The sequence below is a fragment of the Magallana gigas genome, chromosome 4 (genome assembly GCF_963853765.1).
Source record: "Magallana gigas chromosome 4, xbMagGiga1.1, whole genome shotgun sequence".
Taxonomy (NCBI): domain Eukaryota; kingdom Metazoa; phylum Mollusca; class Bivalvia; order Ostreida; family Ostreidae; genus Magallana; species Magallana gigas.
This window is the reverse complement of record NC_088856.1, coordinates 62,528-194,872: the sequence shown is the minus strand read 5'-3', so window position 1 is coordinate 194,872 and position 132,345 is coordinate 62,528. Positions and strand designations below refer to the sequence as shown.

Here is a 132,345-nt window from a genome sequence, read left to right as displayed (position 1 = left end):
TACATATTTTTTTTTATGTTTTACCAGTTTCTGTATATAACTGCTGTCTGTAAATACGTTTTCAAGACTACAATGTGCACTACTTTCTGTAAACTAATTGTGTTATATTGTATAAATAAAGGACAATATTGTGATAATAATGACATTTTTAAAATAACATTGTTATTATTAAATTGTAATATTTATTTAAAAATAAATGATATACTGTTACTGGTCTATAACTAATTTGTTTCACACAGGTTTCTTCAGTTATGGTTACGACATTAAAATCATCTTATTACCATCATTGAAATATGTTTCTAAAGAAAACTATTCTCTCATTCGTACGTTAAAATAAATTGGATTTCATTTTATGAATTTTCTTCATTAAAGTCTGAGGTATCAACGTTTAATGTCGTATGTTCAGAATCAGCTAGATTTACTGGATAGAAAAACAAAGCGGAAATGATGTAAGATTGAAAGTATAATGTATAAATGAGAGGACTTGGTTCACAGCTAAGTAATGGCGTATAAAGTATCAACTCAGTAAGATAAAACTTTCATCTATTATTTTTGTTTTAAAAAGATGATTTATCGGGGAATATGAGGGTTATTTGATGTTTAATCTTTATTGCATAATATTTCAAAAGTATTTTTTTTTTTTTTTATAATTTATTTTTTTGTTTTCATTTTCACAATCATATATGATTTCATAAAGAAGGTAATATATATAAGATTTTTTTTTGGCATTCTCACTTTCATACTCTTTCTCTCTCTTACATACTACCTTCTCTTCAAGAGCAAACATAAAGGATATATATATATATATATATAAACGCACATATACAAATATAAATAGTACAGTTGTTTACCATGTTTAAAAATTATATCTCAAATATGTTTTTCCAATTTCAAAAGTATTCGACTCAAACAATAAAATAAACATTACAGTGTAGTAGTGCGTATGCCCACCATGTAAGGTAGTCGATTGTTTCTGCCGACGAAAAAAAATTCAATGCATTCATTGAATTAATAGAAGTGAAGAGCAATGTTGAATTACTGATTTTAGTGGTGGTTTTGAGATTAAGAAAAGCCTTAAAAGTTAAAATTATCAACTTATCGTTGAAATAAACTCATACTAACGTTCCATTGTTTAACTTACAAAACAAAATCATAAACAGAAAGAAGATAGAGCTACATAACAGAAATAATTCTTTCTATGAAAAAGAAAGCAGCGGTCCCGGAGGATATCAGCTTAATAAGATTATGCAAATCATAACCAACATTTATAATACCAATACAAATTTAATGTTTAGACCAGACAGCCAAGGTCGTCTAATGGATGAACTCAAAAAGGAAGAAGTCCAATCCTGAAAAGCATTCAAGAGCGTCTAGAGCTAGTTCAAGAACAAGGAAATAATACAGTTTATTTAAAATTGAAATAATTGAGACACAAGAAAACATGGCAAAGGAGATAATCCATAATGATATCATAATCAAAGATTATGTCATTTTAAACATAATGACAAACATCGTAAAAAATACAGTTGATTAAGTTTTTGTATATAATGGTGTTTATATTTGTGTTTTTCTGTTTTTGTCATGAATTGTCATTTGTAAATGGCGGGTGTCTGATGAGTGTGCTGTTTTTAAAGCGGGTATTTAAAGTGACTGTTTTGGGTGTAGTGGTCGGTAGATGATCCGGTAGCGACATAAACCGGGTGCCACGTTTTGAAGTTCATTATTGTAGATTTGGTGAATATATCCAGTTAGATATATGATTGGTATATAAACGGGTAGCAATTGAACTCAGGATTTGTTGGGCGGACACATTTTTTCATAGACAGTAAGCTGGTTTTGTTGTTATTTTGTAAATTGTGCAGTTAATACAACTAAAGGGTAAAGGGTCATGTGTTTGTATATTCATCGGGGGTTTATTAGTGATAGTGTGTTTTCTTCAGTGCATAGGGGTGTTTGGTACAAATTCCTGCACTACAGACTGTGGGCGCTAGACGTAAATGTTCCCTATTGAGGGTCATGTGGGCAACAAACGAGGGTCGGGGGTGTATGCTGCGTTGAGCTGGGTGTATCCAGTGGGTGAGAAGTGGTTGTAGACTGTACGCGAGAGACCTGTGAGTCCGGGGCTTGCGGTCAGGACGCACGAAGGACAGGCAGTGTGACGAAGGCAGAATCGTCTCGGGTGCATGGTGTCATTGAAGGTGTAAATCACATGACTGAGTTATTTTTCAGAATAAGGGTATCAGTGTATTAAAGTGACAGTTGTTACAAGTTAATTTTTATATATACATGTATATGTCGCAGGGTATTGTGAATAAGTAATGCTGAATCCCTGGTACTGATATCAGCGTCATTGGTTCTTTTATTTTGAGGTTTATAATAATAAATAAAACTTATATGTATGAACACAATCACACTCACAGTTACACAACTCATACGTGATATCTCAGAGTATTTAGAAAATTTAAATAAAATAAAGCAAAAGAAATTAACATTAAATATATTTAGATATTTCAATTATATGGTAAACTTGTATGGGAAGCTTACCAGGTATCTAGAAACTGTGACTTTACAAAATTAGTGAATATCTTGCACACAGGTACACTTCCCTGTGTCTACCAGGAGGGTATAAGTCATTAGGTTGGGGAATTTGCGGAATATTTGCTATTTATAGTGAATTAGAAAATCATGCATATTAACAAATTCAGTCGTAAATTTCTATTGGTCACCTTCAATGTAGCAGTAAACAAAAAACAAGTGGTCAAAATACACCCGTAAACAACATTCTCATGTGATAAACCCATTCAAGTATTCACTCATTCACTACTCATACTCACTCGATTGGCAATGTGCCAAATGTAAATGACGCAAAATATAACACTATTAAATAACAACTGCGACATTAACTTTAACTTTTACGTTTACTTTTAGCTTCTGTAATAGTCACGCCCGGTCCTAGATACGATTTAAACCCACCTCAGTACTCGCAGACGGTGGAACTTCGTCAGCTAATTGTAAGGTTGCCAGAAGGACCTGTAAACAGATAGCGATACTATGACCTTGAATTGCCAGTATTACAAATTGGTCCCTATGATACTTATGTATACCTGGGTACTGCGCAAAGAATTGTAGTAATGATAACTAACAGAATGAACTCTGTGACGCTTGTGGCACTGCGTAGTATTCCTAAATGATGTTATGACACCAGGTGCATAATACGGGCATAATAATATCTAAATTGAGAGTTTATAAATTAGTGTCATATTCGGCGATTCTGTGTCTGCATCGATAGCTCTGGTATTCTTTATTGAAACACGTATTGCATATTCTATATAACTTTTATAACCTTTAAACCATGTATGTATGAATGTATTATGCGTAAGGGATGCATCATACCCAGGCAAGAGGACTAAGAGACTCAGAGTCGGTGACTCAAAACCTGCATCACAATATTATATTTGACAGTTCTGACTGTTTTGCTTAATATCTCAAAAAATTTTTTTTTCAACAGATTTACATGAAACTTTCAGGGATAATGTAGCTTTATTGTGCCTCAAAGATGTTAAATTTTTAACTACAACGTCACTTCCGTTTTCACGTTACGTCAATTTTTAAATTTTTTAAAAAGTGATTTTGTTCAGGGCGTTTTTCAAAAACGCTTCAAGATGGAGACTTGGAATTTTCTGTGTTGAAGCATTGATCGTTTTTATTTGGACATAACGCTGGAATTTAGTTTCCGTCACTTCCGGTCCAAACCGGAAGTGTTTTAAAATTTTCGAATTTTTCGTTTTAATGTCAAATGATTATGAAGTTTGTAGAGTTGGTCATGCTGAATACGAAACTGAAATCCGCATTACAAAGATATCGGGGTTTAAAAATTGATTTTTTCCGGAAATTTGATTTCGCGTCCTTGGTTTAAAAAATAATGTAATGTTCAAAGTAATATTGACTCGTATCAAAAATAATTGTTAAGTCGTACTTGAACACATTCGGATTTTTTTTATTAAGTCGTTCTTGAAATCAGAAAGGTTTTTGTTAATTCGTACTTAAAATCATTCGGATTTTGTTAAGTCGTACCAGGAATAATTCGATTTTTTCATATTTTTATTTTAGTTACTCTTGTTATTGGTTTAAGAGCTCTTCTTCTTACAGGAACTTCCAGCTTTACTTCCGACATTAACGGAAGACCCACTCGTTGCTTTGCAACGAGCTTTGCTCTAGTTATTATTATTTTTTTAAACAATGGACCATTATGTACAGAGTATTACCTAACACCTAGGATATCCCAACACCACAATTTTTTTTTCTCTCCTAATCATTCTATTTCAAATTGATGCCGAATTCATAACTTTCCCTCTCTACCCCAAACAGTTCAACAATTCCCTTTTAATATCCATGATCCCTTTTCTATTGTTTATGATGATTGCAAAGAAAGCAACACAAAACCAGATGTTTGACAATGGATAATAATAATATAAATTATCTAAAAATACTAAGTGTTAACTGCCAGGGCCTCGGAGACAAAAGTAAAAGAAAAGATGTGTTTAACTACCTTCATAATAAAAAATATAACATTTTTTTTCTGCAATATACACATTTTGTACAAGAGGACGAGAAAATGATACAAACACAATGGGGTTTTGAAGCTTACTTTAGTTCCTATAGATCTAATGCCCGTGGAGTGGCAATTCTTTTTAAAAACAATTTTGAATTTAAAGTTAATGATGCATTTTCAGATATTAATGGTAACAGTCTAATGTTAGATGTAACTATAGAAAATAAACAATATTTGCTAGTAAATATATATGGACCAAATGAAGACAATCCACAATTTTATAAAGATATAGGGAAAAAAATTGAAACAGTATCAAATAATCACTACATTATTATGGATGGTGATTTCAATATGGTTATGGATAAGAACTTAGATACAATGAATTATAAAAACTTGAATAATCCCAAAGCTCGGTCTGAATTAATTAATCAAATAGAATCCCTAAATTTGAGTGATATATTTAGATGTACAAATCCACAATTAAAACGATTTACCTGGAGGAAAAAAAATCCAATTAAACAAGCAAGACTAGATTTTTTTCTTATATCATGTGAATTATCTCCCTTTATACAAACTATTGAATATGAAAATAGTTACCGTTCAGACCATAGCCCAGTTGTGTTACATATAAAAACTACAGACTTTGTACAGGGCAGAGGATATTGGAAGTTTAACAACTCTCTTCTCTCTGATAAAGAATATATACAAACAATAAAGACACTGATAATTGATATAAAAAGACAATATGCTGCTCTTGTTTATAACATTAATGAAATTCAAAATATCAAAGACTCAGAAATAGTATTTCAAATATCTGACAGCCTATTTTTCGATAAATTATTAATGGAAATAAGGGGGAAATCTATCTCTTTTAGCACATACAAAAAAAAAAGAAAATTAAAAGAAGAAGAAAAAAAACTTGAAGATGAGATTAAAAACTTAGAAAATTTTTTAGATGAGTCGAGCAAACAAATATTGGCTGATAAGCAGATAGAATTTGAAAACTTAAGAGCACATAAATTTAAAGGAAACTATATCAGATCAAGGGCACAGTGGATTGAAGAAGGAGAAAAACCAACAAGATATTTTTGTAATCTAGAATCGCGCAACTTTATCAATAAACAATTATCAAAGCTAGAAATTGAAAATGGTCAAATTATACAATCACAAGAAGAAATTTTAAATAAAAGAAAGTTGTTTTATGAAAATCTATACCAAAAAAAGGAAACTTTAGAAAGATATAATTTATCTGAAAAACTTAAACATTACAAAGTCAAAAAACTAACAGATCAAGAATCAAATAATTTAGAAGGTCCGGTCACCAAAGCAGAAATTTTAAAAACCCTAAAGCAAATGAAAAATGATAAAAGCCCAGGTGCAGATGGATTTACTGTAGAATTCTTCAAATTTTTCTGGGCAGACTTAGGTGAATATATAACCAGATCAATAAATGATTCTTACAATAAAGGAGAATTTACAAATACACAAAAATTAGGGATAATAACTTGTATACCAAAACCTGATAAAAATTGACAACTTTTAAAGAAATGGAGACCTATTACACTCCTCTCAGTAATTTACAAAATTGCTTCAGGTTGTATCGCAGAAAGGTTAAAAACAAAACTGCTTACACTAATAAATGATGATCAAACCGGTTTTTTAAAAGGAAGATTTATTGGAGAAAATATTAGAATTGTATATGATATTATAAGTTACACTGAATTCAATGATATTCCAGGCCTATTGATGTTAATAGATTTTGAAAAAGCATTTGATACAGTTTCATGGGACTTTATATTCCAAACTTTAACCTTCTTTAATTTTGGAGTTTCAATCAAAAAGTGGATCAAGTGTTTTTATCAGAATATATCCTCTTGTGTTATTCAAAATGGTATACTCTCCCAATATTTTAACCCTCAAAGAGGCTGTAGACAAGGAGACCCAGTATCTCCATACTTATTTATTCTTTGCGCAGACATTTTAGGTATTCTAATCCGAAATAATAGAGATATTAAAGGAATTGAGATTGACGGAGAAGAATATAAGATATCACAATATGCTGATGATACATCCTTGATATCAGATGGGTCAGCATCATCTCTAGATGGTATACTACAAACATTAGACTATTTTGCAGAAATATCAGGCCTAAAAATTAATTTCAGTAAAACAAAACTGATTTGGATAGGTAGCAAAAAATTCTCAAAAAATGTTTATCACCACACAAGATGGAAATTTAATTGGGAAGAAACAACGTTCGATTTACTTGGAATAAAGTTTTCAGTTAACTTAGATGAAATGATGGATCTAAATTATAACAACAAGATGGAACAAATAGTAAAGTTAATAAAACAGTGGAAAAATAGAAACGCTTACCCCTCTTGGAAAACTATCAATCATTAAAACCCTTTTTATTCCAAAGATGAATCCTTTGATACTAACTTTACCAAATCCCCCAACCCACTATATAACAAATTTTGAGATTAACCTGTATGAATTTTTGTGGGATGGTAAACTAAACAAAATTAAAAAAGCCGCAGTTACACAAGATTATAAAGATGGCGGTCTAGAGATGATAGAATATTCAGATTTTATAATTGCTCTCAAGTCTAGTTGGACAAGACGACTAATATCATCCACGGATTCAAAATGGAAGAAATTATTTGAATCTGATTTAAATGTTACTATATCAGAACTTATGAATTTCGGAATACACTTTGTCAAAATTCTAAAAGATAGAACAAAAAATAAATTCTGGAAGGATGTCCTTCAAAGTTGGATACTGGTTTATAAAGCAAATATTTCAAAACAAAGTAAAAACATATCAAATGACCACTTATGGTATAGTCCGGATATAACAATTGATAAAGAAACACTCTTTTTTAAAAATTGTTTTGATAATGGGATAAGATACATTAGTGACATATGTAATGCAGATGGTAGTTACCTTCCTTTTCACGATTTTAATGCTTTTTACAATACAAAATTAAATTTTCTTCAATATTCAGGTCTTATTTCAGCAATCAGAAGTTATCAAAAGAGGGATGGCAGATATATAAGAAAAGATTATAATCTAAGATACCCAAATACAGTAATAATTTTTATGAACTCAAACAAGGGCTGTAAGGAAATGTATAATGCACTTATCTCAAAAAAGAAGGAATTGCCCACATCTGAAAAAAAATGGGAAGAAAAGGGATGCTGCAATACAAGAAAAGAATGGAATCTTATTTATAATTTGCCATTTAAATGTACTCAAGAAACTAGGTTACAATGGCTTCAAACCCAGTTACTTCACAAAATTTCTGCAACAAATAACACTGGCTTGATGATTTACAGTTAAACGTGAATTTTGATAATAAATCTATTCTGTTTGGTAAATATCTGAACAGTGATATACATCGCTTTGAAAATCTATTAATCTTGGTAGTAAAACAATATATATATGCCTGTAAATTTAGTTTCTCTAAACAATTAAACGTAGAGGTACTGAAACATACCATTATTAACAGACTTTATGTTGAAAAATATATTCTTCTAAAAAACTGCAAATACGAAGAGTATAATAACTATTGGTCAAACATCTTCCAAAAGCTAGAATCATAGATAATTGCTTTCATCTGCTTTCTATTGTTGTACCTCTCCCCTACCCCCTGCTTTATTTTTTTATTTCTCTATTTTTTCCCTCCTCCCTATGGGTGATTTCAACAAAATCATATGCTGGTAAATCCTGATTTATGGAAACACACTTTGTTATATATGCATGTGTATTATGTTTGTGTCTATGCCAATGTACATGTCATACATGCATGTATTTCAGTCTGTACAAGAATACAAGTGCAAGATTAATTTGTAGTAAGTCAGTGAATTTTTCTTTTTAGGCGTATAGATAAATCACCCAATTTCTACCCCTCCCTCATCCCCTCGCCCCCAATATATACCCCCCAAAAATAACAACTTTCATGACAATACTAAAAATATATTGGTGATAATGTACATTTGTGTATATACATCTGTATAATCATATTATATTAGAGAAATGTATTACCAAAATTTATTATACCAGTAAGTGTTATATGTATTATATCACTTGTATCTGCTCTTTCTTTTGTGAAAGTTGTATTCAAATAAAAAAAAAAAAAAAGTATATACATGTAGATATAAATATCCCACGTGACCAACATGGAGTAGTCGAGATTTTGGTCGCTCCGCATTTTATGTAGATTTATTTGATAAAAAGAATGGATCACACCAGGATTTCATTTAAAAGGTAACAAACACAACACGTTACTGATATTTATGCATTTTGTGCATTGAAAATGTCAATTTACAAACAACATGCAGTTAGAAAGCCTTTTTGCGACCAGTAAGTTCAGCTCAAGGGTTATGGACTAAGGAGTAAGGACCGTCATTCGTTTACTCGTATTTACCCACATGCGTGTGCAAAACTTTATGTGCTTATACCTTTATGTGTCTTTAAGTGTCCGTGTGAAGAGCGATTTATATTAAATCAACAATGAGTGGAAGAGGTAAATCGTTCAACGGTAACAGGGGCAACCGATCATACAGATCAAGTAAACAGCCTTAAGCCAGTATTCATTCCACACCCATATCCAACTCATCTGACAAACCAAAATCACTTAAAAGGTTCAGACCAAATTCTGACTCTGAAGATCTAAGTAACATACTTGATAATTTGTCAAACAATAAGGAGCTTCTTAAACATGCCACCAGCATTATCCTCGACAAACCAGCAATCAAAAACTGTATTCTTGACGAACTCTCTACTGAAGTTCAAGAACTCAAGTTTAAAACTATCAATCTCGAGAATCGTATTGATGAGCTCGAACAGTACTCGAGAAAGGCATGTCTCAAATTCAGGTATACCGGAAAATGTAAACGAAAATACAGACGACCTTGTGATTAACACAATTAACTCATTCGTCCTGCCACCTGATGCCAGAAAACTGGACAAATACGCAATAAGCACTTCCCACAGACTCGGTCCTCCGAACAAGGAAAAACCACGCGACATCATCGTTCGTTTTGTTAGATATCGAGACAAAGCCGTGGTTTATGCTAAGATGACCGATCGAATGACTGCGTTAAATCCTAAAAAAAACTAAATGTGTCTCAGAAATGTGAAATTAACAAATTTGTGTCTTCTACACCTATCTGTGTGATTCTACGATCGACAACTCACTTAACGAATTGCGGAACTGTGAACGAAGTGTATATATTCTTGTTTACACTATGTTGTACTACTTTTTTCTCATCGTCATGCTATATTTAGCATTGTACTGGTCAGTAGGAACCGTCCAGTACACTTTTTGTTTTCTCCTTTCTGAGGAGCAATCAATCAATCCAGTCTTTTGTACATTTATTTTCGGTGTTATTGGTTTTTCATTACACTATCTGTTTTATATAACTCATATTTTTTTCATTTTCTTTCATATTTACTACATTCTAACGCAATATGTTTATGCGTTATTTAACTACCTTTGTATATTGTTATTTACCTTTTGTTTTGTCATTGTGCACATACATTTTTTATGCTATTACTTTCACCCCTACGTTTTGTTTGTCTCTTTTGTTGAACAATATTTTGTCAATTGTCATATTGAGGTATCGTCATTTTCATTTGAATACCTTCATTCAGCTGTAAGTTTACTACTAGTGGTGTATCTTCCGGGTTTTGGTCTTATTCATTACCCATATACGACACATTATACAGATTGCAGCCATCTTTTCCCCCTATTGTTATCAAACAGTTAATCATTGACAATGGGTAATTCATTAGAACAATACCGTGCTGCAATCGGTAACTTTTATTTTTCATGCAGATGTGTATGCAGAAGTGTTCTGGTCAATTTTTTTGGTTTCTCATTTTTTTTCTAAGATCTTTACGTTTCCAAGTATTGGTCTTTATGCATTATCTATGAAATACTTCAGCCGTCACATTTCCTTCACTATATGTCGGTTTTTTAAAGTAATTGTTTGTTTATTCAATTCAGTCATTTCGATTGATTTATGTTGATAGGATTTAGCACTATCTATAACATAAGCAAGAGAACCAAATTCATTTAATACATTTTATTTTCTGCCACCCGGTAATTTCAGATTTTACAACATGATAACGTTTCACATTGAAATGCAAAAAAAAATAATTTACATTTATAGCTTTTGTTAAGGTTAAGTAATATTTATTTGACTTTAAAGACAGCGGGAACATCATCTTCTTCAGAAAATGGTAAGAGTGGTTTCTGTCTTCTAACTAGGCTCTACAACATGAATAGAGACCAAACCAGTTGGTAATGTGGAAATAAAGGAAAAAGAAGTTAAATGTTATGTAAAAGTGGAGAGAAGAACAGGAAAGAATAGAGCAAACACTCAATGAGAAGAAACGAAACTAGTACATGTAAAATTCACTTGGTGAAGAAAAAACATGAAATTCTAGAACTAACCTTTGTTTAAGAAAATCAGCGCATTAAAGGAAGACAGTACAGACATGTTGATACAACAAGAGGCCCATGGGCCACATCGCTCACCTGAGCAACAATGGCGAACTACATTGACTTAACATACGTTACGGTCAGACGCGACCTATCTTTCATTATTTTCTATTTTTTCCTATCTCCACAATGTGAAGATTTCCACCAAGTAATCCATAATTATATTTTTCTGTTATATGATACTTTTTAATTTAGATATAGAGTGTTCAATTGAAAATATATACTATGACTTTATTTATAAGCATTCAAATGGATTTTGCATGCTATTTTAAGGAAAATTCTAAATATTATAGCTCTAAAAATAGCCTGGTAATAAACCTTGAATTTTTGGGAATTAACAGGTTTAAATGTTAATAAATAAGGAATAATTTATCAAGGAAAATTATATAAAATTGAGGAACGTCTCGTGTGTCCTTAAATAATTAAGAACAGTAAAATTTAATATTTAGCAAAGTTAAGTACCATGATAATTTTCTGACATAAAACTCAATATTCTATAAAGGGGTAGGGGTGAAAATATATTGTGATATATTAATTATATATAACACCGGTATATTATTTCCTATAGTTTTTGCACATATGTGAACAGTATTAGCTCATTTAAGATAAAAAAAATCATACATTTCCTAAGACGTATATCAGTTAAAAAATCAGCACCCATTGTGGGCCTACCTTATTGTGTGTAATCATAATTTGAACATTTTGAATCCACATAATTAAAGGATGCCAACATTTTATTTCATTAATATGTTGTCTTAGAGGCCATGCAATGCATATTTATTTTATATGATGAAAATACTGGAAAAGGTAGTTACCATTTACCTGCAATATTTCTTGTTTGGTATATTGGTATTTATGAAAAAAAATATCGAACTTAAATTAGTGTAATTTTCCAATTCCACATCTAAGTGAATATTTTTAGTGTGTTTATTTAAGATGCCAAGCTCTATGAATATACCATGCAGATGAGATACATTTCATTTTCACAGCTGATATCTCATATGTGAAAGTTAACAAAGACTGACAGACAGAGAATCGCCAGCTAGTCTGGAAGGCAGTGGCAAAAGTTGCTAAGGCTACAGTAAAAAACTTAATTGGTCTTCCCTTAAATAATTGTTTACCTGATGTAAACTTGTGTGACGTTTTATATCCTTACTCACTTGATCGATGAAAACATTTGACTGGAAAATGTTGTCACATGATGTGTTAAAAAGCTATATAATTTAATGTATTGTCAGGCATACATATTCCCCTTTAGTATCATCATCATATCTCTACCTCTCTCTTTCTTTCTCTCTCTCCCAAAACTTGCGTATATACTTTGCTATGTGATGTCGCCGATAAGTTTTAAGGCATCTCTCTCTCTCTCTCTCTCTCTCTCTCTCTCTCTCTCTCTCTCTCTCTCTAAACGTCTGAATATCATTTAATGAAACAAATTAGAAACGTTAAAAGGTATAGGAATGTACATCACTTATTTACACAATTATATAATTTTTGCAAATTTCGGATAATCGGCTTAAAAATTTACAGCGGCAATCTGAAACATACAGGTAGTTATATTTTATGGTTCAAAAATTTATTTCAATGAATTTATTTTCACTTTTATGTAGTCAAAAATGATATAAGTTTTGTTTAAATTCCGTTTCGTTTCGTTTCTATTTTTGGTTTTGTTTCGTTTGATTTCGTTTCGTTTCGATTGGTTTAGTTTCGTTTCGTTTCGTTTCGATTTCGTTTCGCACTTTACAGGCGCCCAAGTGGATAATACAGACCACGTTTGTGTGGAATCTGTCTTTTCTTTAAAAAAAAACGAGTTTAGCAATTAATATACATACGGAACACTTGAAATAACAATTGAGGAATTAATAAAGCTTATAGGTTGTCCAAACTTTTAATGGATATCGTTTGAAATTCAATGTTTGGTTTTTGGATTCTGTGTTTATTATATAAATTTATTACTGATTTATGTAAACTGTTTTTATTTCTGATACTTTATTTGATTAATGAATAATTATTTTGACTTTATTGTTAAAAAAATTTAAATTGCCATGATGCCTGCGTAAAGCATGTTGTCTCCAAATAAGTCATTTCGTATGTGTATCTGCGAGAATAGATGAGCATTACTGTTGTTTCAAAAGATAATGTTTGTCTTTTTTAGTAGATGAGAAATAAATAATGAGGCAAAGATTAAAAGAAATAAAAGGCGAAGTTTGTAATAAAAAAAATTAATCATGAATATACATGTACTTGCCAAAAAGTGTTGCATATTGGAACCTGGAACAGACCGCCATGAACGTGTCATGAACGTGTCAGATTTGATAGTAGAAGTAACATGTTGCCTTCTGAATCGTACTTAATTATTCACAAAAATTACTTCATTTTGTTTTTAATGAAAGATGCGTTAAAATGATGTATGGAGTCTGATTCCTAAAAACATCCCCAACTGCCGCTGAATCAAAGTATTTTGGATCAACTATTGGAAAGCTTGCTTAAACTGATTCATTATAAGCTAGAAAATTATGGAGGTCATCTGTAGTGATGTGACGTTTAAGTATGACGACTGGGCGTATTAAAACTATATGTCACTTCAACCAGACGAGATAGAAGTGAGGTTTAAATGCGAAAACTTTAGATTTTTATTTAATGAAAAATTACAATAAAAAACTGTCAACCATCTCAAAAATCCATAAAGCGAAAACAAATTCAGAGCAGAGCAACACGGACCTCTAAAAAGATAGAGGTTCGATCAGGTGCCTAGGAGGAGTGGGCTTCCTCTGCTGACCGGTCACACCCGCCGTGTGCTCTTTGTCGTAATCGGGAAAAAGGGAAAATTCTGTAGACAATTAGGTGATTAATAATGGTCTAACAATTGGTATGAAAAACGTCAGTCAGCATGCGACCCAGTGGAAGATTATATTTGCTGACAAGGTCGTTGTATCGACCATAGAACTTACGAAAAGATGACTTCAAACTAGACTGTTGATAGTCCTGTTTTATCAACTTGTTTGTCAACAGCTTGCCTCGCCATAGAAACTGTTAATACGAAGAACATGCCCTTGCGTATCAAATTAACTTAAAGACAAAAACACCATATACAGGTGATGAAGGTATATTGCTACATAAGTATAGTACGGAAAGTTGATTATAGAAAAAAATGAAGTCATCACGCTTATCATAAAGTTTTGTTGTTACCATCAATATTCATTTCCAGTAAAATATCCAAATATGAAACAGATGACTCAGACTCTGTGGTATCTTTTATTTCAAGTTCACTGGGATATATTGAGTCGACGTAGGTATGAAAGTACCAATTGTTGATTGATAATACGTCGTCGATATAACTAAATGTTGAGTTGAGGGCCGAACTAGTGATTTTTTTTTTACACGTACAAGTTTTTGAGTGAAGTTTTGAAGTGAGCGAATAATGTTTAAACCTTCAACGACTTATAAATCAAAATATGCATATCGAATAATTACTAAATGGAACTCTCCTGCCAAGATACTCAGTAAAAGGGAAGTTAGAATACGATTATTATTATTTTTTATAATACTAGATAATATCCCGCACAAGCGCGGGAATTAACACTTGAAACATTTTAAAATATGACACTGTTACAATGCTTCATTTATATGGCATCTATTCTTTTTGTTGCAGCTGACTGCATGGGAAAAAACTGCAAACTTTTCCATTTTATTTCAAACCATTGAGTGGCTGTACAGTGCATCGTTTCTCTTTTCTAAATCTTGTTCTTTATGTCTTTAAACCAAATTTCATTATAAGTATTATCACTGTCTCAAAAAAGAATTTCCGATAAAAGACTGTAACCTTACCCGACCCGATTCAAATTCCTCGTTATATACACATGCATCATCTATTTATACAGACGAAGAGTCGTTAATACGATTTGTTTATGTTTCATAAATTAATGTACTAGTATATGGTTTACTACTAATCTGCAGTGGTATAAAAATATTTTAAATCTAAAAACGCTAAATAAGTATAAATATCTTAAACTAAAGTTGTCAGATCCAAGATAACTGCCCGATTATTACCTCGCCCTACACTTTCCGCTATGACTTTGATTAGTCAACCCGCGTTCTTGGTTACCCCGTTCTGGAAAGTTCTATCCATGTGCATTCAAGAAACGAATTGGCTCATCTTATTTTCTTTGTCGTATCTTAATTTCTTTGTATACCCTAAATAGGTCCAGTAAATATACTTTTTACGTAATCATTCAATATTATTTAATTGCAAACATATATGTTGATGCAAATACCCATTGACTTGGATTCGCCAAAGCGTGTCCACTACCTTACTCTAATTTTTGTGATCGGCTTCGAACGGTGATCACAGTTGTGTCCATATGAGGCATCCGGCAAATTTAACTATTTGCGCACGCATTGCGCCTTGCACTATTTTACTAGGCAATGGCAACCTTATTTAAATCTATACGTTACTCTTATCATTTTACCCTGAAAATAAAACATTTATAGGGTTACATACATAAATATTCAAATTACGTTTTTTTCACATATGCGTAAATTTTAGTCGGAAGTATGATTCGCCTACTAAGTTTAAAGATCATTCATGCCTTGCCATTTCGGAAATCATTAAAACGGTGTTATATATATTTTACTGCATGTAGCGTATATTATATTGACAGAGTTGACCAATGGTATTTCATGCCGATCATTCCTTTAAAAGGACTACTTGTTGTTATTTCGAGCTGGTTTATCGAATATGAAAGTAGGTTTTTAATTTATTTCTCAATAAATACTTATTATGTAAAATTCAAGTATAGCTTACGGACATCAACTCACATGTGATAAAATACTAAAGGTGTAAGCAATTACTATGGTACATACATTTCGTAGTTTATTGGCAACATGTCTTAATTCATAAGTATAGATGTGAACGGATTTTGTTTGTGCAAAGACAGAAATGTCGAGATAGGCATATTTATGATAATTTCATCCGGATTACCTGATTTACCCCATTCCTTCCTTGGTTACAGCACAGTATACATTTGACTGAGCAGGAAGGGTTACAGCAGACGTAGAAACAGGACGGATCGTCACAGGTCACGTGGGTCAGGTAGACGACAACAATCAACAACAGAACCAATTTCATTTTGCTACCTGTTCTAAAATGTCGAAAAATTAAATAAAATAATGGTATTTGAATATGGCCATTTGAGTTTGCAGCGTGCATATGTTGGCAATTTGAGTTTGCAGCGTGCATACGTGTATGTTGGGGGAAATTAACACGCAGATTGACAATATTCCGTATGCGGCGCTTAAGCAATTTTACACAGCGCTTCGTTGGGTATGACGTTGTATTAACACGCGAAAGCGTGTTGTGCTAAGTTGTAGTATGGCGTCCGGACAGAACCATTTGCAATATTGTAAAAAGCAGCTGAAGTCGTCCTAATAACACACTTGACACTTTCATACTCGACGTCGCACTTTAACATAAAAACACCGTCCTTCTACGTTAACACACCGCACCACACGTCGCCATACTAACAACTTTCCTAAACCTGGCAAAACCTGTCATTACGTTAACACACATTCACCTAACGTGCCACCGCGCCGTCACGCCATCACAATATTCTTTATGCAACGCACCATTGCGTTTACACTACTTCATATAACATGTTGTCGAACGCGTTAACACAAATTCACACAACGTATGGTCGCCTGTAAAACTGTTGTGTTACCATATTAATGTAGAACACTAACCTTTGAAGTACTTACGTTATCACAAACAGAACTTCCACAAAACACATCGTTCCCCTTACACAAGTTTGCCAAAGATCATCGTCGCTCTAACTCAACTTGGCCCACAAATTGCATACCAATGCGCTTACGGAGCTTCGCAAAACACAGGGTTGCGCCAACACAGGTTTGCACCACACAGTGTCGCTCTAACGCAACACGCCGTCATGTTAGCAACTTTTGACAGGCGCACGCCAGGTTGGGTAGCGTGAAAGAGCTTTTTGTGAAGTTTCGTTAGCGCGACGAGACATTTTCGCGATCGTTAATACATTTTAAAGATTCAGCATATGGCCCGATCCGCGATCAACATATTTATAGGAATGTTCTTATTGTTCTTTCCTAGCTTTTTGTTTTGGACACAAACATTCTTGAAACGAGATTGTTTTTGTTATAATATTCAATAATAAATATTTAAGGTCTTCCGTTTCCAACGGAAGACCTTATAGTTTTCGTACTGTTTCTTATTATTAAGGTCTTCCGTTTCCAACGGAAGACCTTATTGTTTTCGTTCGGTTTCTTTTTCCCTATTATTATTATTAAGGTCTTCCGTTTCCAACGGAAGACCTTATTGTTTTTCTTAGGTTTCTTTTTCCCTATTATTAAGGTCTTCCGTTTCCAACGGAAGACCTTCTTGTTATTCTTCGGTTTCTTTTTCCCTATTATTAAGGTCTTCCGTTTCCAACGGAAGACCTTCTTGTTATTCTTCGGTTTCTTTTTCCCTATTATTAGGGTCTTCCGTTTCCAACGGAAGACCCTCTTGTTATTCTATTGTTTCTTTTTAGGGTCTTCCGTTTCCAACGGAAGACCCTTTTGTTTTTCTACGGTTTCTTTTTTTTCTTATTCTTATTATTATTATTCTTTTTATTTTTTTTCCAACTCAAATATTTCCAAAACGCTTGCATCGATTGTTTTGAAATTTACAGGTTCAATGTGTATCTTAAAGATCTCTATGATATGAAAAAATTATTTGATGACGTCATCAATTTCGTCAGATAATGACGTTTTTCACGTTTTAAAAAGTGATTTTGTCCGGAGCTTTTCTTATTTTTGATTTAAGATAAAGCTATGAGATTTACAGAGAAGGTAGAACTATCGTTTTGTTTATGACATAAGGCTGGAAACTCAATTCGGACACTTCCGGTCGAAACCGGAAGCAAAACCAATTTTTTTGAATTTTCATGTTTTTCAATTTTAAAAATTTTACGTGCGTATCTTACAGAAATGTTCATGCTGAGTTCAAAACTGAAATCCGTTTTTGAATCGGACGATGCATTACAAAGATATCGGGGTTTAAAAATTGATTTTTCCGGAAATTTTGATTCCGTGTCCTTGGTTTAAAAAATAGCGTTATGCTCAAAGTGAAATTAACTCGTTCCAAAAATAATTGTTAAGTCGTACTTGAACACATTCGGATTTTTTTTGTTAAGTCGTTCTTGAAATCAGAAAAGTTTTTGTTAAGTCGTACTTAAAATCATTCGGACTTTGTTAAGTCGTACCAGGAATAATTCGATTTTTTCATCTTTTTATTTTTGTTACTCTTGTTATTGGTTTAAGAGCTCTTCTTCTTACAGGAACTTCCAGCTTTACTTGCGACATTAACGGAAGACCCACTCGTTGCTTTGCAACGAGCTTTGCTCTAGTTATTAAGGTCTTCCGTTTCCAACGGAAGACCTTATTGTTATTGCTTTGTTTCTTTTTCCCTTTTCTTCTTCTTATTATTATTATTTTTTTTCTTCCTATTTTTGTGCACGCGATTTCTCAGAAACGGCTCGGCCGATCTCAATGAAAGTTTCAGATATGATAGATATTGGTCTGAACCTGATTAAATTTTTTTTGCATTGATGACGTCACATCCGTTTTTGAGATTTTGAGATTTTTCTAATTTTTATATGGGTATTTTGTCTTCTGTCGTTCTCCTAAACTATAAGAGATATTGAGCTCAAATTTCTACGGTTGGTAAAGGAAAGATTGAAGTTTTGCATGATTGTTGTTTTGTATGTTTAGCACTACTGGCGCCAAAGCTCGCTATGGCTCGAAAATTGACATTTAAAAAGCGTCGTGAATTTTTGTGCTTTTCTCTCTTTATCTCTTTTCTGGAAAATATTTTGTTAAAACATGTAATGTAAAAAAAGTTTATTTTTACAAGAACTTTCTGCTGATATCAAGAAAAAGGGGCTGGCCCCTCAAATTAGGGACCTAGAAGGCTCTAAAGTCTTTTACCTATAACTCTTTACCGAGAGATATTTTGTAATAAATTATAGAAGCAAATATGTTTATCTTATAATTATGAAGCCAAGCAGTATAACGATTTTCTCATATGTTACGTAATTAGGGGTTTTTAGGGGTCAAAAGTCCAAAACTTTGATCACCTATATCTCAAAAAGGAAAAATATTTTGAAATGCAGTATAAAAGAAAAGATGCTCAAAATGATGTACTTAACAACATGCAACCTAAAAAATTTGGTTCAGCGGCCCCAAAAAGGAGATAAGGGACCGGCCCCTAAAACATTCTGTCTCAGATATCTCAAGAATGGTAACGAATTTCTGAACAGTTGTTGAACAAAATGTCTTTATAATCAAATGACCTTTCATTTGATACCAAGAAAAAAGGGCTGGCCCCTAATATAAGGGACCTAAAGGGCTCTAAAGTCTTTTACCCATTACTCTTTACCGAGGGATATTTTGTTATAGATTATAGAAGCAAATATGTTAATCTCACAGTTATGTATTCAAGCAATATAATGAATTTATGATGTGTTACGTAATTAAAGGTTTTTAGGGGCCAAAAGTCCAAAATTTCGATCACCCATATCTCAGAAAGGAAAAATATTTTGTAATGCAGTACAGAAGAAAAGTTGTTCAAAATGATGTTCTTAACAAAATGCAACCGTCAAAATTTCGTTAAACGCCCCCTAAATGGAGATAAGGGACCGGCCCCTAAAACCTTCTTTCTCATATATCTCTAGAACGGTGACGAATTTCTAAGCACTTGTTGAACAAAATTTGTGTAGAATTAAATGACCTTTTATTTGATATCAGGAAAAAGGGGCTGGCCCCTTAAATTAGGGGACCAAAGGGCTCTAAAGTCTTTAATCTGTAGCTCTTTACTGAGAGATATTTTGTGAAATGTTATAGAAGCAAATGTGTTTATCTTATAGTTATGTATTCAAGCAATATAATGATTTTATCATGTGTTACGTAATTAAGGGTTTTTAGGGGCCAAAACCCCAAAATTTTGATCACCCATATCTCAGAAAGGAAATATATTTTGTAATGCAATACAGAAGAAAAGTTGTTCAAAATGATGTTCTCAACAAAATGCAACCTTCAAAATTTCGTTAAATGGCCCCTATAGGGAGATAGGGGATCGGCCCCTAAAACCTAAAAACGAATTTCTAAACACTTGTTGAAAAAAATGTGTTCAGAATTAAATGTCCTTCATTTGAATCCAAGAAAAAGGGACCTGCCCCTTAAATTAGTGGATCAAAGAGTTCTAAAATCTTTTATCTATAGCCCTTTAATGAGAGCCATTTTGTGAAAGGTTATTAAAGTTAGATTAGGTATAATACGTTTATATATCCTAACAATATAATGATTTCCTCTTGCGTTACCCAATCAGGGTTTTTAGGGACCAGAGGTAAACAAGTTTGGTCTTTGCTATCTTAATTGAAAGAAACGCAAGTATTTAAAAAAGCAAGAGAACTTATAAAAAGCAATACAATAAAGCATAAGTTCTCCACTCCTTTTTCCAAAACATGTTTTGTTGTCGAAAATCAAAGTCGATGATGTCATATTTCATTCTAAAAATCGCACGGAAGACCTCCTCGTTGCTCGCAACGAGATCGTGTCTAGTTATTATTATTATTCTTTTTCTTTTCTTCTGACTCCTTTTTTGCCTCATAACTCAAAAGGTTTTAAACCGATTTTGATGAAATTTTCAGAGATTTTTGCAAGTTGGCGTCCCTCAAAAATGATAAAGTTTTAAAGAGAACATCACATCCGTTTTGACGTGACGTCATTTTTAAAAATTTCAAAAAGTCATTTTGTCCCGGACTTTTCTCAAAAACGCTTTAAGATAGAGGCTTGAAATTTTGAATGGTTATGATTTGGTCAATTTACATCTGTAATAAGGCTCGAAATGAAAATCTGTCACTTCCGGTCGAAACCGGAAGTGAAACAAATTTTTCGAAAAAATGAATTTTCTGATCAAATCAAAAAAGAATATGTGTTTTGTACAGCTTATTAAGCTGACTCTAACACTGAAAGCCGTTTTAAAATCGGACGATGCATTACAGAGATATCGGGGTTTAAAAATTGATTTTTCCGGAAATTTTGTTTCCGCGTCCTTGGTTTAAAAAATAGCGTAATGTTAATAGTAAAATTAACTCGTACCAAAAATAATTGTTAAGTCGTACTTAAACACATTCGGATTTTTTTGTTAAGTTGTTCTTAAAATCATGAAGGTTTTTGTTAAGTCGTACTAAAAATCATTCGGATTTTGTTAAGTCGTACCAGGAATAATTCGATTTTTTCATCTTTTTATTTTATTTTCTCTTGTTATTGGTTTAAGAGCTCTGCTTCTTACAGGAACTTCCAGCTTTACTTCCGACATTAACGGGAGACCCACTCGTTGCTTTGCAACGAGCTTTGCTCTAGTTATTATAATTTTTTTTCTTCCTTTTTTTGTGCACGCGATTTCTCAGAAACGGCTCGGCCGATCTCAATCAAATTTTAGGATGTGATAGATAGTGGTCTAATCTTGATTGGAAATTTTTTGTATTGATGACGTCATATTCGTTTTTGAGATATTGAGATTTTTCTAATTTTTATATGGGTATTTTGTCTTCTGTTGTTCTCCTAAACTATAAGAGATATTAAGCTCAAATATTTACGGTAGGTAAAGGAAAGATTGAAGTTTTGCATGATTGTTGTTTTGTATGTTTAGCACTACTGGCGCCAAAGCTCGCTATGGCTCGAAAATTGACATTAAAAAAGCATCGTGAATTTTTGTGCTTTTCTCTCTTTATCTCTTTTCTGGAAAATATTTTGTTACAACATGTAATGTAAAAAAAATTTATATTTACAAGACCTTTCTGCGGATATCAAGAAAAAGGGGCTGGCCCCTCAAATAAGGGACCTAGAGGGCTCTAAAGTCTTTTACCCATAACTCTTTACCGAGGGATATTTTGTAATAAATTATATAAGCAAATATGTTTATCTTACAGATATGAAGCCGAGCAAAATAATGAATTTCTCATATGTTACGTGATTAGGGATTTTTAGGGGTCAGAAGTCCAAAACTTTGACCACCTATATCTCAAAACGGAAAACTATTTTGAAATGCAGTATAAAAGAAAAGATGCTCAAAATGATGAACTTAACACCATGCAACCTCAAAAATTTGGTTCAGTGGCCCCAATAAGGAGATAAGGGACCGGCCCCTAAAACATTCTTTCTCAGATATCTCAAGAATGGTAACGAATTTCTGAACACTTGTTGAACAAAATGTCTTTATAATCAAATGGCCTTTCATTTGATACCAAGAAAAAGGGGCTGGCCCCTAATATAAGGGACCTAAAGGGCTCTAAAGTCTTTTACCCATAACTCTTTACCGAGGGATATTTTGTTATAGATTATAGAAGCAAATATGTTAATCTCACAGTTATGTATTCAAGCAATATAATGAATTTATGATGTGTTACGTAATTAAGGGTTTTTAGGGGCCAAAAGTCCAAAATTTCGATCACCCATATCTCAGAAAGGAAAAATATTTTGTAATGCAGTACAGAAGAAAAGTTGTTCAAAATGATGTTCTTAACAAAATGCAACCGTCAAAATTTCGTTAAACGCCCCCTAAAAGGAGATAAGGGACCGGCCCCTAAAACCTTCTTTCTCATATATCTCTAGAACGGTAACGAATTTCTAAGCACTTGTTGAACAAAATTTGTGTAGAATTAAATGACTTTTTATTTGATATCAGGAAAAAGGGGCTGGCCCCTTAAATTAGGGGACCAAAGGGCTCTAAAGTCTTTAATCTGTAGCTCTTTACTGAGAGATATTTTGTGAAATGTTATAGAAGCAAATGTGTTTATCTTATAGTTATGTATTCAAGCAATGTAATGATTTTATCATGTGTTACGTAATTAAGGGATTTTAGGGGCCAAAACCCCAAAATTTTGATCACCCATATCTCAGAAAGGAAATATATTTTGTAATGCAATACAGAAGAAAAGTTGTTCAAAATGATGTTCTCAACAAAATGCAACCTTCAAAATTTCGTTAAACGGCCCCTATAGGCAGATAGGGGATCGGCCCCTAAAACCTTCTTTCTCATATATCTCCAGAACGGTAACGAATTTCTAAACACTTGTTGAAAAAATGTGTTCAGAATTAAATGTCCTTCATTTGAATCCAAGAAAAAGGGACCTGCCCCTTAAATTAGTGGATCAAAGAGCTCTAAAATCTTTTATCTATAGCCCTTTCATGAGAGCCATTTTGTGAAAGGTTATTAAAGTTAGATTAGGTATAATACGTTTATATATCCTAACAATATAATGATTTCCTCTTGCGTTACCCAATCAGGGTTTTTAGGGACCAGAGGTAAACAAGTTTGGTCTTTGCTATCTTAATTGAAAGAAACGCAAGTATTTAAAAAAGCAAGAGAACTTATAAAAAGCAATACAATAAAGCATAAGTTCTCCACTCCTTTTTCCAAAACATGTTTTGTTGTCGAAAATCAAAGTCGATGATGTCATATTTCATTCTAAAAATCGAACGGAAGACCTCCTCGTTGCTCGCAACGAGATCGTGTCTAGTTAAGGTCTTCCGTTTCCAACGGAAGACCTTATTGTTATTGCTTTGTTTCTTTTTCCCTATTATTAAGGTCTTCCGTTTCCAACGGAAGACCTTATTGTTATTCTTCGGTTTCTTTTTCCCTATTATTATTATTATTTTAATTTTTTTTCTTACAAATTTTGTGCACGCGATTTCTAAAAAACGGCTCGACCGATTTTCATGAAACTTTTAGAACTGATCGATAATGATCTAAACCTTATAGGTTTTTGATTTTATTGATGACGTCACTTCCGTTTATGAGAAATTGACGTTTTAGCAATTTTTAGAGGGGTCACTTGTCCCTCTACGTTCTCCTAAACTATAAAAGATATCGAGTTCAAACTTTCAGGGATAGTAGACAAAAGATTGTAGATTTGTAATTTTATTTTGATTTTGATCTGTCTTGAATGGCGCCGAAGCTCGCCTGGACCCGAAAATTGAGATGAAAAAAAGTCGTGATTTTTTCTGGTTTTCTTTAATTATCTTTTTTCTGAAAAATATTTTGTTAAGACATGTAATGTAAAAAAAAATTTCTATTTGCAAGACCTTTTCTTTGAAATCAAGAAAAAGGGGCTGACCCCTCAAATTAGGGGACTAAAGGGCTCTAAAGTCTTTAATCTGTAGCCCTTTACTGAGAGATATTTTGTGATAGGTTATAGAAGCAAATATGTTTATCTAACAGTTATGTATCCAAGCAATGTAATGATTTTGTCATGTATTACGTAATTAAGGGTTTTTTGGGGCCAAAAGTCCAAATGTTCGATCACCCATATCTCAGAAAGGAAAAATATTTTGTAATGCAATACAGAAGAAAAGTTGTTCAAATTAATGTTTTTAACAATATGCAACCTTCAAAATTATGTTAAACGGCCCCTTTAGGGAGATAAGGGATCGGCCCCTAAAACCTTCTTTCTCATATATCTCCAGAATGGTAACGAATTTCTAAACACTTGTTGAACAAAATTTATAAGAATTAAATAACCTTTCATTTAATATCAAGAAAAAGGGGCTGGCCCCTCAAATTAGGGGACCAAAGGGCTCTAAAGTCTTTATTCTGTAGCCCTTTACTGAGAGATATTTTGTGAAATGTTATAGAAGCAAATGTGTTTATCCTACTGTTATGTATTCAAGCAATGTAATGATTTTGTCATGTATTACGTAATTAAGGGTTTTTAGGGGCCAAAATTCCAAAATTTCGATCACCCATATCTCAGAAAGGAAAACTATTTTTAAATGCAATACAGAAGAAAAGTTGTTCAAATTAATGTTTTAAACAATATGCAACCTTCAAAATTTTGTTAAACGGCCCTTATAAGGAGATAAAGGATCGGCCCCTACAACCCTTTTTCTCATATATCTCCAGAATGGTAACGAATTTCTAAACACTTGTTGAACAATATTTGTTTAGAATTAAATGACCTTTTATTTAATATCAAGAACAAGGGGCTGGCCCCTCAAATAATGGGTCCAAAGGGCTCTAAAGTCTTTAATCTGTAGTTTTTTACTGAGAGATATTCTATGATAGGTTATAGAAGCAAATATGTTTATCTCACAGTTATGTATTTAAACAATGTAATGAATTTGTCATGTATTACGTAATTAAAGGTTTTTAGGGGCCAAAAGTCCAAAATTTCAATCACCCATATCTCAGAAAGGAAAAATATTTTGTAATGCAATACAGAAGAAAAGTTGTTCAAATTAATGTTTTTAACAATATGCAACCTTCAAAATTTTGTTAAACGCCCCCTATAAGGAGATAAAGGATCGGCCCCTAAAACCCTCTTTCTTATATTTCTCCAGAACGGTAACGAATTTTTAAACACTTGTTGACAAAATGTTTTCAGAATTAAATGTCCTTTCATTTGATTTCAAGAAAAAGGGGCTGGCACCTGAAATTAAGGGATCAAAAGGCTTTAAAAATTTTCATCTATAGCCCTTTAATGAGAGCCATTTTGTGAAAGGTTATTAATGCTAGATTAGGTATAATACGTTTCTTTATCCCAACAATATAATGATTTTCTCTTGCGTTACCCAATTCAGGTTTTCAGGGACCAAAATGTAAGCAAAAGTAATCTTTTCAATCTTAATTGGAGGAAATGCAAGCATTTAAAAAAGCAATGTAATAGAACTTATAAAAAGCGATGCAATAAACCATTAGTACTTCATTCCTTTTTCCATATCATGATTTGTTGTCGAAAATCAAAGTCGATGATGTCATATTTTCTTCTAAAAATCGGAAGGAAGACCTCCTCGTTGCTCGCAACGAGATCGTATCTAGTTAAGGTCTTCCGTTTCCAACGGAAGACCTTATTGTTATTGCTTTGTTTCTTTTTCCCTTTTATTTTTTTTTTTTCTTACGCTTTTTTGTACAAGCGATTTTTTGAAAACGACTTGACCGATTTTCATGAAAATTTCTGATCTTGTAGATATTGATAAAAACCTTATATATAATTTTTTATTTTAATGACGTCATTTCCGTTCGGGAGATATTGACGTTTTAGTGATTTTTAGAGGGTCATTTTGTCCTGCTATCTCCTCCTAAACGAAAAAAGATATTGAATTTAAATTTTCAGGGATTGTAGACAAAAGATTGTAGATGTGTTTAAAGGCATTTGTGGTTGTCTGGCTTCAAAGGCGTTGAAGCTCGCCTGGACCCGAAAATCGAGTTTGAAAAAACAACGTAATTTTTAATGGTTTTCGTTCTTTATCTCCTTTCCTGAAAATATTTTACCATAACATATAGAGCAAAAAAAATTTATATTTACAGGATCTTCCGTTTGATAACAAGAAAAAGGGGCTGGTCCCTAAAATAAGGGGCCAAAAGGGCTCTAAAGTCTTTCTCACATAGCACTTTACTGAGAAATATTTTGTAATATGTTTAAGAAGCAAAAATGTTCATCTTTTACTAATAAAACTATACATTATAAATTTTTTATTATGCGTTATGTAATTAGGGGTTTTAAGGGGCCAAAAATCCAAAACTTCGATCGAATATATCTCAAAAAGGACAAATATTTTGAAAAGCAATATAGAATAAAAGATGCTTAGAATGATGTTTTAAACAATATTCAATCATAAAATTTTCGTTATCTGGCCCCAATAAGGAGATTAGGGGTCGGCCCCTAAAATGTCCTTTACCAGATAGCTCTTAAACGGCAAAGAATTTCTAAACACTTGTTCAACAAAATATGTTTGATATCAAAAGAACTTTCGTATGATGCCAAGAAAAAGGGGCTGGCCCTTCAATTTAGGGGCCAAAAGGGCTCTAAAGTCTTTCTTCTATAGCACTTTACTGAGAAATGTTTTGTAATATGTTGAAGAAGCAAAAATGTTTATCTTTCACTAATAAAACTATACATTATAATTATTTTATTATGCGTTACGTAATTAGGGGTTTTAAGGGGCCAAAAGTGCAAAATTTCGATCGAATATATCTCAAAAAGGACAAATATTTTGAAAAGCAATATAGAATAAAAGATGCTTAGAATGATGTTTTAAACAATATTCAATCATAAAAGTTTCGTTATCTGGCCCCAATAAGGAGATTAGGGGTCGGCCCCTTAAATATGATATCCCAGATAGATCAAAAACGGCAAAGAATTTCTAAACACTTGTTGTACAAAATATGTTTAATATCAAAAGAACTTTCGTATGATGCCAAGGAAAAGGGGCTGGCCCCTCAATTTAGGGGCCAAAAGGGTTCTAAAGTCTGTCTTCCATAGCACTTTACTGAGAAATATTTTGTCATATGTTTAAGAAGCAAAAATGTTCATCTTTTACTAATAAAACTATACATTATAAATTTTTTATTATGCGTTACGTAATTAGGGGTTTTAAGGGGCCAAAAGTCCAAAACTTCGATCGAATATATCTCAAAAAGGACAAATATTTTGGAAAGCAATATAGAATAAAAGATGTTTAGAATGATGTTTTAAACAATATTCAATCATAAAATTTTCGTTATCTGGCCCCAATAAGGAGATTAGGGGTCGGCCCCTAAAACGTCATATCCCAGATAGCTCAAAAACGGCAAAGAATTTCTAATTACTTGTTGAACAAAATATGTTTAATATCAAAAGAACTTTCGTATGATGCCAAGAAAAAGGGGCTGGCCCTTCAATTTAGGGACCAAAAGGGCTCTAAAGTCTTTCTTCCATAGCACTTTACTGAAAAATGTTTTGTTTTATGTTTAGGAAGCAAAAATGTTCATCTCACATTTATTTAACAACATATTATAATTATTTTATTATGTGTTCCGTATTAAGGGGTTTTAATGGGTTTTAAGGGGCCAGAAGTACCAAACTTTGATAACATACCTCAAACAGAACAAATATTTTAAAAAACATTATTTTGAAAATCAATATAGAATAAAATGCTGAGAATGATGTTCCTAATAAAATTCAACCATCATTTTTTTTTTGTTGCCCCAATAAGGAGATAAAGGGTCAAATATCAAAGTCAAGGTCATATAACCTTAAAAAAATCACACGGAAGACCTCCTCGTTGCTCGCAACGAGATCGTGTCTAGTTATTAAGGTCTTCCGTTGGAAACGGAAGACCTTACTGTTTTTGCTTTGTTTCTTTTCCTCTATTATTAAGGTCTTCCGTTGGAAACGGAAGACCTTATTGTTTTTGCTTTGTTTCTTTTCCTCTATTATTAAGGTCTTCCGTTGGAAACGGAAGACCTTATTGTTTTTGCTTTGTTTCTTTTCCTCTATTATTATTATTCTTTTTTTTTTCTCCCACGTTTTCTCGAAAACGCTTCAGTCGATTTTGATAAAACTTTCAGATCTTGTTTATGACAACATTTGTAAGAAAAGTACGTGGGATTTTTTTGGTCGTCACTTCCGGTCCCGAGATATTAAAGATTTTATGTTTTTGCTTGTTCACGAGTTTTCTCCAAAAGTATTTAAGATAGAACTTTCAAATTTTCAGAGATCGTAGAGAGTGAACGGCCGCAGTGTACTACGCATATCCGAACGTCTGCCGTCACTTCCGGTCGTCAGCGGAAGGAAATGAAAAACCTTAATTTTTCAATTTTTTGAACTTGAATTTTTTTTATGTTACTATTCGATAGAGACACTCTAAAAACCTCTGAATATGAAATCTGTTTTAAAATCGATCCATGCATTCTCGAGATTTTGGGCTCCAAAGTTCTGAAGCGAGAGTCCGCGTAGCTCAGTAGTTAGAGTGGTGGACTTGTGTCCAGGCGACCCGGGTTCAGTCCCCGAGTTCCGATTATTTGTTCTTGCTTAACTGTGTTTTGTTTAACGATTTTATCTTTATAATGATGGATTTGAATGTTTTCCGTTTTCTTTTTGTCATAAATAAAAATAATAGCGGCTTTTTTTTTCAGTACAAATATAGAGCTCTTTTCTGTCAACTGCTCGCTAAATTCGGACGATTGTCGCATTGCCGGCATCAAAGACATGCCGCCGAAGCACCCCTGCAGTTCGACCGCATTAGAGTTCACTGGATCGCTTTGCCGGCATCTAAGAAATGCCGCCATTTCAATGATTGTATACACACAACATTTAGCAATGCACCAACGTTTTTAGTATTTCACATGGCTTAAAAAGAAAGGTTGTTTTGTATTTATTCAAACATTTAGATACGTACATGTATGCATGTATACATGCGTTTATTGACAAATGTTGCGTTTATATTGAATTCCTGAACACTAAAATATCTCTCTCTCTCTCTCTCTCTCTCTCTCTCTCTCTCTCTCTCTCTCTCTAAAAGATCTACTACAGGTAACATGGAGTAATGAGGCTAGAGGCTAATGTACATTTGACGTCAAAAAAAGTAAAAGCGTATTTTTTACTAGTTACGGAATATTGTCTACGGATGTTATTTTTTGAAATTCACTGTTCAATGATTTAATAACAAATCTATTGACTGTCTGGGATTAAAAAAAAAACCGATTTTTATTATCAACTGAATGATTAACATTGGTCATTTAGACATAACACTTGGGTATCGTTTGGATTCGGGAAAATGGGGAATAAATAATCATACTATATTTCTAATGATGTAGGTTATTTTATTTGCTGATTTACCAGAATTTTTTATTATGCAGTTATTGTCGGCAAAGAAAAACTTGAGACAAAAAGAAATATAATACATATAAAAAAGCAGATAAAACAATTATAAATTTCTTTATCAAATCAGAGACGTAAATGTTATTTATGTCTCTGATCAAATCGATTTCTGATTAATCTCTCTCTCTCTCTCTCTCTCTCTCTCTCTCTCTCTCTCTCTCTCTCTCTCTCTCTCTCTCTCTCTCTCTCTCTCTCATCATACATATGTACTGTTTAGCATGTAAATGTTATGGCATTTTATATATTTTAATTCTGAAAACTTTAAAAGTAAAAAGTAAATCCATAAATTGCGTTTGAAGTAAGATTTTAAAAGATTATTGCAAATGTGTCTCGACTTGTTGCAATACTGCTGTTGTCATAGGCAAAATCCCATCGTGAGCTCTGGACCGGTAAATGTCCGAGTAAAAATAAACTGGCGACTTCGAGAGAATAATGCGTATATTTCCCCTATTGTAAGACCCATCAACTTAAAATTCGGCAGGAGTGTATCTCAGACATTACTTTTATGAAAAATACATGCACGTTGCGAGTGTTTTAAAGATTAATTGATTTTTTAGAATTTTGAAGCGAGCTGGTAGTTTTCTATCTGGGTCAGAGTTCGACCTCTTTCTTTATGTATGGTTTCATTGAAATTAATGTTGAAATGGGCTTGGCCCCTGTGCAGCCACGTAATATTTCTGTTGCATGTATATTTCTTTTTTTCCGTTTAGTCTGAATCTACAATAGCGTGTGAACTACTTATGAATGTTAGAACTGTGGAAATTACTGCATCAAATTTTTACCGAATAAATTTACGTGTTACTGATTTCGTTATTTCTACATTTATAAAGATTCTATCAATCCTGCTGAAATAAAACAGTCAAACATAATAGTAAATGACACGAACAAAAATTCTCAACACTGAAATACATGGGTAAAATGCATCAGTCATTGTTTTAGGACTTCCCCTAATAGTTGTTACACGAATCCGAGATCCACACCTCAAAATTCTATTTTCGATTTATTTACGACGAAAATCAAGCTCGGGTCTTTTCACCCCCCTCCAGACAAAAACACGCGTCAATATTTCAAATGACCTCGCACTGTTACCAAACCTAAATAGTCAGACATCTTACACTTTGTTTTTCATCTCATACAAAAACTCAGCTCTTCTCCCGGGCGAAAACGCCCCAAATTCAAACACAAATTCGGGAATTATTTCGCGTCAGCCATGTTTTGAGACACCTGCAAAGGCTGTGTGTTCTAATCTCGCCGGAGCCAAGATTTGTTCTTTCTCTCTATTTCTTTCTCTGTTTTTTATTTAATTTTCTAACTAAAATAAACAACATAAAAGGGTTGTTGGACTGTAGTACAAGTTGAAAAACACTCTTCAATTAAGATTTAGACAAATACAGTCTTTTATTATTAGGGTCTTCCGTCTTCAGCGGAAGACCCTTCTATTCTTATTGTTATTAGGGTCTTCCGTTTACAAAGGAAGGCCCTCTTTTTTTTCTTCGGTTTCTTTTTATTACAGGATATTAGACCTGTTATTAAGTCAATAGACCTCTTATTTAATATGAAATAAAATGGGACTGGTCCTTAAAATTAAGGATCCTACAGGTGTATAATCCTTCATCCATCGCTCTTTTAGATCACATCTGCATTTCCTGATATGTTTCGTTGATGAAGATAAAAGACAAGGTCATTTCCTGTTCTAAAAATCGGACGGAAGACCTCCTCGTTGCTCGCAACGAGATCGTGTCTTGTTATTAAGGTCTTCCGTTTCCAACGGAAGACCTTATTGTTTTCGTACTGTTTATTATTATTTTTTTTTCTCCAAATTTTGTGCACGCGATTTCTCGAAAACTACTCAACCGATCCGAACAATTTTTTCACAGATGATGGGAAATGATCTGAATTTTATATGTTTTTGAATTTATTGTCGTCGTCACTTCCGGTCCGGATTTACGGTCGATTTTGTAATTTTTACGACCAATTTTGTGCAGAGTTGATCTCAGAAACTATAAGAGATATGACTTTGAAATTTTCAGGATAGGTAGAGCATGGTTTGAAGTTGTGCACTATTTAGTTGTTTTGCACCAGTGGCGCTATTCCTTGGAGCTCGCTTAGGCACAAAAATGGGGTATAGATTTCGAATCAAAATTTCCATATGTTTTGATCAGTATCTTTTTATCAGTTGATATTTTGACAAGACATATAGAACAAAAGTAGTAGACAATCAAAAGTTCTATCCAATAAAATCAAGAAAAAGGGGCTAGCCCCTTTAATTAGGGACCAAGAGACTCGTAAATTCTATTACGAATAACTTGAAAACGATAAATATTTTGTTATGCATTATAAAAATCAAAGTTGTTGATCTCTACATTATCGGTTTGAAAGAGTCATCGTCAGGCCCATGTCTGACGTAATTAGGGTTTTTATTCTTTATCTTCAATTTTTTTTTTTTTTTTTTTTGGGGGGGGGGGGGGTAATTTTGAAATTGTATCGATATCTCATGGTATCATTTTATCTCAAAAAAAAAAATCAGACGGAAGACCTACTCGTTACTCGTAACGAGGTCGTATCTAGTTATTATTATTTTTTTTTCCAAATTTTGTGCACGCGATTTCTCGAAAACTATTCGACCGATTTTCAACATTTTTTCACAGATGATGAGTCATCATCTGAATTTTATATGTTTTTGAAATTTTTGTTGTCGTCACTTCCGGTACCGATTTATCGACCATTTTGTAGTTTTTTACGACCTATTTTGTGCAGAGCTGATCTCAGAAACTATCAAAGATATGACTATGAAATTTTCAGGATCGGTAGTCTATAGTCTGAAGTTGTGCACTATTATTTTGTTTTACGCCAGTGGCGCCATCTCTTGGAGCTCGCCTTGGCACGAAAATTGAGCACGAATTTTCATTCAAAATTTTCAAACGTTTTGATCTGTATCTTTTTATCAATTGATATTTTGTTAAGATATATATAACAAAAGTGGTAGATAATCAAAAGTTCTTTTCAACAAAATCAAGAAAAAGGGGCTGGCCCCTTTTTTTAGGGGCCAAGGCACTCGTTAACTCTATTACAAATAACTTTAAAACGATAAAGATTTTATAATGCATTATAGAAGCAAAGTTGTTGATCGTACCAATATCTATTTGCAAAAATCATTGCCACGCCCATTTATTACGTAATTAGGGATTTTTAGGGGCCAAAGTACTTAAACTTTGACAAAAAAAAACTAGAGAAGTATACATATTTTGTTAGACATCATAGAAGAGAAAATGTTTGAATAAATGATTTAAATTAATTCCACTTATCAAAACACGAATTTCTGTCCCCATTAAGGATCTAGAGGGCTGGCCCCTAAAATATTCAATCATTTGTATCTCAAAAATGATCAACAATTTTACATTGGTGTAAGAACAAAAATTGTTAGTATTCTTAAGACCTTTTCAAAGAAATCAAGAAAAAGGGGCTGGCCCCTTTTTTTTAGGGGCCAAGGCACTCGTTAACTCTATTACAAATAACTTAAAAACGATAAAGATTTTGTAATGCATTATAGAAGCAAACTTGTTGATCGTACCAATATCTATTTGAAAAAATCATTGCCACGCCCATTTATTACGTAATTAGGGATTTTTAGGGGCCAAAGTACTTAAACTTTACAAAAAATAACTAGAGAAGTATACATATTTTGATAGACATCAAAGAAGAGAAAATGTTTGATTAAATGATTTAAATTGATTCTACTTATCAAAGCACGAATTTCTGTCCCCATTAAGGATCTAGAGGGCTGGCCCCTAAAATATTTAATCATTTGTATCTCAAAAGTGATCATCAATTTTAGATGGATGTAAGAACAAAAAATGTTAGTATTCATCAGACCTTTCGTATAAAATCAAGAAAAAGGGGCTGGCCCCTTAAATTAGGGGCCAATAGACTCCTTAACTCTATTACTCATACGTTAAAAATGATCAAGATTTTGTAATGCATTATAAAAACAAAGTTGTTGATCGCAGCAATATCAGTCTGTAAAACTCATTTCCAAACCCATTGATGACGTAATTAGAGATATTAAGGATATTGACAATCGTATACATTATCTAAAAGGAGGTGGTTGAGGGAGAATTCTGAAATTTCATTGATATTTTAATCGAATCGTTTAAAAAATTGAACGGAAGACCTACTCGTTACTCGTAACGAGATCGTATCTAGTTAGGGTCTTCCGTCTTCAGCGGAAGACCCTTCTATTATTGTAATGTTTCTTTTTCAGGTTTTTAGGGTCTTCCGTCTTCAGCGGAAGACCCTTCTATTATTGTAATGTTTCTTTTTCAGGTTTTTTTTTTTCTTTTTCTTTTCTTTACAATTTTTGTGCAGAAGATTTCTCGGAGAAGGGTGGTCCAATTTTGGTCAAATTTTCAGCATCGATCTATTATTATATAAACTTGATACGCTTTTTTTTATTTTGTAAAAATCACTTCCGGTTCGGACTTATCCGCCATTTTGTCATTTTTTAAAAAGTTCTTGTCCACGTATCTCCTCAAAAACGAGCAAAGATAGAAAGCTGAAATTTTCAGGAATAATAGAGGACATGAACGTCTAGCCTCACGAGGAAAATCATTGTCCGGAAATTCCGAGTACGGAAGCTAGCTGGGGTCAAAATATAGGACACGTTTTTGACGAAAACGTCTTGTCCACGCATCTCCTCAAAAACGTCCAAAGATAGAAAGCTGAAATTTTCAGGAATGAGAGAGGACATGAACGTTTAGCCTCACGAGGAAAATCATTGTCCGGAAATTCCGAGTACGGAAGCTAGCTGGGGTCAAAATATAGGACACGTTTTTGACGAAAACGTCTTGTCCACGCATCTCCTCAAAAACGTCCAAAGATAGAAAGCTGAAATTTTCAGGAATGAGAGAGGACATGAACGTTTAGCCTCACGAGGAAAATCATTGTCCGGAAATTCCGAGTACGGAAGCTAGCTGGGGTCAAAATATAGGACACGTTTTTGACGAAAACGTCTTGTCCACGCATCTCCTCAAAAACGTCCAAAGATAAAAAGCTGACATTTTCAGGAATGATAGAGGACATGATCGTCTAGCCTCCCGAGGAAAATCATTGTCCGGAAATTCCGAGAACGGAAGCTAGCCGGGGTCAAGATATAGAACACACTTTCGATGAGTTTTCATTGTCCACACATCTATTTTAAAGCGAGCAAAGAAAGAAAGCTGACAATTTCAGGAATGAAAGAGGACATGATCGTCTAGCATCACGAGAAAAATCATTGTCCGGAAATTCCGAGTAGGGAAGCTAAATTTTAAAACTCATATTAAATGTTATATAATGACCTCAGACTAATTTTAAAACATAATATCTAAGTTGCACTTTAATTCTACGTCTAATAAAATCTTTTTCCAATTGATGGGATGAAATTTAATTTTTTTGAAAATTTTAAATTTAATTAAATCGTAATTAAATGACCTCAGACTAATTTTAAAACATAATATTTAAGTTGCGCTTACAATTTTGTGTCCAATGAAATTTTTCTCGAATTAATTGGATGAAATTTAATTTTTTTAAAAATTTAAAATTTATTTAAATCGTGTTAAAATGATCTCAGACTAATTTTAAAACATAATATCCAAATTGCACTTACAATTCTGCGTCTGATGACATCTTTTTCGAATTGATTGGTTAAATTATAAATTTTTAAAAATTTTTAAATTTAATTAAATCTTAATTTATTAACCTGAGACTAATTTTTAAATGTAATATTGAAGTTGTGCTTACAATTTTGCTTCTAATGACATCTTTCTCGAATTGATTGGGTGATTTTTAAATTTTTTGAAAATTTTAAATTTAATTAATTCGTGTTTAAATGACCTCAGACTAATTTCAAAACATAATATTTAGGTTACGCTTACAATTCTGAGTGTGATGACATCTATCTCGAATTGATTGGATGAATTTTAAATTTTTAAAAAATTTTAAACTCATTTAAATTGCATTAAAATTACCTCAGACTAATTTTAAAACATAATATCTAAGTTGCGCTTACAATTCTGCGTCTGATGACATCTTTCTCGAATTAATTGAATGAATTTTAAATTTTTTAAAAATTTTAAACTCATTTAAATCGCGTTAAAATGACCTCAGACTAATTTTAAAACATAATATCTAAGTTGCGCTTACAATTCTGCGTCTAATGACATCTTTCTCGAATTGATGGGATGAATTTAAATTTTTTTTTAAAATTTAAATTTAATTAAATTGTGTTTAAATGACATCAGAATAATTTTCAAACATGATATCTAAGTTGCGCTTACAATTCTGCGTCTAATGACATCTTTGTCGAATTGATTGGATGATTTTTAAATTTTTTGAAAATTTTAAATTTAATTAAATTGTGTTTAAATGACATCAGAATAATTTTCAAACATGATATCTAAGTTGCGCTTACAATTCTGCGTCTAATGACATCTTTGTCGAATTGATTGGATGATTTTTAAATTTTTTGAAAATTTCAAATTTAACTAAATCGTGTTTAAATGACATCAGACTTGTTCTTAGACATTATATCTTAGTTGCGCTTTGAATTCTGCGTCCAATGACATCTTTCTCGAATTGATTGGATGTATTTAATTTTTTTTTTTTAAATTTAAATTTAATTAAATCGTGTAAATGAGATCATAAAATTGTTTGAACATTATATCTTAGTTGCGCTTTGAATTCTGCGTCTAATGACATCTTTGTCGAATTGATTTGATGATTTTTAATTTTTTTGAAAATTTTAAATTTAATTAAATCGTGTTTAAATGACATCAGACTAATTTTTTAACATAATATCTTAGTTGCGCTTTGAATTCTGCGTCCAATGACAACTTTCTCGAATTGATTGGATGAATTTAAATTTTTTTTTAAAATTTAAATTTAATTTAATCGTGTTTAAATGAGATCAGAAATTTTTTTGAACATGATATCTAAGTTGCGCTTACAATTCTGCGTCTAAAGACATCTTTGTTTAATTGATTGGAGGATTTTTAATTTTTTTGAAAATTTTAAATTTAATTAAATCGTGTTTAAATGACATCAGACTAATTTTTTAACATAATATCTAAGTTGCGCTTTTAATTCTGCGTCCAATGACAACTTTCTCGAATTGATTGGATGAATTTAAATTTTTTTTAAAAATTTAAATTTAATTTAATCGTGTTTAAATGAGATCAGAAATTTTTTTGAACATTATATCTTAGTTGCGCTTTGAATTCTGCGTCTAATGACATCTTTGTCGAATTGATTTGATGATATTTAATTTTTTGGAAAATTTTAAATTTAATTAAATCGTGTTTAAATGAAATCAGACTAAATTTTTAACATAATATCTAAGTTGCGCTTTGAATTCTGCGTCCAATGACAACTTTCTTGAATTGATTGGATGAATTTAAATTTTTTTTAAAAAATTAAATTTAATTTAATCGTGTTTAAATGATATCAGAAAATTTTTTGAACATAATATCTAAGTTGCACTTACAATTCTGCGTCTAATGACATCTTTGTTTAATTGATTGGATGATTTTTAATTTTTTAAAAATTTTAAATTGTATTAAATCGTGTTTAAATGACATCAGAATAATTTTTTAACATAACATCTAAGTTGCGCTTTTAATTCTGCGTCCAATGACAACTTTCTCGAATTGATTGGATGAATTTAAATTTTTTTTTAAAAAATTAAATTTAATTTAATCGTGTTTAAATGAGATTAGAAAATTTTTTGAACATGATATCTAAGTTGCGCTTACAATTCTGCGTCTAAAGATATCTTTGTTTAATTTGATTGGATGATTTTTAATTTTTTGAAAATTTTAAATAAAATTAAATCGTGTTTAAATGACATCAGACTTATTTTTTAACATACTATCTAAGTTGCGCTTTGAATTCTGCGTCTAATGACATCTTTCTCGAATTGATTGGATGAATTTTAAATTTTTAAAGAAATTTATATTTAATTAAATCGTGTTAAAATGACATCAGAATAATTTTTAAACATAATATCTAAGTTGCGCTTAGAATTCTGCGTCTAATGACATCTTTCTCGAAATGATTGGATGAATTTTAAATTTTTTGAAAATTTTATAAAAAATTTAAATCATGTGAAAATAAATTATTGAACGGAAGACCCACTCGTTGCTCGCAACGAGATCGAATCTAGTTTTTTTTTCTTTTTCTTTTCTTTACAATTTTTGTGCAGAAGATTTCTCGGAGATGGGTGGTCCGATTTTTGTCATATTTTCAGCATCGATCTATTATTATATAAACTTGATACGCTTTTTTTTATTTTGAAAAAATCACTTCCGGTTCGGACTTGTCCGCCATTTTGTCATTTTTTAAAAAGTTCTTGTCCACGTATCTCCTCAAAAACGAGCAAAGATAGAAAGCTGAAATTTTCAGGAATGATAGAGGACATGAACGTCTAGCCTCACGAGGAAAATCATTGTCCGGAAATTCCGAGTACGGAAGCTAGCTGGGGTCAAAATATAGGACACGTTTTTGACGAAAACATCTTGTCCACGCATCTCCTCAAAAACGTCCAAAGATAGAAAGCTGAAATTTTCAGGAATGATAGAAGACATGAACGTCTAGCCTCACGAGGAAAATCATTGTCCGGAAATTCCGAGTACGGAAGCTAGCTGGGGTCAAAATATAGGACACGTTTTTGACGAAAACGTCTTGTCCACGCATCTCCTCAAAAACGTCCAAAGATAAAAAGCTGACATTTTCAGGAATGATAGAGGACATGATCGTCTAGCCTCCCGAGGAAAATCATTGTCCGGAAATTCCGAGTACGGAAGCTAGCCGGGGTCAAGATATAGAACACACTTTCGATGAGTTTTCATTGTCCACACATCTATTTTAAAGCGAGAAAAGATAGAAAGCTGAAAATTTCAGGAATGATAGAGGACATAATAGTCTAGCATCATTATTATTATTATTATTCTTTTTTTCCTTACACATTTTGTGCAGAAGATTTCTCGGCGATTACTCGTTCGATTTCTTTTAAATTTTCAGTAAAGATGCCTCGCCGTCTGAAGTTTGTACCGCGGGAAATTTTTTTAGAAATTCACTTCCGTTCGGAAGTTATCGTCATTTTACGATTTTTAAAAGTCAATTTTGTCTGACAGGTTTTTGAAAAATGAGTAAAGATATAAGGCTGAAATTTTCAGAGATGATAGACCTACTGTTTTTCTGGCGCAACACACTCAAGAAAGTGTCCGCCGTCACTTCTTTTTGTCAAAGGAAAAAAATTTAAAAAATTAAATTTTTCGACTTTTTTATTTTTTAATATTTCTTTTTTATATTTTAACAGTTGATAGTGACCCTCTTACTGATTCAGAATATGTAATTTGTTTTAAAATCGATCAAGGCGTTCTCGAGAAATTAAGTGTCAAAGTCCTGAAGCGAGAGCCCGAGTAGCTCAGTTGATATAGTCGTGGACATGGCCCAGGCGACCCGGGTTCAAGCCCCGACTGCCGAAAATTTTTTTTTAATTTTTTTTGGATATAATAACAATTTCGTGTCAAAAGTCGTCTTCTCTACTCAAAAATCTCACGGAAGACCCACTCGTTGCTCGCAACGAGATCGAATCTAGTTATTATTATTTTTTTTTTCTCCCACGTTTTCTCGAAAACGCTTCAGTCGATTTTGATAAAACTTTCAGATCTTGTTTATGACAACATTTGTAAGAAAAGTACGTGGGATTTTTTTGGTCGTCACTTCCGGTCCCGAGATATTAAAGATTTTATGTTTTTGCTTGTTCACGAGTTTTCTCCAAAAGTATTTAAGATAGAACTTTCAAATTTTCAGAGATCGTAGAGAGTGAACGGCCGCAGTGTACTACGCATATCCGAACGTCTGCCGTCACTTCCGGTCGTCAGCGGAAGGAAATGAAAAACCTTAATTTTTCAATTTTTTGAACTTGAATTTTTTTTATGTTACTATTCGATAGAGACACTCTAAAAACCTCTGAATATGAAATCTGTTTTAAAATCGATCCATGCATTCTCGGGATTTTGGGCTCCAAAGTTCTGAAGCGAGAGTCCGCGTAGCTCAGTCGTTAGAGTGGTGGACTTGTGTCCAGGCGACCCGGGTTCAGTCCCCGAGTGCCGATTATTTGTTTTTGCTTAACTGTGTTTTGTTAAACGATTTTATCTTTATAATGATGGATTTGAATGTTTTCCGTTTTCTTTTTGTCATAAATAAAAATAATAGCGGCTTTTTTTCAGTACAAATATAGAGCTCTTTTCTGTCAACTGTTCGCTAAATTCGGACGATTGTCGCATTGCTGGCATCAAAGACATGCCGCCGAAGCACCCCTGCAGTTCGACCGCATTAGAGTTCACTGGATCGCTTTGCCGGCATCAAAGAAATGCCGCCATTTCAATGATTGTATACACACGACATTTAGCAATGCACCAACGTTTTTAGTATTTCACATGGCTTAAAAAGAAAGGTTGTTTTGCATTTATTCAAACATTTAGATATGTACATGTATGCATGTATACATGCGTTTATTGACAAATGTTGCGTTTATATTGAATTCCTGAACACTAAAATCAATATCTCTCTCTCTCTCTCTCTCTCTCTCTCTCTCTCTCTCTCTCTCTCTCTCTCTCTCTCTCTCTCTAAAAGATCTACTACAGGTAACATGGAGTAATGAGGCTAGAGGCTAATGTACATTTGACGTCAAAAAAAGTAAAAGCGTATTTTTTTCTAGTTACGGGATATTGTCTACGGATGTTATTTTTTGAAATTCACTGTTCAATGATTTAATAACAAATCTATTGACTGTCTGGGATTTAAAAAAAACCGATTTTTATTATCAACTGAATGCTTAACATTGGTCATTTAGACATAACACTTGGGTATCGTTTGGATTCGGGAAAATGGGGAATAAATAATCTTACTATATTTCTAATGATGTAGGTTATTTTATTTGCTGACTTACCAGAATTTTTTATTATGCAGTTATTGTCGGCAAAGAAAAACTTGAGACAAAAAGAAATATAATACATATGAAAAAGCAGATAAAACAATTATAAATTTCTTTATCAAATCAGAGACGTAAATGTTATTTATGTCTCTTATCAAATCGATTTCTGATTAATCTCTCTCTCTCTCTCTCTCTCTCTCTCTCTCTCTCTCTCATCATACATATGTAGTGTTTAGCATGTAAATGTTATGGCATTTTATATATTTTATTTCTGAAAACTTTAAAAGTAAAAAGTAAATCCATAAATTGCGTTTGATGTAAGATTTTAAAAGATTATTGCAAGTGTTTCTCGACTTGTTGCAATACTGCTGTTGTCATAGGCAAAATCCCATCGTGAGCTCTGGACCGGTAAATGTCCGAGTAAAAATAAACTGGCGACTTCGAGAGAATAATGCGTATATCTCCCCTATTGTAAGACCCATCAAGTTATATTTGTTGGACTAATAGTCATACAATAATTGCTGTATCTAGAAATGAAACGGAGGCGTGACGAGTGCCCGCAAGGGCACGAGGTCACGACCCCGTTTCATTTAAAGATACAGCAATTATTGTATGACGATTGGTCCAGCAAATGATTTGTGGCACGCCTACTTTCACGAGCTGCATTTTTCGCGCAGCATTTCAGTTTGGACCGCTTTGACAGATGGACGTAGATTTCCTTGAGGATGAATTCAAAATTGAAAAGATCGAAGACTTGACATCATCTCAAGTTTGTGACGAAACGGAAGCTTTCGACGGATTACTGAACATGAGCGTTACGTAGACGCTTGCAGAGTACGAAACAGAATTGGATCATCTCCGAGTGTTCCGTTTTTCCGGAAACATCTGCAACTGCCCATAGTAAAGAGGAGCCCATGAGCAAGAGGCCTAAATTCCCGTTTGGATAATTTAAAAACTGCAACGTTACGTTTCAGTTTTAAAGTATAGTTAGTAGCCAGATAGGTTGTTAAACTAAACGAAACGTATTTTTTTTTTCATTTTTGTTGTTGAATTTTATGTTGTCTGTGTTAAAAATTACACAAGGACGTTCAGCAGCAGTTCAGGTGTTTATGGAGAAGAATTTGAGTTTAGAGTTGTTTTGAAATTGATTAAAGCATAAGTTTTGTGGAAGTTTGCTTCTTCTTTTTTTCAGTGTACAATAATTCAAAAATTATTGTACGGTACTATCACCATGCCTTCTTTCATACAGAACAATAACTTGTAAATTCTAAAGTTATTGTACGGTGATAAGCCACGCCTACTCGGGTGAAAGACAAGTATTGGAAATTATTGTACACCAGTCATCAAAGGAAAAACGCCGCATAAGTGCCACAACTTAAAATTCGGCAGGAGTGTATCTCAGACATTACTTTTATGAAAAATACATGCACGTTGCGAGTGTTTTAAAGATTAATTGATTTTTTAGGATTTTGAAGCGAGCTGGTAGTTTTCTATCTGGGTCAGAGTTCGACCTCTTTCTTTATGTATGGTTTCTTTGAAATTAATGTTGAAATGGGCTTGGCCCCTGTGCAGCCACGTAATATTTCTGTTGCATGTATATTTCTTTTTTTCCGTTTAGTCTGAATCTACGATAGCGTGTGAACTACTTATGAATGTTAGAACTGTGGAAATTACTGCATCAAATTTTTACCGAATAAATTTACGTGTTACTGATTTCGTTATTTCTACATTTATAAAGATTCTATCAATCCTGCTGAAATAAAACAGTCAAACATAATAGTAAACGACACGAACAAAAATTCTCAACACTGAAATACATGGGTAAACTGCATCAGTCATTGTTTTAGGACTTCCCCTAATAGTTGTTACACGAATCCGAGATCCACACCTCAAAATTCTATTTTCGATTTATTTACGACGAAAATCAAGCTCGGGTCTTTTCACCCCCCTCCAGACAAAAACACGCGTCAATATTTCAAATGACCTCGCACTGTTACCAAACCTAAATAGTCAGACATCTTACACTTTGTTTTTCATCTCATACAAAAACTTCTCCCGGGCGAAAACGCCCCAAATTCAAACACAAATTCGGGAATTATTTCGCGTCAGCCATGTTTTGAGACACCTGCAAAGGCTGTGTGTTCTAATCTCGCCGGAGCCAAGATTTGTTCTTTCTCTCTATTTCTTTCTCTGCTTTTTATTTAATTTTCTAACTAAAATAATCAACATAAAAGGGTTGTTGGACTGTAGTACAAGTTGAAAAACACTCTTCAATTAAGATTTAGACAAATACAGTCTTTTATTATTAGGGTCTTCCGTCTTCAGCGGAAGACCCTTCTATTCTTATTGTTATTAGGGTCTTCCGTTTACAAAGGAAGGCCCTCTTTTTTTCTTCGGTTTCTTTTTATTACAGGTTATTAGACCTGTTATTAAGTCAATAGACCTCTTATTTAATATGAAATAAAATGGGACTGGTCCTTAAAATTAAGGATCGTACAGGGTGTATAATCCTTCATCCATCGCTCTTTTAGATCACATCTGCATTTCCTGATATGTTTCGTTGATGAAGATAAAAGGCAAGGTCATTTCCTGTTCTAAAAATCGGACGCAAGACCTCCTCGTTGCTCGCAACGAGATCGTGTCTAGTTATTATTCTTTTTTTTTTTCTCCCACGTTTTCTCGAAAACGCTTCAGTCGATTTTGATAAAACTTTCAGATCTTGTTTATGACAACATTTGTAAGAAAAGTACGTGGGATTTTTTTGGTCGTCACTTCCGGTCCCGAGATATTAAAGATTTTATGTTTTTGCTTGTTCACGAGTTTTCTCCAAAAGTATTTAAGATAGAACTTTCAAATTTTCAGAGATCGTAGAGAGTGAACGGCCGCAGTGTACTACGCATATCCGAACGTCTGCCGTCACTTCCGGTCGTCAGCGGAAGGAAATGAAAAACCTTAATTTTTCAATTTTTTGAACTTGAATTTTTTTTATGTTACTATTCGATAGAGACACTCTAAAAACCTCTGAATATGAAATCTGTTTTAAAATCGATCCATGCATTCTCGGGATTTTGGGCTCCAAAGTTCTGAAGCGAGAGTCCGCGTAGCTCAGTCGTTAGAGTGGTGGACTTGTGTCCAGGCGACCCGGGTTCAGTCCCCGAGTGCCGATTATTTGTTTTTGCTTAACTGTGTTTTGTTAAACGATTTTATCTTTATAATGATGGATTTGAATGTTTTCCGTTTTCTTTTTGTCATAAATAAAAATAATAGCGGCTTTTTTTCAGTACAAATATAGAGCTCTTTTCTGTCAACTGTTCGCTAAATTCGGACGATTGTCGCATTGCTGGCATCAAAGACATGCCGCCGAAGCACCCCTGCAGTTCGACCGCATTAGAGTTCACTGGATCGCTTTGCCGGCATCAAAGAAATGCCGCCATTTCAATGATTGTATACACACGACATTTAGCAATGCACCAACGTTTTTAGTATTTCACATGGCTTAAAAAGAAAGGTTGTTTTGCATTTATTCAAACATTTAGATATGTACATGTATGCATGTATACATGCGTTTATTGACAAATGTTGCGTTTATATTGAATTCCTGAACACTAAAATCAATATCTCTCTCTCTCTCTCTCTCTCTCTCTCTCTCTCTCTCTCTCTCTCTCTCTCTCTCTCTCTCTCTCTCTCTCTCTAAAAGATCTACTACAGGTAACATGGAGTAATGAGGCTAGAGGCTAATGTACATTTGACGTCAAAAAAAGTAAATACGTATTTTTTTCTAGTTACGGGATATTGTCTACGGATGTTATTTTTTGAAATTCACTGTTCAATGATTTAATAACAAATCTATTGACTGTCTGGGATTAAAAAAAACCGATTTTTATTATCAACTGAATGCTTAACATTGGTCATTTAGACATAACACTTGGGTATCGTTTGGATTCGGGAAAATGGGGAATAAATAATCATACTATATTTCTAATGATGTAGGTTATTTTTTTGCTGACTTACCAGAATTTTTCATTATGCAGTTATTGTCGGCAAAGAAAAAAGTAAATCCATAAATTGCGTTTGATGTAAGATTTTAAAAGATTATTGCAAATGTTTCTCGACTTGTTGCAATACTGATGTTGTCATAGGCAAAATCCCATCGTGAGCTCTGGACCGGTAAATGTCCGAGTAAAAATAAACTGGCGACTTCGAGAGAATAATGCGTATATCTCCGCTATTGTAAGACCCATCAACTTAAAATTCGGCAGGAGTGTATCTCAGACATTACTTTTATGAAAAATACATGCACGTTGCGAGTGTTTTAAAGATTAATTGATTTTTAGAATTTTGAAGCGAGCTGGTAGTTTTCTATCTGGGTCAGAGTTCGACCTCTTTCTTTATTTATGGTTTCATTGAAACTAATGTTGAAATGGGCTTGGCCCCTGTGCAGCCACGTAATATTTCTGTTGCATGTATATTTCTTTTTCTCCGTTTAGTCTGAATCTACGATAGCGTGTGAACTACTTATGAATGTTAGAACTGTGGAAATTACTGCATCAAATTTTTACCGAATAAATTTACGTGTTACTGATTTCGTTATTTCTACATTTATAAAGATTCTATCAATCCTGCTGAAATAAAACAGTCAAACATAATAGTAAACGACACGAACAAAAATTCTCAACACTGAAATACATGGGTAAACTGCATCAGTCATTGTTTTAGGACTTCCACTAATAGTTGTTACACGAATCCGAGATCCAAACCTCAAAATTCTATTTTCGATTTATTTACGACGAAAATCAAGCTCGGGTCTCTTCACCCCCCTCCAGACAAAAACACGCGTCAATATTTCAAATGACCTCGCACTGTTACCAAACCTAAATAGTCAGACATCTTACACTTTGTTTTTCATCTGATATAAAAACTCAGCTCTTCTCCCGGGCGAATACGCCCCAAATTCAAACACAAATTCGGGAATTATTTCGCGTCAGCCATGTTTTGAGACACCTGCAAAGGCTGTGTGTTCTAATCTCGCCGGAGTCAAGATTTGTTCTTTCTCTCTATTTCTTTCTCTGCTTTTTATTTAATTTTCTAACTAAAATAATCAACATAAAAGGGTTGTTGGACTGTAGTACAAGTTGAAAAACACTCTTCAATTAAGATTTAGACAAAAACAGTCTTTTATTATTAGGGTCTTCCGTCTTCAGCGGAAGACCCTTCTATTCTTATTGTTATTAGGGTCTTCCGTTTACAAAGGAAGGCCCTCTTTTTTTCTTCGGTTTCTTTTTATTACAGGTTATTAGACCTGTTATTAAGTCAAAAGACCTCTTATTTAATATGAAATAAAATGGGACTGGTCCTTAAAATTAAGGATCGTACAGGTGTATAATCCTTCATCCATCGCTCTTTTAGATCACATCTGCATTTCCTGATATGTTTCGTTGATGAAGATAAAAGGCAAGGTCATTTCCTGTTCTAAAAATCGGACGGAAGACCTCCTCGTTGCTCGCAACGAGATCGTGTCTAGTTATTATTATTTTTTTCTTACCGATTTTGTGCACGCGATTTCTCGGAAACGGCTCAACTGATTTACGTCAAATTTTCAGTTCTGATAGGTATTGATCTGAACCTTGTTGGAAATTTTTTTTGTTTATGACGTCACTTCCTGTCTTGAGATATCATGGATTTATCGGTTTTTATAGGGGTATTTTGTCACGAGAACTCCTCTTTTACCATTTAAGATATGATGTTGAACTTTTCAGGGCTGATAGACGAAAGACTGAAATAGTGTCTAATGGTCATTAATCATCTATATCTCAAAGAGCACCGAAGCTCGCCCGAGCTTGAAAATTAGGATAAAAAAGGCGTCGTGATTTTTCTTGGTTTTCTTTGAATATCTCTTTTCATGAAAACATTTTGTCAAAACATGTAGAACAAAAAAACTTAATTAAATCAAGAGCTTTCATTTGAGATCATGAAAAAGGGGCTGGCCCTTCAAATAAGGGGCTGAGGGGGCTCTAAAGTATTTTAATAATAACTTTTTACCGTGAAATATTTTGTGATGCGTTATAGAAGCAATTATGTTTATTCTTAGGTTATATACCTATACATGGCAATCATTTACTTCTATGTTACGTAATTAGGGATTTTAAGGGGCCAGAAGTCCAAAACTTTGATGCTCAATATCTCAAAATGAAGAAACATTTGGATAAGCAATATTTAACAAAAGATGCTCAAAATACAGAGCTTAACAACCTGAAACCACAATTTCCTTGTTATGCGGTCCCTAAAAGGAGTTACAGGGTCGGCCCCTAAAACGACCCTCTCAAGATATCTCGAGAACAGTACATAATTTGTAAACACTTTTTGAACAAAATGTGTTTGAATTGACAAAAGCTTTCATTTGAAATCAAGAAAAAGGGGCTGGCTCTTCAAATTAGGGGCTGAGGGAACTCTGAAGTCTTTTAATGATAACCTTTTACCGTGAAATATTTTGTGATGCGTTATAGAAGCAATTATGTTCATTCTAAGGTTATTTACCTATACATGGCAATCATTTACTCCTATGTTACGTAATTAGTAATTTTTAAGGGGCCAGAAGTCCAAAACTTATAATGCATAATATCTCAAAATGAAGAAACATTTGGATAAGAAATATTTAACAAAACATGCTCAAAATATAGAGCTTAACAATAATCAACTATAATTTCTTTGTTATGCGGTCCCTAAAAGGAGATACAGGGCTGGCCCCTAACACGACCCTCTCAATATATCTCGAGAACGGTACAAAATTTGTAATAACTTGTTGAACAAAAAGTGTTAGAATTGACAATAGCTTTCATTTGAAATCATGAAAAAGGTGCTGGCCCTTCTAATAAGGGGCTGAGGGGGCTCTTAAGTCTATTAATGATAACTTTTTACTGTTAAATATTTGGTGATACGTTATAGAAGCAATTATGTTCATTCTAATGTTATGTACCTGTACATGGCAATCATTTACACTTATGTTACGTAATTAGGGATTTTTAGGGACCAGAGGTCTAAAGCTTTGATGTTTAATATCTCAAAATAGAGGAAAACTTTGGAAAGCAATATTTAACAAAAGATGCTCAAAATATTGAGCTTAACAATGTACAACCATATATATTGTTTTTATCTGGACCCTAAAAGGAGTTTTAGGACCGGATATCAAAACGATTTTTCCCAGATATCTCAAAAACGGTAACCAATTTCTAAATACTTATTAGTGGTACACAAAAATACCTTTTGACTAAAATGAATGAAAAGGAACTGATCCCTCAAATAAGGGACACCAAAGGGATAGATAGTCTTTCACCCATTACTCATAGATCCCGCCTCCTTTTCCGATTACGTTTCGTTGATGGAGGTCAAGAGTAAGGTCATTGCATATTCTAAAAATCGGACGGAAGACCTCCTCGTTGCTCGCAACGAGATCGTGTCTAGTTATTATTATTTTTTTTCTTACAAATTTTGTGCACGCGATTTCTCAGAAACGGCTCCACCGATTTTCATGAAACTTTCAGATATGATAGATAGTGATCGAAACCTTATAGGCTTTAAATTATATTGATGACGTCACTTCCGTTTTTGAGATATTGACGTTTTAGCGATTTTTAGAGGGGTGGCTTGTTACTCTAACTTCTCCTAAACTATAACATATATTGAGTTCAAACTTTCATGGAATGGTAGACAAAAGATTGTAGATTTGCAATTTTATTTTCATTTTGAACTGAATTGAAAGGCGCCGAAGCTCGCCTGGACCCGAAAATTTAGTTTAAAAAAATGTCGTATTTTTTTCTTGTTTTCTTTGTTTATCTCTTTCCTGAAAAATATTTTGTTAAGATATGTAATGTAAGAAAAGTTAATATTTACAGGACCTTTCATTTGATATCAAGAAAAAGGGGCTGGCCCCTCAAATAAGGGGACCAAAGGGCTTTAAAGTCTTTTATCTGTAGCCCTTTACTGAGAAATTTTTTGTGAAATGTTATAGAAGCAAATATGTTTATCTTACAGTAATGTATCCAAGTAATGTAATGATTTTATCATATGTTACGTAATTAAGGGTTTTGAAGGGCCAAAAGTCCAAAATTTTGATCACCCATATCTCAGAAAGAAAAAATATTTTGTAATGCAATACAGAAGAAAAAGTGTTTCAAATGATGTTCTTAACAAAATGCAACCGTCAAAATTTCGTTAAACGGCCCCTAAAAGGAGTTAAGTGACCGGCCCCTAAAACCTTCTTTCTCATATATCTCCAAAACGGTAACGATATTTTAAACACTTGTTGAACAAAATGTGTGTAGAATTAAATGACCTTTTATTTGATACCAAGAAAAAGGGGCTGGCCCCTTAAATTAGGGGACCAAAGGCCTCTAAAGTCTTTAATCTGTAGCCCTTTACTGAGAGATATTTTGTGAAATGATGTAGAAGCAAATGTGTTTATTTTATAGTTATGTATTCAAGCAATGTAATGATGTTATCATGGGTTACGTAATTAAGGGGTTTTAGGGGCCAAAAGTCAAATATTTTGATCACCCATATCTCAGAAAAGAAAATATTTTGTAATGCAATACAGAAGAAAAGTTGTTCAAAATAATGTTCTCAACAAAATGCAACCGTCAAAATTTCGTTAAATGGCCCCTAAAAGGAGTTGAGGGACCAGCCCCTAAAACCTTCTTTCTCATATATCTCCAAAACGGTAACGATATTTTAAACACTTGTTGAACAAAATGTGTGTAGAATTAAATGACCTTTTATTTGATACCAAGAAAAAGGGACTGGCCCCTTAAATTAGGGGACCAAACGCCCCTAAAGTCTTTAATCTGTAGCCCTTTACTGAGAGATATTTTGTGAACGGTTATAGAAGCAAATATGTTTATCTTACAGTTATGTATCCAAGCAATGTAATGATTTTATCAAGTGTTACATAATAAGGGTTTTTTAGGGGCCAAAATTATAGAATTTTGATCACCAATATCTGAGAAAGGAAAAATATTTTGAAATGCAGTAAAGAAGAAAAGATACTCAGAAAGATGTACTTAATAAGATGCAATTTTCAAAATTTCGTTAAATGTCCCCTGTAAGGAGTTATGGGATCAGCCCCTTAAACGTTCTTTACCATATATCTCAAGAACGGTAACGAATTTCTAAAAAGTTGTTGAACAAAATGTGTTGAGATTCAAATGACCTTTTTTTTTATATCAAAAAAGGGGCTGGCCCCTAAAATTAGGAAACTAAAGGGCTCTAAAATGTTTCATCTGTAGCTCTTTACTGAGGGAAATTTAATGAAAGGCTATAGAAGCAAATATGTTTATCTTACAGTTCTGTATCCAAGTAATGTAATAATTTTTTCATGTGTTATGGAATAAGGATTTTTTAAGGGGTCAAGGGTACATAAACTATGACCAGCTATATCTCAAAAAGGAAAATGTTTTGAAATGCAGTGTAGAAGAAAAGATACTCAGAATGATGTACTTTACAAAATGCAACCTTCAAAATTTGGTTCAGCGGCTCCAATAAGGAGGTAAGGGACTGGCCCCTAAATCTTTTTTTTCTCAGATATCTCAAGAACGGTGACGAATTTCTAAACACTTGTTGAACAAAGCTCTTATCCCTGAAACAAAATAGTATCTGGCCCTTAGAATGTAGACCCCGTTTTTCTATTCTAAATCATGTTTAGCAAAATCAAGATCTAACATATATCTCAAATTCTAAAATCAGACGGAAGACCTCCTCGTTGCTCGCAACGAGATCGTGTCTAGTTAAGGTCTTCCGTTTCCAACGGAAGACCTTATTGTTTTCGTACTGTTTCTTATTATTATTTTTTTTTCACAAATTTTGTGCACGCGATTTCTCGGAAACTATTCAGCCGATTTTGACCATTTTTTCACAGATGATTGCCAGAGGTCATAATTCTTGACGTTTTTTGAAATTTTGAAATCGTCACTTCCGGTACCGAGTTACGGCGGATTTTCTAACTTTTTACGATCTATTTTGTGCAGAGCTGATCTCAGAAACTATTAAAGATATGAATACGAAATTTTCAGGATAGGTAGTCTATAGTTTGAAGTTGTGCACTATTATATTGTTTTACGCCAGTGGCGCCATTTCATGGAGCTCGCCTAGGAACGAAAATTGGATACGAATTTTCATTCAAAAAAATTGTCATACGTTTTGATCTGTATCTTTTTATCAGTTGACATTTTGTTAAATAATATATAACAAAAGTGGTAGAAAAGCAAAAGTTCTTTCCAATAAAATCAAGACAAAGGGGCTGGCCCCTTTAATTAGGGACCAACAGACTCGTAAAGTCTAATAACTTAAAAACGATAAATATTTTGTTACGCATTATAGAATCAAAGTTGTTGAACACTACATTATCGGTTTGAAAAAAACTCATCGCCAGGCCCATGTTTGACGTAATTAGGTATTTTTGTCCAATATTTTTTTATTTTTTTTTGGGGGGGGGGTGTTAATTAGGATTTGTATCAATATTTCATGGTATCATTTAAAAAAACAAAAAAAAAAATCGGACGGAAGACCTACTCGTTACTCGTAACGAGGTCGTATCTAGTAATTATTATTTTTTTTCCAAATTTTGTGCACGCGATTTCTCGAAAACCATTCAGCCGATTTCAGCAATTTTTTCACAGATAATGAGTCATGATCTTTGTTGTCGTCACTTCCGGTACCGATTAATCGGCCATTTTGTAGTTTTTTTACGACCTATTTTGTGCAGAGTTGATCTCAGAAACTATCAGAGATATGACTATGAAATTTTCAGGATAGGTAGTCTATAGTCTGAAGTTGTGCACTATTATTTTGTTTTACGCCAGCGGCGCCATTTTTTGGAGCTCGCCTAGGCACGAAAATTGGGTACGAAGTTTTATCCAAATTTTTCATACGTTTTGATCTGTATTTTTTTATCAGTTGATATTTTGTTAAGACATATAGTACAAAAATAGTACATAATTAAAAGTTATTTCTAACAAAATCAAGAAAAGGGGGCTGGTTCCTTAAATTAGGGGCCAAGACAGCCGTAAACTATATTACAAATAACTTAAAAATGATAAAGATTTTGTAATGCATTACAGAAGCAAACTTGTTGATCGTAACAATATATATCAGGTAAAATCATTGTCACGCCCATTTATGATGTAATTAGGAATTTTAAGGGGCCAAAGTACTTAACTATTGACGCAATATATCTAGAGAAGGAGATGTATTTTGTAAGGCAATGTAGAAAATAAAATGTTTGCATTGATGATTCTAATTGATTCCATTTATAAAAACACCAATGTCTGTCCCCATTAAGGATCTACAGGGCTGGCCCCTAAAATATTCAATCATTTGTTTCTCAAAAAGGAACAACAATTTGGGTATAAGAACAAAAATATTAGTATTCGTGAGACCTTTTGAATAACTTAAGGAAAAGGGGCTGGCCCCTTAAATTAGGGGCCAAGGCAGCCGTAAACTATATTACAGATAACTTAAAAACAATCAAGATTTTGTTATGCATTATAGAAGCAAAGTTGTTAATCGTAACAATATTTATCAGGTAAAATCATTGCCACGTCCATTTATTACGTAATTAGGGATTTTTAGGGGCAAATGTACTGAAACTTTGACGCAATATATCTAGAGTAGGAGACATATTTTGTTAAGCATTGTAGAATAGCATATGTCTGTATTGATAATTTTAATCGTTCCTACTGATCAAAACACCAATGTCTGTCCCCATTAAGGATCTAGAGGTCTGGCCCCTAAACTATTCAATCATTTGTATCTAAATGATCAACATTTTTAGATGGGTGTAAGAACAAAAAATGTTAGTATTCGTAAGACCTCAAGAAAAAGGGACTGGTCCCTTCAATTAGGGGCCAAGACACTCGTAAAGTTTTTTACACATACCTTAAGAACGATCAAAATTTTGTAATGTACCATAGAAACAAAGTTATTGATCGTAACAATATCAGTTTGTAAAACTCATTGCCACATCGATTGATGACGTAATTAGGGATTTAAGGGGACTAAAATCTTTAATGTGATGCATGTGAAAAAGCAAAACACTTTGTTAATCATTTTAAAGGATATTGACAATCGCATACATTATCTGAAAGGGAGTGGTTGAGGGGGGAATTCTGAAATTTCATTGATATTTTGATCGTATGGTTTAAAAATTGAACGGAAGACCTACTCGTTACTCGTAACGAGATCGTATCTAGTTATTATCATTTTTTTCCACGAATTTTGTGCACGCGATTTCTCGAAAACTATTCGGCCGATTTCGACCATTTTTTCTCAGATGATTGCCAGTGGTCATAATTCTAGAAGTTTTTTTGAATTTTGAAATCGGCACTTCCGGTTCCGATTTACGGCCGATTTTGTAAGTTTTTACGACTAATTTTATGCAGACATAAACTCAGAGACTATCAGAGATAGGAATATGAAATTTTCAGGATAGGTAGACTATAGGTTGAAGTTGTGCACAATGTAGTTTTTTTTGCGCCAGTGGCGCCATTTCTATGAGCTCGCATAGGCTCGAAAATTGGGTACGAATTTCGAATCAAATTTTTCATACGTTTTGATCTGTATCTTTTTATGAGTTGATATTTTGTTAAAACATATATAACAAAAGTGGTAGATAATCAAAAGTTCTTTTCAACAAAATCAAGAAATAGGGGCTGGCCCCTTAAATTAGGGGCCAAGACAGTCATAAACTCTATTACGAATAACTTAAGAACGATAAAGATTTTGTAATGCATTATAGAAGCAAAGTTGTTGATCGTACCAATATCTATTTGAAAAAATCATTGCCACGCCCTTTTATTACGTAATTAGGGATTTTTAGGGGCCAAAGTACTTAAACTTTGACGAAAAATAACTAGAGAAGTATACATATTTTGTTAGACATCATAGAAGAGAAAATGTTTGAATAAATGATTTAAATTGATTCCACTTATCAAAAGACGAATTTCTGTCCCCATTAAGGATCTAGAGGGCTGGCCCCTAGAATATTCAATCATTTGTATCTAAAAAATGATCAACAATTTCACATGGGTGTAAGAACAAAAAATATTTGTATTCTTAAGACCTTTTCACACAAATCAAGAAAAAGGGGCTGGCCCCTTTTTTTAGGGGCCAAGGCCTTCGTAAACTCTGTTACAAGTAACTTAAAAACGATTAAGATTTTGTAATGCATTATAGAAGCAAAGTTGTTGATCGTACCAATATCTATTTGAAAAAATCATTGCCACGCCCATTTATTACGTAATTAGGGATTTTTAGGGGCCAAAGTACTTAAACTTTGACGAAAAATAACTAGAGAAGTATACATATTTTGTTAGACATCATAGAAGGGAAAATGTTTGAAAAAATGATTTAAATTGATTCTACTTATCAAAAGACGAATTTCTGTCCCCATTAAGGATCTAGAGGGCTGGCCCCTAAAATATTCAATCATTTGTATCTCAAAAGTGATCAACAATTTTAGATGGATGTAAGAACAAAAAATGTTAGTATTCATGAGACCTTTCGTATAAAATCAAGAAAAAGGGGCTGGCCCCTTAAATTAGGGGCCAATAGACTCCTAAACTCTATTACTCATACCTTAAAAATGATCAAGATTTTGTAATGCATTATAGAAGCAAAGTTGTTGATAGCAGCAATATCTGTTTGTAAAACTCATTTCCAAACCCATTGATGACGTAATTAGAGATTTTAGGGGACTAAAATATTAAATCTTTAATGTGCTGTATGTTAAAAAGCAAAACTCTTTGTTAAGCATTTTAAAGGATATTGACAATCGTATACATTATCTAAAAGGAGGTGGTTGAGGGAGAATTCTGAAATTTCATTGATATTTTAATCGAATCGTTTAAAAAATTAAACGGAAGACCTACTCGTTACTCGTAACGAGATCGTATCTAGTGATTTCTATTCTTGTATTAACAGATTTTTTCCGAGTCGTAGAAATTTGGTATTTAATATGCCCCCTCCCCTACCTTTCAAAAAAGAAAAAAAAAACAATCCAACAATTATTAAAAGCAAACTTTATAACTACAATGTATAAATCATATAGCAAACATAATGATAAAACATAATTAATCTGTATACTGTTAATACTAGTACCTACTTTTGTGTTTCCACCTTGTTTCTTCCTTGCTAATTGAAGTCAATTTGTTTTTTCATGATTTTATATTTCATATTTTTTTTTAATAAAACATGTTTCATCAATATATATGTTTGGTTGTATTTAAGTACCGGGTTCTAGAATCCGGTTTTCCAGAAGTCAAATTTCATCCCGCAGTGTACATCCGGCTTTGCCTTTACGTTAAAATGTTAGGTATATCATTTAATGACAAAAAATACCAAACAGGCATCTCATATAAACTGCACACAATTGTACTTCATTAACTGAAACGAAATAATTCTAATGATTAACCTCCTCTCTTTCTCATCATGTTAAATAGTCCGACATATCTAACGTTTTCCTGGCCTTTTTAACGATTTTTATACTCTGGCAAGTAAAATATAAAAATCGTACCAAAAAAAACTGGAAAACGTTGGATTTTCCGGACTACGGTTTAAAAGTTTATATTCTCGCAAATATTGCATGTCCTGCAGTCATCCTTTCTGACTCCTTAAATATGTCTGCATGTGAGCTGTTGCCAATTGGCTATCAAGCCTAATGTCAGGTGTATGTGTTAGCATCTGCCTACGTCATAATAAATGAAACAGTATGAATGAAAACTTTCAATTTCATTGTTGGATATTAGATCATGAACTCTTAAGTCACTTAGTGCTTTATAAGTAACCATTTATTGTTTAAATGGTGTAGTTTTTACCAGCTGCTAAATTGTGTTTATCTCAAATGTCTATGAGGTTATTAATTTTCCAACATTTGCAATCTTTTTAAGACTTATTATTGGAAGTCGTCGGTCCTATGACACATCAAGCGGTGCAGACAAATTGAATACCGCGCTTTAGCGCGGTATAATAAAGTGTCTTGCACCGCTTGGTGTGTCATAGAACCGACGACATCCAAAAAAGAGCATTCAATGCTTATATTTATATTTTCATACTTATGACAATTTGTATGGAATATTGTGTATCGCCGCTATAAAGCCATTATTTACGCTCTCAGTCAGGGACATGAAACAAACATTGAACATGCTATATTGAATATTGAATATTAACATGCTATTTAGTTAGCTTCCGCGACAAAAATATAGTGCCAGAAAATTTGTAGGGAAAAATCTTTCTTTTTTTTTTTTTATTAAGGAGTAGATATAATTAAATGATTATATCTCAAAAGTACATATCCATTTGGTTATGTAACATTGAACGTTTCATTTAATCTTGGAAAGATAAATATATTGAAGATACGTTAAGACGTTTGTATTTGTGCTCATGACGCATGAATTAGCAAGGTGTATTCATAGAAAATTTAACATCGCAGATTTCCAATGCAAACATAAGGGAAATATACACTGAATGTAAATATATACACATCGCGTATAAAGTGCTACATATGTACATAGATTAGTATTTTATCTATCTTAGAACAGAAAGCTGAATGTAAAATATCATCAAAATTTGTTACTATATCGTATATATATCGTATTACATTGTATCAGTAGAGTAAACAATAATAGATTTAATACTGGTTTGGAAAGGTTATTGCTGCGATTGTTCATTATTAAAGTTTCAACACTATGGCTTCCGTAGACAATTTTAGACGCGAGTTGAATTAAAATATAAACCGATGATTTTTCAGCAAAATATCAGTCCAATATATACAAATATTCTCATATTACTTTTTTGAAAACCTTTTTATTACCTTTTATCTGAAAACATAAGAAACATGCCTACTACTCCAATAAAGTATATCTAATGCAGTGTTTGAATGGTGATCAGGAGGGGAGCTCTGACACCGCGCCTTGTTAGTGAAGACCAACATTCTCCATCTCTCCTTTTTTATTATTAGGAAATTACATCCGTGAATCTAGAATTTTTTGCATGAACTTAATTTCGAGCAGTTGGAAAAAAATGCATTATCTAATTTGGGGAATTTTGCTTTTGCAAATTACAGCGTACTGAAAATTAAAAACACCGAAAATTAATATAGAGATAAAACGTATTTACTTATAAAACTTATCTACTGTTAATCCATAAAATTAAATGCGGTAGATTTTCTTTCAATGACAAATCTTTATCTTTAAGACCACTGAGTTTGTATATATGTGTGCAAGTTAGCATGCATAGGCCAGATCTTATTAACTATGTGAGACATTGTATTTGATCAATTGATAGGTCAAATTTCGAGGTAAGTAGTGGGTCAAGGCCATTGAAATAGGTAAAAGAACACAGCTTCTTGTTGGTACTTCGTCATCGTCGTGGGTTAATAATGAAATCAACCATTTCTGTTTGATTATTGAACAACTATAAAATATCGATACAAGATTTAACAAGGTGTATATTCACCAATATTTTCAGATACCACTGCAAGACTACAGTGTAGACTGAACAAAAATAGTAAAACGACAACGATGTTTCCTTAAAGTTTGCATCAACACTGCAATATATAACATCAATAACCTTACTTAAGAGGGAAAGTCAAATTAATCAGATATATATATATTCGTCGTCTTAACTTATACGGGGATTTTATTACCAAGGTGAGATATTTAAAACTGCGTTTCTATTGATTTAAAGTATACTTGTGTAAGAGAAAAGTAAAAACAATAGCCAATTTTGAAATTATGAGTTTTGCATTTTTAACCGATTGTGCTGCGATATTATACTAATTAAGTAAAAATGTCAATTACATTGAGTTAGTCTTATCGTTAATTTCGACAGTAAGTCAGACAGTCTAGGTTTCAACATTGGATATCAAAATATATTAGATCAACAACAACATCTACATCACGTGATGAATTAATGGCACCCTGTCATCTAAATGTGGGACACCATCAAAGGTTGACGAACTTCGTTTTTATATTTTTATCCCAATTTGTATTCTGCATAAGAACCTTTTTATCCACTGTATCTCTGTCGATGGTCGCATAAAGAAATTTTTTTGATTTTGTATTTCTATACGCAGGCGTGACGGGCGCAAAATATCGGCTTATTAGGTTAAAGTGTAAACGATAATTATAAGGAATTGATACTCTTTCTTTAATTTATTGATATTGTCCTTTAAAAATTGTGATTCTTTAAATTCAATATTTGTGCATAACCATTTTTGTTAAGAACAGTATTGATTTTCTTTAGATAAGATTTATGGGATGGTATAATGTGTGATCAATCGAATGGCCATCCTGTAAACAGTACTTTATGGGATGGTATAATGTGTGAGTACAGATCAATCGAATGGCCATCCTGTAAACAGTGCGATTTCATACACTCTCTCCTGGTTTCTAATCTATACTCACTTTAGAAGGTTTTTAAATTTTAGACTCCTTGAATACATGTATGTCTGTATACGAGCTATTGCCAATAGGCTATTAAGACTAATGTCTAGTTGTAACGGATGATTTGATTGGCTGGAGCTTTTAACACCTGCCTACATCATAATTAATGCAACAGTGTGTACTAAAACATTCAATTTCCTTGTCGGATGTTAACTCATGATGTCTTCTCTGTTACTGATTTTATAAGTAACAATTTATTATTATTAATGGTGTGGTTTTCACCAGCTGCTAATTGTGTTTATCCTAAATGAGCCAATATTTAAGGCGTGGTCATAAGTCTACATTTTGCAAATCGAAGAAGAAAAATATCATAAAATACACTTCTTGACCAATTTTGAATTCTTAATAAAATGATCAAACTGCTATTAACTGTTTCAAGTCTATTGTTCTATCAACAAATTAAAAATAAATCGCAAATTTATAAGTATTGCTTTAATATTTATAGAACATATAAGCTGATAATAGAATTGAAAGACACTGAAAATTATTTTGAAACAAGCTCAAAATCAAAATAGAAATATATGTATTCTTCCATGCTATATCGTTCAAGTTTCATATTTCATATTAATTGATATAATAGTTTTTACGAAAAACCTATGCATAAGCTTGTTTGACCAATATCAGAACGCGGTGTTTTGACGTTATGTAAAATTTTAACTCTTGATCATTGTCGGTTATCTCAAAGACGTGTTTCAGAAAATGAAAGTTTTTGAAATATTCAAATAACTTTCTTATGGAACGAAATAAATTGAATTTTAATGGTTCAAGCTGTAATAAATGCAGCCTAGTTTGGCGATTTCTCTTTCACTGGGAATCAGATCAGAGGTCGATAAATGTCAAGCGTGAAACTTATTTAGATCTCAACTGATAAACAGGTTTATGTTTGTAGGCCGGACTCGATAGATGGCGTGAAATTAAATTTCACCACATCATAATATCTGTTTAATATTATCAAATACCCAAATAATAGAACGTATAAAGTTACTAGTATTGGGCAGAATCTAATGAACCTGTCTGGAAAAATACATAAACAGTATAAACAACGTTATTTAGTGAACATGGCGTTATAAATAGCAATTGCTATGTTGGCATATATTCCATGGAAAATATGCCAGCAGAGCAATTGCTATTTATAACGCAATGTTCAGTAAATTATCGTTGTTTATTACGTATAGTTGCATTTTACCACTCGAAAATACCTTGTATTAGCCTAGACCTTGACATTTAGCTATTGCATAAAAAATAAACATGTATCTTTTTAATTCACATAGATTTGTTAAGAGAATCAATGATATATTACGACATTGTTATTATAAGACATGTTTTCATTAAATACATCAATTTTATGGAGTGAGAAAAACACATGATATATCGTATACGTTAGTGGTTTAAATCGATAACGTCGTGGAAAAGTATATGACGTCACACCTTTATGACGTCATAGAATACAGACAGAGCAATTGCAATTATAGAAAAATAATTGCAGTTCCTCCGTATGGACTTACAGTGGGAAAGAACAATGGATATGCAAATATATGCTTATGTTAATTTACATGTTGGTTATATACTAATGTTAATTAACATGCTTCATACTAATGTTAATTAACATGCTATATGCTCATGTTAATTAAATTGTTCCCATTAGGTATCGTTTTATTCGAGAGTTTTGTTTACTATATTAGAAATGTTTGCTTGATTGTCCTACGTCTTATTCTAATATAATGGTGGTGGCCTTTGCTTAATTCGTAACGCATGGCAAATGTTTAACACAGCACTTAAGCGGTCACTTTTCTGTTCTTAGCTTAGACGTTTTTGAAAGATAATATTTTATAATAAGGATTAATAATTTGGTTAATAGGGTGTGACAAAAGAATGAACTTTTGTCGTACATTTTACTACGTCATGCTTCATATAAATGGCGAATATGATGAGCTTACTTGACAATAGCGTTGTTTTTATGGTTCTTTCATTAAAAGACGTTTAAAGCAGCACAATCGCGTAACACTGATTTTTAAAAAGATATAGGGAGATTCAACTGTAAACCGTCAATGCAGTATATGTCATTGAATTTCTGTCAGATGAATTTAATACGTTTAGAATTAATTAAAGTGTTAATCAACTAAAGAAAATGTGAACTACGTGCCTTTAGAAATATACTTTTATATATAAACAATATGTTTTCAACTCTGAAAAATCTTTGTTAACACAAGTATAATTTACTCTGTATCACAGATGACAGGTAGTAACTACAAAACACTGAAGCATGCAAGTATATCTGTGAAAGACATGCCTTAGGATTTTTAGGAAAGCTTTTGGTATTTTAGTCTTTAGAAAAAATGCAAAATATATCCCAAAGTCATCAGACATGGTATGATTAGATAAATCTACGCAAATCTAATGACAATACTCTCCTGGACGTTCAAAAAAGGTAAATAATATTCCTCAACAGTAACGTTGTGGTAATACATCATGTTAGCAAATAAGATATATAATACGAAGTTTTTTTTCAAGTATTAGAAATGAGACTGAAAAAGCATTTGACGTACAAGGTAGTCAAAGTGTTCGAACTAACACTGTAATGAAGGAATTCTAAACATAAACTTTGATGTAACAAAACATCATCACTTTGGAGGACTTTATGTTTTCAATTTTGTTACTGAAATCCACGCAATGATTGAATGATCGGGTAAAATGTCAGTTTTACAACAATTGAATGAATTGCATACGTTGGTCCCAAATTTTCCTATTGTAATGAAAAAACGACAATAACAAACTGTCAACCATCACAAAAATCCATAAAACGAAATACAAATTCAAAGCAGAGCAACAAGGACCTTTAAAAAGATAGAGGTAGGATCAGGTGCCTAGGAGGAGTGAGCATCCTCTGTTGACCGGTCACATCGGCCGTCGGCCCAATGTCATATAGACATACCTAAGCTTTTACTTATGATAGTTCTCTCTATTAAAATATTTTTTTAAACAATGTAATGAACAGAAAGTGATTTTTTGTGTACTGTAATGTAGTCATATAACTTTTGAATTCATGGTTTTGGAATATAAATAGGAGAAAAAACTTTCGTACAATTTGTGAAAAAAAAGATTCTTGTTTATCTACGAAAATATTATTAGTATATAAATCCATGACGCAAAATTACCCTTTTTATCATACTTTTATTTGCGATTTTTCGAATAAAAAAGTTTTATGAATAATTTATGCAATATTTTATGGGTTTACATCAAGTACAAATTTCAAAGGTGAGGGGACTTTCAGCAACATCAATTCTATTGTATACAAGGCCTGGCTGTCATCTCGACCTCTGTTATCGGTAGTAATCATTTAACCAGTCATCCACCTTCGGAAGCAGTGACTCTCCCTACGAGTAAGTTAATTTTGTCTTTTTAAGAATCATCTAGAAACAATTTAGTTATAAAAGAGATACTAGTTTGGACTTTGGAAGCTCTCCCCATCCTTGGTCAATGATTGACTGATTCAGAAAAAATCAGATATTGTCAATTAGAAATTATCGATTGTCATAAACGCAAAAGGGACTACTAAATGCTTCTATTTTCTTATTGATGTTTGCAAGAGCTCTAGAGCGCTAGCATCTACGTTAGTTTTTTTTCATTGGAATACGAATGCTGGACTCCATAGTAGGGGATTCTGGTAATACTGTACTACTACAGGTAAACCGTACCATTTGAATTTCGTTTTATCATCTTCCTATGAAATTTTGTGTTTTATTGTTAATGTCAAAAGTAACTGAAGCTTATGTCTTATAATGCAAAGTTATTTTCAATATTATGATAAATAGCTAGCTTTATCTTAAATATTTCTTCAAGCTCGGAAATAAACTTCGGATATGTTTTCGGAGCTTGCCGGAAAGACTAGAGAAGATACGGTTGCTACAAAACAGTACCAATGGTTCTTGATAATTGAAAATTACAGTAGATACATGATGATTAAGGCACAGTCAATGGGCTATGGCATTGTCGATGTGAAGCCCACTCTAGATTCATAATTCTAAATTGATACACCACTCCAACACAATTCCAGTACACCACTGTGCCTTCTTATTTAATTAGTCGGTTCAGAAATATAAACCAATATTTTAGAAATCATCTTCTGTGTTTTATGATGGCTACAGTGCTAGCTCACCAATCTTTTGAAAAGATAAGCTTGTCTGATACCAAAAATAGTAATAGTATACTTTTCAGAGGATCTCGTATCTATAAAACTCATAATCAACCGTTTAAATGATACTCATGTCTGCAGTCAGATTGTGTTTATTCATTACGTTAGAATGATGTGAAATCACCATGTAACGACCCGAAATGATAAATAGGCTTTTTTGACCAGTTTTAATAATATTAAAAAATAATGAGCAATTTACTTTTTAAAAGTTACATTGGTCACATATTATGCCGGTTGCCAATTACACAACGCAAACCTGTCAAGATGACTTTGTCAATCTCGCATACGACGATAAAACTAGCACTGATACAGATGACGTCACAATAGAGTTCGAGGGAGTGGGCAGACTTCCGATTCCCGGGAGGGCATCCAATAGTCAGTGTCACTTTGAAAATGAAAAGACTGTTACCAGAATGGATTTTAAAACTTCAGCAACCCAGTAAGTTATGTTTTATTTTTCTATTTACTTATCAAGAAAATTTTTTGTAAAAGTTTTTAATGGAATGGTATCACTAGTGTTTCTCCTTGTCTCAAACAAAACAAAAACTGTTATAAACCATGATGCAGGTTTTTTCCGCTTGTTGCTATTTTTGCTACAGTTTACGGACATAACCGACTTTTTTTGTATCATTCTTTTAGTCATCAAAGAAAAAAAATTATTATAGATTCCTAATTAAACGCGAGGAATTAAAATCCGCATAAAATTGCAAGAAGCCCACTCGCCGAATTTTAAATCTCGCATATATTTTCTAATAGTTGAAAACTATAGGAAATTAGTATGAAAGATTCGTGTTTGCATTTTTATATTCTCGGGATTTGATACAAAACGGAAAATCGCGGAATTTTGTAGTCGCGTTAAACAAGGATTTTACAATATATGTACTTTAATTTGGAATCACAACACAACATACATGTATCAACAAAATTACCCACATTATTAAATACAGTATTGAATATTTCACTAAATATATTCCATTATTTACTCTTAAACAAACCTCTAGTACTTATAGATTACCGATCAAATTATTATTGTTTATGTATACTGTATGAGATTTTTTTTTTAAAACAGACGCTTTGATTACATGTGTAATTGATGTTTGTGAAACTGCAACAAAAAAAAAAAATAAAAATAGATAAATAAATAATAATAAATTGTGTCTCCGTTATTATACGTATTTTATGATTGTTTACTTTATTTGGTTTCTGTCAAAAATTTGTTGAATATATATATTTCTTAATTTTTTTTTTGACCAGGACTTCTTTTTACGATTTTTTTAACGCTCCAACTGAGATAAGGTAAGTAGACACCTACTTGTTATCAATTATCATGAGTTATATTAAATTACAGTTGTTAAGGAAACACACTCAGTAGAATAAAAAGAATCCCTGTAAGCACGCGTATTCACGAAATGCACTTGTTATTGGCATATATTCATATATCTGACGTGTATTAATCAACTTTGTAACAAATATTACCAATATTTGCTTTAACATATCTAACGTCAAAAAGAGTTAATTTTAAATGTAGAAAGTGGATTCGAAACAAAAATATGTTAGTGTAAAAAGAGACATAGTCACAATTTTGGTCAGAACGTATTTTTCCGTTTTTTATGTTTACATGTACAATGCTTCAGTAAGGCATTTCTAATAGTCAACGAAAACTTTGTCAGTTGTCGTTAAAAGAGAGGTACAGAGCTCACAGTTCTTTTTCATGTAAACAAAGCTTATGTCATATTTTTGTTTACGTTTTGAATGTTGAAGTAAAAACTCCAGTTTTAAACCTTAAATGATTGTGATATTGGCTTGGAACTACTAGTATTTATTGATGCACTACCATTAACAAACATACAGTTCTTTTCTCCTTTGTTTTATTTACGCTTATTAACATTAACATTACAATGTGATCTCAAACAATCCCTGACTGGACTAGCGCTTTTGTTTATTTGACATTATTTGAACTTAGCAAGCACATTGTATATATCTTTATTGCTATCTGAAGGGTTGTAAATATTTTTCAAAGAAATTCTATTTATAAAAATTGGAAAAAATGTTTTACCTTAAAGGAAGCAAAGCGCAGTAATTTTAAAGAAAACACGCCCACTTTGATTCGAACACCATCTCAACCAAGAGGTACTATATACAGCCCCCCGTCTCTCACGATGAGCTACTCTTTGAAATATGTTGACAATTATGAATAAAGTTTCAAGTTTTTTGTGAAAACAATGAATTTTGGCCTATTATGGGTCTAGACACCACTTATATAATTCAATAATAAAATGAAAACTTAATAAAAGTACTTGAAGGATGGAGTCAAGACCCATTCTACCAAAAATTTGCAATTTATCAAATAATTGGCTAATATTTAAGCATAAAACGTCGTATGGTTCAATTTGGAAACCTATATCTCTTGTGATTACAGGTTGAAAGCACGTTATTGACAATCATCTTTAAAGTAATTGTATAAACAATGTATACAAGCAGAAATGAATATTTTAGCAACATTTGATAAAGTTCTTTTTTTTGCAACATCTGATAAAATTCTTTTTTATTGATCCAAATGTCGTATATCTGGCGCCTTGTACGCCGCTGTTCAAGGTTTCGGTTGATCATTAGAATTGCTTAAACAGTATGAACAATAAAAATAGAAAAGTAAAAGTTGACCAAAATCGTGACCACGCCCCTTTAACATTTTGAAGCGACGAAGACACCAAATGGCTGGCCTGGATGGAGATTCAGTTTAAGAAGATCGCTGGAAGCAAGGGACTCATAGAGTTAGAAGATTTCAAGAGTGCTTTAGGCGTGAAAAAGGTTTACTGCTTTCTAAGAAAATCAAGACCCAACAACAATTTAGAAGAACAAAATCAAAAGATCAAACTCTCCTTAATTCTTGAAGCAGATTTATCATCATATGTTATACATTAAGCCCTTTCACAATTGGCGCACGAGCAGAGGCGACCAAATATTCGTGCGACCGAAAAAAATTAGATATGAATCGTTAATTGTTGCCGAAATAATCGCATATGAAAAAAGTATTCGTACGAATTTCGCACGATGTAAGCGAGCGTTGTGCGATGTAAACGCATTGAATCTTGCGATATATCTTGCGTCTATATGCGACTGGTGTACAATGGAAGCAACTGTTGAAAGATAATAAGATAGGAACGCGCGAGAGACTAGGTGATCGGAGAATGAACGTGCGCCAATGTGATTGGACGTGCGATTATGCGTTCCATGGTATGAATGGTCGTGCGAGTCAGAGGGGGTATATACACCGCCCATATTCAGTAGACATAGTTGAAAGCGAGAAAAATACAGATTTGCAGCAGCATTTATTATTAGACCCTATACTTCAATATGATTATTCTATTATATCTGATTGGCCTAGAAAGTCACGTGACAGGGCGATGTCATAAGAATGAGAAAGCCGATATGAGCATACGATATATAGACAAATATAATCAAATCAAAAATATTTGATCATTATGATTCTCTTTAAATCTCAGAACCAACTTAACTATGATTTATGAAAGAAAAGCGAGACAGTTACATGGAAAATCAAACAATCACGACGTTAATGTTGCGACTGTTGAAAAGTCAAACATTATTAGAAATCAACGTATTTTGTTTAATCATATATTGCTTGGTATAATAAAACGTTTATTGCATTAATGTTCAGGTAATATGAAGATTTATTCTCCAGAAAACACAATTTTTTGAACGAAGCCCTCGCGATCGGGAAATATAATTTTTCTTGAGGAAATAATACATGTATTTCCCTCACCATCATGCAAAAAATGTATATTGTAAATTTTGTTCTTAAACAGAGAATATATGAAACAGGGTGTATATATACTAGTAGCAAAGCATGGCATATTGAGGCTGATAATTCGTGCAATGATAGTAAAACGTTGCAAGATTACATGAGACACGTTGAGCAACAGTCTCACGGTCGCAAAACAGACGCATAAACACCAGCAATTTATCTTACGATCTTTAAAAAATCGTGTAACACTCTTACGAGTACACAAAACGTTGTAAAACGTTCGTACTAATATTCGTGCGTTGCACTGCGATAATTTGGATCGCGTTCGGTCCATCTGAATAGTGTGCATGTCCACTATTCAGAGGAGACTTGATGCGACCAGTAAAACGTATGCAACGAATGCGAGAGCTCGTGCAACGTAAGCGAGGGCTCGTGCAACGTATGCGAGAGCTCGGGCGAAGCTAAAAAATTTCGATCGCAAAGTGGTGTAAAGTGGTTGTGTGCCAATTGTGAAAGGGGCTTTAAGGAGATAACTAGACTCGTAATTATCGAACAAACTTTGTCAATGGATAAAACAATTTCTATATAAAGAAAGTTTCAATTGAATTAGATTATATGTTATATGGAAGATTGCTACATGTTCATTGGGGAAATGACCCTATCACTTTAAAGGAATTCACAACTGAAGATTCCTTATTTCACTCGAGTACTTAATTCTGCGATTCATTACTTTAACATCAAATTGCAAGAATATAAATGGCGAAAGCCAAGCTTTTATCATAGTTTCGTTAAGTTAATATCTGTCCGAAAAATAAATGGAAAGTTAAAATCCACCAAATGTACTTCTTGTGATTTTGCATGGATACCAATATTTAGCGTTTAATAAGGAATATACCAAAATGATTTCCCTGCATTTATTTACATGTTTACTTTTGTTTTAGTCCTTTTTTGCCGAGCGTTTCTTTTCGCTATTTGACACGGACAAAAGTGGAAGTATTGAATGCAGCGAACTAATCGATGGTCTCCGGATGTTAACAAAAGGCACACCTGCGCAGAAACTTAAGTTCCTGTTCAACGTTTATGATATTGATGGTTCGTATGAAAATACAATACATGTATTGTATTTGCAACATTAGAAAAACTCGTCTGTTCGCATCATTATTTTAGGTTACCACTTAATTTAATTACTAGTACATTATATTTATGACTTTGCAACTTTTTTGTTAACGATTGATGAATAATAACTGATTCTTATATTAACACCTTGTCCATAAAATGATTAACTAGATAAATTAGTTAATACGTAGGTTCTGACGCCATTGATCGGAATGAATTGAAAATAGTTCTCCAGTCTTGTATGGAAGAAAGTTCCCTGTCATTCGGAGAGAACGACCTGAACAAACTGACAGAAGTTTTGTTTATTGCCGCGGACAACGACAACAATGGAATCATCACATTCCAGGAACTCAAAGCACAAATCGAACAGCATCCAGGAGTCATGGAAAACCTCACCCTCAGGTACATATGTAGAAACACGAAGCTACCCATAACTAATGCTCACAAGATGTTTAATACAACTCTGTTTACACATACTACGAAAGTAGACAGAGGCGTGTTAACATTAAAATCATTTAATGCACAGAATAATTATATCATACATTATCATTTTTTATGCTGTATATTATGTTTGATCGTCTTATGTTAGTGCTGCCAACTGGTTGAAACCGCCCGGAGACAGTAAAGGGTTCAGAATGAGATGGACGAAATCATTCACGTTGAAATACATCGTCAACAATTTACGGAAGGTGTTGTTTCTAGCTTTGTACATTACAATCAACATCATACTGACTGTATACACAGTCTACAGATACAGGGACTCTAACGGATTTGTGATAGGCAAGTACCATTGTTTTGGGTAGTATGCCCATAAAAGGCCAGGAGTCAATGACTCTAAATATCAACAAGTTTGTGTTATGAATTATTCAAATTGGTTCCTTGTAACATTTAGCATCATTTATTGTCTGTTTTATCTTTAGTTGCTCGTGTCGGGGGAATGAATCTTAATTTCAACTGTTCCTTCATACTCGTATTTCTTCTTCGGAATTGCATCACCTACCTACGTGCCACATTCCTGGCAAATTACCTCCCCTTGGACCAGCATATTGATTTCCACAAACTGGTTGGGAGATTGATTCTTTTCTATGCAATTCTCCACAGTGTTGCTCATATTGGGAATGCTCGTACGTAAAAAAGTTCTCAATTTTTCTGTTAATTGGTTTAAAACTCCTTGTCTTGGATTACCTGAAATTGATTTATAAGCTTATTATCATAACTGTGATAAACCAATCATATATTTAATCACATTTGAAGTAACCAACCGCAACCCATGTAATATAAAAACATGTATAACGATGAACGAAAATTGTATCGAGGAAAACGGTTTCTATAGTTTACATAGAGCATTCGATGCCACAAAGCAACCTGACGTCAGTGGATATTTTGTTCACGACCAAGGCAGGAATTGGATGGGTGGGTGCGTCCGCCTACATCACAGGATGGCCCATCCTCCTTATACTGATCACAATGTTTATCTGCTCCCTTCCCTTTGTGAGGAGAGGGGGGTACTTTGAGGTAAGTCGTACATGACCCAACGGGTCATTGCACGCAGGAACACGCAATTGTTATGTACAAAAATAATAACAATATCAGTCGCTATTTAATGTATGTTGTTGGTAATGCAAAATATACCGCTTCATGTTTCTGGTAGATTTAAATAAACGAAGACATATTTTCGTTTTTGTGTTTATCACTAACATAACGAATGTATTATGATAGCAGAAAATCACAATGAAATACTTATGATTGATTTACATATCAAAATATATCAACTGTGATCCGAATTTATAAGGTATTCAACTTCATTAAGACAATTTAATTAGTATAAAGCAATCTTGATCGACTTAAAAGTATACCAACAAGTTGATCTTTAAAAAAAGATATTGAAGCAAGCGCTAGCATTCGATCGATTCTGTCTCTTCTGTATGCACCTGTACATATATTTGATTGAAAACAATCTTTACAAAAATGTTACTTTTCAGGTATCTTACTCCTCACGTTTTGATTTTATTGCGCAGATGATCATTATAGATGAATTTTGAATGATTTCATTTCTTTTATCGTCACAAAAAGATCATTCTTTCATAATTAACCAACATTCATAGAGAAAATCCATTTGAATTAACAGACAAGTTTTGGGGAAACTATTTTTTCGTGCGGAAGGTTTCTTTTTAGACGAAATGACAGAAACAAGCCATATTATGAATTTGCAATAAACTATTCTTATTATTATACTTTATTCATTATTCACATTTTTAACATTTGATATGTTTGTAACACATTCTATAGGTTCTGTATGTCATGTACAAAATCAAATCTTGATAGAGTGATAGAAAAACATGCAAATATATAGAAAATGTCTTAATTGTTAAATCTAAACTTTAAGAAGATATTTATCTAAAATTTGACATCACTGACCCCTAAATGTTTTATTATGTCAAAATAATATAGAATACATATCTAGGCAAAATGAATTAATCTGATAAAATTCTTGATATTCAAATAGTTTTCATTTCAACTCAAACTGTAGCTATAATACAAAATTGTCTATTTGAAGTGCAAAAAGGTCACACAAATATATATATGCAGCCTTGTACATTTTTTTTGTAATTCCTCTATTCGGTGTAACCATTGTGCATAATTAAAAACAATATTTGAAGAAATAAGTTTGCTTAATCAAAAATACTGACAACAAATCCTAATTAGGCTGAAATTGCATTTTAGGTACAAAAAGGTCAAACTGAATTGTACATAAATCAGAGGGATGAACACTGACCCCTCATTATCGTAGTATTTTTTAAGTATGTCTTGTCTATAGATTCTTAAGAAATTCTTGATACAAGAACATTGAGGAGTGGGGTACCTTAGAATCTAAAATATAATTTATTGAAAGTACTTACATTGAGTTATTAATCTAAAGTGGATTAATTTCATATTTCTTTCCTAGTTTAAAGTTCAAAGTTTAAGCTTCTTATTCCTTAGTAAAAGTGGCATATTTCTTGACGTACAATTAACACATGTAGCAAGTCTTACAAATATAAAACTGTTGCCCTTCTGCTCATTTTATTACAGACAATTTTTTCTATTGTACATTATACGTTTTAAAAAGTTCTAAGTATTTTATTGAGTACATATGTTGTACACCTCCTTATTCTATAACTGTATTAGAATTATAGGTTTTAAATATTTCAAGTCCTTTATTGGACTCATGTTTTGTATACTAGATTTTTGTTGGATACACATGCTGTATCTACTAAGTCTTATATTGGACACATATGGTATATATACTAGGTCTTCTATTGGATACATTTGCTGTATATATTAAGACTTATAATGGACACAATTGTTGTAAATACTAGGTCTTTTATTGGACACATTTGCTATATAAACTAAGTATTTTTTTGAACACATTTGTTGTATATATTATATCTTTAATTGAACACATTTGTTATACATACTAGGTTTTTTAATGGACACATTTGTAATATATACTTAAGAAATAAAGAACGAGTTTTCGTGAATGTTGCAGAATAACCTCCGAGGTCGAGAAATGTTGTTTTGAAATATAAAAGCCGAGGCGCTAGCCGAGGCTTTTATATTTCAAACAACATTTCTAGACCGAGGAGGTTATCCTGCAACATTCACGAAAACAAGAACTTTATTTCTATTCTACTAACAGCCCAGTATTTCTACAAATCGTTTCTCCTATAGAGAGACGATCTAGGTCATTTTGACGGCTGTTCCGTGTAACCCCAATGGTTTTGTTATTAATGTTTACATGTGTATCGACCAAAGGAATCACATGCAGACGACAGACTTTTCTTAGGATTTTAATTCTCTTCATTTATTTATAAAATATATTTGAATCACATTCCTTATATTTTAATGGCAATTTAATACGATTATTACTACTACACGTTATATATTTTATGTAAAAACACGCAGTGAGAAAATGTGCTAGGGAGGTCTTAGGAACAGCCGAATTGATCGCTTAAAATAAAAATTTGAGGCAATACACATTGTTTTGACTGGAACTAACACGTGCAATTGACATGGTTTTAAAACTTTTTACGGTTTGAAGTTGTACTTCCATGATTAATGCGAGACAAATAGGTATTTCTCATCTGATAATTTACTGATGACGTTCGTGGTATATTGGAGAATAATGTCCGCGGCATCTCTTTGATCTCGGCAATAACTGTAGTAGAATAAGTCTTACATTGGACACATTTGTTGTTTATACTAGATCGTTTATTGGACACATTTGTTATGCATACTAGGTTTTTTATTGGACACATTTGTAATATATACAATGTACTAAGTCTTACATTGGACACATTTGTTGTATATACTAGATCGTTTATTGGACACATTTGTTATACATACTAGGTCTTTTATTGGACACACATGCTGTATATACCCTTTTGGATCCTCCTTATTCTTCACGGACCAATATTCTGGATGTTCTTTATTGGACCCGGCCTGATATTTGTTGTAGAGAAGATATCAAGGTCCAAGCTGTTTAAGAAAGCGAAATACGGTGGCACGCACATATCGGAAGTCAACCTTCTGCCGTCAGGGGTTAGTTTACCCTATTATGATAGAAATAATGAAATATAAGAATTGACCAAGACTCTCATTTAACACAAAATAAGAAGGTAAAGTTACAAAAGTTTAAGCTGAAACCTTTTTTGCCAAAGAAGCGCAAAAACAAAAGCTAAAATAATGTTTCCAGATACTTTATGTAAGTAAAAAAGGTAAAACGTATTGACAGTTTTTAATATTAAACATACATTAATAAAAAGTCAAAAATGAATATTGCATTGAAACGAAGACATTCTAGATTGTGGGTTGGTTATTTTGCTTAATATTGTCAACATCATGCAGGATATTGATAAATAGCAGTATAAGTAACAACTACTTTTTTTTACCTTCTTATAATTTACTTTAATAATCTGGAGAGAAAAATCAGAGATGTTGACACATATTTTAAAAATAAAATTTCATGTTCAAATATTTTGTAGACTTTGCTAGCCTGATAATCGTTTTTAAACAAATTATTGACTTATTTTCAAGGTATGTCACTTAATAATAACAAGACCTGACAGCTTCAGATACCAACCTGGGGATTACATTTTTATCCAGATTCCAGTAATTGCTGCACACGAATGGCATCCGTTTACTATCAGTAGTGCACCGGAAATTAAAGGTGACCTGTACCAATTTTTTTTTTCAAATATAGATTACATACTAAAAACACTGGAAGGCGTTACATCGAAATAATTTGCCTTACAAAACATTTTGTGTTTTCAGCTTATCTAAACAAACTTATTTACACTCTATGTAGGAGTAATATGTTCCGTTTAAAAAACTACCGCCCCCCCCCCCCGAAAAAAAAACCCTCACAACAAAAAAAAACCCACCAAAAAACGAACGGTAAAAAACACATAAAATGGCACAGTGTAGACAGATTTGGTAATGCTTTTTAAAATTTGATTCTTCTTAGATAGTCTTTGGCTTCACGTGCGATCGGCAGGGAACTGGACTAGGAAGTTGTACAAATATTTCTCCGAGCTGGACCCGATAAATGAGGGTAAACCGGAGGTAGTTCTACAGAAGAGACGATTGACGCTCTCTCCATCACTGCTCAACTTTAAAGGTGAGAAACTCGATTGTTCAATTACTTGATCTGTGTATATTAGATATTAATTAATAAACATGTTTTATCTTCTTACATTCTATTAATTGTAGCATCTGGCCATTCGTCTGGAAGACGAGGAACTCAATATTTAGAAAAAAGTCAGGTACTTCTTTTAACGTAGTTGATAAGTCAGCAGAAATGTATATAATTTTGTTGACAATTTTGGTAAATAATAGTACAGATAATTTATGAGATCTAAGTGTAATTAGAGTTGATTAGCAGTTTTATCTTACCCACAGAAACAGCTTGCGCACGAAAAGAGGGTCGCTCAGAAGAATAAGAAAGTTCAAGTCGAGGTTGATATTTAAAATGATATACTTCTTGCTCAAGGGTTGTGATTCATATATATATATAAACCATTTAAGTTTGTAATATACTGATTATTAAATATACAGTGTTACATTGACGGACCGTATGGGACGGCCACCAGAGAGATCTTTGACACAGAGCACGCGGTTCTGATAGCAGCGGGAATAGGCGTCACGCCAATGGCGTCCATACTCCAGAGCGCCATGTACAGGTACAAAGCGTCAATGAGCACCTGTCCCCGATGTCAGCACAGCTTCTATGGCCCGGTCTCTGACCAGGCTATGGCTCTGAAAAAGGTATATCAACATGCAAATTCCTGACTTAAATACATAATCCTTTTTTATAATGAAAAAGGTGATTTAAAAAAAAAAGAAATTAGCATGCATCAGACGATAAATATAAGTTAATTATCTCTACAAAAATTGTTAATGGATTTAATTGTAGGTGGATTTTATCTGGATAAATCGAGAACAGAAATCATTCGAATGGTTCCTAGGGCTACTGAATCACATTGAAATGGAGCTGTGTAACGAGATCAAAACCACGGAGAAGATGATAGAGATGCACATGTTCATGACGGCAGCCCAGGATAAGACGGATATGAAGGGGGTGGGTCTACAGATCGCTCTGGACCTGATTCACAAGAGAGACAATCGCGATTTGATCACAGGTCTTCAGACGAGGACACAGGCGGGGCGGCCAAACTGGGAACAGGTATTACCTACGTAACTGATAACAAACAATAATTGATGCTTTTAATGAATGTATTTATGTATATTACACTGGGCTCCTATAATTAATTGATACTTCAAACTTATGAGTAGAGATATGACAACGGGTTATTTGATTGAAACCGATACTTGAATAGCATGAATGCAATCAGTTTTAAATATGACTGATATCATTTAACATAATACATTGCCCTGAATATAAGTATACATGAATTATTTTTCTTCTTCAGATTTTTGATAGAATTTCTAAAGAGAAGAGAGGCAAAGTAAAAATATTCTTTTGTGGTTCACCTCAGCTTGGAAAAACTATCAAAAAGATGTGCATGCGCTATCGTTTTAACTTTTCTAAAGAAAATTTCTGAGGAATAGACACACTGCTTACATAATATGTTTTACGGTGCGACCGTTGGGGCGAGCGCAGCAGGTGATCAAAAATGAATTATGATAAATCAATAAAAATAAAAGTAGTGAAGTAAAGTACACGTAAATGAAGAATGCAAAATAAAATAAATATACCAATTTTCCAGTAAATTTTTATTATTCATAATTCATAAGATTTTTTATTTATTAATATACCAATCTGATTAAAATCAGATCTTAATAACGCTCCGAAATTCTGATAGTCGCTGAACAAAGTGTAGCGACATCAGAATTTGTCGGAGCGGATCATCAAAAATCTGATTTTGATCAGATTGTTTATATACTGGTCGCACGCCAGTATAGAAATATCTCAGAAAAAATGTTGTTGAATAATAAAGATTTTAACATAATGTTTTAACATAATATTTCCTCTTTTCTTGCAGCAGACATTTTTCTTAAACAAATAAAAATTGACTTATCACAGAATCCCCCCTCCCCCGTTTAAAAAGAAATCAAATTTACGTATAAAAAAATTTGTTGATCACATAAGGAAAATGGATCCCCCGGTAGCATGTAATACCGTATATAGTATATAGTAGTGAAAATAAAGACACTTTTGAGCAGCTAAAGAGCTAAAGGCATACCACGCACTCCCCATTCCTCACCCCGATTAGAATTTTCCTGATTTTGAGAATTTTATTTTTCTTTTTGCTTGTGAAGATTTTTTGAATGATGTTGCCACGCCCCACGCCAAAAAAACGTTCCTGGAAATTACCGTAAATACAGTAAATAAAATAAATGTGAGCAATTATCCAAATGAGAGCAAGTTACAGCTGTTTCCTATCTCTGAAGAAATGTCTCGATTCGTTAGCTCTGCGAGATTTTGAGAAGATTTTGGTATTTATATTTCAGCACATTTACAATAACTACTTAGAGTTGTTTCCCCTTATTGTGACGTCAAAGTTCACGTCGGTCAAGTGTAGTCTGTCTCTTTGAAAACACACTAGAAAAAACTACGCGAAAAATATTGATTGTTTATTTAAAAAGCATGATGTTCTGGAAATTACACAATTTATCTGTTTCTCAAAAGTTTTACTTTGATTCTCGCGAGATGGTATCCAGTCTAGTGAGATCGGCCGACATTGAGGAATTGCATTGTGGGTCGAAATTTACTGACTCCGAAAAATTCTGTCGGATCAATGTGCAAGAAATCCATTGTGACGTCACTCGAAAGGACGATAACTCCGTTAGTCTTAAAAGTAATGGAAATTGGCGTTGTGTTATTTACAATGCATGTGCATAGTCTTTATCTTGTTCTCGTGGGAGTGTGAAACGGGAAACCATAATTACAGGGAACTACTGGGACGATTAAAACAAGGCATTACTGGTCCGATTTACTGACGCCAAAAAAATCCGTTGAATGAATGTGAAAATAGTCCGAATTTTCTATTCACACACGCCTTGCCGGTAGAGCTCGCTTCGCGCCGGCGCTGCGCGCCGGCGAGCTGCGCTCGCTATTAACTTATTCCCACATGACATCGCTATGCAGATAATGTGTAAAGGTTTAAGTAATACTTAATCGCCAAGTATCTTTTCATCTTTCACATTTATGAAGACATTGATATTTATTGTATTACCTATTTAGTATGTAAAAGTCGTATTTGTATTTCAGTCTCTCATAATATATTAGCAAGATTTATCAGTTTCCTTTTGTGACGCGTTTCGTTATAAGTTATAGGCAAACCTCCTGTGTTTTCGAACTATTAATTATTTCAAGACTAAATCTAATGCATCGTTCTCAGTAAATACTTAAAATATGTATTTTTGGATTGTTTATGGCATATATTTTATCATATATGTAAATATAAACCAAAATGCACTTGTCTTCGACAAAATAAAAAACCAATATACTAGTATTAAATATATGTATGTTTTGTCTTGTTGTTTGAGGTGGCTAAATAAACCTTAAAATAGTATCTCAAAGCAGCAGAAACTTAATAATGAAAGATAGCATGATGCATGCATAAGACGTATCGACATGATTGTATAAAATTCAATTCAGTAACCATGAACAAGCGCCCAAAGTGTGTATAGTATATACTTGAACCACTGAGTTATGATGATGTTCAACCAAATCGATTGATTGTGACCGGTCAGCAAAGAATGCGCAATCCTCTATGGAACCTGATCCTACCTCTATTTTTTAAGAGGTCCGTGTTCACTGTGTTCCTGTTTTGTAATTTTCTTTTGACCTTTGCATTTAAACACTGTTCGTTATCACCACACATACCCGTGTGGGTATTGGTATTTAACGGAACGAAACGGAATCTTTTAAACTTTTTAGAATATGACAAATAACATAAGAACCACTCGCCATTTCTTTATTTCTATATTATTTGGGATAGACGAGGCAAGCTAACAAACCATTTCTTCAATTCAACCATCTTGCGAATGTGCTGATCATTTCAGCGTTTGTGTTCTTGTATTGTTTACATGTCAACTTTTATTCCATTTATAGTACATAACTTGTTATTTTGACGGTAGATCTTGCTAGAAGGTTGATCAACTTAGCAAAAACATTATGTATAGGCATGTTTTAAATATAATTTTTAAAATAGCTAAGCACATTTGCATGAAAAGGGTTTAAAATTCATTCACTACATTGTACCTTACTTCTGAAATAAATTCTGATTCCGTTCCGTTCCGCTAAATACCAATACCCGTGTGGATATTAGTATTTAACGGAACGGACGGAATATTTAAAAACATTCAAAATATGAAAAATATCATAACATGAACAGCATTTATTCGATTGAAAACAAATTAATTCTTTTTTATGGGAGTTTACGGGAGAATTACTGAGTCTGTTAATCAAGCTTACAAACCACGTTTACATCAGGAAGAATTTCAAATTATACCAAACGAATTTGGAGAGATAACATCATTCAAAAAATAATTAATTTTTATAATACATTGAAATTAATGATGATTTATGGTCTCACCAGAAAATTATCTTTCATTTCGTTCCGTTCCGCAAAATACCAATATCCGTGTTTATTGGTATATAACAAAACGGAAAGGGGTCTTTTAAATCCATTTTAGCTCACCTGAACCGACGATTCTAGTGAGCTTTACTCATCACCCATTGTCCGTCGTCCGTCTGTAAACTCTTCACAATTTTACTTCTCCAAAACCACTAGGCAAAATTTAATTAAACTTTGTTAAAAGCATAGGAAGGGAATGGAATTTAAAATTGTTAAAACAAAGGGCTGAATTTTTTTTAAAAGGGAGATACATGTAATTGCGAAACATTGAGTATAGGGTGGGTGACTTTAAAATTTTCTCCACAAGAATCATTGCATCAGAAGTGCCAATATTTACACACAAACTTGTTTTCATAGTGTAAATTCTAAACTGTGAAATTCGTGACCCCCAGACCAAAACTGGGGCCCCAGGCGGGGTTCAAAGTTTAACAAAGAAATATGTAGAAATATGTTTGAACGTCTTCTTCTCAAAAACCACTGCATCATATATCCCAATTTTTACCAAAAAAATAAAGTTCAACAAAGGAATACATAGGAAATATGTTTTAAAAATCTTTTTCTCAATTACCAATGCACCAGAAATGCCAATAATTACACAAAAACTTGTAGTTTATATAGTGGAAATTCTAAATTGTAAACATTGTGACCCCAAGGACAAAAACTTGGACCCCAGGCGGAGTTTAAAGTTTTACATCTAAGAAAGATGTTTAAAATTCTTCTTCATAAGCACTACAATGCAACAGTTTAAGATATTACTATGTGTTGTAACGTTAACTTTCATGCGCAAAAATTGTACAGACATTCAACTTCAAATTTTGTCATTATTACCTCTGACATTTTTTTTTAAACACTCTCACGAAGACATGTTATACTCAACATCATCCTCTATTCTGAATAATCTTGTGCATTTACTTATCACTTATTTTGAATAAAATTGTGTGATGCATATGACACAAAAAAGTATTCGGAAATGTATTTATTGGCCAAATAAAACAGCTCACAGACCTCTCTCACCGAGGGTGGAAACTGAAATATACATGTAATAGCAAATAAACTTAAAGCACAATTCACACACTAAGGCTAGATCCACATACAATCTTGAACAACAATCGACAACTGATAAGATTACGCTTATGGTACGCCATACATACTAAGTATACATGTGCGAACTTTAAGGGAGATTTCAGATCATTAAAACATTCTCGTGCATACGCCATTACGTAAGCATTATATATTTGAATTGATCATATGACAAATGACAAAAAAAAAAAAATACACCGCCTGTACGTTTTGGGGGCACATACAGCAAATTACAAATATATCGGATCAATCATAAAACCGTAGTTTTGGGGCCCTAGAAAAAGGATTCTGACAAAGATGGGGCAAGAACAACCAGTGAGAACTTCTAATAACATTTTCAACCCTTTCTTCCCCAAGTTGATGAATAAGATTTGCTGTTCCTCTTAGCTTATCTGCAATGTGTGGACTTGGCTGGCTAAAATACAAACTGTGATAAATCATTAACCACAAGTCAACAATGGCTGAAAACTTAAGGTAATGGTAATCCTCATCAAACAGTCTCAGTGGTTTGGTGCTTTTCAAGAGACAATCAAGTTCAGGGTGATACACGGCAAACTGATAGGCATCATTTGTTATGGCACAAACTGGCACTGCAGGAACAAAGTTGCTTAAATCATTTCTCCTGTTGTCATTGTTGAGGAAATTCCGGTACTTGCAGAAGGACACAGCAATTGCTTGTTTACACAGCAGTGTCTCATCACAAATATTTGTTTCTGATATGTGCTCTTCACTTGAAATACCATCCTCTTCATTTGAGTCTGAACTGGGATACATCAAGTCTTGGTATGCCAGTCTGTGCCTATACATTTCATCTGTCTTCTTTTTCACAGAGAAAACAGCTGATGTACTGTATTCTGTATCCGTATATTGATTTCTTTTTGAAGGTAGAAGAACAGCATCAGCAAAACCATAGAAAAGATTAGGACTACCTAAAAAAAGTATCAAAACTCAATGCTAATTATGTAACAACTGTTTATCAGAAATCACAATGGGATTAAAGACACTTGATAAGATCATTTAATTAATTATGCATATTTTTTAAAAAATAAAATTCCCTTTGCTTTTTTTGCCATAATATATCTTTTCATAATTGGCTACTTTTTGTCAAATGTCTGCTTGACACCCTAGCATTGATAATTAACAAAAAAGTAACTGCACCTGTTTCTATAACCCTGGTGTGTATTTAATTATATTTTGATACATGCATATATGATATATAGTTACATCTTGAAATATATAACATATACATAAATTAACATACAGCCATATATGGCTATCAAACAATTGAATAGCCTCTTAACTATTTCAACTTGTTATTTTTGTAAGGTAAAAAAAGTTAATTACTTCAAATATCTCATGATTGAACATGTTGTCTCGTTAAACTAGGTGCTAACTTGTCTCTGTTTATTTGCAACAAAAAGATTTTGAGATTTACGGAAACAGTTTTGTCAACAAACTATGAAAGCATATTGTCATTCTCTAACAATTTAACAAATACATTTATCAGGTCATTTTGATGTCAAGAGAACATAAAATACATGCAAAAGTGTATTTATTACATAAAAATGAACGAAAATAAATTCTTTTGACCTCCCCCCCCCCCCCCCCCCCCCAGAAATTTATGATCATTGCTAAAACAATACTTTTAACAACTGCATCTGCAATATGTAAACTAGTGTCTGTCGAAAAAGTGGACACAAACATTTTTTTATGGGCTACCATACAGTGTCGACCAGACCAAAAACCAGAGCAGACCCCAACTAAACCCTATGTCTGCTCTCAGTGTCTGCTTTTAAAAACTTTGTGTCTGCTCTGCATCCACTTGGGGTTTACTTTGAGATTACTCAGGGTTTGCTTTTGGGGTCTGCTTTACACATGGAAGTGTAAAACAGACCCGTATTTTATCTTACCGCCTGTATACACCCAGCCTCTTGTATATTCCAAATACAAATGTACCAACAAGTCTGTCATTTTTCAGTAGCAATTGTACATTAAGCACAGGAAAAATTACTTTTAAGACAAAATGGAGGATGTAAATCGAATTACGGAAATTCCCCATACACGTATGACCAAAACGACAAATGTGCGCTTCGCCAGGGATGGTTAAAGAGACATTGACCACGCGACTACTAGTAGTCAACAGGTGGCTGATTACAAAATGGCAAAAACATTGCTAAGAACTTTTTTGATTTAATAGGGATAGATAAAAATTTAGATTTATGGGAATTTAATAAAGAATGCACTTTTGATAAAATAAGATGCAAATCTGTTAGAGTCTAGCTCTACAATTAGCATTAAGCAAATCACATTACAATAACTGTCGTCTTACTCCTTGGGTATCAAGAAACACAGCCTCAATAAAAGTTTTGTAAAATTTTGTTTCTATATGTATATTTATGTATGTATAATTCACAACACAAGTATTTGATCAAATTTAGGATGAAAAAAGGGTGTACTTAACCAAGAGACTTAATGAAAGTCAAATAAAAAAACAGTTATCATTTAATAACGTACATTTATGTACACCATGATAAAACTCAATGGAATTAAAATCAATAACTAATTTAAAGTATTAATTTAATAAAAATACATAAAAAAGAACTGTATCTATATACATGTTTGTGCACTGTATATAAACATTTAAAGCTATACACGCTATAATTTTCATCAATTTTGGACGACTGGGAAAATGCATGTGTTTGATTACTTATAAAAGTTACCTTTATGCTGTTGATTATAATACAATGTACTCAATTCGATCATGTAACAAAGATATCAAATTTTAAACAATAAAAAATATTTCTTTTCCTGCAAGGAAGTAAAAATACTTTCGTTAACAATGACATAGGCCTATGTGTTTTCCCCTAATTGAAGGGCTATTTTTAGTTCATGTGAGTGTTATCCTATTTAAACAAGCAAAAGTAAGAGAATCCTGAATGACAATATTAAACACTCATAATACATGTATATATTTCAAATTTACAGCTTTTCAGCATATTCAAAATCGAGACAGATATGTAACACATTACATAAAACATTAAAATTAGGCAAACAACAAGAGGCCCATGGGCCACATCGCTCACCTGAACAGCAGTTCCTTGTAACATTACATTTCGTAGCATATGCTTTTTCTATTTTAAACATTGAACCCCTTTCTGGGGACACAGTTATGGTCCGAGGTTTATGGTTGGCTTGAACAACATAAATAGTAACATAGGAATTAAAATGTGTAGCACTGCGGTGGGACCGCACGTACACAACCTGAAAAAGAAGAGAAGAGTTCCACTTCAAGAGGAATAACTCTCAGACTATACAGAACATCAAGAAAGATAACTCTTGGTTCCACTACATTAGAGTTTACACAATTTGAGGATCCTTGCAAAGTAATCTCACAAACTGTAGCATTATAGTTCTCGAGAAAAACTTTTTAAAAACATTTTCAATATATCTTTCTATGTTAAACTTTGAACCCCTCTTGGGGCCACAGTATTAGTCCAGTGCTAAAGTTTTAATTATTTGGAATCTACATTATTTAAGGATGCTTGCATAGTTATCTCACAAGCTGAAGCATTATAGTTCCCTAGAAAAAGATTTTTCAACATTTTCCCTCTATATTTCTATGCTAATTTAAACTTTGAACACCTCTTGGGGCCCCAGTATTAGATTGAGGTCACGGCTTTTTTAATTTCGAATCTACACTATTTGAGGGTGCTTACGTAGTTATCTGACAAATTGATGCATTGTAGTTCTCGAAAAGAAGATTTTTAAACATTTTCCATATATACCGGTACTTCTACATTTAACTTTAAACCCATCTTGGGTCCCTAGTATTAGTCCAAGGGTCACTATTTTAAAACTGTCGAACCTTCATTGTCCAAGGTTGTATGCATGATAGTAATCTCACAAATTGAAGCATTGTAGTTCTCGAGAAGAAGATTTTTTAACATGTTACCTTTATATTTCTATAATAAACTTTGACCCCATCTTGGGGCCCCAGTATTGGTCTGGGGTCATGATTTTACCAATTAGGAATCTACATAAGCGAAGGATGCATGCATAGAAATTCCACAAACTAAAACATTGTAGTTCTTGAGAAGAAAATTTTGAAACTTTTCCTTTATGTTTTTTAAAATGTTTAAATTTTGAACCCCTCTTGGTGCCCATCAATTGTCCGGGAGTTACAATTTTTTGAATCTACATTATTTAAGGATGTACATGTATGCATAGTAATATCCAAAACAGTTGCACTATAGTTCTTGAGAAGAAGATTTTAAAACATTTTCCTATATATGTTAAAATCTAAACCCCTACTGGGGCCCCAATTTTTGTTCGGGGGTCACGATTTTTACAATCTTCACTATATATACAACCTTTTGTGTATGTATTGACATTTTTGGTGAAGTGGTTCTTGAGAAGAAAATTTTTAAACATTTTTCATATGTAGTTCTATGTTAAACTTTGAACCCCGCCTGGGGCCCCAGTTTTGATCTGAGGGTCAGGATTTTTACAATTTAGAATCTTCATTATACATACAAGCTTTTGTGTAAATATTGGCATTTCTGGAGCAGTGGTTCTTGAGAAGAAGATTTTTAAAACATTTTCCTATGTATTTCTATGTGAAACTATGAACCCCACCTGGGGCCCCAGTTTTGGTCCGAGGGTCACAATTTTTATAATTTAGAATCTTCACTATATATACAAGCTTTTGTGTAAATATTGGCATTTCTGGTGCAGTGGTTCTTGAGAAGAAGATTTTTTAAACATTTTCCTATGTATTTCTATGTTAAACTTTGAACCCCGCCTGGGGCCCCAGTTTTGGTCCGAGGGTCACGATTTTTACAATTTAGAACCTTCACTATATATACAAGCTTTTGTGTAAATATTGGCATTTCTGGTGCAGTGGTTCTTGAGAAGAAGATTTTTTAAACATTTTCCTATGTATTTCTATGTTAAACTTTGAACCCCGCCTGGGGCCCCAGTTTTGGTCCGAGGGTCACGATTTTTACAATTTAGAATCTTCACTATATATACAAGTTTTTTGTGTAAATATTGGCATTTCTGGTGCAGTGGTTCTTGAGAACAAGATTTTTAAACATTTTCCATATGTAGTTCTATGTTAAACTTTGAACCCCGCCTGGGGCCCCAGTTTTGGTCCGAGGGTCACGATTTTAACAATTTAGAATCTTCACTATATATACAAGCTTTTGTGTAAATATTGGCATTTCTGGTGCAGTGGTTCTTGAGAAGAAGATTTTTTAAACATTTTCCTATGTATTTCTATGTTAAACTTTGAACCCCGCCTGGGGCCCCAGTTTTGGTCTGAGGGTCACAATTTTTACAATTTAGAATCTTCACTATATATACAAGCTTTTGTGTAAATATTGGCATTTCTGGTGCAGTGGTTCTTGAGAAGAAGATTTTTAAAGACATGCACCCTATACTTACTGTTTCGCAATTATCTCCCTTTTGAAAAGGGCTGTGCCCTTTATTTTAACAATTTATAATCCCCTTTCCATAAGGATGCTTTGTACCAAATTTGGTTAAATTTGGCCCAGTGGTTTTTGAGAAGAAGTTGAAAATGTGAAAAGTTTACAGACGGACGGACAGACAGACGGACGGACGGACGGACGACGGACAACGGGTGATCAGAAAAGCTCACTTGAACCTTCGGTTCAGGTGAGCTAATAATGGCCACCTGATATCCCACGGACAAAAGCAATGAGGTCGGTTTTGCTCCTCCTTCATCTATATTCATGAAAAGATATATTTAACTAGCCGGAAAATAAACAATTAAAATTCTATATCTTTGTAACGAGATGGAATTTACCATTGTTATTTAAAGAATAAAGGTAACTTTTACAAGTAAACAAACACAAATTGCGTTTTCACTGTCATTTAAAAGATAATTTCACTACAGATGATGAGAATGCAAATGAGTTGTCAACTGAAGATCTGCTTGGTCGGTGCTCTCATTGGTCACTGCGTTTAACCAGCTAACTAAAGATCTGCTTGGTTGGTGCTCTCATTGGTCAATGCATTTAACCAACTTACCAGAGATCTGCTTGGTCGGCTCTCTCATTGGTCAATGCGTTTAACCAGCTAACTAAAGATCTGCTTGGTCGGTGCTCTCATTGGTCACTGCGTTTAACCAGCTAACCAGAGATTTGCTTAATTGAAACACTAATTGGTCGACAAAATAGCCTGATAAACAGGTCTGTTAGTTAGACCAGACTCTGGTCTGCTTTCAGAGTCTGCTTCTGAAATTGGGGTCTGCTCTCTGATAGAATGGGTCTGGTCGATACTGTACATCATAGATATGTATTTTGTAAATATGTTAATGGCAATACTGATGTACATTTACCCAACTGCTACAAATTCATATGAACTATTTTGTATGTGTATTCTCTAATTAAGGAATTCATCTATAAAAATTGTACACCCTCTGGGCCTTTAGTTTTAAATAAACTATCTTATCTTATTTGTACAACCCACCAAACTGTGAACTGTCATGGTTTTACACCTACATCATGCATGTATTACATACACAAATATGTACATGTATGTAATGTATACTGTATACAACCCACCAAACTGTGTACCGTCATGACTTAACACCTACATCATGCATGTATAACATACATATACCTGTACATATATGTATGCAGAGTGTATATACATTTATTGGGACATTTTAAATCAAAATGCCTGACACATGTCAGAAAAGAGGATTTGCAATTTTAAAAGCAATTGTCAAAATTGAATTATCATTTAAAGAAAAGAATTGAAATTGTTTGATGTACACCCTTTTCAAAACTATGAAATTCCCTACTTTTACTTTCATTTTCAGTTTTTCAATACAGAGCATTTTGCAGGAAAACGAATCTGACTTCACACCACAAATTTTAACAGGAAAGAGACAATTTGATGACATTTCATTCAAGAGGTCCCTTGTTGCTGAACGGAAATTAGGACCGGAGCTATGAACCCCAACGTTAACATTAACCCCTAAGCAAAATGCATTAGTGGACTATACCCTACTGCCATGTATTACATACATATAAATGTACATATATGTATACTTTTAACAACTCACCAGTCAGTGTACTGCCATGTATTACATACACATACATGTACATATATATATATACTGTAAACAACTCACCAAACTGTGTACCATCATGATTTTACACCTATATCATGCATGTATTACACATACATGTACATATATGTACACTTTGTACAACTCACCAGTCAGTGTACTGCCAAAGTTTATAGGCTCCCCACACCCACAGGGACAGTAGACTTCTGATTTACCATTGGTGTAATAACTGTCCACAAAGTAGTTGGATGGGTAGGGAAGCAGCTGGGATAAAAAATGATGCGACACAATTGATGCAACATGCGCTTCTGATGTTTTGTAACTTAATTTCTGCAGAGACTTTTCATGTTCTTCTGAAATAAAATAAAATTCCATTATATCTCAGGAGCTAATAGTCTCAAGTCCTGCCAAGCAAAATTGGCTGACAAAAATTTCAAATTCACAAGTCCATCCTTCAGCAGCCTGATTGTGTGTGTGACAATACAGTTTCCAAGGTAGGATTTTGTTTGCCAGGCAGTTCTAAGGCTTATTTATCTGTAAAGTTCTTAATACCATGTATATTTTATAAGTCTGAATTTTACTTAGGGGTCTGAATCCCATTCTTGATGTGAATGAGAGAAATAAAGATGGACAAGATTGTGATTTAAACCCTCTCCTGATCTGTAGGCAAGTGCTATACAAACTGTCAATTAAACCTGTCTGATTGTTAAACATTTTGCCATGTGAGAATATATATAGGTGGAATCCACACATGTCCGAATATGTGTTTGCCGGGATGCTGGAGGCATATTTGTGATAATTTTACACAGACTATGTAAAGAACTATATATGATAAGAGTTAAATTTGGCCCCCATAATTCGCCATTTTTTAAGTGTTTCGGGTACAATACAATGTTAACTAATTTTTTAGAAGAGTTGATATACCGTAAATATATTTTTCATCCTTTTATTTGATTTATTTGCACTCACTGGCAGTATATGATGTCAGAAGTGACGCCATTTCTATAATTCAATCAAAGTCAGCCAAAAATTGACATTTTTCTTATTCATTTACAAATGGGAAACATAGAGCGTATGCTTGAACAAGGAACATTTTTTTGTCACTTATCAGTCTTGGATAGATACATCTCTGATTAAAATATTTTATTTGTTCAAGAATGCGCTCTATGTTTTCAGAACGGAAAACTGCTTGAAAACAAGCTGTTTTACGCTAAAAATGCAAAAATGGCGGGAAAAGGTTTTCTTTACAATGTCATATTTCTAAATTGTGGGCACAATTGAACCAAAATGAATATTATTAAACACATCACATACATATCTGTACTAAGAAAACAAAGAATGATAGTAAAATGATGATGTTCATTTTAGGGGGCCATTTTAGGCCCTTATCATATATAGTCCTTTTATAAATTTTCATTTTCCATTTTGATTATCTTACCTACTCTCCTACATACAACTTTTTTCACATTTTAACTTTTAAAAAAGGAGCAGGTCCGGTACAATCACTAGATTTAGCTATGTAGCTTGATTTACCTACATAGCTTTATTTACCTACCTGAAATAGGTTTGATTAGCTACCTTTATGAAATTTTGCTTTTGATGTAAAACAGACAAAAGTCGCAAGGAAATGTAAACCTTTATTTGTACTGTGTAGTTTAACACATATAGGTAATCACAGATTACAAAGCTAACCGAGACGAGGCATCACCTTTATGAGGCATCACCTCTATGAGACCACCTTTAACATATCATATGAAAATCATACTTTATGATCTTGGATATTCATGGATACTCTTTTGACACAATATCGTATAATATTATCATACGTAAATGAATTGTATAATAATTCAAAGTCATATAATACAATATAATACCGTAATATATAATGGTGCAATATGATATTGTAACATCTGAGATGACATTGTCTAATGTCATACATTATTGTATTTGATCACATAATACAAATTTAAATCATAATATATGATCAATACAATATTGTATCAATATATATATGATACAATATCATATCACATAATACATCACAATATTGTAACATATGATCTCATATTGATATTGTATCATATAATACTGTATCATATCTAATACATAATATGATATTGTATAATATGATACAATATTATACAATTATTTAATGCTTGAGCAGTAAATAGACCAGAATATTTTTCCGGAGGTGCATGGAACAGCTCAGTATGATCTATTGCCCGAGGCCAATAATTATTTTATTACCTAATTCCTTTTTCAGTTTTCGGGGTTTACAATTTGCATATTGCAGATGGTTTTCGTGCCATAATGCAATATACTAAGATTTTTTTTTTGCATCTTTTACATGCACAAAACCTGTTGCATGCATTACAACATCTTTAATTTAATATTAGTTTCACAAAGAAGGGGGAGTCTTCAACCCAATAGATTTTAAATAGTCTTTTACCTTATATGAGGCTTTAAAACTGTTGATTATTTGATACTCCATTTTGATAACATTGAATTTGGTTTCACCAAGTACTAAAACAGCGTCTATGTAAAGGAGTATACATTCCCTGAGAACTATCGAAAGGATGTAACATTAACATACCCGCGTTCTGAAATACATTGCTGGTCCAATAGATCGCAGTCTATTGACCGGCGGTCCAATAGATCACATTCTTCTGACCGGCGATCCAATAGATCAAAGTCTACTGACCGGCGGTCTAATAGATCGCAGTCTATTGACCAGCAGTTCAAAATAGACGCAAATATTTAATTTGTAATAAAACAACAAAATCCCTTTGATTAGGTAATAAAATTTGATACAACATTAAGTGCCTGCAGGAAGGACAAACAACTGGTTGGGCCAAGGGCCCATGCTTCATAAAATGCTGGGGCCATTTTGAAATTAATGGGGCTGAGAAAAAATAGAATGGGGTGGGCCATTTTTTAAATTAACTGTCATACATAACTTGACATACTATCAGATTACAATAATAAAGTCATCACATGCATCTTTAACAATTATAAATTTATGTAATTAAATCCAAAATAAAAAAACGTTTGTCACTGAACAGAGATAATATGCTTTTTCAAAGAATTCCATTTTTTTTTTAAACCATCACTATAATCAAGATTTTCTTCATTGTTTAATCGAAATCTAAGAAGCCGATCAGATATTTTGGGCACCAAAGAATTTCTCTGCTTGGTAAGAATACGGTTTTGCTGGACAAAACACCCATTCACAACTTGCAGTGTGAAGGGCAAAGTGCAAGCCTAAATAATAAACACAAACCGGAGGGAACTGCATAGATATCATTGTTTTATGTCCATGGGGAAGTGAAATCTTAAGTTAGATTTCATTGCCAGTGGCATGTCTTTGATCAAATGGCGTTTCTATCATTCCATTCCAAACTCAATTCCATTGAAGATTACCGAAAACGCGGACTACAATAAAATCACAAACTACGAAATAATGCGTTTGCGTATTTTACAATATGATTGCGTGGCGCGCCACTGGGCGCAGCGCACCATATGTGCATTGCGCCATTATTCGGCAGTTTGCGCATATGGTGCATGGCACGGTCCCTTTCCAGACCCTGAACATTGTATCATATGATATGATACAATATCATGTTATATAGTGAATTATCTCATATGTGTGGTGTATATTACCCGTGTGATAAACCTTTGTTATTAAAAACGGGTGATGCTTTATGAAATACTTCCGGTCCGAACTATTTTTGACACAACCCCTTGCTTCAACGCTTCAGGGACCTATTTTCGAAGATTTGCTAGTACTGTCAACATAACTATATCTACTAAAAAAATTGATATAAAATTGATTTTGTTAAAGATTTTAATTACAATGCGTAGCACAGGCGTCGGAACCGGGGGGCTATTGTGAGTGTGTGTGGGGGGGGGGGGGGGGTGGGGTGGGGTGTGTGTTGCAAAGGTATTCATAACTATAACCACAAGACCCTTTTTTCTTGTTTGTCAAGATTTTTGATAAGTTTAGCCCACTTCCAACTTTTAATTTGCTTTGTGAAGTTTATAAAACTGCAAGTTATGTTAACTATCAAGGAGTTCATCCTGACGACATGATGAAAACAGAGCGCTCTGGTTGTGTTTATATATACAAGAACTTACCGAAATAATGTTTCATAAGACTTTTATTCCACCACCAGTAAGCATCCTTATTCACTATTTTCAATTTCGAATCATAAGGCTAGACTAGTGTTCCTTGTTCGAGTCAATTGAAACTAACGAGCATTCGCAACTTTGGGTATGTCAACAAACTTGATTATTCAAGTCTTCTAATCGGAATTTCCATTTAATCAAGTGAATAAGCTCTAAGAAAAATTATTTAGAGCTAAAAAATTATTTTAAGGTTTATTTCAGTGAAACTTTACATTAAAACAGTTAGATTTATCTCAGGAATGGCATACTAAATTGTATTGCGCAAGGTCACAATAGCCGCATTATACAACATTGCATCATCGTTTTTAATCTTAAGTTTGAACATAATTATGTTGAAGAAAAAAATACAGGTCATATAAGCATATAAGGGACTGTCTCAAAAGTTTCATAATATAAATCAATTATGAGATAAATAGAACATCTATGATTGTGTGATTTTATATTTGCTTTATCCAACTCGTTGAAATGGTTATATTCGCTCGGCAAGCCTTGCAAATATATACACCATTTCAACTCGTTGGATAAAGCAAATATAAAATCACACAATATAGATATCCTCTATATACAATATTGTATCATAATATACAATACTATACATTACAATATTATAATACAATATCATATCATTAAATAAAAAAAAATGATACAATATCATATTTTATCACATAACATTTAACAATATAGCATATCATTTTGATGTAATATTGTATCATATAATACAATAGTGTATCATATCAACAATACTATATCATAGGAATCATATGTTATATTATTTAACAACAAACACTTCTATCAAGCAGGTTTGAGTGAGGTAGGAGATTTTTTTTAGCATCTTTGATAATGGAGATCAGGCTCTGCATCTGAGGTACAGTACCGATTAGACCCAACCAAACACAAGATTAAACCCCGACTAAACCCCGGGTTTACTCTGGGTTTACTTTTTGAAAATTTGGGTCCACTCTGGGTTTACTCTGGGTCCACTCTAGTTAACACAGAGTAAACCCAGAGTTAACCCAGAAAATCCTGGGGTTTAGTTGGGGTTTACTTTCTGTTAGGTTGGGTCTGATCGGTACTGTACCTCTGCGATTCACTTATATCACAGTTTAAACAACTATGCAAGCTATTACCTATAAAACATGTGACCTGTTCCAAAAAATTCATCCAGCATCCGATACCTATGACTCAGATTCTGAATTCATGCCTGTCAGGTGCATCAGTATCATAAGACGCACCATCCATGCAAGTTTGTTGAAGTTAAGACCAGTACTAACTATGATTTAATTATCAGAGGGTACCTGCTCCAGAAACTTTAACCAGCTCTGAAACCTAACCTCCTCCAGCATCCAAAACCTATGGCTCAGATTCAGCATTCAAGCCTGTCTGGTGCATCAGTATCATAAGACGCACCATCCATGCAAGTTTAATGAAGTTAGGACCAGTAGTAACTTAGAAATTGCTATCAAAGGGCACCTGCACCAAAAACTTTAACCTGCTCCAAAAACCTTAACCTCCTCCAGCATCTGTAATTAAGGGCTTAGATTCAGCATCCAAGTCTTTCAAATCCATAAGAAGGTCCAGATGCATCATCCATACAAGTTTGGTGAAGATATGACAAGTAATTACTTAGATACAGGACCTGCAACACAAACTTTAAACAGGTCTAGACGCCAATGGCAATAGCATAAGCTCCCCCGACTTCGTCTCGGTGAGCTAAAAAAGCAACCCAGGGCAAAAACAGTTAAACATTGGTGCTTTTTAGTCGTTTTAAGCAAAACATGCATTTCTATTGTTTGAGTAACTGCATGACACCTTGTGTGCGATGAGGCATGGATATGTGTGATAACTTCAGATTGTGCTGAATTATTACCAATTGATTATCATGTTAACCAGAACTGTTCTTCTTTGTGATTCCATTTAAGAGGTAGCTGTTTGGTAACACATAAACAGTTAACATAGCCTCAAAACTTTTAGAACCTTGACTGAAGTTGCACTGAAAGACTGAAATCCATCACATTGAAAAATAACTGATTATTGTCATTTCTACTTACTACATTGTACATATAATGTACACATCTTTTATTTTGTAAATATGACTTGTTTTCACCATATTTCCATTCCCAAGTTCATTGATTTACTTCATAGAACACTAACCTGCCATGGTCACATGTGTAGAGAAACACCTTGACCCACAGTTGAAACCAAAATAATTTAGTGGGCCCCTAAAAACAAATGAGATAAATAAATGCGCCCAGACTTACCAATTTATTTAAAAATGATGATTTCTAGTCATAAAACTGAATTTTATTAATAACTGAAACCCATCATTTTTAAATTAGATTAATGATGAATTTAACAGTTATACATGCAACTATTTGGATTTTATTTTAAGATATAGTGACCTCTGAAAAATGAATATGACTGTATTTCATCATTTTTTATCAATTGGCAAGTTTGTAAGTCAGTAGAAATGACAATAATCAATTATTTTTAAAAATGATTGATTTTAGTCGCACCCCTGACTGTTCAAAGTTGAAAATTACTACTGCACCTAAGTGCGACTTTTTGAACAAATGCCCATTTAAGAGAAACGTATGATTGGGTAGCTATAAAAAAATGTACTTTTGGTAGGTAAATAAATGTACCTGGTAGATAATGTAAGTAATTCAAGCTAGTGATTGTACTGGACCTGAAAAAGTTAACTTTAACAGGTTCAACCTTCATTGTTGTAGAATGTAGTAATTTGGAAATATGCCTGGAAAGATGAATGGTAAAGCACCAGACTAGAAATACATGGATCCCAAGTTAATTCACAAAGACGTCTTTAACGTGCTTACCTCTCTTGAAACAAAATCTCTTCAAAGCAGCAAATGCGATCGCTTCTTGTGAATTTTGCAACTTGCCTCCGTTTTTAATGTAATTGTTTATCGCTTCATATCCCCGGGCAAACACCGTCCTAGATCGCACTCCAAGAATTTTTTCTTCTCTCGTCGTTGTATCACGATATTCATACCAATCAAATCTCCAGAATGTGGTCTCTCCGAAAGTCTCCGACACCCTCTCCTCCTTTTCGATGTGATTTCCGTAGATTTGGCAGGCAGCCAGCGCGTGTTCGTGTTCACTTACATACCGCTCTAAGCCCTCCCTAAACACAATATCATTACTACTGTGGATGTTTCTGAAATTTGCATACGATGGCCGAAACGTTTTGATCAAGGCGAAAAACCTAAGCTTAGTCAAACTGAAAGTCGCCATTCCCTGGTACACCGGTAACAAGTCAATTCGCTACTACAAGCGATTCGCTCCGAAACTCAAAACATTACCTGATTACTAGGCTATTACCTGAATTTATATCTCCGTGTCGACGAAGTTCTTTATCAATTATGATGAAGATTTTTGATAATTTCTCTAGATTTAATCTATATTTATAAATATTCCTATCCTAGTTAAGGAGGTGGAGGCATAAAAGAAAAAAACCCACCAAAATAATGAAACAAAATGGTACATTTTTCATCATTATATACTACATGTATATATCTGTTAATCGATTGTCTAACGTGTTAGATTAAAAAAAATCTTCTCTGCTTTAAAATGACTTCAAGAGACTTTAAAATTTAATTTTTCTTGGAATGCTATGGTAATAATTTTTTCTTAATTTCATATGAAATAAACATGCAACCTTTATAATTTCTAGGAATAGGCTAGAATTAACTCGGAAATATGACAATCTAATTAAAAGCAAAGCTTGTTGCAAAACACTTTGAAGGTCCTCCGTAGCCACTCCGAGTTATGACCATAAATAATATTGAATTGATAAAGGTACAACCCATCTCAGTCCTTCATTGGTGAAGGCTAACTTCATTTAATAGATAAAGTTGTATGTACAATATGTCTATTTAGGGGATATTATAGGATATCTTAACAAACAGAGGGTCGTTAGAGAGAACTAAAGTTATAGGCAATAAAATTCATAATTACATCGATGTAATCAATTTAATAATTGATTGTTTCTTATCCATTATTTTTTATTTTTTTGAAGTTGAATTTTTGTCACGGTGAAGTGTTATATGATCTATCTAGTAATCATTTTATTCACGGACATTTAGACGATTCTGGATCCCAGTTTATTTGAAAGAACAATTAAAGTAATGGTTGAATATCTTTGCTAAACATATTGAGTATACCTGGTACAGTTTAACAACATAATCAGAGTGCTAGTATCAAAGACATTGACCGGCAAAAGGACAGACCAATCAGGACATTGTAGTCAGGTCACTATTTTTTCTACATCGAATCAGTTTGTTTTTATGTTCCATAAGTTATCACAGTGGCTGTTGGACAGACACAAGAAGAATGTTGAAACATACAATAAAAACAATTTGCCGCACGGAATAGACTTCCAGTAAAAACGCTCGGGAGAGCAATTTTGCAAAGTTAAATTTTTATATATTTTTCAGGTATATTCCTATTCAAATATTCGAGGAGAGTTTTGACCATGTGAAAATTTCTGTTAAAAAAATAAAAACCCTTAAAAACCAAGTAAGTCGGGGTCATGAGATATCCGTTGAGAAAGGTACGAAGCAATAACATTGTTGCCGAAATTTTTCTTACAAAAAGTGTTTTTTAGACAAAGATTTATCATCCAAACATTCCAACAAGTATGCTCTGAGGTTTTATGATCGGAGAACCTTTAGAGTATCGTGGATAAAGCCAAGCTTGACTGATGATAGGTCGTGCAGGTAAAAACAACATTCCGGGAAATACTTTTTTTTGTATCTAATTAAACAACATATCTCCAGAAAAAAAAAATTCTTCCGAACGTCAAGCTCTACACTTACAAGTAAGACATCGTAAAAAGACTAACACAAGTCTAATCTAAAAGGTTTCAGTAAATGGAGTGAGTTCCTCCAAATAATTTTATTGAAATGTATTGAGTTGAATTTTATTTGTAAGAGACGTGTTACTCCCCATAAAGCACTGATGGTATCACAACTTTTTGAAATTAGATACAGTATTACGGTTTAAATTACGAATTATGTGCAAAGTAGAATGTTTGCCTTTTCTCGCGTGCCTTGTTCATTCATTCGAAAATGCCACTCTTTTGATATAAAACAATTCCTAGATGATTATTAGATTGTTCACAATACACTTTTGCAGGACCAAGATGCCGGGATTTCTATCGTATATAGAATATTTGTAGTGGAACTTTAAAATACATGGTTTAGTCCGGCTGAATGTAAACCTCCATGGTTACTAAAAAGTAGTTGTATGCAGTATCTAACACTCTTTAGAGCACACGCGGTAAATACTTATGAAGGACAAGTCATCTGCCAAAGAGGACATCTAAGGCGTGTTCAGCAAAGCGAGTGCTCGCGAGCGCTTGCCAAAATTTGTGTGGCGGGTACAGGGGATTTTGGCGAGCGCTTGCGTGCACTTGCTCTCCTGAGCTCGCCTCTGCTAGGTATGATGGTTATACCTGTATTTGGGCTGCCATACTGTAAAGCATGCATAGTACCGTCTAGACATGATAAAGGCAGGTTGATAGTACGCCTCCCTGTCGAACACCTTGTTTTACTGGAAACTATTCCGATTCATATTGATTTAGGACAATTGAATTTAGTGTGCTTTGATGAAATTTGGTGATGTAGGACAATACTTGGCCAAACTTTGTAAAGTTTGAACATGAGTCCAGGCCTTCACTCGGTCACTCTATCAAACGCCTTGCTAATGCCCGGAAAATATACGTATACATTGCTTTCTTTCTATATTATTATGCAGTGATAACTACATTTAATAAAGTTATAACAACCGATCTATAAATACTTAGACTTCAATTTATGAAAACCGTTAAACACAACGGTGGTGTCACATACCATGCGGTCTAGGTATGAGCTATGGCTTCGACGGATAAAGTTATCAAATTGATTATTAAGTTGAAATATGTTTAACTGATCAATGCAACAACGGATACTGTATAAATGCTTCACAGCTATAATCGCTATAAAACAGGTAAATTATGTTACCCAGAATGGAGAAGAAAACCGTTTTACGTATGCAGATTTTTATTGGCGGGAAAAAAATTAAAAAAGATTCTCGAATCATTACATGTGTTAGATCGGTTTGTCTATTGTGAGACAGCGATGTAAGACACTGTAAAACGTAAACATACATCAATTGCTGTAAGGAAACGATCAATGATCGAATGTGCTAACTCCTTGAAGAAATTGTTTTACTTCACTGATTACAATTGAACACATTTTCATTGATTTTTTTTTCCTCAAATTTTCACGACCTCTCCTCTTGACTTGCGCTCTATGAAACACGCGGATGGATAGCACAAAAGCTAATTTTTGAGCGTCATAAAAGAAAGTTGTCACTCCTCTCTACAGCGATTTAAGGAAGGAATCTTCTCGTTATCAGACATCCTTCTTATATTAAGAAATTCATACAATTTTGACATAGTCAAACAGATCATATAACCAAATGATTCTATCCGTTTAATCAAATTTGACCTTCCTGTTTTCGCATCAATGTCAATTTTGATTATTTTTTTATGCGTCCAATATTAAAATATTTCTGATTTTTACATCTTATGAAGACCTTACATAAAGATATGAATTGACAGAAAAACTAAAATATTGACCATTTAAGGTAATTATCCATACGTCACAAAACAACGTCTGACGTAATTCACACGTTATTACGTCTTGTCCGTGCCCGATCTAATTGAGAGCTAGCGTTAAAAGGTGTAATTTAACAAGACCGGGTCTTATTTGTTCTGAAATCAAGCTGACCTAGAAATTGATTCAAAACAAAGCTATTCAAAATACTGACAACTGCAATCAATTAGGCCTAATATGTTTTACGGTTGGCTTTGTCTCGAAAACTTTTACCACCGCAAGGAACCCGAAGTTATCAAACTTTTATTCCAATGTTCCCTTCCTAGGCTTATACACTTAAACAAATTACCACTCAGTGGCGTCGGAAGCAAATTGAAAGTAGTGGGGGGGGGGGGGGGGGGGGGGGCTAGACTAATCCTCAGAAATCTTGAAAAGCAAAAACATAAAAACCTAATTCCCAAAATCATGAAAATCCTAATCCGTGGGGGAAAGGGGGGGGGGGGGGGTATACCTATAGTTCCAAAAAGATTTTTACCTACCAAAATTGTTTTCCCCCCAATTATGAAAAACGGGGGGGGGGGGGGGGGGGGCTAGTTTACCTATTACTCCAACTTCTCAGTATTTCAAACTTTTCAAGGTAAATTGAGGAACAATTATGTATGCTGCGAGAAAAAGTGTGGGGGGGGGGGGACCCTCTATGATGCTATGTGCCTAATGGTTAGGTCTAACTTTGCAAAAAAAGTGGGGGAGGAGGACTAAGCCCCCCAACCCCCCGGTTTCGACGCTTATGCTATCATTGAGCATTAATAAAATGTTAAACAGACTTATCAAAATATTTTGATAAAAACAAAGCCGTTTGGGGTTTTTTCATGTAAATACAAAAATACAATTATGTTTTATTATTCCTTTACTTTTTGATAATGATCATTAAAATCAGTAAGAAAATAGATTGTGTCTGTGTTTTTTCTCATTTTGTTCCTTGTTGTTATATGTGTTTTAATTTTTTTACTCTGTGACATCAATTGTGATTTTAATCTTTTTAATTTTTGTACGCTATATAAGCGTTGTAGACGTGTGCCCTCACCCTTCTCTGGTGTGTGATAGCCAATATTATTGAAAGGTTTGACCACGTATGCAACTATAACAAATACATGTACAATGTAGATATTTTAACAGTTTAATTTTTTTCTTTTATTTATTCATTCAGTACAAAATGACGTGGCTGCACGTAGATCTAATAATGATTGGACTTTTCTGTTTTAATTATTTTTTGTCACCTACCTAACTTATGCATATATGATTTGATCAATATGACAATATTTACATTCTACTGTGTCTTCCATTATATTCCGTGATGTTTAAATGCCTCTAAATGAAACTCCTATTCACTGCGTATGAATTTAAGAGTAATTTACATAAGTAGTTCTCAAACAGTGATTTCTAAGTTATCGGTTAAAAAAATGTATTTCATGAATGTTGTCAAAACACCATGTTTCATAATTATTCAACATAAGTTGACTTTATTGTTAAGAGCAACATTTCAAGAGTTATTTGTCATGGATTATATTTTCATGCTCGTCGATCTCATCTCAACAGTCTATGTGAAAACCAGTTTAAACCCGTTTTACAAAACAGCTGTTCTTGCTGTTACTTATTCACTCCCTCCGTGATCTGCACTTTATGTAACGTCACCGGAATTTACGGTGCCGGTTAGTTTTGGGTTTCTAATTTACTTGGTGATAATTACATCCGGTAAGCTGTTTCTGGGAGACATTATTTCCCGCGCGTCTGGGACGCACAGATCCATTTTGAAGACCCTCTACAGCGTCAGGGACGCTTCGTCATCCATATTTTCGTGGTGCAAAGGCGCAACGATGTATGTCTTTTTTCTTACATCTACATATTTGTAATATTTTCTGATTATTTATTTAAAACTTCATTCGAGATTTTTGGCAAGTGTGTATGAAAGTGCAGTGTGTGATAAATTTTTCATATTATATTAGGTATAGTAAGAATGTCTATATGTTGTTAAATTTCAGTTGTTACCGTAAATTTCCTGCTATATTGGCTGAATAAAGAATGTAAAAAGCTGGGCGTTTTACTTCAACGTAGAAAATGGGCCTGTGGCAGAACAGTAACAAATCGTTTTGTTTACCACCTCAACCATTCTGAGAGTCGATTGCAGCCTATCCTGGGGATAAGACGACTTTCTGGTGGACAGCAGATTCCTGTGAAGCTGGGATTTCCAACCAACTACCCCCCTCCCCCCCCCCCCCCCCCATTTTGGTCCATACCTTCGCTGGAGGATTTTTCGTGGTATTTGTGGTGCATGGTGTTCCTGGACATTGTGTGTATATGTGCAAACACTAGTGACATATCGGTAACTTTATATCAAATAATATGTTGACATTATTTGAAATGAACAATAGTACAGATATTATAGATTGATCATGATCATATGCTATGTCAAATATTTTTTCTGGTCCATTGGTGTTGAATATTTTTTCAATACCAGATAACTCTGTTCTATGCATCAGTACTTCGAAAGGAAGCATTAATTTTCACGTATTTGTGGTGTGCATGTGAATTTGAAAGTTAATTGTGCATTTTTTCTCATCTAACATGTCTAATGCCATTTTTAGCATGTGTATATATTTTCAAAATTTCATGGCATAATTTCATGTGAAAATCACTACAGTATTATCAGTATGGCATCTGGTGGAAAACCCATACCCATAGTTGACGAGGAGGAAAGTGAAGAGGAGACTGTTCTTTCAGAGGAAGGTGAGGGAAAACGACTGAAAACGCAGACAAAGAAAGGCATGGAACAGTTTTTGACATTTCTTAAGAAATATAGTTCTCAAGAACAAAAGGCATGGACAATGATTGAAGAAATCTTAGTTGATATAGATGAAAATATAGACCAGAAGAATTTTAAAGACTTACGCAAGATTAAAGCAGAGCTTCAGAAATTTAAACGTACTTACTTTGATTGTGCAAATGACTTTCTTTCATTTCTTAAAAGAACAAACACAAGAGAAAGTAATGAAGAATTTTCTATTCAAGAACCAAGATTTCGTAAACGTTCTGACATCATAGATCAGCTCATGAACCGTATTGAGGACGCCCTTCTGGACGCAGCAGACACCATATCACGAGCAAGTGGTTCCGAAGGATCCCGATCACAGAGTAGAAGTTCTGTCAGTGAAATGTCAAAGTCTCGTGTTCTGTTAAGACAGAAGGCAGAAGCAGAAAAAGCTAAATTAGCTTTCGTCAGACAGCAAGTTGACCTTCAAACCGAGAAGTCAAAAATTGAAGGACAAATACAAATTCTGAATCAAACGTGTTCAGCAGCAATAGCGGATGCAGAAGCCAAAGTGTTCGAAAGAGAAGAAAGTGAAACCAAAAGTGAAAGAAATTCCATCTTAGATGAACTACCCAAAGACAGAGGTCAGCGTGTTGCAGATTATGTGGAAAGTGTTTCTCGAGATCAAGAATCAAGTGTTAGATTACGTGTGAACCCAAAAATCGTTCAACCAATTCCCTCAAGTTATAACTTTGATGTTCCTTTAACTCGACCAAAGGAGGATTCAGTGGAAACTGTGACTAAATTCTTGTTAAGGAAGGAAGTGTTGTTATCCCGGTTTAGTAACTTTAATGATGAACCAGAGGCTTACAACGCATGGAAACTAAACTTTACCTCAATCATAAAGGACCTGCAGATTTCAGAATTCGAGGAACTTCAGTTACTTGTGAGATGGCTAGGACCGGAGTCCTCTAAACATGCAGCGGACATCCAACAAGCAAACGCCGGAAATCCTGGAAGGGGACTACGTCAGATTTGGGCAAGATTAGATGAGAGATATGGGGCAATCGAACTCATCGATGATTCATTAAAATCGAAGTTGGCCGCTTTTCCGCAACTTATGATAAAGGACCCTAAAGAACTTTACAAACTGTCTGATCTACTGACACAAGTGGATGGTGTGAAGAAAAACCCTAAATATTCAGCAGCATTATCCTATTATGACACCTCTCTTGGAATTGCACCAATAGTAAGCAAACTTCCTTATCAATGGAGAGAAAAATGGATCAACAGGGCCTCAGAATATAAGGAGCGTCATAGTGTTCCATACCCACCATTTACATACTTTGTGAAATTTATACAAGACTTATGTCGTGTGAGAAACGACCCTGGATTTCAGTTCAGTGAACCAACAAAGAAAGAGACTAAAACCAAAAACACTGGACAGATTCGTTCAAGAAAAACTGATGTTAAGCCTAGCAAGTCAACAGGACAAAGAAAATCATGTTTTTTAGAACATAGAGTTGAATCCAATCATAATATCAAAGACTGTCGTAAGTTTCGTACCCTTCCTATCGGTTCAAGGAAAAAGCTTCTCAAGGAAAATGGAATTTGCTTTAGATGTTGTGATTCCAAAGAACACTTAGCAAGAGACTGTAATGTGAAATTAAAGTGTGACATGTGTCAAAGTGATAGACATTGTGGTGCCTTACATGTTAACAGTTCCCAGGGCGGGGAGGATAAGGAAAATTCGCATGGCGGGGAGAACAGTATATCATCTTTTACAACTAACTGTACTCAAGTCTGTTCACCCGCATTCAGTGGCAAATCTTGTGCAAAGATTATTTTAGTGAACATCTTTCCAGTTGGCCGTGAAGATTTAAAGAAAAGAGCATATGTGATTCTCGACGACCAAAGCAGCAGGACACTTGCGAAGTCATCATTCTTTGACAAGTTTGGAATCAAGGGACAAGAAATTTCATATACATTGTCATCATGCAGTGGTTCGGCCATGGTCTCCGGGAGACAAGCCTTTGATTTCGTTGTATCTTCAATACAGAGTGGCGAACAAATACACTTACCATCAATTATTGAATGTGATGACATCCCTGTTTCATACGAGGAGATTCCAACCCCAGCTGTAGTTAAACCATACAAACATTTATCAGACTTGGAGTCTGAGATCCCACCAATAGACGATAAAGCAGAAGTGATTCTTATTGGACGGGATGTTCCCAGTGCTCATCATGTGCTGGAACAAAAGATTGATAAACCAAACCTACCTTTCGCACAGCGACTCCCCTTAGGCTGGGCCGTTATAGGAGAATGTTGCCTAGGTAGAGTACACAGACCTCAACATGTGGTTGTGAACAAGACTCAGATTTTACCGTCTGGACGAGGAACTCATTTTACCCCATGTTCATCAAATCTGAGAATCTCAACATATCAAGATGATACAGACATTCAGTGTTCGTGTGAGAATGGAATTCAGCTTTCTCAGATCTTTGAACGCACCAAAGACGATAACATTCCAGGAATGTCAATCGAGGACAGAGAATTCTTAGAAATCATGAAGGAAAAGTGTCATAAAGATGAGAAAGGACATTGGTCAGCTCCGTTACCATTCAAGTTAAACAGAAATAGACTACCTAACAACAGAGAACAAGCGTTGAAAAGGACTTATTCACTGCTGAAAACTTTTAAGCGTGATCCTGTGAAAATGAACTTAGCCATAAAGTTTATGGAAAATGTGTTTGATAATGGATTTGCAGAGGAAGCTCCAGAGGTCCAAGAGGGAGAAGAATGTTGGTATCTTCCCATATTTCCAGTATTCCATCCAAAAAAGCCCAACAAGATCCGTATGGTTTTTGACTCTTCAGCCATTTATCGAGGACATTCATTGAACTCTTCCTTACTTCAAGGACCGGATCTTACTAACAATCTACTCGGCGTACTTTTGCGTTTTCGTAAGGAGCGTGTCGCCATCACTGGAGATATAGAACAGATGTTTCATATGTTTCACATTGATGAAGAACACAGAAATTTCGTTCGTTTCATATGGTTTAGAGACAATGATCCTACCAAGTCTCTTCAAGACTACAGAATGTGTGTACATCTATTCGGGAATTCACCGTCACCCGCTGTCGCCACATATTGTCTCCACAAATGTGTAGAAGAACCTTGTGATAGTGATGTGAAATATTATGTTACAAGAAACTTCTATGTTGATGATGGACTGTCGTCTTACGATACAGACAATGAAGCTTTAGATATTTTGTTAAGAACACAGGAAATTCTAAGAGATAGAGGTAAAATTAGATTTCACAAATTTGCCTCCAACAGCCAAATTGTTATGGATGCTTTACCACCAGAGGATAGAGCAAAGGATTTAAGCGATGTACATTTAGATCTACATACAACTCCTGCACAGAGTTGTTTGGGCTTAATCTGGAATTTATCACTAGATGCTTTTATCTTCTCAACAGATCTCAAAGATGTACCAGAAACAAAGCGTGGTGTGCTATCTTGTTTACATAGCCTGTTCGATCCTATAGGATTCCTGTCACCTGTCATTTTGGCTGGAAAATTTATTTTTCGTGACATTACACAGTTACAACTCGGATGGGATGATCCTCTTCCTAGAGACATAATCCTGCGTTGGCGATCATGGCGAAGCTCTCTTCATCACCTATGCGATGTGAAGATACCTAGGCGATATGTTGCAGTATCTATGAAGAATGCTGAAAAGATCGAGCTCCACACCTTTGCGGATGCATCTGAAAAAGCTATATCTGCTGTTACCTACATCAAAGTTACAAACACGGGAGAAACCTACATAGGATTTGTAACCGGAAAATCTAAACTAGCTCCTCACCATGGACATACAGTTCCAAGGTTAGAACTATGCGCAGCTCTTCTTGCAACAGAAATTGCTTCATTTGTCGAGCGTCAACTTGATACACAGATTCATGATATGCAGTTCTACTCTGACAGTCGTGTCATATTAGGATACTTATATAACAAGACCAGACGATTTCACACGTACGTGTCAAACCGAGTCCAGCGGATACTTACAAATTCAAAATCAGAACAGTGGACCTTTGTGAAATCAGACCAAAATCCAGCTGATATAGGAACACGTTCCGTTTTTGCAAATGAACTAGCAACATCTGTGTGGTTAACTGGGCCAAAGATTATTTTGGATCATAATCAACAAGATTATTCAAAATACCCGTTATTGGACCCTGATAATGACTGTGAAGTTAGAAGGACTGTCACTGTAGTTAAGACAAGTGTACTTCATGGATTGAACTCAAATGTGTTCACAAGATTTTCTACCTGGGATTCTCTAATTCGTGGACTATCATTCATGCGTAGTGCTATTCGCCAGAAAATCAACCTTGAAAAGCTCAGTCAAACAAAGCTTTACCAAAGTATGGAGAAGATTGTTATCAAAAGTGTACAGTTTGAAGCTTATGGACAGGATATAGAAAGACTTAAGGAGCACAAACCAGTCACCAAAGGTAGTCCGCTACAAAAACTGGACCCTTATCTGGATAACGAAGGTCTGCTACGTGTAGGAGGCAGAATTCTCACCGGAGATGTACTGGCTGGATCCAACGGACCTATTATTGTTCCGAAAAAGTCACATGTGGCAAGATTGCTTATAAAGCACCATCATCAGAAATGTAAACATCAGGGACGTCACCTAACTGAAGGTGCTGTGAGATCCGCAGGTTACTGGGTAATGGGTGCCAAGAGACTTATTTCATCATTATTAAACTCGTGTGTAATTTGTAGAAAGTTACGACGTAAACTTGAAACACAGAAAATGGGAAATATACCTGACTTTCGATGCAAGCCATCACCACCGTTCACGTATGTGGGAGTAGACACCTTTGGGCCCTGGGAGGTGACAGCTAGAAAAACTAGAGGAGGAGTTGCTAATGCTAAAAGATGGGCAATCTTATTTACATGTTTGACGAGCAGAGCAGTACACATAGAGCTGGTGGACGAGATGACATCCAGTGCCTTTATCAATTCCCTCAGGCGTTTTGTAGCAATGCGCGGTAAAGTCACTGAGTTTTATTCAGATAGAGGAACTAACTTTGTTGGGAGTACAGATGCACTTAACATCAATGCAATCAACATAGAATCTCCAACCCTGAAGAAGTATATGGTGGAAAATGGCTCTACTTGGATATTTAACCCACCACATGCATCCCATATGGGAGGGATATGGGAAAGGATCATTCAAACAGCACGCAGAATTCTTAATGCTATCATCATGGAGTCAAAGAAACCACTTACACATGATGTTTTGAATACATTTATGTATGAAGTTTGTGCTATTATCAACAGTCGACCATTAGCGAACGTGTCGGTAGATCCAACAAAGCCATCAGTTCTTTCCCCTTCAGTATTGCTGACACAAAAGACTGAAGTTGATTATGGACCGTTTCAAGCAGTTGATGTGAAGGACATGTACAGATCATCATGGAAACACACACAACTTTTAGCCAACCAGTTCTGGAAAAGATGGCAGCAAGAATACCTTTACAGTCTTCAAACCAGGCGGAAATGGACTTATTCTAAGGAAGACATCAACGTTGATGACGTAGTACTCTTAAAGGATTCTGACACCGTTAGATACGAATGGCCAATGGCAGTTGTTCAACGTACCTTCCCAAGTAAAGATGGACATGTTCGGAAAGTAGAGCTACGCACCGTTAGAAACGGAACTTGTATTACTTATGTGAGACCTATCACCGAGATAGTTCACTTATTTACACCTTAAGCAGAGTGACATTATAGAACGTCAGGCGGGGAGTGTAACGTCACCGGAATTTACGGTGCCGGTTAGTTTTGGGTTTCTAATTTACTTGGTGATAATTACATCCGGTAAGCTGTTTCTGGGAGACATTATTTCCCGCGCGTCTGGGACGCACAGATCCATTTTGAAGACCCTCTACAGCGTCAGGGACGCTTCGTCATCCATATTTTCGTGGTGCAAAGGCGCAACGATGTATGTCTTTTTTCTTACATCTACATATTTGTAATATTTTCTGATTATTTATTTAAAACTTCATTCGAGATTTTTGGCAAGTGTGTATGAAAGTGCAGTGTGTGATAAATTTTTCATATTATATTAGGTATAGTAAGAATGTCTATATGTTGTTAAATTTCAGTTGTTACCGTAAATTTCCTGCTATATTGGCTGAATAAAGAATGTAAAAAGCTGGGCGTTTTACTTCAACGTAGAAAATGGGCCTGTGGCAGAACACTTTATATCGATTTATTTTAGTAAACAATCGATTTCTTCAGTAAGGGAATATAAATATAAGCATTGAATGATTTATTTTTGACGTCGTCGTGTCAATAACTGCCGTCAGGTGAGCAGACAAATTATCATAACGCGCTAACGCGCGTTATTCAATTTGTCTGCTCAGCTGACGGCAGTTATTGACACGACGACGTCAAAAATAAATCATTCAATACTATAGTAAATTTAGAATATGGAACTTGCATGTGTATTCACTAAGCAAACAAATTATCAAAATAAAACTAATTAGCCAAAGAGTCACCGTTAACACTGATACTGAGTACTTTCTACACGTTATATCCAGTACAGATGCTTGATCTAAATGTATCGCGGGAAATTAAAACGCGAGATCAAGTACGTCATACTTAACTTTCTTTTGCGATCGACAGTTTTCGTAAATTGTCGGACAATTTCGGGGAAGGAAATGACGTCATATGTCAGCAAAAGTTCAGATAGGTACATTTTTTTTAACCTAAGCATATGTGCTGTTTACTTCAATCTTTTAAAAGGATTTTTTATTGTTAAATGAAAATGATGTATGCGATTTAGAGGTAAGAATTTTCCTTAGAAACGCTTCCTGTTCCACCATGTTGCTATGCACCGCAAAGGATTATTGGGATATGTAGAACTCTTTCACGCGGGTCCACAAAATTTTCTTTGAACAATGTGCAGATTTCAACTCGAATTTCCTCAATTAGTACACGTTGTCTATGGAGCTCGCTACGCGAGCGGCGCTCCCTATTAATCAGCGAAATGAAAACTTGACTGGGTTGTGTCGATTGCGTACTCGTTTTGAAAATATAGACCTCTTCCTGTTTCCCTGCATAAACATCAATGCTGTTGTGTAGCCGAGAAACTACAAAACATATAGTACAAATATCTGGTGTCTTACCTGACAATATGTGGCAGACAACAGACAATAATCACAATATACAAGAAAAAAAAAGGTAAACAGGTGTAGTAGCAGCAGAATCGGAACTGGAGCTCCAGCGGGTAGAATATACCATGTGACATCAGGGTAGATCAGGGTTAGAGGTCATACATAAAATGAGCATACGTTGGGAGAATACAATATGTGTTTACACTACACTCCTCCCCATTTTATGATAAAAAGACCAACGTATACTCTATCATACAATTATGGAAAAAAAGACCCATTTTAAGATCCCCTATACAGAGAAATAATAACAACATATCCCTATCACCTATCTTATATATAATTTATATATATACGGTTTTCCTCGCATAAATCTGGGCTGAAATTATCGGACCATTAATGAAGCAGAGGAACAATTATAAAAACAGAACTAGACACGATCTCGTTGCGAGCAAGGTCTTCCGTCCGATTTTTAGAAGAGGAAATGACCTTGCCTTTTATCTTCATCAACGAAACATATCAAGAAATGCAGATGTGATCTAAAAAAGCGATGGATGAAGGATCATACACTCCGTTGGATTCCTAATTTGAAGGACCAGCCCCATTTTATTTTATATTAAATAAGAGATCTTTTGACCTAATAACAGGTCTAATGACCTGTAATAAAAAGAAACCAAAGAAAAAAAGATGGTTTTTCCTTGGCAAACGGAAGGCCCTAATAACAATAAGAATAGAAGGGTGTTCCGCTGAAGACGGAAGACCCTAATAATAAAAAAACTGTTTTTGTCTAAATCTTAATTGAAAAGTGTTTTTCGACTTGTACTACAGTCCAGCAACCCTTTTATGTTGAATATTTTAGTTAGAAAAAAAATAAAAAGGAGAGAAAGTAATAGAGAGAAAGAACAAATCTTGGCTCCGGCGAGATTAGAACACACAACCTCTGCAGGTGTCTCAAAACATGGCTGACGCAAATAATTCCCGAATTTGTCTTTGAATTTGGGGCGTTTCCGCCCGGGGGAGGAGCTGAGTTTTTGTATGAGATGATAAACAACCTGTAAGATGTGTGCCTATTCAGGTTTGGTAACAGTGCGTGGTCACTTGAAATATTGATGCTGTGTTTGTGTCTGGAGAGGGGTGAAAAGACCCGAGCTTGATTTTCGTCGTAAATAAATCGAAAATAGAATTTTGAGGTGTGGATCTCGGATTCGGTTAACAACAATTAGGGGAAGTCCTAAAACAATGACTGATGCATTTTACCCTGTTGAGAATATTTTTCGTGTCGTTTACTATTATGTTTGACTGTTTTATTTCAGCAGGATTGATAAAATCTTTATAAATGTAGAAATAACGAAATCAGTAACACGTAAATTTATTCGGTAAAAATCTGATGACAGTAATTTCCACAGTTCTAACATTCATAAGTAGTTCACACGCTATCGTTGATACAGACTAAACGGAAAACAAGAAATATACATGCAACAGAAATATTACGCGGCTGCTTACATCCCTTGTACTCTGTAAATTTTAAGTCCCCGTACAGGCTATACTCGCCGTTTGATCTCAGGAATTTCTTCTTAATTGTTCAATCCGCTGCATATTTGGCAGACAATAAGACTGGGGTCCGAGGTACATTTACACAAAATTTCATTAGGATTGAGTAAAGGGCTCGGGAGTTAGAATTTTTTTTCTACAGTACATGTCAAGCACGCCAATCGAAACTAGAATGCCCATACATGTAATTCATATCCCTCTTAAAAATGAACGAATAGGTCTGGTCATTAGTACAGTAATCTAGACTTGAACTAGGCTGAAAAAAAGGTTCAAAATGAAAGATCGAGTAAAATCAGGCCAGAAAAACTTAATGATTTTGTGAATAGGAAGTGGGGGGGGGGGGGGGGGAGGCGGTGGGTGTACTGTGTAAATTTAATTTCCACGAATAGGCAATAAGCGTCGTTTAATCTCAGGAATTTCGTCTTAATTGTTCAATCCGCTGCATATTTCACAAACAATAAGAATGGGGTCCGAGGTTCATTTTCACGAATTTTCATAAGGATTAAGTAAAGGGCTTGGGAGTTAGAATATTTTTTTATAGTTCATGTCAAACACGACAATTGAAACTCAAATGCCAAAAACTTCATAACTCTTTTATAAATGAATGAATTGGTTTGGTAACTAGTACAGTAATCTAGAATGGTAAATAGTTGAAATTAAAGGCCCAAGATCAAAGATCAAGTAAAATCGGGCCAGGAAAACTAAATGATTTTATGAATTGGGAGGGGGGGGGGGGGGGTCGGTCGGTGACTTCTATGTTAAACGTAGAATATTAAATTCTAAATATCACATATTACACAATTTCTAAATAAAATACATGTTAGAACAATGTATAAGCGTTGTTTGAAAGATGTTACTATTGATTTTTTTTACATCTGTTTATTCTTATGCTCAAACACTCATAAACGGATGGTCAGTTTTCAAACCTTGTCGCAGTCACCCGTTCGTTTGTATAGTTACGTGTATAAACTTCGGAGGTTTTTCTTAATCCCAGACATGCAACACATTTGTATCGGTATATAGACATGCACAAAAAAAGGAAAAAATACACCATCTTTAATAAAAATGACTTTTTAGCGTTGACTTCCAATCAGTATAAAGACAATCATTAAACAATGAATTTCAAATTATTTGAATCCATAGACATTACCCCGTAACTTGAAATAAATACATGTATAATTTTGGGACGCCAATGTACATTTAGCCTCTATCCAATTGACTGCATGTTACCTGAACTAGTTCTTATTCAAATGCTAAAACATTTGTACTTTAAAAAAATAAAAAGAGAGAGAGAGAGAGAGAGAGAGAGAGAGAGAGAGAGAGAGAGAGAGAGAGAGAGAGATATTTTCTAGTTTTTTATAGTGTTTAGGGAATCAGTATATCAGCAACGTATGACAATAAACAAATTCATATACATGCATGCGTGTATCTATATATGTGAATAAATACTAATCAGTCCTCTTTTTAAGGTCATGTAGAATACTTACTTAAACATGGGTGCATTGCTAAATATTGTGTGTGTCATTGAGATGGCGGCATTTCTTTGATGCCGACAAATAACCCAGCGTACTGCAGGGGTACGTCGGCGGCATGTCTTTGATGCCTGAGATGCGACGAGCGTTTGAATTTAACGAACTGCTGACAGAAACAAGCTATCTATTTGTATTGGGAAAAAAAGCTGCTAATAAATAAATATAAAACGGAAAACATTAAAATCCATCATTTTAAAGATAAAATCGTGAAACAAACCTCAATTAAGAAAGAAAAAAAAACGTTCAACACTCAGGGACTGAACCCGGTTCGCCTGGGCACAAGTCCACCATTTTAGCGACTGAGCTACGCGGACTCTCGCTTCAAGACTTTAAAGCCTAAAATCTCGAGAATGCGTGGATCGATTTTAAAACGGATTTCATATTCTTAAGTTATTTATGTGTCTCTATCGAATAGCAACAAAATAAAATTTTAAAACAAAAAAGATAAAAAATGACTTTTTTTGTTTCCTTCCGGTGAAGACCGGAAGTGACGGCGGACGTTCTGATATGCGTAGTACATTGTGGCTGGACACTTTCAACCATCCCTGAAAATTAAAACTTTTGGAGAAAACTCATAAACAAGCAAAAACATAAAATCTTTAATATCTCGGGACCGGAAGTGACGACCAAAAAAATCCCGCGTACTTGTCTTACAAATTTTGTCATAAACAAGATCTGAAAGTTTTATCAAAATCGGCTGAAGCGTTTTTGACAAAACGTGGGAGAAAAAAAAAGAATAATAATAATAGAGGAAAAGAAACAAAGCAAAAACAATAAGATCTTCCGTTTCCAACGGAAAACCTTAATAATAGAGGAAAAGAAACAAAGCAAAAACAATAAGGTCTTCCGTTTCCAACGGAAGACCTTAATAAAAAAAATTTATGTAGTGATAAATTCCACTTAAATTTGGACCGAAAAATATCCAGTCCTGGATTCAGCGGAAAAATACATAATTATAGTGCATATAGCTTACGACAGTTCTTCACAGTTTCATTGAGCAGATAACGCACAGACATCTGTCACTTGGATGCAACCACTGTGGCCACGTCACCAATGAAAGCCGGAGCATTTATATATCCACCACCTGGCTTCATGTAGGGGGAATCTGTTTCCAGCAACATACGATTCATTGGGACTGCACGAAGTCCATCAATCTGGTCTGTATACTGAAAGTCTCCACGGCACCTGTGAATCCAAAGTAAACATGCGAAAAACTGTTCATCCACTCCTTCACCAACTTTGCATCACCGGTAAAGCAATGAAGATGTATTGGTTGGTCAGGATCACAAGACTTATGCAATATCTGCATACACCGTGCATGCACATCCATCCCAACCCTGTCAGCGGGAGTTCCACGCAAGTGCAGAACGAGAACTTTTTACTTTCGGCTAAGAGTTAACACCTGACATAGAACTTCTTCCTGTCGTATCCATAACTTTCCCGGCACAGTTCGGTCCAACCCAACCTCCCCCAGAGCCACCACATGAGGACGGTTTAGTAGTTCTTCCATATGGAGAAATCTGTCACTGGAGAATTCCTCTATGTGCTTTGGGTGCACTCCCACAGCTACTCCCTAAGGTTAACAGACACTATCTCTGGATGGGTGGAGGGTTCACTATAAACGATCACTCCACTTGAGACAGATACGTCAAGTTGAGGATGTTGATTTCCAGATAAACTATTGGAAATGAGGTCATCTACAGATTTTCCTGATGATTTCTTCTTGTCTGGTCCAGGTGGAAATGACAATCGAAGGCCTCATTCACTGTGATGATTTTTTCGTTGCAAACTTCTACGTCCGAGCCATAGCTAACATCAATCACGATGAATTCGTCCTCAGTTGAAGAGTCTACCACTGGAACTTGACTGTCCTCTGTGTTAGTAGGATGTTCGATATCACATTTAACACGCCCGTCTGGTAGGTGGTAACAGTGACAACAACACTACCAGACATCTCCAATGGAAAAGTGCTGCTGGGGAATTAACAGGTGACACAGTAAATCCCTCTGTTGGGTCTGCCCATCCTTGAGATACACTAAATTTCCTCATGCAGGTGATGGTGTCCGGATGTACACTAGTGTTCTTTGGAATAGCACCAAACTGATTCACATAATCAACAGCGCTATATACTACAGCATTCTGTCCCAAGGCACCTATCACCATCAGTATGTGGTTGTAAGTAATTTTTTATTATTAATTTTTTACACTTGTGAATCTGTCCATTGATTGGTCAATTTACGGTATAGGTATCATTTGGCGGAATTTTCATCGTAGATGTTGACAGAAAAAGACTTTTGAATGATAGATTCCTTTTGTATGCTGACGTCACAGTCACAGTGACCGGAAGCCCTAATACAACATTCCTAACTTAGGACCACTGTCAATATTAACCAATATTGAACTATCAAGAATAAAAGATCTGCAGCATAAGGACCGTTTATTCTTATGTGTTACAAACCGAACATATGTTCATATGCGGTTGATGCGATATAAGATAAAAATCGTTTGATTGCGATTCTTTTTTTAAATTCGATGACTAATTTACTTCTAAATAATTGATAATGATCAAGGTAAATATATCATAATAAATATTTATTAAATATTATGTTTTTATTCTCTCAAAGAATTTTAAAACAATTCCTAATGTTGAAAAATAAAACCGCCGAATAACGAAAAAACAATTTGTGTTTGTAATGATACGGATTTCAATTTAAATGTTTTAAAATTAATAAGTCAATTGCATTTTCTGTATTTTTTTTTTCGGAACAATTTCATTTTTCCTAAGCCATTGAAAAAAGTGATTGATATTTCTTTTGAGCGATAAATACATTTATGTTCTGTAGCATTTTTAGTATCTATGTGAATGAATTATTTTTAATTAAATGTCAATATTGTTGTATTGATTTAAAAAAAAAATCTATTTGTAAAATATCAATATTTCTATTATATCGTGCCATTTTAAAACAACTCTTAACATCAGAGGAAAAAATCCGAGAGGACCGATTGAAACGAAGATCGAAGCGTGTTTATAGCGTGTGAAAAGCGAGCAGATCGTTTCGTGCGAGAAACAATCGTGTAAACCGTTCAGCGTTTCGCGCAAACCGTTTAGCTAGCGTGTGGCGAGTGTGCAGCGAGCATGTGGTGTAGAGGTACGTTTCAGGGTCTCTCTCTCTCTCTCTCTCTCTCTCTCTCTCTCTCTCTCTCTCTCTCTCTCTATATATATATATATCTTCAGGATTGTTATTTTAATTGCTTTATAAATACAAATGTACATATACATGTATTTTATTCAATGGACCAGAAATTCGTTTTCATATCAAAATTTACAAAAATTTTCGTAAGCGCTACTGAAGTGCTTTAAAGAAGAGATCAAAATGTCTATTATACTCATCACCTGTGATATGGTTCCAAGATTCACTAGGAAAATCAACAATATATATACTATAATATTGATTTCAAGGGCACTTGTTATTTTTCAAAACCCAGGAAAGTTCTAATGCCACTGTACAATCCACTTCAGTGTGCGATGATATAATAGTACGATATAGAGTTTTTTAATAATCGATGATTTTTGTGCGCCTGCTTTTCAGTCTGATTTTGTTTCGTCTGCAAAATGGCATTAATGTGTGCTACAGTTATATGTATAAAAACGGATTGATCTTTTTTCAAACAAATCATTTCAGAAAGACAAGGTTAAGCAATGAAATACTCTTTTAGCAAAAGGAGTGACTCATAACAAACTAGATTACGGATTTCCATCAATTTTCATTGAATCTATTGACATAATTAAATTAAATCGGTCGTTATGTTAGAATAAACTGATCATAGAAAATAAATAGTGTCAAGCTATCCTAAAATTGACGGATGTAACATATAGGCTGGAACAAGCATTAGCGTTTCTGAGTTGTTGTTTTTACTGAAGAGATTAAATGACGAATTAGTAATTAAAATAAATTATTCAAAATAGTCAAAAGCTTTCCGCAATGTAATAAACATTTTGATTTAAAATTATGACTCTTACGTTTCGGACATCTATTTGTTTTATTTACATTTTCAACTCGTAGCCGAATGTTTCAAATTAAACCTTCAATATTAAAAAGGTTGTACCAACATTTTACCAGATGGATGGTCACAATATCCCGCCATTAAGTTCCCATCACTCTAACTTCCATCTTTTGTAACACGTTTTTCTGGCTATAAAAAATCCTGAAATTCAATGCACATAAGATTGTATTTCTTCTCAAAAATAAAAATAAAGCAAAAAACTGTCATCTACAAACACAACAAGTTACTAATTTACCAACTGAAGAACTATTACAAATATTTAAAATTTGTCCATAAAATTACATATAAAAACTTATATTTAATTTTTTCTTTTAGCAAATTCTAACTTACCTGGAAACATTTTGACGACGGATTTATTTCGAAGAAGATAAACAGCACACGGTACATCATGGTTCATAAGCGCGCGCAAGTTGCCGATGGTGTCGTATGTTTCGTATTCCGCACCATAAACAAAACCTCTGACCCCACCAACTCCATTAATGTATTCTCCCCACTCTGGATCTTTTGGTAAACACAGAAGATCAACCGCTGCTCCTTTGTGATCGTACCATGAACCGCCAGTGAAGCCTTAGGAAATTAGAGAAACGTTATTATTTTATTTTGTGTTTAATGTCTTATATTTTTTTTAACTTATAATTTTATATAATCATAAAGCAGAGGTTTTTTGTGTTCAATTTGAAAGACCACAATATTTGGACTAAGTCTTCAATGCAGCTGTGAAAAACATTTTTTTGAAAGTGTCAGAAATAATAAAATTGGATTCAACAATGACTTTACCTGATAGAACTAACTCGGCATTCGAATGACATGTTTTCTATCCCCATTTTGTGTAAACAACGCTACTGTTTTTGGTTTCTTGAAATAATCAATAATGTAAGAAACGTACTTGTAAAATTACATATTTTTTCAACGACATTTCATGTATATATTATATATTGCATCTTTTGTGCATCAACCTTTGTTTTTCTTAAATAGCTTTCACTGGTTTTTCGATTTGGTCGGTGAAACTTTGAATTCCCCCTCAAGACATCTACTTGGTATTCTCTTAAAGCAGATGACAAATGTCCTGTCAGATATTGCTGCAGCATGTCTTTACAACTTCTATCGTTTGTTACAGCCCGTACTTTCATCACAAAAATCACAAGAAGAAGAGCCAAAAACATCTGCAGTACAGTTAGAATACAAGATTATTTTTATAAACACTTAAGGTCAAATCTACTTAATATAAGCTTAGCTCTATTTTTGGTCAAATCTTGGAAAATAGTTTTCACATGTTGGAATTTTGAGGTATACTTTGGTTTCATTAATTTTCGTAGGTATCAATTTTCGTGGATTTTCTGAAAACCACAGTTTCAAGGATACGTAATTTCGTGGCCAATAATCCTATCAATACAAAATGTTAGTTGATATTGAACTTCAATGAACATTTAATTTCGTGGATCAACTTAACAACGAAGTCCACGAAAATTGGTATTTAACGAATATTGTTGAAACCACAGTATTCATTTTGTGAGACTTTTGGTAAATCAGCAGCATCCATGTTGCATGGATATTAACTGATAATTAACTTTTTGCATGCACGACATTCATGAAAATACTAGTGATAAATCTGATTTACATGTTTGTAATAAAAGATACGTGCATTGTGAATGGCTATGTGTGTTGTTTATGAGTGAGCTTACATGTGCGTGCGACTCAAATGCACTAACCATAACCCACACACCAAAGATAGCATGGATTTTTTTGCGTTATTTTTTTTGTTACAAAAGATTTTATATATACAGAAACAAATAGCATATTTGAAAAGTTCACCCTTTTTAATTTTTTTAATTTAAAGATAAATTCAGTTATATCATTCTTACTTAAAATAAATCATGAAATTGATTTGATTCAAATAAACGGATGAGAAAATGTAATGATAAAGGTGTAAATTGTCAAAATCAACTTACCTTTATGAATCCTTAAACTATCACACTACTGGCTCTAAAAACCAATGTCCGTATGACAATCTCATGTCTTTCCGTGTCATCCCCTATGTTTTCCTTGTCATTCCCTGTGTACCCCCTGTCAGATCCTATACACAGCCCCTGTATACCATGTAATCCCTGTCAGCCACTGTACACATCCCCTGTGTGCCACTGTAAGCTCATGAACCCCCTGTCACCCGCTGAACGCCCCTGTCATCCCCTGTAAGCCACTGTATTTCCCTTTACATGACCCTGACATCCACTGAACGGTTTTTGACTGTTTATAACTGTCTTTTCTGTTATTTAATTTCAATATTAGTTTCTTAATTCAATTATTTAAATCACATGTGTTATAGTTTGAGCTGTGAATCAATTTTTGCACTCAATAGCGCCGACTTACAGGACACACTGTTATCGAAATATTAGAAATAATATGTTTTAATTAATAATCTATTGATACTTAAATAATCATGCTAACAACTAAAGGTTGAATTATTTCTACAAAGCTCAAGCACAACACATGGTGTTTAGCACTTGCTTTTGTGTATCTGAACAACTATTTGCACACTAAAACCAGTAAATCAGTCAAAATATTGAATGTACATGTATAAGCAGCAATATTACGATAGAGCACGTCTTTCTTTATTTTAACCCAGTTCCTGATGATACCTTTATTAATTTCCCTTGAAGAGCAAAATAAAGCTTCAATAGCTTATAAGGTTGCCTAAGAAATAAGTTTTGTATGAGAGAGAGAGAAAGGGGGGGGGGGTGTTTGCATTGATTTTGATTTAAAAGTTACAAATAGTTTACCCGGGAATTAATTTCGTAATAAGTTTACATGCAATACTTATTTCATACCAATTCTTTATCATTATTTAGATTAACTTAGAGCGATCAAATTAATTTTAATCCATCATTTTTTTATACACCAAATCAATTGATTAAAGAACTTAAAAACACATGATTAAGAACTGGTTGATTGAAGTTACAGTTTTCAAAGGAGAGGATGTGGACATTTTATTACTCGCTCAGTGGTTATATAATAGCTACTGTACATAGCCCTTCTTGAGAATTTGCAGTGCACTGTAGCGATGTAAGAAAAATGGGATGACAGACACACGTGTATACATGTTTAATCACACACTTCATAAGATCTGAATGGTCGGTCAGTGATTATATAATGGCTATTTGTTCAGGGTTAGGGTTAGTTCAAATACATGTAATTGAATAAGTGGTTTATCGGTATACATGTATATCTTGATCTGTGTCATTGTTGAGTCAGAATTATTCACATTTGTAAAAATATTGCCCTCTATGAAAGGTTTACAAAGGTAAACAAGCACCGCCTAAATTGTTGCTTTTCATTTTCTTATGTATCACAATCTGCTAAATGTATATTAAATAAAAAACCCGAAAACATAATTAAAAAACAATTTTTTTCTCACTTTACCAAGCAGTTAAAGACCGTACAGGGGATGTCAGGGGCATGCAAAGGGAAATACAGTGGCTTACAGTGGGTGACAGGTAGGTACAGGGGGTGACAGCGGCTTACAGTGGCACACAGGGGATGTGTACAGTGGCTGACAGGGGATTGCAGGGTGTACAGGGAATGTGTACAGGGGCTGACAGGGGGTGCAAAGGAAATGGCAGGGAAAGCATAGGGTGTGACAGGAAAAGACAGGGGGTTTTCATACGGACAGAGGTTTTCAGAGCCAGTACGATTAACGTCTATATCAGCAAGTATTTATATATATTATAACAAAGAAGCCACAGCAGCAGGTGCTTTTGTTCAACCTACGCATTTTAAAAGAAGCTAAACAGATCGAAATTAAATTAAAATTTTCATCATACAAATAAAATTACTCAATTGAACATCTTGTTCATGCGATACACCTTTGAAAAAGAACTATACTTGCTAGCGTGCGACATATGTTGTCAGTTATTTGCGCAGTTGTACAATTTTGGATCAATACATTATAAGGGGATTTTTTTGCGTCAGTTTTGAAACTCCTTAACGAATATTATACAATACACAATTACTTGCTTGCTCAACTGAGGTTTTAGAAATTCTCACATTTTTTTCCCTAAAGCATGTGTGTGTTGGATGAAAACTTATCAAAATTGTGGTGTGGGCTACTTATTATCTTGATTGGTTTAATATATAATAAATGGTTTTACAGTATGGAATCAAAATTCTGTTAATCCAACGCTGTTTCATGTTTTATTATTAAGGTCTTCCGTTTCCAACGGAAGACCTTATAGTTTTCGTACTGTTTCTTATTAAGGTCTTCCGTTTCCAACGGAAGACCTTATTGTTTTCGTACTGTTTCTTCTTCTTATTTCCCCCCCCCCCCCAAATTTTGTGCACGAGATTTCTGGAAATCTATTCGACCGATTTCGACCATTTTTTCACAGATTATTTGGATGTGATCTAAACTTGATCCATTTTTGTTACCTTTTTCGTAATCACTTACGGTACCGAATTATCGGCCATTTTGTAATTTTTGACGACCCATTTAGTGCAGCTATAAACTCGGAAACCATTAGTGATATGAATATGAAATTTTCAGGATAGGTAGACTATAGTTTGAAGTTGTGCAGTATGTAGTTGTTTAACGCCTGTTGCGCCATTTCTTGGAGCTCGCCTGGGCACGAAAATTGGGTACGTTTCATTTAAAATTTTCATACGTTTTGATCTGTATCTTTTTGTAGTTGATATTTTGTTAAGACATATAAAACAAAAGTGGTAGATAATAAAAAGTTCTTTCCGACAAAATCAAGAAAAAGGGGCTGGCCCCTTTATTTAGGGGCCAAGACACTCGTAAACTCTATTACAAATAACTTAAAAATGATAAAGATTTTGTAATGCATTATAGAAGCAAAGTTGTTGATCATAACAATATCTATAAAAAAATCAATGCCACGCCCATTTATTACGTAATTAGGGATTTTAGGGGCTAAAGTACTTAAACTTTACGCAATATATCTAGAAAAGGAGACATATTTTGTTAAGCATTGTAGAAGAGAAAATGTTTGCATTGATGATTTTAATCGATTCCATTAATGAAAACACCATTGTCTGTCCCCATGAAGGATCTAGAGGGCTGGCCCCTATAATATTCAATCATTTGAATCTAAAAAATGAACAATTTAAGATGGTTGTAAGAACAAAAAATGTTAATATTCATAGGACCTTTTGAATGAACTCAAGAAAAAGGGTTTGGCCCCTTAATTAGGGGCCAAGAGACTGGTAAAGTCTCTTACACATACCTTAAAAACGATCAAGATTTTGTTAAGCATTATAGAAGCAAATTTGTTGATCGTAACAATATCAGTTTGTAAAACTCATTGCCACACCCATTCATGACGTAATTAAGGATTTTAGGGGACTAAAATCTTAAATCTTTAATGTGCTGTATGTGAAAAAGCAAAATACTTTGTCTCGCATATGAAAGGAAATTGACGATCGTATACATTATCTGAAAGGGAGGGGTTGAGGGGAAATTCTGAAATTTCATTGATATTTAATGGTTTCGTTTAAGAAATTGAACAGAAGACCTACTTGCTACTCGTAACGAGATCGTATGTAGTTATTATTAAGGTCTTCCGTTTCAAACGGAAGACCTTATTGTTTTCGAACTGTTTATTATTAAGGTCTTCCTTTTCCAGCATAAGACCTTATTGTTTTCGTACTGTTTCTTTTTGTTTGTTTCTTTTTCCCTATTATAATTATTATTAATTTTTTTTTCTGTCACGTTTTCTTAAAAATGCTTCAGCCGATTTTCATGAAACTTTCAGATCTTATTTATGACAAAATTTGTAAGAAGTTTACTCGAGCTTTTTTCGGTCGTCACTTCCGGTACCGAGATATTAAAGATTTTACGATTTTGCTTGTTCACGATTTTTCTCAAAAAGTATTTAAGATAGAACCTTTATATTTTCAGAGATGGTAGAGAGTGCACGGCCGCAGTGCTCTTTGCATATCCAAATGTCTGCCGTCACATCCGGTCGTCACCGGAAGGAAATAAAAAACCTTAATTTTTCAATTTTTTAATCTTAAATTTTATTTTTGTTTTTATTTGCTAGAGACGCTTGAAACACTTCAGAATATAAAATTTGTTTTAAAATCGATCCAAGCATTCCCAAGATTTTGAGCTCCAAAGTTCTGAAGCGAGAGTCCGCGTAGCTCAGTCATTAGAGAGTTGGACTTGTGCCCAGGCGACCCGAGTTCCGTCCCCGAGTGCCGATTTATTTGTATCATAAATAAAACCTAGATGCTGTCATTAGACAGTAATACCCGCACCAAGTGTTTGCCCCTAAATAACACTGCTTTGTACCAGTCTAATTAAAAATGAAGGCAACATGCAAGCTCCGGTAATACATTTAAAAATTATAATTTTCATAACTGAATGATGAGATCCCTTCCCATATGATAATACACATGAGCAGCACTTTATGTGCAATTTGGGGTTGAAATGTTTCCAGTGAATTTTCAGTTAATCAACAATCTTAACAATTCATGTCATAGAAAGTATAACGGTCTATATAATTATTACTAACAAAATAAACTAGATGCTGTCATTAGACAGTAATACCCGCACCAAGCGTTTGCCCCTAAATAACACTGTTTTGTACCAGTTAAATTAAAAATGAAGGCAACATGCAAGCTCCGGTAATACATTTAAAAATTATAATTTTCATAAATGAAGGATGAGATCCCTTCCCATAAGATAATACACATGAGCAGCACTTTATGTGCAATTTGGGGTTGAACTGTTTGCAGTGAATTTTCAGTTAATCAATAATCTTAACATTTCATATCATAGAAAGTATAATGGTCTATATAATTATTACAAACAAAATTAAAAATTAAATTATGCCCCCTCCCCGTGGCGGTTGCCGGTTTCAGATTTGCTTCCGTGTACCTACATGTACATCATCGTGTGCACAGATTTAGAGAAGGGGTGGGAGTGAGGGGTCCAGCCCCCCCCCCCCCCACCCCATTGAATTTATATCAATTGTAAAGTTACCAAAAATACACCTTGGACCCCAATGCTCTTACAGACATGTAATCGCTCTAATCCATTGCGCTTCAATGTTAGGTAACATTATTTGGGGGGTAAATATTTAATTAATATATAATATATTTTATTGCTTATCTCATTAGGAATTAAGTATACATCAGAATATTGCAGGTGTCCTGCACCACGTTAAAGCTGTTATTTACTAAAGAAAATAGTGAAAGTGGATTTGAAGAATAGGTCATAAATATACATGCATGTTACAAATAACTGATCTTGTCTGAAGTTACGTTTACAACACAGGTCTGCAGGTCTCATTAGCGGGGACTAGTTTTACCCAGCTCTTCGATTGTGTACATACATGCCATTACATACAGACATATCTGTGTTTTCCATATGCAGAAAAGGATTAGTTAAGATCAACTAAAGGAATTCATTATTGTGTTTTAATTGGATTATCATTATGATGTTGACCAATATTGGTAAGCATAATACATGTAGTAGCAGTAGCACAATATAATGAGATGCCAGCATACATAAGTTCTACTTTCACTTTCTAAATGTGATATCCCTTTGACAGCATACTGTATCATCATCTTTTAATATTTAAATAAGCTTATCATCGTTACCTATCCTATCGCATTTGTAACGTTTCTGTCATTTTAGTTGCAAAAGTTATTTTTTTCATTTGTCAGACTTGCACTATTGAGTTGACCCCATATTGACCCTGTATAAACAACTTCTTATTAAATTTGTGTATTACATGTAAGTAAGTGTACTAGACACTTAATTATCATTTTTATATGAGTTATAATAGGAAGGAAGGAGTATTTCTTCCTTAATGTATTATAATGCATCAAATACAATGTAGGTCAATACCTTATGGGACTAGCTGTTCTGACCCAACGAAACAGGAAAATACAAAATATCTTCTAATGTCATTATGATGCATCAAATGGTGTAATGTACATTAATGACCTCCAGGTGTTGTCTTTAACTCGCTTTGCCCGAGTAAGTGCATAGGAGAGTTGATTAAAATCAACTCCCAATAAAGTATTTCATCTTATTCATATGTTACAGTAGTGTTTGATACATGTGGGTAATTCCTAGCCTAATGATGTCACTGCTTTGTTTAGGAGACCTTACAATTGCCCCAAATAGGCGAATACACATGCATATAACATTTTGTTTATAAATCTTAAAAATTGAATTAAGCAATTTCAAAATGTTAATGTGCATCAGGAGAGAAAAAGCAATCAAGAATTGGTTTAAAATTTGCTACTGCACACATGTAAGAATGTATTCAGAAGACTGAATCTTAAGAACCAGGTTAGATTGGGGGGGGGGGGTGAATGTGAAGTATAAACATTTATAATTTGAATCATTTAATGTTATTAATTTTAACTTGTCGATGAATACTAGTTATTGATCCCAAGGTAGAAATATGACCTTTGATCATATCTCAATAGATCATTTGTCAATTATGCAAGGTGTAATGTAATTTTTTTTTTTAAGAATAACATTTTTTACCAGTTTATAAAAGTGTTTAGACACCCAAATTATATTTTGATTTAATAGATCATTCGACAATTAATGGGGGGGGGGGGGGGCGGTTTATATTTGAGTTTGTTTGGGGGTGGGAGTTCCCAGTCATGTATTTGACAATTTTTTAATGTAATTTAAAATAAGACTAAGCCATACTACAGTCATGAACATGAATAGTATAGAACAAAACACAAACTAATACATGTATATATACATAGGAAGTATTACAAAACATAGATGATTGATCTATATCTTGGTTCTTAAATTGAATCATATATCATGTACATACTATATTATTGTTTCTTTGTTCAAGGCATTTCAGATGGTATGTAGGTCATGATCTCAAGTGCTCTTCCTTAAATTTTCAAATATCATAAAAACCATTGAGATCGCCACCTTAATCCAAAGATATTATTCCTCCTTAGGTCTTGACGCATCAGATCATTATGGCATGTAAGTCATGACCCTAACGGGTGTCAAAAGGGTGTGGGGTCTAACATTGAACTTTGTAGGAAGAATCGTAGACTATTTTAAATGGTAACTTGAAAACGGACAAAGATAATAATATACGGTTTTCATAATTATATATTGACTGTAACTGGCAATATATAGGGTTTATTCGATCTGACCCCTGGGGTCATCCCCACCCCCCAGGAATTTGAAATTACCATACATCTCAGAAACTGTTATAATCATGACCCTTAAACCATATATATTCATGTTTCTGATGTCAAGGGGCATCAAATGTTATGTAGGTCATGGGCCCTGTGGGTGGTCCCGACCCCCTCAAACAGCAAGTCCCTTAATATCTTCGAAACAGTTGAGATCCCTACCCTTAAACCATAGATATTCTTGTTCCTTGTGTCAAGGGGCATCAAACGATATGTAGGTCATAGGCCCGGGGGTGGTCATGACCCCACTCGAACAGGAAGTACACGAATATCTCGAAAACGGTTGAGATCCCCACCCCTTAACCATATATAGTCTTGATCCTTAAAGGGCATCGAAAGATATGTAGGTAATAGGCCTCAGGGTTACATTTAATTTTTCAAAACCGTAATGCACATCTACATTGATCTATGGAACAGTTCCTATCATATCCCAAGATATGATGTGTCTATCCATTAAATCATAAAAGGAGTTCTAGGATCTATGTTTTTTCTGAAGTGATAAACGGCAATTTTCTGCTACTTTTTGACTCCCTGGATGACATTTAAATTTTTAAAACCTTACTGCACATCTATAGAACAGTCCCTATCATATCCCAAGATATGATGTGTCTATCCTTTAAATCATAAGAGGAGTTCTGGGATCTATGGTTTTTTTTTGAGTGATAAACGTCAATTTTCTGCTACTTTTATACTCCCTAGATGAAATTTAGATTTTTAAAATCTTATTGCACATCTATAGGACAGCCCCAATTATATCCCAAGAGATGACGTAGCTACCCCAAAAGTTATGAGGAGTTCTGGGAACCATACTTTTTTGGAAAAAACCCCGTCATTTTTTGTTGCCCACTGATCCCCTTAATAAAAAAAAAATTCTGGAACCTGATCACACTTCAATATGACACCCCCAATCATATTTTAGAATATCATTTGGCTACTGCAAAAAGGAAATGACGTTTTTGAAACAAGTTTTTGGGTTTAAAAAACGTCATTTTTTAGCAATTAATTGACCCCCAGGACAAAATTGAAAATTCCAAAACCTTATTGCGCATGCGCATCTATAGAATACACTTAAACATATTCCAAGAGATGATTTGTCTATTGTTGAAAAGGTAGGAGGAGTTCGAGGAAGAAGGTTTTTTGCGAAAAAAACGTCATTTTTTACAAATTATTTGACCCTCAGGACTACCAGAGAATTTTTGAAACCTTTTTACAAAACAACATGACACCCCAAATCAAACTCTAAGAGTTCAGGTTGCTGGTTTATAAGATGTAAGAGCAGTTTGAGAAAGTAAAACGTGACAGAAGGACGGACGGACGGAACAGAGTAACAACAATATACCCGAACTTTCTTAAGAAAGTGCGGGATTAATAATAACAGCTTTTTTAGTACAAATATAGAGCTCCTTTCTGTCAGCAGTTTGCTTAATTCAGACGCTCGTCTCACCGCCGGCATCAAAGACATGCCGCCAAAGCGTCCCTGCAGTACGACCGCATTAGAGTTCACTTGGTCGCTTTGCCGGCATGTAAGAAATGCCGCCATCTCCATGACTGTATGCACACAACATTTAGCAAAGCACCAACGTTTTTCTACATGGCTTTAAAAGGAGGACTGATTAGTATTTATTTACATAATTATATAGGTACACGCATGCATGTATACATGCGTTTATTGACATTTGTTGCTTATATATTGATTTCCTGAACACTATAAACCACTCTGAAATCTCTCTCTCTCTCTCTCTTTCTCTTCTCTCTCTCTCTCTCTCTCTCTCTCTCTCTCTCTCTCTCTCTCTCTCTCTCTCTCTCTCTCTCTCTCTCTCTCTCTCTCTCTCTCTCTGGTGACTACGATACGGTGTGAAAACGGATCACCCGTGCATCTGTGTTTGGGCCTAGGTATTAACAGATGTAAACACCGATTGGGATTATAATCATTTAAAATCAGTCTTATAAAGTTTATATTTATTTACAAAAGTCTGCAAACATGTACATGTTCGCCCAAAAAGCGGGATTAGTGATTAAGCAGCGGGGTCAAAAATTCATAAATTTCCTAACCTATTAACCGATTGCTTAACACTGATCGTTTGGACATAACACTGGGGTATCGAGTGGATTCGGGAAAAGAGGGGATAATTAACCATGCTACATTTGTTAGATGTGTTATTTTATTTTCCGACTTAATCGATGTATCAAAGAAGCAGATAAAAAATTACCAATTTCTTTGCCGAATCAATTTTTGATTAACTCATCTCTCTCTCTCTCTCTCTCTCTCTCTCTCTCTCTCTCTCTCTCTCTCGTGCTAAAATTTGAGGCCCCGAGTCTAGTGTATAGCTAGATAAACAATGAACGTGCATATACGTAAAAATTAGCTTAACGAAAATTTTCTGGGTATAATATGTGTATTAATTTATTAAATCGGAGTTTGAATTAATTATTCTCCCCTGGGAATAAACTCTGTTTCAAAATCGTCCCCACTTGGTTTCAGACTTCTGACGAGTCATCGGACAATATGCTTTGCCCTGCGTATAATCTCTCTCGGATAGGAATCCGATTATCATTAATGAAATAAATTGACTATTATTGATGAAATAAAATGTTTTTCTATTAACTTATATATCAAGTTAAAAATGCTGAGGTGGATTGAAAATGCGCTTCTTATAACAACGGTTTCAATCCAGTGTTTTCTCAGACGTCCGCGTCAATTTGTTCCCGCCCATTTCAAATGTTTTGACTGTAACAGGTGACGTTAGGTGTATATTTCATAAATCATGAATAGAAATATGTCATAAAAGGATAATTTAATAAAAAAGAAAAATAAAGTCCCAGGGGTCTATATATTGGGGCGGGGGGGGGGGGGGGGGAGTCGATCCTGTCCTCAAGTACCTGTGATTTTTGGGAATATTATTGGAATTTAAATTCAGTAATCTTACTGCCTGGCTTCTCTCTCTCCCTATATCAAAATTTCGGTGATGATTGTTATTCTTCAGCTGCAGTGCACTTTGCAAATCCGAACGTCCGCCGTCACTTCCGGTCGGCACCGGAAAAAAGCAGAAACATTTATTTTTCATTTTTTCTTGATTTTAAATATTTTTCTGCCATATTACAATGCAAACGGTTTAATAAATGCAGAATTTGTATTTTTGTTTAAAAAATCCATTCACATTAGAGTAGTAGACTTTTGTCCAAGCGATATGGGTTCAATCCCCGAGTGCCGACTCTTTTTTCTTTCATAATGGTGCTTCGATTCAAAATGTGTCTCTGAAATAATGGACTTTAATTATTTTTGTTTGAATTTTATCAAAAATCACAGTAACATCGCCTTTTCCTAATATGAAAATATGTCTGTTGAAATCTTTAGAGAGACTTACTGGAATTTGAGAAAGTGTTGAGAAATGAAAAAAAAACTGTCCCGATAGCCCTTTTAAGGTGTTTTCAAACGAAAGACCTCTTGTTGCTCGCAACGAGCGTCTAGTTATTATTTTTTTTCTCTCCAAATGTTGTGCACGAGATTTCTCAAATCTATTCGACCGATTTGGACCTCTTTCACAGATTTTTGGACGTGATCTAAACTTCATACATTTTTCTTATTTTTTTCGTAGTCACTTCCGGTACCGAATTATCGGTCATTTTGCAATTTTTGACGACCAATTTTGTGCAGCTATAATCTCGGAAACCTTAAGAGATATTAATACGAAATTTTCAGGATAGGTAGACTATAGTTTAAAGTTGTTCAGCATGTAGTTGTTATACGCCTGTTGTGCTATTTCTTTGAGCTCGCCTGGGCGCGAAAATTGGATGCGAATTTTCATTCAAAATTTCCATACGTTTTGATCTGTATCTTTTTATTAGTTGATATTTTGTTAAGACATATATAACAAAAGGAGTAAATAATGAAAAGTTCTTTCCAACAAATTCAAGAAATAGGGCCTGGCTCCCTTTTTTAGGGGCCAAGACATTCGTAAACTCTATTACAAATAACTTAAAAACAATAAAGATTTTGTAATGCATTATAGAAGCAAAGTTGTTGATCGTAACAATATCTATCAGAAAGAATTATTGCCACGCCAATTTATTACGTAATAAGGGATTTTTAGGGGCCAAAGTACTTGACGCAATACATTTAGAGAAGGAGACATATTTTGTTAGATATCATAGAAGAGAAAATGTTTGCATTGATGATTCAAATCGACTCCACTGATCAAAACACTAATGTCTGTCCCCATAAGGGATCTAAAGGACTGGTCCCTAAAATATTTAATCATTTGTATCTCAAAAATGAGGAAAAATGTTAGATGGGTGTAAGAACGAAAAATGTTGGTATTCTTAAGACCTGTTCAAAAATCAAGAAAAAGGGGCTGGCCCCTTTATTCAGGGGCAAAGACACTCGTAAACTCTATTATAAATAACTTAAAAACGATAAAAATTTCGTAATGCATTATAGAAGCAAAGTTGTTGATATCAACAATATCTATTAGAAAAAATTACGGCCACGCCCATTTATTACGTAATTAGAGATTTTTAGGGGCCATAGTACTTAAACTTTGACGCAATATATCTAGAGAAGGAGACATATTTTCATAGGCATCGAAGAGAAGAAAATGATTGTATTGATGAATCTAATCGATTCCATTAATCAAAACACCAATGCCTGTCCCCAAAAAGAATCTAGAGGGCTGGCCCCCAAAATCTTCAATCAATTGTATCTCAAAAATGATCAACAATTTTAGATGGGTATAAGAACAAAATATGTTAGAATTTGTGAGACCTTTTGAATGCAGTCAAGAAAAAGGTGCTGGTCCCTTCAATTAGGGGCCAAGACACTCGTAAACTATATTACAAATAACTAAACAACAATCAATAATCTATAAGTGTAATGCTTCCACATATCAAAACACTAATGTCTGTCCCCATAAGGGATCTACAGGACTGGCCCCTAAAATATTTAATCATTTGTATCTCAAAAATGAGCAAAAATGTTCGATGGGTGTAAGAACAAAAAATGTTAGTATTCTTAAGACCTTTTCAAAAAATTCAAGAAAAAGGGACTGGCCCCTCAAATAGGGGCCAAGACACTCGTAAACTCTATAACAAATAACTTAAAAACGATTAAAAATAAAATATTCAGCTGAGTTTTAAGTCACTTAATTTGCATTACAACCTCATACTACACAACTTCAATGATTTTTTTTTATCAATGTGCATATAACAATAAGTAAAATCCGTAAGAAGAAATATCTATCGCAATTAAGTGCATACATTTGGGGGGGGGGGGGGGCAGAAAAGTTGCTATGTTATAGTCTGCAAGTCAATTGAACTATGGTCTTTCAAAGAAATAAGAAACTGTCGACACTTGCAGTACTCTGATGATTTAATGACGACGGACTTCATTGCTTAATGTAGTCGTATCATTACGTTTAATCCTGAGAACAAATTTTATCTAATCTTTTACTTTAAACTGTTAACTTATAAAACCAGAGACATAAATAACTTATTCAGTTATTTATGTCTCTGATAATGTATATTTTATTCTGTTCATAACTATAGAAGTTTAGCGTGTTCAACAGGTTAATTTTTTAGGTTGATTGACATCGAATATTTAGACACTTATTGTTTAACAATTGACCGCTGCAGTGAAAGCATCCTTCCAAATGTTACTCAATTATATAACAATTTCTGATCTGCAGCCCGGGGGTAATATTCTGAGCTATGTGCGCTGACGTGACACGAGATTTTCGGTCGTACGTGGAGCGGATTGAATTAGCATAGACTGACTGAATAAACACACGGGTGGGAAAGTGACACACATTGAGAAGAAAAATTTACACATGTTAAGTAGTTGCCAAAAATTGGTTTTTGCCACATTTTGAAAACAAAATAAAACCCTTGCACTGTGATCATAAAATCTAAACAAATCTTGTTTAAAAACTCATGAGAATATTCTTAAAATAATCACTGAATCTCTCAATTCTAGACAAATCTTTTATCGTTTCAGCCTCTACCGCATGTGTTAATTTGATATTTGATTTTTTTTATCCTGCCTCGAACGCTTGGAGAGTGTTTTATTTTCTAAATTATGCTTAATAATGCTTCCAATTTTGAGCTCTCTCTCTCTCTCTCTCTCTCTCTCTCTCTCTCTCATATTTTTGTGCAACCTTATAAAAAACGTCAACTACTTTCTACGATATCTATAAAACCTCTCAGCAGTATTTAGCGGTAATATTCGTGGGTAAATAAAAAAATCTTATGTTGAAACACAAGTCAACCTTACATGTACCGGTCAAAATCTCGAATAAACAAATAGTTGGGATCGTACAAAATATCAATAAACATGCAAGTGTGATTAATACATGTAGAAGAACACGAAGCTACCGCGGATCACTTGTCCATTAGCGCTGGTTCTTTTTGGATATGTGCTAGGGGTGATCATCATTTTAAGGTTTAATCTTTGTGGTTTTTCGCTGTTTATCTATCAAATTATTAGTATAGTTTTTAGAACATTTTAGACTGACAAATGTACTATTAATTTATGTCTGATGACGATGTTTCTGATTTGGAATAATGTCGCTTTTATCAATTTTTAGAAGGACTTCTCAATTCACATTCTAATGTTTAATTAAATAACTTGAAGGTGAAAAAACTATTAGAACATAAAAATTAAAACTGTTCTTGCATATAAACTCAAACAAGTATATCTTGTTATTCGATAACCGCTGACCTCAAGGTAGTGCATCCGCGACCGATCTCCTCGGCCACGGATGAGGGATCGGATAACTTACGTAAAGGTAAAACACATATAGAGAGCTCAGAACCCAGGAAGATTTAAAATGTTTACAGTATGATGACTAAACTCTAATTAATATTAAGTTTTTTTTTTCTCTTAAATCCCACAGTTGATCTATCTGTCTGATACTACTTTAGTTTGAGAATGGCATTGCTTTTATGCTTAAACAGAACGATTTCTTATTGACACTCTATCGTTGAATTCAAATTAAGAAGAGTAAGCTTTAATGTTTACGATTCTTGTGTTTGCAGCTATATAAAATCACATATGACAGACGCGATTCTTGTGTATTAGATAACCGCTGACCGCTAGGTAGTCCAGTTGCGACCATGGCGATCGATTTTCTCGGCCGCGGGCTAAGACTAAGAATCTAGGTCGATTTGAAATTCTTGCAGTAAAATGACTCAAATCTATTTCATGGAAGTTATTTTTTTTAATCCAGTTTATGTATCTCACTAGAGAAGAAAAAGAACGTTTATATTTTCTCGTTCTTGTTTTTCTTAACGGTTGTCCACTATAAGACCTAAACAGAGGTGACTCCAAAAAACAGGGTGTAAGAAAAACATGTACAAGTATACTTTTAAGACACTTATTCAAATGAATCAAAGCATCCCGTACATTCTGGAACACTTTTAACTGTTAATTCATGTACATTATGCGCACGAAGACTATTCGCTTAGTTGCCAAATGAATACAGGTACATGTTAACAAGACAAGCTTTTTACACTCATATTATGCATTACCGGTACAAAATAATTTTGTAACGACATTGATAACACCATAATAAACAACTTTTTTGATGACAGCTATAGCGAAATATTAACCATTTTTGAGTTATAAAGCGAATACTTTTAAGGGCTCTAGACCCCTAATTTAAGGGGCCAGCCCTATTTCAATGGTGTCAAGTGCAAGCCCTTGATATTTTGCACATATTTGTTCTATAAGTGTTTAGAGAAAATTTTAAACTAAAGAGCTACATGACAAAAACACAACCAAATATCAGCATTTTTTGAAACACAAATTCAAATTATTTTTTTTAAACTTTAAAGGGGGGGGGGGAATTGTAAAAACAAAACTCGGAGGACAACGTTCAAAGTATGTATTTTCAAGATTCGTGACTTTGTAACACATGTTTTGAGAGGTTTCAGAGCCTTTACGTGCACAAGAATGCCTATATCTTTTTGAAAAAGGAGAATAACTCGGTACCAGAAGTGTCGATTTTAACGATTGTCCCTAGATATTGAGAAATAGTTACTACCAATAAGCTCTGAAAATTTGAGTTTTATAGGCCAACAAACAAGCAAGATACTAGAGTTTAAAAAAAGTCTAGAAGAAAAAAAAGAATAAAAAGAATTATCAACAGAATCAGTACAAGGTCCTCCGTTGAAAACACGTGAATGAGCGTTTCATTAACAGAATATTGATTCCATACTGTAAAACCAATCATTTCTATCTTAAAGATAATAAGTTGCCCACACCACAATTTTGACTGATATTTTAAATTAATCTATTTATTATGATTGATAAAGTTTCATCCAATACACAATGCCTTTGAGAATAAAATGTGAGAATTTTTAAAACCTCAGTTGAACAAGCAAGTAATTGTGTAATCGTATAATATTCGTATAGGGGTTTCAAAACTGACGTAAAAAATCTCCTTAGACTGTATTGATCTAAAAAGGTATACCTGCGCAAATAACTGACAACATGTGTCGCAAGCTAGCAAGGATAGTTCTTTTCAAAAGTGTTTCGCACGCACGGAATGTTCAATTGAGTAATTATAGATGTATGGTATACAATTAAAATTTAATTTCGATCTGTTTAGCTTTTTCAAAATGCGTAGGTTGAACAAAGGCATCTGCTGTTTTGGCTTCTTTGTTGTAATATATATAAATACTTGCTGATATAGCCGCTAAGTGATAGTTTAAGGATTCATAAAGGTAAGTTAATTTTGACAATTTAAAAATTTATCATTATATTTTCTCATCTGTTTATTTGAATCGAATCAAATTTATGTTTTTTTAAGTGATAATATAACTGAAATTATCTTTAGCTTAAAATATTTAAAAGGGTGCTCTTTTTAAAGATGTTATCTGTTTCTTTATATATGAAATTCTTTTGTAAGCACGCACATGTAAGCTCACTCATGTAGGCTGGCCCCCAAATTTAGGGATCTAGAACCCTTAAAGGTTTTTGCTTTATAACTCGAAGACGGTAAAAATTTTGATCTGGCCGTCGCAAAAAAAGTTGTTCTTTTTTATCTTGATTATCTCATGAAAGTGTTATTTTGTTCGGGTATTGTGTAATATGAGAGTAAAAAGCTAAACATAAAGACAAGAACCTGCTTTTATTTGTCAAATGAACAATAACTCAATTGTGGGTAAAATTAAAATAAAGCCGCAAACACATTGTTCTTTACTAAGTTGGATGCTTCAAATTATCAAAGTAAGGTTTTTAATGTGTCCCATGCTTTTTGTCACTAATTTTTTTTTCATTGTTAAGTTCTTATTTTAAAAAAACCCAACAACAACAACAATATCATTATAAGCAATATATGAAAAATAGTTTAATCTCTAAATGTCATCTATTTATATATTCAAGCACGTGATTTAAATAAAAACTATTAAGCATTTGATAACAATAATGGCTTTCTAAATCCATGCACCCTTTCCCGTAAGTTCGTGTATATATGATTATGTAACTCATCCCTCGCATGTGGCCGAGGAGAGCCATTGAGCGCGGATCGACTAGCGATTTGCGGTAATATAATACACA

The 132,345-nt window shown here is 33.9% G+C and overlaps 3 protein-coding genes and 4 long non-coding RNA genes across 11 annotated transcripts in view; 3 read left to right on the top strand and 4 right to left on the bottom strand.

The window, feature by feature from the left end:
* Positions 1 to 10,658: 10,658 nt before the first annotated feature.
* Positions 10,659 to 54,996, bottom strand: LOC136274304 (uncharacterized). Its single transcript, XR_010712576.1, has 3 exons — positions 54,899 to 54,996; positions 16,046 to 16,205; positions 10,659 to 10,833 (listed from the first exon to the last, which is right to left on the bottom strand). It is a non-coding gene; the product is annotated as an uncharacterized lncRNA (long non-coding RNA).
* Positions 54,997 to 65,129: 10,133 nt separating this feature from the next.
* LOC136274301 (NADPH oxidase 5-like) lies at positions 65,130 to 74,665 on the top strand. Its single transcript, XM_066080751.1, has 13 exons — positions 65,130 to 65,238; positions 67,135 to 67,285; positions 67,501 to 67,711; positions 67,899 to 68,089; positions 68,230 to 68,433; positions 68,643 to 68,824; positions 71,699 to 71,890; positions 72,386 to 72,518; positions 72,816 to 72,968; positions 73,061 to 73,113; positions 73,250 to 73,306; positions 73,406 to 73,615; positions 73,764 to 74,665. Exons 1-13 carry the CDS (start codon positions 65,155 to 65,157, stop codon positions 74,046 to 74,048), a joined length of 2,106 nt encoding a protein of 701 aa, XP_065936823.1. The 5' UTR covers positions 65,130 to 65,154; the 3' UTR covers positions 74,049 to 74,665.
* LOC136274302 (uncharacterized) lies at positions 67,876 to 72,651 on the bottom strand. Its single transcript, XR_010712572.1, has 3 exons — positions 72,432 to 72,651; positions 71,730 to 71,901; positions 67,876 to 68,494 (listed from the first exon to the last, which is right to left on the bottom strand). It is a non-coding gene; the product is annotated as an uncharacterized lncRNA (long non-coding RNA).
* Positions 74,666 to 78,417: 3,752 nt separating the features above from the next.
* On the bottom strand, positions 78,418 to 93,111 carry LOC136274300 (uncharacterized). The gene is made up of 3 exons (XM_066080750.1): positions 92,653 to 93,111; positions 85,783 to 85,986; positions 78,418 to 79,463 (listed from the first exon to the last, which is right to left on the bottom strand). The coding sequence occupies exons 1-3, from the start codon at positions 93,068 to 93,070 to the stop codon at positions 78,781 to 78,783; spliced, it is 1,305 nt and encodes a 434-aa protein (XP_065936822.1). The 5' UTR covers positions 93,071 to 93,111; the 3' UTR covers positions 78,418 to 78,780.
* Positions 93,112 to 98,117: 5,006 nt separating this feature from the next.
* Positions 98,118 to 105,532, top strand: LOC109618685 (uncharacterized). Of its 5 annotated transcripts, XM_066080749.1 has the most exons (3): positions 98,118 to 98,815; positions 99,134 to 99,219; positions 99,502 to 105,422. In XM_066080749.1, exons 2-3 carry the CDS (start codon positions 99,144 to 99,146, stop codon positions 105,036 to 105,038), a joined length of 5,613 nt encoding a protein of 1,870 aa, XP_065936821.1. In that variant the 5' UTR covers positions 98,118 to 98,815; positions 99,134 to 99,143; the 3' UTR covers positions 105,039 to 105,422. The 5 variants fall into 5 exon arrangements, 4 of the variants coding, with proteins under 4 accessions (XP_065936821.1, XP_065936818.1, XP_065936819.1 ...); XR_010712571.1 differs by adding an exon at positions 105,430 to 105,532 and having other exon boundaries at positions 98,118 to 105,266; XM_066080746.1 differs by having other exon boundaries at positions 98,118 to 98,311; positions 98,475 to 105,422.
* Positions 105,533 to 113,660: 8,128 nt separating this feature from the next.
* On the bottom strand, positions 113,661 to 114,446 carry LOC136275158 (uncharacterized). Its single transcript, XR_010713690.1, has 3 exons — positions 114,366 to 114,446; positions 113,919 to 114,155; positions 113,661 to 113,717 (listed from the first exon to the last, which is right to left on the bottom strand). It is a non-coding gene; the product is annotated as an uncharacterized lncRNA (long non-coding RNA).
* A 16,945-nt stretch (positions 114,447 to 131,391) lies between these two features.
* The window catches only part of LOC136274299 (uncharacterized), a 9,939-nt gene continuing 8,985 nt past the window's right edge, over positions 131,392 to 132,345 (top strand). Inside the window, exon 1 of the long non-coding RNA XR_010712569.1 lies at positions 131,392 to 131,510. This is a non-coding gene — a long non-coding RNA (uncharacterized lncRNA). The remainder of the gene's footprint in view (positions 131,511 to 132,345) is intronic.

Excerpts from the sequence above, each read along its gene's own strand:
- LOC136274301 (XM_066080751.1), top strand. The coding sequence starts at position 65,155 with ATGGAGATTCAGTTTAAGAAGATCGCTGGAAGCAAGGGACTCATAGAG. Across the intron at positions 67,712-67,898 it reads ATGGAAAACCTCACCCTCAG|TGCTGCCAACTGGTTGAAAC; the intron begins GTACATATGTAG and ends GTCTTATGTTAG. Across the intron at positions 68,090-68,229 it reads CTCTAACGGATTTGTGATAG|TTGCTCGTGTCGGGGGAATG; the intron begins GCAAGTACCATT and ends TTTTATCTTTAG.
- LOC136274300 (XM_066080750.1), bottom strand. The coding sequence starts at position 93,070 with ATGGCGACTTTCAGTTTGACTAAGCTTAGGTTTTTCGCCTTGATCAAA. Across the intron at positions 85,987-92,652 it reads GAGATTTTGTTTCAAGAGAG|AAGAACATGAAAAGTCTCTG; the intron begins GTAAGCACGTTA and ends ATTTTATTTCAG. Across the intron at positions 79,464-85,782 it reads CTTTGGCAGTACACTGACTG|GTAGTCCTAATCTTTTCTAT; the intron begins GTGAGTTGTACA and ends TACTTTTTTTAG.
- LOC109618685 (XM_066080746.1), top strand. The coding sequence starts at position 99,144 with ATGGCATCTGGTGGAAAACCCATACCCATAGTTGACGAGGAGGAAAGT.